This window comes from Amblyomma maculatum, chromosome 11 (assembly GCF_055883805.1).
Source record: "Amblyomma maculatum isolate TAMU_Amacu chromosome 11, ASM5588380v1, whole genome shotgun sequence".
In the NCBI taxonomy this organism is placed as follows: Eukaryota; Metazoa; Arthropoda; class Arachnida; order Ixodida; family Ixodidae; genus Amblyomma; species Amblyomma maculatum.
In genome coordinates, this window is record NC_139354.1 from 152,058,339 (window position 1) to 152,202,517 (window position 144,179).

The 144,179-nt window shown below is 45.9% G+C and overlaps 2 protein-coding genes and 1 long non-coding RNA gene across 3 annotated transcripts; all 3 read right to left on the reverse strand.

Annotated features, from left to right (window-relative positions):
• Positions 1-16,790: 16,790 nt before the first annotated feature.
• LOC146175191 (isoamyl acetate-hydrolyzing esterase 1 homolog) lies at positions 16,791-59,622 on the reverse strand. Its single transcript, XM_084583676.1, has 6 exons — positions 59,386-59,622; positions 46,823-46,878; positions 37,106-37,325; positions 26,123-26,210; positions 17,347-17,462; positions 16,791-17,132 (listed from the first exon to the last, which is right to left on the reverse strand). The coding sequence occupies exons 1-6, from the start codon at positions 59,530-59,532 to the stop codon at positions 16,947-16,949; spliced, it is 813 nt and encodes a 270-aa protein (XP_084439802.1). The 5' UTR covers positions 59,533-59,622; the 3' UTR covers positions 16,791-16,946.
• A 26,533-nt stretch (positions 59,623-86,155) lies between these two features.
• LOC146175192 (isoamyl acetate-hydrolyzing esterase 1 homolog) lies at positions 86,156-115,574 on the reverse strand. Its single transcript, XM_084584633.1, has 6 exons — positions 115,347-115,574; positions 100,816-100,871; positions 98,385-98,604; positions 94,882-94,969; positions 88,186-88,301; positions 86,156-86,466 (listed from the first exon to the last, which is right to left on the reverse strand). The coding sequence occupies exons 1-6, from the start codon at positions 115,473-115,475 to the stop codon at positions 86,281-86,283; spliced, it is 795 nt and encodes a 264-aa protein (XP_084440759.1). The 5' UTR covers positions 115,476-115,574; the 3' UTR covers positions 86,156-86,280.
• Positions 115,575-128,057: 12,483 nt separating this feature from the next.
• LOC146175193 (uncharacterized) lies at positions 128,058-134,476 on the reverse strand. Its single transcript, XR_014702136.1, has 4 exons — positions 133,706-134,476; positions 131,725-131,897; positions 131,171-131,251; positions 128,058-129,247 (listed from the first exon to the last, which is right to left on the reverse strand). It is a non-coding gene; the product is annotated as an uncharacterized LOC146175193 (long non-coding RNA).
• Between the last annotated feature and the right edge of the window lie 9,703 nt (positions 134,477-144,179).

Consider the following 144,179-nt stretch of genomic DNA (forward strand, 5'->3'; position numbering starts at 1 on the left):
GCTCTGACCGAACGTCTACGTTTACCCGCTGGTCACAGCCTGAACTGCGGCGTTTTCACAAAATGTAAATTAATGCCGTATACATCGACTATCCGCCTACTACAAAATGCCTCGTTCTGAGCTGCATAATCAAAACTGTGTCATACTGACGCATCTGAGACGTGAAACTTACTTCTCCGTGCGTGCTATCAGCGCTACAAACCCGGCCATTTAGGTTGTGAGCGTAATGCATGAAAGCCAACCACTATGCATTTAGGCGATTCAATTTGACATATGTAGGTATTTCAAATTACTGTCTTTCGCGTGCGCCAAGAAAGTTTTACCTCTTGGCGCCAAAGAAAAGCTCCAGCTGGTGGGAGAATATTCAAGATGAAACATCGTGCAGGTAAGTGTACACCGCTGATCTCTGCTTCCTTTTCTCGTTTGTGACGTGGATTCTCATTGTTTCCGTTCACCGCGTGATGCTTTCAGCGCAACGCAACGCACCTTCCATGTGAGATTTAAAAAAGTCTGTTGTAGGCAATATAAAATATCATTACCGAATTGGATGCATCTGTAGACGTACCATAGACACGCAGGCTCGGCTGACTCGCTGATAAGGCGTCACGCGCGAAAGCCTAATAACATTCAATACTTTCGTACTCTTTCACATTTCTTGAAGCCTAAACAGTAAGATGCTGGGAACGTGTTGCTCATTTCCCTCACATTCTATCACTTTAATAACTTCTGATATACACTTATGCGCTCAAAACCAAAAGTAGGTTTCTTAGAAAACAGCGTATGAATATGGGATCAAAACGAGGGAGAAGACGCGCAAGGCAGTGTACTTGCAGCTTCGTTTATTGAAAAGAACACACTTTCTAATATATTCAGACATCAAGCATTCCTGACCGCCCGGAAAAGCCGTTGACTCTATGTACGGCTTTTGTAGCACTACATTTACTAGGAAAGTGTTCAACATATTTGGCTAAGCATTATCTCCAGTGACCTGGAAGTAGCCGAGGCATATCATATCTTGAGAAAGGGAAACCGATGTTTCAGCCAGCCATCAGTAGCCTTATCTTCTAAAGCAATATACATATTATATGGAAGTGAACGTTGTTGATCACACAAGAGGACATGGGACATTTTTTTAATTACATGACAAGGGCATCTCTGATAAAGCGCATTCGCGCATGCTTGATTCCTGGCCTCATTCCTGGATGATATCACTTTATTACCTTAAAGACCCCCGGTTCGGGGGTATTACATAAGGGGTGGGTACATGTATGAAGATTATATACAAAATAAACATAAAGGGTGGTACACGCATGAAGATTATGTACAAAATAAACATATTATTGGTTGAATATGGCAGTAATACAATCACAAAAGTATGTATAAGTGTAAGACAGTATGCTATTTCTTAAAAAATGCAGCTGCAAGTAGAGCGCCGTGTGTGTATTTTCCTTCTTCTTAGCCCCGTATCCATTCGCTGTTTTATAAGAACCGCATAACCAACTCGCCGAAACTACCATTTGACCAACAGCACAACACGGGCAGACACCAGAACTAGCAGTCTTTAATCACATGCTAGAACCTCGAGTACTGTCCCAGGCAGCACAAGAGCCCGGGCCAATATTGTCAGTGAGTTGGCAGAGATCAGCCCTATGTAGGCCCAGCGCTGCCATCTTATGGCTGGTATTGGTTGTGTCATTCTATAACACGTCCAACACTGGCCCTGAGGATTCCATTGGTAACCAATATTGTTCGTACCTATTTATATTGATAACAACATTGGCCCGTCATATCCGATGCCCTCACAATATCGGTGGTACCATTCTACGAGGATGGCAATGATGGGCCTGGATATCCGGCGTATCACCGGTGTTGGCGCTGCCATGAGATAAGGATGGCTATAACGGACAGCATTAGCCATCAGTCCACTGATGTTGGCCAATATTCGACATATGCTGGACAATAATGTGAGCTCTGTTACAATGGCCCGCCAATGTCAGATATACACTGGCATACCTTACATATCAACCGTATTGACATTGCCCTTTCATAAGGATGGCTATATTGAACAGCGTTAGCCATTACTCCACTGACGTTGGCTAATATATGCCATATGCTGGACAATACTGTCAGTTCTGTTACCATGTCCCGCAAAATGCATTAGCACACACTTCAGTCAACATTGTCTTGTCTATTTCACCTACTGGTCAATATTAGATGCAAATTAGCATGTGGTGGATATATTCCGTGGGAAACCGCATTAGCGTGCTTTTGCGGTTCGCAGGCTCGTTTAATACTTGGAGTCGTTAACTGTGCTGTTATAATCGATGTTTTCAAGTTACCTTTGCAATTTTAAATACTTCGGAAATCTTGTGTCGTTCCGCGGTGCTGGTTCAGTCGCGTTTGCTTTAATCCCACCTAGCTGTTGTTGATGTTGCTTGGGATTACACCATGTTCTTTTACACTAGAACTTCATTGACTTAAGCTGGCACTGTAATCAATCCACATGTATACTGTGACGAATTTGGATGAGACCGACAATCGGTCAACGGCGTCAAATATCAATAAGTTCACCACCGTTTGCTGGTCCGTCAGGGCGGCGGCCGCGATAAATAGTTCCACGCCGACCGGTAGATTAGAAAGAATCAAAACGACATGTCATATATCGTGCGTAGGCAATGGTTGCTATCTTTTGTATTCTCTTCGGCAATGGTCTAGGTTCTTTCATGGTGGTGGTGGTGGTGAAAAACTTTATATTTGGGAGCCTTAAGGGATTACATTCTAATGACGGGTCGGCTCTTGGCTGCGTGTTGTGGCCGAAAGCTGGTGCTTCACAGCGACACCCAAAGCCCAGTCTGTCAGCCGCTTTTGAACGGCCGGGTCAGAGCTGGACACCGCAGCCTCCCATCGCTCGAGGTCGGAGAGTTGCCAAGTGGCTGGAGGGTGGAATTCCGAGCATTTGATCATAATATGCTCAAAATCAGCTTTAGGTGCCCCACACAGGGTGCACTGCGGCGAGAACAGTCCTGGATGGATCAAAGATAAGAAAGCGGGGGATGGGAATGTACGGGACTGAAGCTGGCGCCACGTCACCTGCTGTAGCTTAGTCATAGATTTATGAGGAGGAGGGTAGATGGTTCGTTGATCACGGTAATGGAGAGAGATTTCGTGATAGGATACCATGCGCTCGCGAGCATCTCCCCAGGCAGTGGCAGTCCCTGCTCGGCTGACGTATCCTCGAGCAAAAGAGTGAGCTGCTTCGTTGCCTGGGTGACCCGTGTGAGCGGGCACCCATATTAGCTGAATAGGGTGTTCGGGTGGGGAGAGGGAGGCGAGGAACCGGAAGGCTGGGGTAGAGATCCGACCGCGGGCGAAGTTCCGTACGGCGGATTTAGAATCGCTAAAGATGGTTGTGGCTCGGGTGGTAGCTATGGCGAGGGCAACCGCCGCCTCCTCCGCCTCCAGGGAAGTGGAGGAAAAAGTTGTACCGGCCGCGACCAGTTGCAAAGAGTTGGAAACAGCGCTGAGGGCGAACGCTGGGCGGGAGGGGTATGAGGCAGCGTCTACGTAAACGGTCTCTGGCTGGAAGCCATAGTTTTTGTGAAGAGCTTCTGCGCGTGCCTTGCGGCGATCGACATGGTGCTCTGGGTGCATATTCTTTGGCAGGGGATGCACCTTAAGAACGCGGTGTATCGCAGGGGGAAGTGTATGTTGTGTAGAGCAGTGACCGGGAGGTGAGAGATGGATGCGAGCAAGGATGTTCCGGCCGGTGAGGGTAGATGATAATCGCTCCAACTGGGCTGAGCGGTGGGCTTCTGTGAGCTCAGCTAGGGAGTTATGGATGCCCATGTGAAGAAGGCGTTCATTGGAAGTGTAGCGGGGTAAGTTGAGGGCGGCCTTGTACGCCTGTCGGATAAGGGCGTTAACCTTGTCTTCCTCCACCCGCGTGAGGAAAAGGTAGGGGAGCGAGTACACAACACGGCTCAGGACAAATGCCTGTACCAGGCGTCTGAGGTCATGCTCGCGCATGCCGCGATGGCGATTGGCTATGCGACGAATGAGGCGGATTGTTTGATGAACCATCACCGTCAGCTTAGTGATGGTTGCGGTATTCTTGCCATTGTTTTGTATCAGAATACCAAGAATCCTGATGTTGTCCACTTCTGGTATCCGGGTGTTGTCAATTGTCAAGAAGATGGGGGGAGGAGGGCCTTTGTCTGTACGACACCTAGGAGGTCGGAGTATGAGAAGCTCCGATTTAGTAGGGGAACAAGCCAAGCCGACATTTGCTGCAAAAGATACAACAATGTCTGCTCCGGCCTGTAATGTATCTTCCATGGCGCCAATGCTACCTGTGGTGGTCCACAGTGTAATATCATCGGCGTATAAGGAGTGGGACAGGGCAGGGATTTGGTTGAGGGCGTGTGCCATGGGGATAAGGGTAATATTAAAAAGCAGTGGAGAGAGGACAGAACCCTGTGGGGTGCCAATGCTGCCGAGTTTGAAAGATGGAGATGAGAGCGAGCCGATGGTGATTTCTGCTGTGCGATGACTAAGAAAGGCGGATATGTACTGGTGGACACGCGAGCCGACTTGAAGCGATGAGAGAGCATCTAAAATGGCTGCGTGACGGACATTATCAAAGGCCTTTGTGAGATCTAGGGCGAGAATTGCTCGGGTGCGCTTTGCGTGGCGGGGGTGAAGGACATCTTCTGACAGTTGCAGCATAACATCCTGCGTGGAGAGATGTGGCCGGAAGCCGATCATTGTGTCAGGGAAGAGGTTGTGGTCATCTATGTGGTTCTGGAGGCGTGCCAGCACAACATGTTCAAAGAGTTTGCCAAGACAGGAAGTTAGAGATATGGGTCGGAGATTCTTGATGTCGAGTGGTTTGCCGGGTTTAGGGATAAATGTGATACGGGCGTGTGTCCACTAGGCCGGAAGGGTTCCCGTGCGCCAGCATTGGTTGAAGAGGTCCGTGACCGCATCGACAGACGGGTCATCCAAGTTACGAAGCATCTTATTTGTGACTCGGTCCGTCCCCGGAGCTGATGTCGTCCTGAGGCGGTGCATCGCCGCCCTGACTTCAGCTGAAGAGATTTCCTCATCAAGGGTAGGGTTGGGAGAACCGGTGTAAGAAGGGAGGGGGGTAGAGGGGGTTGTAGGGACGTACTGATCTTTTAAGGTCTGAAGGAGGGCGTCATCGTCTAGGGGAAGCTGGTGAATAATGCGGGTAATATTCTTACGCTGCGTGGCCTTGGTGTGCCCAGGATCAAGGAGGTAGCGTAAAAGCGACCAGGTGTCTTTAAGGCCTAGATTACCGCTCATGCGGTCACAGACCTGCCCCCATTGCTGGCGAGCGAGGTCCCTTGTATAAGCTTCAATTGCTTTCACAAGGCGGGAAATTCGCCGTTTGAGGGTGCGATTATGCTTTTGGGACAGCCAGCGTTTCTGAAGGCTGGCGTGTGCCTCCCACATATGGAGAAGGCGACTATCCGCAGCCGAAGTGTCCTAGCTGCTCCCGTGGCGATTCCTGCTGCTCTGGGTGAAGAGAATTCCGAAAGTTGTAGCAAATTTCTTTGCCCCCGAGTGTATTAGGTTTAACAGTGGCTTCAAACAGACGATTACCGCAGGACACGCATGCAGTGCGATGCAAATAATGAGCGATAAGCGTCGGCCTATTAAGGCTCGTACGTGACTCAGATCGACTATGGCGAGCGCGCTTCCATCGAAATAAACTTTAAAAATACACTAGGCCGTTTAAGCTATACGAATACGAAGCAACGCAGCAGATACTTTCGCTTAAACGATTTAACAATGGTGATCTAAATTAAAGCTGGGTTATTGAGCGGTAAATTAAACGTCGGTCCGCACATGCATGGACGTTCCCACATATGGCAAATCGTATCGACGCTTCCTGCTTCGTTGTCGCTCTAAGAAGGGAAGTATTAGAAAAAAAAATGGAGAGAAAACACTGCACGTACAATCTCAGTATGAATAATATTAAGGTTATGCTGAAACAAATAACTGGGTTACAGTTTCACTTTTCTTCATCGCACTCGTTCGCACATTTGTTTTTTCTCAAGCGTCCGCCCTTGTTGACGACACACCGCGCACTTCTGTTCCAGTCCACTGATGGCACTCACTCGCGCCGAAATATGAACGCTCTGTTGGCTGCTTGCTATGGTGCATTGAAAACATCTCAAACAAAGGAAGAAAAACATTGAGGCACGGCGCCAGCAACAGCGGCGCCGACTTGCCCGAGTGGATGCGCTTTGCAGGTGAGGTTGTCGGGTTACACGCTGCGCGATGCAATCCAAGACGCTGGCCCTGACGCTCCACGTGTGGTTCAAGGTGCACACGGCCGCCGCCCGGGCGGGAATTTACGACGCAATGCGTCAGCCGCTATACTTTAAGACTCTATTTCTTTCATATACCTATTTGACATACGTAGAGCTAGCGTAACTTACGTCTTAGGCTTTGCGAGAGTAGACCATTCCATACGCGTATAATCAAAAATACGACTGCAATGACCATGGCGCATTAATCACTGATGGAATATCGCACACATACGGTACTGGTAAATGCTCTATGATTATTTTGAAATACTCATTCGGCAAACGAGTAAGCCAGTTATTTGCTAAACAAGCCGCGAATATTCAAATCACTGCAGTCGCAAAAATGATCGCAGAGCCAGCTAGAGTCGCCCGCGGCACGGCGACGGGCCGGCTTCCACATTTCACAAGAACTTGAAACGCGAAATATATCCGCGTGGGGCTTTGTCACACTGAATTTCATAGGAAATCAAAATAGCTTCGTGTAGCAGCCAGTATACAAGAACGGCAGCTCAGCAGAACAACATTTGATTGGACGCCATGCAAGTGCATTGATAGCATAATTTTTGAATTTCTGGATTATTTTTTTTTTGCACAAGTGCGAAAAAAAGAAGTCTGTAACGTTTCTCCGCTTTTATTCACACCCCCAATTTCGCGATTCCGTCGTCGTTCACTGCATTACAATGCTTGCGCTACAAATGGCAAGAAGGAATAACTGTAGAGTTCAAAAACTAAATAAAGCAGTCGTTGTTTTACAATTAAGCTTAATTCGGTATCAAAGCTTACTATTCTCTAACTACCTTCGTGGTGGAACAGTTACAGGCGTGCGCGGGGAAGGGAGTTTCTTTTTTTTTTTTTTTTACAAATATTGTGTATGGAGAGAAGATTACCCACATGTAAACTGACTTGTTCGCATTAGAACGAAAAAAAAATTGAAAGAAAAGACTGGAACCACAAATAAAATACGAAAAGGTAGAATGGGTATATTAACAACTGGATTACAATGACACATCTTTGTTTCGCACACGCTCGTTCGCACAGTTTTCCACCGCCTGCCCTCCGTGCTGACGCAGCGTTCAATCCCGTCCTCGCGCACTTCGCACTCTTGTCGTTCCCCGGATCGCACTCTCTCACCGCATGCGATGCGAGCAAGGTCCGAGGTTGCATGCGCGCGTCGAAATCCACGCAGGTGCGCCACAGCGGTGGACGGGTCGACGCACCACTCAGGGTCCAAGGGGCGGACGGCCGCTGCCCAGGGGAAGAATTGCGCAGTAATAAAAACACGAACGCTAACAGACTGGAGACTTCTTTCAAGCATTTCCGGGCTCTCATAACAGGTTACATAGAGAAATGTGCTTTTACCGCATTTTCTTGGCCAATAAAATATACGCAAGAAACTAAACTGTGAGAAAGAAACAAGCGCCTAATGAATCGGGCCAACAAACGACTAATCTATGAGATAGAATGATGCTGACGGTGCGGATATATGAGAAAAAATGTAAGCATCGTATGCAACTAGCTTATAAAGAGGTGGCAAGTCGTGATACTGAGATGCTTAGCTCAATAATTTTCAACAAACTTGCTTCAAATCCTCATTTCAGGGTGATTGAAATATTCCACTCGATTGAGCACTATTGTATGAAAGAATTTTCGTTGGTATGCTAAAAGTGAGCAAACTATTCGTAGTAGAACACAGCATTCACAAAATACAACTTGAACAGGTTTGGGTGTTGAAACAAAACAGCTAGGCGCCTATACAGGGCGACGACGCGCTTCGCTGCTGGCACAGAGCCCTACATAGATGAGCAGCCGCAGAGCGCATCTATGCTGCTGCTGCTGAAAAGGCGATTACTAAAAAGCTCGAAGGATGACGCGACAATCGCTTAGCCGGCATGACGGCGACAGTTGTATTTCGTATCAAAGAGGGCGCTCCTTCCAAAAACCGCCAAATAATATAGGACTAAATAAAGTTTTTCCTCCTCCTCCTCCTCATCCAACGGCCACTCGTTCGCTCGGCTCGACGTTCGGTGGCACCGCTCACGGAAAATGCTTCTTCCTTCAAGAAATATTCCATGTAAGTTTTCAAATTTTTTCATTCAGATTTCATAAAGCGTTTGTGTATATTGCAGCAAAATATTATCCTCTTAGATTGAGCATTTTTTAAATTACAAGCGTTGTTTTACATTTCAGTGTTGCTGCAGGCTGCGTAAGCCATGTGCTAGGGAGATTTGTCTTCTTTTAGCATATTTCTTACGTTGTTAACTTTTCAAAAGTGGTTCTCAAGTGTGCGCGACTTGATGCCGATCATTTTACAGCTTATTTCAAGTTAAACCGTTACTGTTTTGCAGAGTACTGATTTTCTAAAGTAAACAACTGCGTGGCATCGTAGCCCTAAAAGCCAACTTCGGATATTCACGGCGTCAGAGTGGCTGGAACGGCGTATAGCCATTGCGTGGCTCGGCCGCTCGGGTTCCCTCGGGTGACCTCGGGCGGAGTCAGCGGAGCCCGGGCAAAAGCATATTTTCTCGTGTCTGGTGCGATAAAACGCTAACCGCGTGAGTCGCGCGGCAGCACGATGCGCAGTGCGCTGATGACCGCTAAAGTATTGCCGCTCGGCGCTGTCGCCCAGGTTCTGGGTTTTTAGAAAATCGCTCATGATGCTGGAACCACCTCGCGAGGCAGCCAATCGCAAAAGGCTTCGGGGTACTCACCTTAGTTGTTTCTTTTTTTTTTTGTTTTTTTTTTTGCATGCAAAGTTTGTTTCCCTAGTCCGGTATGAGCGAAAATCCTGCAGACGCTCATTTCGTCTGATCCGTGCATATATGAGCGCATCGAGACGGTTTAGTAAAAGCTTGGTAGGGTAGTATTGCAAAACAAAAAATGCTAGTGTGGCTAGATATTGCTAATTTTCGAAAGTTGCAGAAAAACGCCACTGCTTTAAATCATGTCTGCATCGCAGTATAGTAGCACGCCGCTGCGCTGGGACCATTTTTTTTTTGGAAGGGGGGGGCTCGACGCTTTTCAAGAAATTTCATCAGTGTTGCTGTTTAGTGCAAGAAACTGGATATAGCGTAACTGTACTCATTTACCAAACGAGGAGGCGGCGCTAACAAAGCAAGGCTGAAAACGCGTCTCTGTCGCTGAGGTCCTTCGCTCTGTGCGATGTGCACCAGCGGCAGCAACAGGCGCTGGCGTCGTCGTCGCGCGATGCATCGCCAGGGATTGTCGCCTATTTTTTTCTTTCTGTATCGTTGCTTCAGTTGCAATAGATCAGTTGCAAAACCTACACGTCAGCTTCCCGGTGCGGCAGACATTCCTGCACAATGGCGGCATAGACTTTGGGGTACAGTGCTAGCACATCGCCTGACGGGTAGGTTAATTCCCACACCTCTTGGCCATTCGTCACAGTATTATTCGCGTGCGCATTGTCGCCCCACTATTACCCTCTCCGGTTAGTGTCCCTTTTCTAAATTTTCTTTCTTCACCCCTAGGGTGACAGGGCGCCCCCCTTTATTCCAGTGTTAAGAATGCCCAAAAACATTTCTCTGACAATGGCCTGTGCGTGGGGAACTGCATCCCAAGCAGCGTGGACTGTGGTAGATGCATGTACTGCACCTAACTATTATCCCTAAATCAGGTTCTGTCGCCACTGAGCACGAATTCCTGCCTCACAGAGAAGCCGACTTGTAGGTTTTGCAACTGGTCTGTTATAGCATCTCCAGCAGGGCCGGAGCCTTAAGTGTGAGCGCTGGGTGGGCTCAGGCAATTTAAGTTCCAGGCCAAGTTCGGGTTTGTAGCATGAGGCCCGGGTCGGGCTCAAAATTTATGCCCGTGCACACCTCTAGTCGCGTCGGTTGTGAAGCACACGTTTGGCGCCCGTGCCTGCTTTTAATTTTGTTCTTCGCACCATGACACTTTGCTCCAGCATCAAGACTGCATGAAACATCAGTATGCATTTTTCGGTCGTTATGCTAACTGATCGCCCCACCGCCCTGGCAAAGCTATGTTATACCATGTGTAACATAGAGTTGCAATTAGTCCATTTTTTGAGACAGCTTTCAATTGAAATTATAGATTAACTAAACAGAGAAGAGCCGTGGTATGCTGTTATCATGATTTAGAGGCATCGATTTAATGGAGATTTTCTTTCCTTGCATTTAGGGCTCTTTGCTCTATAACGCCCGCTGTCCAGCTGCTTCACTTGTATCATCGCACTGTTTTTGCACAAGTAATCATCTGCCATCAAAGGGGTGCTGCCTGAATGTGAGGCAGACAACATCGCCAACATTTTGGTGCTGCAAACCTGTCAACAACTGTGGGAGCCTTGCCATGAAACATGCTGTGTGTAAGGAAACATTGCCTCGGTAGGTATGACACATTGCCTTTGTTTTGCATTATATAAATGCTTTAAATGCTCTGCTGTCGTTTTGCTGTATGATTGCATGCTATGACTTTTTCTGGCTTTTTAGCTCAAGACTTACTTGTTCAGAAGTCTTGCCCACCAGTATGCAGAAAATAATATCCTTCATGTCCCTGGCAGTGCTTTAATAGCTGGTGCTATATTTCATTGCTTTATTTCAACAGTATGTGACTATTTCAAGTTGTGGCATGATTGAGTGAACCTGTGGTGTAATAGCACAATAACAGACATAGCTTGTGAACTTACGAAGTAGTTGTCATTTGCGCAACACGGGAGTGCAGGTGCTTTAAGTGATGGAATATTTAGCATACTTGATTATGCTTGCATTACAAGAATTCGCAGGAAGCCTGTATTGAGGTTGCAGAGAAGAAAGCCATTCAGTATTGCTCAGGCCATTTGCCTTCCACTCTCCCTTCATTACTGCTGCCTGCACTGTATGTATTTGTTCATACAGACATGCAGTTACTGACTGCTTGTACATTTCTGGTTGCCTACACTGGCTTCAGCCGTGTAGATGTAATATTACTTTGATGTAAACCAGGCTATTTACTTTGCTCAAAGTGACAATTTTAAATAATTTTCTCCCAAGCCATTGAGATTCGCCATTAGCTCCCAACTCGCTTTATTCGTAGCTGCAATGAATTTATTCTGTAACCCTAGAGCAAGACATTTGCAGAAAGATCATCATGCAATACTCGTTCAAATTTTGTAAATTTTAGAGAACATTGTTTTTGCATATGCTTCTGTGTTCGGAAAACAGAGCAGACTTGCTTACAGTGCAGGAGGGGTGGGCTGAAAGACAAAAGGAAATTATTAGTGCAGCTGCTCATTCAGGCGTGCATTCCTTGTGCATTTATTGCTCTTATATATGTGCACCTTTGCCTGCATGCTTGCCAGGGCTTTCCCCATAATGGGTGGCAGTGATCTTGCCGCCTACCTCTCAGGGGGACTGCCCTTTTCTAACTACCTGCTCACAACCAACTCACCTCCTGGGCTTCAAATTTGTCCTACTCAAGGACGATTTTCTGTGTTTGATGTTACCAGTGACGCCATTTAAGATACGCAGTGTGCATCATTGGTCCATTAGTTTCATTTCGGGATGTTGTCACCCCTTATATTCCTTACTCATAGTTCTTTTTCTACATCCCCTTGCAACTGCCGAACGAAATAAGACGTATAAAACTGCCAAACTCCCGCAGTCTCTGAATGCTATGTCAACAACAAAAAAGCTTTTGCGTGTCTTAATAAAAGTAGAAATGATCCCCCGATGTTTGTTTTGATTGTCATATCTAGTCAGACGGTTTAGTGAACTGCCACATAACCAAGCAAATTGCAACTGTAAGTGCAGTGAGGAGTCATGCGTTAGAGCAAGCATATGGATCTTGTGTTGCTTAGCTACCTAACTCCAAATATCCTCCTTTGTCAGACAAGATATTTTTTTAGAAAACTGGATGAGCCAGAAGAAAGCAGATTGGATTCTTAGCAGCATTGTTACTTGTTACACGTGCGTTCCTCCCCTGTATACATGAACTCGGCAGAATTGCGTCGAGTACGTCTGTCGAGTGAAAAATCAGTTTTAGGGTTCATGTATACACAGTCGGGTCAAGTAAAATAGGCGGCGGAGCGGGTCGCGTTAACTCGATTTCAGGGGGTAGGTTAATTCGCTTGGCCCGCTTATCTAAAGGCATGTAGACGCAGTCCAGTCAGGGAGTCTAGTTATGCATGTAGACGCTGTCCAGTCAGGGAGTATAGTTATGGGGAATTCTGGGATAGGAAAAAGCCTCTGGAGCGACGACGAGCGTCACTCGAAATGAATGCTTTTTAGCGCTCATCAACGATAAAAAATAATCGAAGCTCTCGATAGTAAAAGTCAATGGGATCAAATACGAGTAAGAACTTGCACAATAACTTCGAATCTCGATGCTACGCTCTGCTACGATACACACTCACTAGAAAGCGAGTTCATGTAGACATCAGCCGTGTCGAGAATGATGACCTTGCTTACTCAACGCTGATTCAACCCGGTGCTGTCGAGTCCATGTACACAAGGCTTATTGTACTTGTAATTTTAGGTGAACTCTCAGTTCGTGTATTGCACATTAAATTTGAGCGATATGTGTGCTTTTTTGCGTCTGTGCTGTTTTGTTCTGCAAACAATACTATTTCTCCAGACACAATCTTATTTTTAATTTGAGTACAAAAAATTGTCCATTTTCGAAAAAAAAAGTAATTTGTGAGGCTGTTAAGAAATTTTAATTTTGAAATATATTCACAAAATATCAACATTTTATAGATACTGAAATATAAAATGTGTGCGAAACAACTTTTCAGCTCAGGATTAAACTGGTTTTTCAAGGAACATGTGATAGGGTGAAAGTGAAAAATCACTGTCATGCTAGATGTATCGTTTTTTTATGATCCCAAAGTCACATCATGCATTGTATTTTAAGGTGTGCTTAAGCAATGAAATAATATTTGGCCTCAGATATTCAGGCAGATTACTATTCTCTATACCAACAACTACTATGAATTGGTTTGAAGAAATCAGATGCCCGAGCACTACACCTGGTACCTGGACATAAAATCACCCAGGTATGCCTAACTGAATATAATCTTGCGCGTGGAAGGTTGTCGATGGTATGGCCATATGATTAGCTGTGATGAGGGAAAATGCATACCTGGTAGGCTGCTAGCTGATAAGGAAGTACGATATCAGTGTATTCAGATCTAGCATAACATTTTCCTGCCTATGCAAAGTAAATTCTAGTACTTGCTCAATTGCTCATTGCAGGCTGACTGTAATAATTTTAGCTGAACAAGCATGCACTGTAAGATTACTAGAACGTCTTGTTGGGCTTGTTCGTGTTTATTTATTATAAACTGAAGGCGCCAAAACAATGCACGCACACAAGAAAAGAACGGGACGGAGTTCCACTCACAACTGATTTATTGTGCAGAACAAAGTACATATATATATCTCACTGCCGGCACATGCGCAAGGAACACATTCAGCTACATCACATTCAGCATCTTGTAGTTTAAGATAAGCTGTGTTCAAGAAATGATTTCTCAGAGAAAGAGGCTATGGTATGAGGCATGGGCTTCTTGAACATATCATATCTTAAACTACATGACGCTGAATGGGTTCCTTGCGCATATGCCGGCAGTGAGATATTTATGTACTTTATTCTGCACAATAAATCAGTTGTGAATGGCGCTCTGTCCCGTTCTTCTTTTCTTGTTTGTGTGCATGTTGTTCTGGTGTCTTTAATTTATAATGAGCACTGTATGAAAACTATTCCTTGGTACATTACAAGTAAGGCAATTGTTTATAGTAGAATGCAGCAAGCAATAAAGCTGTGAAAACTAAAAAGCTGGAACTTGAAATGGTACGGTTATCTTGAGAATATTATATGCGTGCGCAGCCTTGAGAATATCTGCGATGTACACATCTCTCTCAGTTAGCTGATTGAAGATAGCTTGATTGATTCTGTCAGGGCAATTATTTCTTCATTCCGGCCGCAGTAATGTATGCGTGCCTGTAACTGGTGTACTCCAGAAAAATATTCTTTAATGTGTTCTTTAATATCCAGTTTTGCATGCTTAGTAATCCATATTGTCTATTGCAGGAATGTTTAAGAATATTTTAAAAAGTGAAAGTTCTGGAGTCTGAACCGTCATATTTTCTGGAACTGTAATTCTATATGAACACTAAGCATCCACCTGAAGTTATCGGTTTGCCGGAAGCAGGTTTTTTCTTCCAAATATCTTTCTTTTGTATCTGGAATGGATATTATTTTGCATATATGTTTACTATGCCTACGTCATAAGATGCTGCATGCCCTTGCAGGCCCAGAAACCTGTCGCAAAGTGCTCTAAAAGAAGAATGTGTGGCAATAGGCCTTCAATATGTAAAGTAGAACCCCTTTATAGTAAAGCCACTGAGGCCAGCGAAAATATTTACTATATTAAGGTCTTTACTGTATCATTGGTCTGTGATGACATGGTCCTGAAAGTGCCGTCTAGTAGTTAAATAGGCACTTACTGAACACGTCTTGTTGCTTAATGAAAAAAAAAAACCTAAATACCTTCCATCTCGCTTTTTATCATGTCTTTGTGTGATTTTTTCTTTATAAAATTTCTCTACATCTTGTGGAAGTACCTCTGAAGCATGAAGACGTGATTACGAATGCAACCAAGTTCGATTTCATGTAAAAACTAAAGCCTTGCATGAACATGGTGTCTCTTTGTGCTCTTTCTGTCTTTTAAAAGGCAATAAATGATAAATTTGCATGGCCCTCAAGTGCTTTAAGACCTTACTAGCTGCACCTCCACTTTCTGCCACCACTGCCTCATGATTTGTACTGCAGATTGCAGTGTATGTTGACCCATTTCTTTCCCTTCCCTATTTTGTGCTGCACTTTTACTCCTTTACTTTCTGAATGGAACACGCCACCTCCCTGCTATGTTTGTAGACAGCTTTACTTTACGGCTCCAAGGCTTCTGTAAAGTAGGCTTCTTCTGACTGCTGCTACGGCTAGTAGTAAAGCCACCTAAACGAACACTCGGGGTTATTGTTCTGTTTTCAAATACAAAAAGTCTTGGCCTCGCGACTCTAGGTAGTGCGCGGAAGTCGTCGCCATGGCCAGAAGCACTTTAACCGTTTTTTACCAAAAACATCTTCACCATAAAGGGGGAAAATGTACAGTTGCCTATGGAAGTTAAACTGGGACTTCAGTTTTACTTTACTATATCAGGCTTTACTATAGCGGGGTTCTGTATTTTGTACTCAATCGTATAGAGCACCCAGACTTCAAATATGTGTTTGAATAAGTGTTAAGAAGGTGAGTTTGAATCTTATGGTGATATATGCTTGTCTTCTGTGCAGATGTCATTTGTAACACCCACGGGCCAATCTCCTCAACAAACTGTTCCTGAATGGTTGTTTTCTGCGGGGTGCCCAGCTTACTACCTGGGCCATGCGCTTCCCCCGCCCCCTCAACCTCATCACTTGATCCATTGACCCTTCACTGCCAACTATCATGCTCAACACAGTCCACTGCCATTTTCCATCCATGGTGGACACTGCCCTGGAATGCACCCATGCTCAGCCTCCTATTCCTGCAACACCTCTTGCACTACAAGGCTATAGTGCAATCAACCCTGCTCAACATGTCCAGCCCCTTCCATCATGAGCAATGCACACTGCACCCCATAACCTCTACCTGCACTACCTGGTCATGTGCTGCTTAGGGCCCTGTTTACAATTACACCTACTAGCCTCTCCCATATTAGCCCTGTACCGAATGCCTCCTGCACTGCATTTTGGCCCTCTGATGTCCTTGTGGCATGTACATGTATATGTATGTACAGCGCTTGTCCGTTATTCTCCTCTCTGTTTGTCCCAAGTAGCCGCGCTGTTTTTTTGATCTTGTACATGTATATGGGCTCTCAATAAAATGTTTTCGGAAAATATTTTGCTTGCCTCATTTAATTGCATGGTTTTTATGGCTCCTTAGGGAGATGACATGCAAGGTGGTATTGGGAAATGACTGCATAAGAAAGCCACAATTGTCAGAGTGACAGTTAAGCAAATGGCAGCAGTAACGGCAAAGGTGAAATACCTGCATGGCTAAAGGTGGCTTAGCAGTGGCAGTGCCACGTTTGCCGATGAATACTTGTTGCATGCCAATAAATACCAATATGTGATACTAGCGGCACGGCCGGTTTATTGCCAATGCAAAATGGGCCAATGAATACTAGTGGCATGCCAATACGTGACACAAGGGGCACGGCCAGCTGATAGCCTATGTTGGCAGTGCCAAGACAGGTGCAATGTTGGCATATAAGCCGGACCAATATATAAAAATGTAGTGATTTCTCAAAAAGCCAGTGTTACGCCAATGTTGGTACCAATTTTTGTCGACGTTGGGCCGGGGTTGGTGCGATGTTGGTGTGCTGCCTGGGTCCGAACAAAATGCTGCTTAATCAAATCAACAAAAACACCCAGAAATACCACAAGAAAAGGGTAAAAGCAGTGTGTATGGCAACACATGATGCGGTTTTATTTATTCTTAATGGATAACAACCAAAACAGCATCACCTGCCTTAGCGCGTGCGGGGTTTTCATTACCGGAACAAGCAATAACTAGCTAAAAACAAACACTGCACGCATCTAATAGAACTAGTAGACGTCACTGGAAGGCGCTCCATTCATAGATTTCCCTGCCAGGATCAGAAGGCGTGACATCCCTGAAGTCGGGAAGCACCAGTGTGTTGTTGCCCAACACTTCGTCGAGTACAGGCAGCAGAAGTTGAGCGAACTTCTTTGCCCCAGCGGCAGAAAAGTGCACACCATCCCGGAAGAGCGCACGCCAGTTCTGCACAAAACAGGCCAGAGCAGGGAGTGGAAACGAATGAAGCAAAATCGGATAATCATTTAAATGGTGATAAGTTACTATTAATAAGTAAACATTTTTCAAAGTTTTCAGCTCACCAAAGAGCCTATCTGCAACAGCAGGGTTTTTTTATTTTTCTATAAATACTGACAGAAGCACATTTCCATGAACTATTCGGATTTCTGCTTATACTCACAGGCTCCGCTAGCATCCCGTCGAAGGTGTTTAGTGTGCGGACGCTATGCTTGACGCCGATTTTGAGGCACGCTTCAGCGAATTTCTGAACTCTTGCCAGTAGCATGGTTGGGCGACCTGCGGCAAAACATGCACGTGAATAATGGTGAACGGCGATGAAGCATAGAATGTGAACACTGTCTTCGAGAAGCATAGAATGCTACAGAGAGAAATTGAATCTGCAGTGTCAGAGTGCTTACTTAGTTGGCAGTCACAACACATTTCACACAGTTAGCTTCGGTGCTATCGCGCTGCCCGAAACGTTTTTATTCCTTCAGCATCACTGACTCAACGTTCGTGGCATGTTGCTTTTTTCAAAAAAGAAGTCGTCGAGCGACGCGAAACTTTAAAGGAATTCACTTCACCACAAACACCAGCATAAAGGACCTTTTTATGACTGTGCTCTAGTTTTTCCAGAAGCATACGCAGACTTTGGTCTCGACAAGTTTGAGTTTCAAAATGTTCGAGATTTTCCCCCGACTTGATAAGTAACGATCAATAAACACTGTCTGATCCTTTCTGGAACTGCACAGGAATACAGTCTAGCTCCAGTAACGAGTCACAGCTTTGTTGGCAAAGCCTCCGATACTCTGTTTCATCTGCTGAGCTCATAAAGCTCATTTGCAGTTAGAGGGCGGCAATTCACCGATAGGAACTCGCTTTGAAAGGTAGTTGAATGTTTTTGAAAAAGGACCAGCCAAAAAACGAAGGAAAAAGAAAAGAAAAACGAGGCACACACATTGTCTTCGTCTTTGTCCTTCGTCTTTTGACTGTTTTTTTTTTCAAGGATATGTATCAACTCACCCAAATTTCAACTCTAAAGCTGAATGCTTAACTCCTCTAAACCTTGCTATACAAAGCAAAAGCATGTCGCTTGTTGACGACGTTGCAAGGAGATGGGACCGCTTCGTTCGAATCTATAAGGAAACGCTCACTGCCCAGGCGAGCGGTGCGCTCTAATTTAAACCGCAGACAATCGCGCGACGAGTCACGTGGTAGACAGCAGGAGAGGGCAAGCGCATCTGCTCCAGCTGCGGCTGCGGATAGCTTTCCTTCCTCCATGGCGGAGAGAGTGCTCGAGCCAGTGGCGGAACCACCGCAGCGAGTGACGTGGTTGTCACATGGTGATTGAGCAAGCGCAACGGCGCAACTCCGGAGCTTCCGAAAGTCTCCTTGAAGGTCCAACGTACAGTGCCGCCTTCACGCTGGAGTTTCCGGTACAGTCCTGGGGGATGGCTCGTTCGGAGAAGGCTCGTTCTTCTCCAGCTTGCTGCCGTGTCTCCCGCGGAACTTCTTTACGTGGACACCGGTCGAGCAGCGCATGTGGTGTGCAACTGCTTTTTGAGTTGGCTCTGGCTCGCTGCCATGACAATAGATTAATAATATAACTTCCATTTTGCTGTGTGGGGCACGCAGTACGGGGCGAAAACATAAAGCAGTGGAAGGTTCTTTACATGGATGTGTTCTCACTGCGCGGTCAAAGGCGGGATTAACTTGCACCAGGAAGGAGAGGATAATTAAGTGAAGAATATCTCGGTAAGTTATTTTACCGTGAAAAGCATAGTGATAAATCCTGTTCGAAGAAGAAACACCCCTTAAAGACAGTACGAGCGGCGTAGTGGTCTTATTTATGAGGTTATGCATGTGTTTCGTTTTTCCTTGCTGCTCTTTACTCTGAGCTGAACCAAGCCCTCCCTTCCTCCCCCCCCCCAAAAAAAAAACACACACAAAATGTGACTACAGCTATGACGGTTTCAGAGCGCATTTCTGATGGGAGAAGTTTGACGTAAGTTGCGATTCATACGTGATGGTAACATTTTCAATCGCCGACCAATTCATGGCCCACACATGTTTGAGAAATTAAGAATGTTTGTTTCTTACCCGGTTGAGTGAATGCAGTGCTTGCAATCAGCAGCTGCTAGATGTACGCTAGGTTAGGAACTCGTATTGAACGTTACGGAGCATACACTCGCAGTCCATATGCGGCTTGTTCTCAAAGCCGGAGCTCTAGCTGGCTTGCTTGTCAAGTAACTTTTCCCGAAAAAATGTTTTTGTCAGCACTGGGTCATCGCTACGGAAAGTCAAAATCATTTCCTATCAAAGATGTTTAAAAAAAAACAGGTTGGTTAAAGTTATCACAGTATCATTATTAGTTTCTAGTGATGTTCTCTTGGGCCCAAACTAGATAGTAGGTACTTCGATGCAACGGCGTATATTTTGAAGTGAAGTTAAATATTCAGCCACATAAAATGCAGGGTTGGCCCCTCGGCATGCCTGTGCTACGCGCGTGAATGCACAGCCCGACATCTCGAAATGCTTCAGGTTTTTTTTCGCGAGTGCCCGTGATACCTAGATAAAAGTTGAACCTTTTATATACATTCATGTTTATTCTGACAGCTTCAAACGTTTCTCCCTAGCACTTAGTGGCGCGATTAGAGTCGCCTAGGAATCTGCCGTGCTTGCCGCACAACACAGTCAGCAGCAAGATGTTTTATATACCTGACCAGCCATACTCGAGGGGTCCTTTTTATCGCACCACTGCAATGTATGCTTCCGAAGGGCTTGTATGCTGACTGACAATACCATGCAAACCTTCGCACCACAGAACATTCTCACGAATATTTTAATGCAGCTTCAGGAAGCGTAGCCAAGCACAACGTACTTGAAGCGTGACAGCCGGATCGCCTAAAGGGCAGCTATTTTGGATTTCCAGTGGCGCCACCTATAGCCCGTGAAAGTTGCGAATAGCTAATAGCTCACGCCGACCTTGGCCCGAGGTGGCGTATTCAAGGTTTCGCTTCAAAAGATTCTTGGTGTACAACCAATGAGGTTTCTGCGAAGAGCCGGAGTTGGGCACCCATGCGGCGGTGCAGATTTCAACACCGTCAAAATACTGACATGATAACACTCAGTTGCGAGGGTCGGGAAATCCGCAGTCAGGATCCCCTAACGCGTATCTGCGGGACCGCAAGCCACTGGCTGCAAGAGGTAGCCGAAACAAGACCATGCCGTTCGGACGTCAATGCGTCCAGTCAACGCCAGCTATATCTTCTTTGCATGTTCGGTCATCTATAGACTGTCAGCGATGCTACGAATAGCAGTGCTAGTTGTTACACTTGACCGCCTCATCTACAAGTAACGTAAGATGAGGAGTGTAAGTTTATTTTATGTTAGTTTTTTTGTGGATATCAACCAGAAAAGATATTTAGAATTTTTCACCAGGAACCCACAAAATGAAACCAAAGTAAAGCGATACAGAAACAGTATGTTTTTCAACTTCTCGAAGCCCAGTATTATTATTATTATTATTATTATTATTATTATTATTATTATTATTATTATTATTATTATTATTATTATTATTATTATTATTATTATCATCAGTTCGCTCTCTGTCGCTGACATTAAACTAACCCTTACCGAAAGATATAAATTAATGAGCTTATTTCATTAGTTCTTAGCTAATCACGCGCGTGCCAATAATAAAAGTTTCTACCACTTGCAACCCAGTATCGATTTATTGATTTTGTATGGCGTTCATTCACCTAAGTTCCATCCTACCTCTGTTAAGTCGTTCACTTTTTGATTAAACCTTACTGGAATAGAAATGAAGAATTCGAAATAATATTTCCAAGCAATCATTAGGACACAAGGATGTAGATTTCGAATCCTTTTCAACTCGCGTAAATCTCCTGCATAATAGAAATGAAGGCGCTCCCATGAATATATCCTGGATATCATCGTCACTCTTGACACGGGCTTCACATGCATTGTCTTTAGCGTACCACGCGATGTAATCGGAAATCATGACGATTCGCTCGAGACTCGTATGCGCGTAGTTCGACACCTTAAGTACCTTTTAGAGCCTAATCTCTACTACCCAGGTTGTAAATTCGGATTTCCGCTTGCTGTGCCTGATGACATCGACCTATTTAAGTGTAGGCGTCCTACGAAACATGCTACAGGCACTGCGCCTCCTTTTCCTAAAACACTAATTACACACAAGCACGCGATTAAAAAATCGAGGAAGGTGACGGTAAAGGTGCTATCGCCTACCTTTGAGGCAAATCCCTAACCGAACTTTTGCACAATCTCGCTAAACTATGTTAACCTATGGTTTACAGAACATTTGCTCCTATCAGTATGTTCAAGCGATGCTTATGTCCTAGTCACTTTTTTTTTCCTTCTGAACTGGTCTCGATCGCGCCCGCTGTTAGCCGTGAAAGTATGAGGAAGAATTACGGCTCCAGCTCTGCGGAAGATTCGGCATCTGCATTCTAGTTCCCCTGGCAGATGGCAAGCGACATGTTCGAACAGTGACAGATCACCTGGTTGTGCGACCATACGAGTCCGCCTGGCATGGCACACTCTTCACACTTGCTCTTCCACAATCCAAAGCTAAGATCGAAATCGAACCAGGAGCCTTCAAATCCTGAGCGATCGCGACAGGTTACATTAATGCTTGCCAGGCATGCTATATGGCATGGTTGATGCGGGGCTTTATATCGATATCTTGTGCTTTTTCAGGCTATAGAGCAGGTTACGGCTGTATGGTTATAAGCATGTGTGCGATAATATGGGCACGAATTAAGAGCTTATGTATGCAACAGAGGAAGCGCGAGGGAAGACACGGATGAGACACCCTTGAGTCATACCTTCCAAGGCGCCTTGCGCAGCTTTAGTATTTATTCATTTTTTCTTTCTGTTCTCTGCTGGTTGAATTGGCGAATTCAGTATTTTCTTTCACCCAAAGTTTGGACTTTTCCTGCAAGACAGCGAGTAGCTGTATATTGCAACAAAATTGACGCACATAGTTCATCTTGATGCCATGGTCCCCTGCATTGTACGCTTCCGTAGGCGATCACGCTGTCTGTCCTCTTCTGTGGTTACCGTTCTCGCCTGTGGCTTCAGAAGGCGATCACTTTGTGGGTGATCGCCAGCTGCACTCGTGAATATTGCGCTAATCACAGCTTCATTATTTGAGGTCATAGCGTCTTAGCAACACAGGTGGCAAGTTACGTGTGAGGTACCAAAAAGAAAAAAAAATAATGGTCGTTCAAGCACGAGCACCGGATTAACTGAAAAAACGGCCACTCCGTTCGATCTGTCCCTGCCATATATGAGGAGAGGGAGCACGCGTGTAAGCGCGTCGGAACTAGCGACCTATTTACAATAGGATGGGACTGATGGAGATACATTTCCATTTTTGACGCCTGCCGTGGCTCTGGCGCTGACGTCGGCGGCGAATGGAAAGTGCTCACAGTTCCCTCTTAATAAAGTCGTGCCTTCGAAATGTCGTTACTCAAAGTAGTAAATTAAAAACACTGTTCATGGTGAGTCCTTCTTTATCTGACGCTATTTTGAAGTAAAACCTAAAACAACCCGCAAGAATTTATGAAACTGCTCTCATAGTCTCCAGGCCCCTTGGTGGACGGAACCGTGATGGACAATAGAAGCTGAAGAATACCTGCATTAATACCGGAAAAGGAGAGCGAGAGCTCATGATGATAACTCTTTACCTCTTCTCTCTAAAGGCATTGAAGGCACCCAGGAGTGAGATCTGATGGCATGGTAATGATCAATTGACGAGGAAAAATCCTGGAACCCGTGAAATTGCGAAATGAAGTGGTGTGGCACGCGCATTAGTACACCTTTTGCCCAACTCACAAACAAAGCACTAAAGGTTTTCAAAATTGCTTAAGTTTGCATATTGGTCCTTATGAGCTTTCGCTCTTCTGTTCCATTGTTGTCGTTATTTTTTTTCATTTCTAGATCACTTTCTCGCGGTCTTTCGTTTATGAGTGTTTTTGTTAATAAATTCTTCACGATTGGCGCACACGTGTTGTTGCTTAGTGATGGAATGTTCTTAGTGTTTTCTTAGTTCGATTTTATTCACTTGTATGTGTAGCACCCATGTGGTCCTCGCATTTTTTGTCGCGTCTTTTGACTACGATTCCGTGAGCGTAATGTACGCAGTCGCACGATTTTTTTTCGTTTTATGTACTCTTCTAATACGTTTTGTGGCATAAGTGCTCATTGCTGTTTCGATTTAAAATGAAATTTTTACTCGAAATAAACACAATTGACATATTCGATGGACCTTGTTTCGTTTCGCGCGAATGGGATGCTGTAGCGTGCATTCACAGTCGCCTGGACGGAAAAACGTAACAGAATGTAGGATGCGACATTGGTGTTTCTCTCGGAAATTCTGCTGGCTTGACTTGATGAGCGACCTAATACTTCAATCGAAATGACATTTTTATTTGATGAAATATTTAAAGTTGACATGCCGAACCTCAGAACACGGCGGTAAATGTATTCGTTGCGTGCCCTTCGCAAGGTTTCTCATTTGGTTTTAGCAACATCAGTCGTATCATTGCCAGCGCTCCCGATTAAGCCAGCGAAAGCTGGAACGGAGGCTTGACGTCAGAAAAAAGTAGGAAGATAGAAGGGCGCGCAACTTTTTTTTTTTTCATGTCAAAAACAATTTTGGTTTCAATTTCCACATAGCGGTAAACACAGACACAGCCAGACATGCAGGACGGGTGCTGTGTCTGTTTAGCGCTTTGTGGTACGTGAACCGTCATCAACTCGCTCAAGCTTCAATTTTGGTTTCAATACTTGGGCTACCAACTAGCCCTAACTCCCACTCTTCTCAAGCTGCATGCTTTCGCATCCCTTGCGCGTGTCATACGGGGTGTATGTCACTTTATGTCACTGTGTCTGTGCCCTTATGTGTCTCGCAGTACCGCTAACATATTTACCCAATGCATTTCGAGCACACAATCGTGGCCGTGGTTCTGCGCATCCCAGCCTTTCTTCTGCTCATTCGCGCAAGCCGTTCAAAGATATTGATACGTGGCAGAAGGTACCGGTGAAAAGGAGCGACGAGCACAGGGAGGTGGAGATCGGCTGTAGCGACGAGCAGTTAGGATGGTTTCGGTGCGAGGTTCATCTGGTTGAGGAGGAAACTGATGGGGCAGCAAAGCGTCGAGGCCCATAGTAATAGCGACGGTCAGTGCTGTAATAGGAGCGAGGGGTGGGGAAGGTACGGCTACGGCAATACCGCGAAGTGTGGCCGGCTCGACAGCAAATGAAGCAGATTGGCCTGTCGTCTGAGGTGCGCCACTCTGCAGGATTGTGACCAACGTAGCAACGTGGGGAGGCTGTCCTGGTGATTGTACCAGCCACTAAAGGAACAGGGTGCGATGGTGGCGGCGGCGGCGGCAAGGAACTAGAGGAGAGGCCGGCGTTTGCAAGTTCCTGACGGACAACGGCCTGTATCATGGACACGGTGTCGGGCAGCTGAGACGGGAGTGGTGCAGGAGTTAGGGCCTCGAGTTCTCTGTGGACGATCCGAGTCACGGTCGTGGGACGGAAGGGCTCGTGCAAAGGGGCCAGGTCACCGCAGGATGAAGTAGCCGCCCTGTTCGGAAGACGCTCAAAGCGATGTACGAGATATCTTTGTTTAGCCTGCTGGAATTTTCGGCAGACTCGAAGCACCGAGTCGATGGTAGAACAATCCGTGCAGAATAGAATGTGGAACACATCATCCGCGATACCCTTGAGGATATGCCCTAACTTGTCACTTTCCGGCATGGAGGTGTTGATCTTGCGACAGAACGCAAGCACGTCCTGAATGTAGGCGAGGTAGTACTCTGTGGGGAATTGAACACGAAAAGAAAGTTCAGTTTTTGCAGCCAGAGTGTGTACAACTGGTTTCCCTAACAAGTCATTAAGCTTTCGCTTGCAGATATCCCAGGTAACGAGCTCTTATTCGTGGTTTTGAAACCTTGTTCGAGCTGTTCCCGCCAAATAGAAGATGATGTTTTGAGAGCATGATGGTGGCGTCCCAGTGGTTGTTCCGGCTGCAGCGCTCATACTCATCTAGCCAATCGTCAACGTCTGGGTTGTCGTCGCCATTAAAGATGGGAGGGTGGCGAATTTTCGTTAGAACAACTGGCTGAGGCGATGTTCCTGCGGTGGTAGGGGCTGCTTCGGAGGTCATCGTGGCTGTTTGAGACGTTGTTGTGATCCCATGTAGGTGACGGCCGCATCGCAAATCCAGCTTTTGGCAGCGTAAATGGGCTAATCGGCGCGTACGGGGATCTTGATTCACATCCACCAAGATGATACGAGACAGAAGGCTAATACCACAACAGGGGAAACTACAACAGGTGATGGGAGACGTAGGTGTTCAGGTAAGCACCAACCGTTTCTTTACCTTCGTCGTCTATCACTGTGTTGTGCATCGTCGTTCTCTTTAGTGGCATATACGTAATATTATCAATGGACAAAGAGCGTCTATTGAGAGTACAATTTTACTGGACAAATAAAGAGAACAGCATGCGCTCGCGACTAGCCTCCGTGACGTCGAAAACTCCCGAACTGCAGGAGTAATTGATAAATGACAGAAAATTAAGAAAAATGATTGCCACAGCGACACAAATCACAATGCTTAACGGTTTGAGAGAATTAACAGCCCCCCTTTCGACAGCATGTGCGCAACCATGCGGCCTTTTAGCTGGATAGTCACATGTCTCCCAAAAGGTATCGAGAGGTGAAGACTCGGACGCACTGAACATGCATCGAAAGCTATAGTTGTCACTTCCAGTCGGCTGGCTTCATCGCCTTCCAGTAAATGAAAGATTTGGGTCACCAACATGATATATTTTTCCGCCGAGGCTTCTAGCGGTATCCAGTTAAACACGAGCGTCAAAAAGCCTTGAGCGACTCACCGACGTTGCCTGTGTGGACGCTCCATTTGTACTGGTCCAGTGGAGGCGGTGTTGCTAGGATGATCTTGGACTTAGGCACCCCGCAGTCCTGCAAGAGGAAGCAGTGGTTTCGATTTGTGCTTGGCAGGGAATGAGCTTGAAACACTCACAGACAAAACCTCATTACCCCAACATTCGCTTCTTTCGCGCTTTCTATATTCCCTTCGAGCAGCCTTATCTTCTCGATGATTACGAATCGGCATAGCAGTGAGGTGCCTGGATGCACATTTTAGAGACTATACCATGCGCGGCCACATTTTGGAAGATGTGAGAAAAATAAATATTGATCAAACAAAAACCGATGACCCCTGCAGTTATCGCTTTGTGCGCATGCGCTTCGGCCAGGCGAATGCATTTCACACCCCTTAGTACGCAGCTACCAGTGACCCTTTGTGGCACAAGTTATTCACAAATTAGAAACAAACGCAATCTGGCGTGCGATACAGCAATAAGCGGACACACACGACTATTATGAAATAGGAAACTCACCTTGTGCACAAAGAATCGAGGCTCCACTCCCGCTCGAACATTAACAACCTCTGACGTTCTTCCACCCCGCTATTTTTTAAATACCCCTTCAGCTTGCAAATTAGCAGAAGTTCTTGCGCACTAAACCTTTATGACGTTTATCGTGCATTTATTATATTTTAAATTTATTTGTTTGGAGCATTCGTTTATTTATAATCATCATCATCCTGACTATACCCAATGCAGGGTTAAAGGCCTCTCCCATATTTCTCGAATTAACCCAGTCCTTTGCTAGCTGCACCCACTTGACACCTACGAACTTCTTAACCTCATCCACCCACCTAACATTATTGCGCCCCCTGCTACGCTTTTCTTCCCTTGGAATCAAGTTTCTTACCCTCAGCGACCATCTGTTATCCTTTCTTCGCGCTACATGCCCTGCCCATGGCCATTTCTTCTTCTTGATTTCCACTACATTGTCAGTGATTTCAATTAGTTCTCTGACCTACTCTGTACGTTTCCTGTCTTTTAACGTTATCCCTACCATTTTTCTTTCCATAGCCCTCTGCGTTGTCTTCAACTTAAGTATTACCCTCTTGATTAGCCTCCCCGTTTCAGCCCCATAGGTAAGTAGAGATGAGATGCAACTGCTGTATACTTTCCTCTTGAGCGATACCGGTGAGTGCTTGCCAATGCGCTCCATCCCAATCTTATTGTACTTGTTATTTTCCTGGTTCGGAGCTGCGGTTACAACCTGTCCCAAGTAGACATGTTCGCCTACTACTTCTGCGCGAAGACGCAGCACCGGTAGTCCAGCTCGAGCCCCTGCGAGAAGCGCTGGATCGGAAGGAGCGGGCTGGGTCAGCGAACCCACTGATTGGGTGGGTCCGTTTGTTGCAGCAAGAAAAAAGGATGGGAAATTGCGCATAGGTATTGACCCCAGGCGAATTAACGAGTGCCTAAAGCTAGAACATTATCAAATGCCTAAACGTGATGACATTGGGGCTGATCTTGACGGGGCCGCCTTTTTCTCTCATCGACACACATTCGGGGTTACATCAAATCCCCTTAGATGAAGCTACATAAAAGGTATGGACAATCGGAACATCCTTTGGGCGCTACCGTTTCTTGCGACTTCCCTTCGGCATTGCTTCGGCGCCTGAGGTTTTCCAGAGAACTATGAATGATATATTAAACCAGGCTCCACGGCTCCGAATCTATGTCGATGACATATTGATATGGGGGAGCACAAGGGAAGAGCACGATACTCGCCTCCGCACAGCCTTGCAACTAGCCAAAAAGGCAGGCCTGACGCTCAATGCGGCGAAACGCAAATTCGGTGTCACAGAAATTGAATTTTTGGGTGACGTCATAAACAAAGACTGAATAAGACCTAACCCCGCACTGATGGCACCATTAGGTGAAATGCCTCAGCCAAAGAACAAAGCCGGCGTTCACAGAATGCTCGGGGTAGGGAATTACTTCGGGAAATATGTACGGCATCTAGCGGAGAGGACGACGCTTCTACGATGCCTCATTAAAAAAGGCGCCCTTTTTGAATGGTCTGAAGACCACTGTAAAGAATACCAATATGTCTGTGACGCACTGAGCGGTCCGCCTTTGCTAGCCATTTTCGATCCTGCTAAAGAGACCAGGGTCGTTTCTGATGCTTCGAAAAATGGGATTGGTTCTTCCCTTCTTCAGAACTACGATGGTAGTTGGCAGCCGGTCACCTATGCATCAAGCACAATAACGGGGGAAGAACAAAGATACGCGCAAATCGAGAAAGAAGCAATGACCATTACTTTCGGCTGTGAAAATTTTGTTCATTTCGTTTACGGCCGCAAGTTCGCCATCTAAACTGACCACAGACCGTTGATAGCAATTGCTTCGAAAGCCATTGGTGACATGCCACCAAGACTGCAACGATTTTTCCAGCGCTTGCTAAGATACGATTACGTTCTTCACTTTGTTCAAGGCAAACAGCTGTTCCTGGCCGATATGCTTTCAAGATCGTCGCCAGCCGTTCCAAGCGAACGCGATGACTTCACTGATGACGTCGACGTCGACGTCATGCAGTGAGCGGAACTTCAGAGCTTGGAAGCAAGAAAATGTTTGATCGACTAGCAGAAGCGACAGCATCTGACCTAGGCTTGCAGACAGTGTTGCGACAACTAAGCAATGGCGAATACATAGAAGGCCGGATAAAACCTTTGGTCCTGAGTTCTAAGAAGTTAAGGATATTATTATGCAGGGGACAAAGGTCGTCATTCCGAAGAATATGAGAGCTGAAATACTGGCTCGCATTCGTGAAGGTCACTTAGGCATAAATACGTGCAACGCGAGGGCTCGTTGCTTGGTATTCTGGCCGAGACTGAATGCGGACATTGAAACCATGGTGAAGACTTCTCCTGTTTGTCAAAAATACGCATACAAACAAGAAATTGAACCAGTAGTGCTCAGGCTGACTCCAGACCATGCCTGGTACAGGGCTGGTGTGGACATCTTTATTTATGGCAGACACTCCTACCTGTGCGTGTTCGATGCGTTTTCGAACTTCCATGAAGTCGAAAAGCTTACCGACACAATGACAAGCACTGTCATTGCTAAGCTTAGCTCAATTTTTGCACGGTATTGAATTTCGTTGGAAGTCTGCGCCGATAACGGCCCTCAGCGTTCATCACATGAATTTACTTTCTTCGCCTCTAGATACGACTTCAAGCATGTGAAGTCCAGTCCGTGATTCCCACGGTCCAATTTTCTCGCCGACAAGGGAGTCCAAATTGTCAAATGAATAATGAAGAAGACTGGCGAACTCAACTAGGACTTCTGGTTGGACCTTCTCGGTTATCGCTCGACTCCAGTAGCCGAAGACCGGTCTCCTGGAGAGCTTCTTCAAGGCAAAAAGTTACGCACTCGGCTACCAGATCAGACTTCATGTCATGCTGCAGTCAAAAGAAGTCCCGGCGCCAACCACGCCAGCAAAAGCCCTCCAAAGGGAAAAATCTGCCTGAACTCAAAACGATGCAGTTGTAAGAGTACGAGGGAATGCATGGGACTGCAAGGCTGAGTCATGGGCCTGGTGACACCAAAGTCCTATCGCGTCCTTACAGAGGACAACAAAGTGCTTCGACGCAACCGACAACATCTTCTAACCACACGTGAACCATTCCGAAGTGACGTAACGGAAGGTGATTCTGGCAGCGAAGACATTTCTCAGGAAAACGTGGAAGCAGCGCAGTCTACAACACAGTCCACGGAATTTGTGCCAAGGCAATCCACCCGACAAAAGAGACAGCCCAATCGTCTTCACTGCGACCAGAATTTCCAACAAGTGTTGTGTATTGTGCTCTCAGACTTTTAAAGATTGCACCATGGAAGATGTATTGTATCAGTCGCGCATGCGCTCTGGCCGTTATCATGCAGCCGCTTGTAGGCTATATATACCATCAGCCATCTGGAATAAACGCTCTTCTCCTTGTTGCTACCACGCTGCGTGTTCGTTATTGGACGCCAGAACAGAGACCAGGCAGTGGGTGATCATGGCATTGGTTCTAAGAATAGCAGGCGGGAGTTACTGGTTGAGTTTGCAGAGCGAATTACCTTAAGATTCATGAACACCTTCTTCAGCAAATGGAAGAACTTGAAGTGGGCATGGAAAAGCCCTAACGGGGAGACTAAAAATGCAATTGACTTCATAACGTGTTCCAACACCGCCATTGTGCAGGACGTAGATGTAATCGGGAAGGTGCGATGTAGTGACCACAGCGTGAAGGTCTCGAATTAGTCTAAATTGAAAAAAGAACGAAACATATTAGTAAGAAAGAAGTTCATCAACGGATTAGCGGTGAGGGGAAGGGCAGAAGAGTTCAGAATCTCGCTATAGAATAGGTATTGAGCTCTACCCGTGGATTACGACATTAGCCTAAAAGCGATGAACACAAATTTCAGAGATGTCATTAATGCTTTTGAAGTATGCGTTAGGATAGTTAGAGAGGATATCGGTAAGCTATCTAAGGAGACGAAGGATTTGATTAAGAAACGCCAAAGTACGAAAGTTTCCAATCCAACAGACCAGATAGAATTGGCAGATATATCAATGCTAATCAATAAGCGAAAAGGGGCCGATATAAGGAAGTATAACATGGAGAAAATTGTGCATGCTGTAAAGGACAGGGAAAGCCTAAAAGCAGTGAAGACGAAATTGGGCATATGCAAATTCAGATGTATGCACAAAGGGACAAGGCAGGTAATGCCATCAATAATATGGACAAGATAGTCGAAGTAGCCGAGGACATCTATACTGATATCTACAGTAGCCACAGAAGTCCGGACAACAATGGGATTGGAGGTAGGGAAATGCAGTCAGACGTTTCGCCAGTGACGACGGACGATGTTAAGCAAGCGTTAGAAACTATGAAAAGGGGGAAAGCAGCTTAATAGGATCAGGTATACGTATAGATTTGTTGAAGGAGGGGGGGGGATATCATTGCTAAAAACACTGGCCACCCTGTATATGCAGTGCCTGGTGTCATCGACGGTACCGGAACCATGATAGAATGGAAACATCATCCTCATTCATAAGAAAGGGGACTCTAAGGACCTTAATAATTACAGACCATTCAGCTTACTGTCTATTACGTATAAGGTATTTACTAAGGTAATCGCTAATAGAATCTGGCCAGCCTTAGACTGCAATCAAGAAAAGGATCAAGCAGGTTTTCGGAAACAGTACTCTACTATCGATCATATCCATACCATCAATCAGGTGATAGAAAAATGCCCGCAATATAACCAGCCTTTATACATAGCATTCATTGATTACGAAAAAGCATTTGACTCTGTAGAAACCTCGGCGGTCATGCAGGTATTGCGAAATCAGGGTGTAGATGAGCCGTACGTGAAAGTGCTGGAAGATACAGATAGAGGGTGCACCACAACCATTTTTCGGTATAAAAAGTGACAAAATTGCTATAAAGAAAGGTTTGGGGCAAGGGGACACGATCTCCCCACTACCAGTCACAGCTTGCTTAGAAGAAGTATTCAAATCCTTGGAATGGGAGCAGTTAGGGATAAGAGTAGATGGAGAATACACCCTTAATCTGCAATTTGCTGATGACATTGCCTTGCTAACTAACTCGGAGTATGAATTGCGAAGAATGATTGAGGACCTAGTCAGGAAAAGTAAAAAAGTAGGCTTTAAAATCAATATGCAGAAGACTAAGGTAATGTTCAATAGGCTAGGGAAGGAACAGCAGTTTACGTTAGGTAGCGAAGCACTGGTTGTTGTAGGTGAATATAACTAGTTAGGACAGGTAGTAACCGCTGATCCGGACCATGAAATGGAAATAACAAGAAGATTAAGACTGGGATGGAGGGCATTTGGCAAACACTCCCAGATTCTGACTAGCAGCTTACCGGTAGCGCTCAAGAAGAAAATATAAAACTGTTGCATCTAACCTGTACTTACCTATGGGGCTGAAACGTGGAAAGAGGGTTCTACCTAAGTCGAGGGCAACGCACAGGGCTATGGAAAGAAAAGTGGTAGGGTAACTTTAAGATATAGGAAGCGTTAAGATTGGGTCGGAGAAATAACTCATCTCACTTACATTGTAATGGAAATCAAGAAGAAGGAATGGGCATGGGCAGGACATGTAGAACGAAGAAAGGATTACCGATGGTCGCTTTGGGAAAAAAACTGGATTTGCTTCCCTTGGAGGGAAGGAAAGCGTAGCACGGGGCGGCAGAAAATTAGGTGGGCGGATGAGGTTAAGAAGTTCGCAGGAGTCAAGTGGAAGCAGCTCGCTCAAGATCAGATTAATTGAAGGAATATGGGAGCGGCGTTCGCCCTGCAGTGGTTATAGTCAGGCTGAGGATGATTATGATAATAATAAATTCCGCTTTGGCAATTCTACATTTTCATAGAAGTTTTAAACTGCCTGGTCATTATGACTACATGTAGGGGTGCATAGGCATCTACAACCTTCAGTTTATACCGCTTGTTAAGCTTAATTACGAGGCCTGCTGTCCTCCCATTAATGCTATGGAGGTCGCCTATATTACCAGCTATATACTTATTGACAAGGAAACCTACCTCTAGTTCTCGCTTCTCCTGTAAACCTTGATAACACAGTACATGCCCGTCCTCAGTACAGTATATGACTCATTCGGCCTCCTAAGCTCATTAAGCCCTATGACATCCCATTTCATACCTTCTAGTTCCTGTAAGAGCACTGCTAAACTAGCTTCACTAGCTAGGGTTCTAGCATTAAACGTTGCCAGGGTCAGTTTCCAAGGGCGGCCTGTCCAGCGGAGCAAGATATTCTTAGCACCCCCTGCTGCGTCACAGGTCTTACGTCCGCCGTGGTCAGTTGCTCCGCAGCCGCTGGTGACTGAGGGCCGGGGTTTTGTAGGACTAATCATGGGAGATTGTGGCCAGTAGTACACCAGGGTGGCCTATTGCTGTTCTGGTGATGGAGTGCGTTGCCGGAGGTGTTCAAGGGCATTAGGCGGCTCCCCAAACCTGCTTATGCAATTCCATCGACACGCGGATTTTTTTTTCTTTAATCCGGTGGAGAATTTGTGGACCAACGATTATAATGCCATAGGAGACTACAATTCTCTATTGTTCACCCGATGTTTATTTCTTTGTTGGGGACTGTCCTGTTTACTATTCTACCTCAGCCTCCCTTTTTTCTTATGTTTTGGGCCTTGTTCGTCTGCTTCTCTCTCCGTACGTTATTTGTCATTTTGTATGACTTGTTTTGCTGCTGTTTCTTTCTTTTCTAGTTCTGCTTCCTGTTTTTGTTTCATTCACAGGTCTGGATACTACCTTCTGGTTTTTCATTTTATTCGATCGCCTAGCGACATGGACTTCGTTTTTTTTTAATACCTTCCTTCGCTTTTTGGAAAAAGTGTTTTTTTTTTTATCTCGAGCTCCTGCTCCCTTTTATTTATTAGTAATTGGTCCGGGCTCCCTCTCTTTTTTTTTTCTCAGTTCGAAAGGACGAATAAAATGGAGAATTGCGCGGCACCGTAATTCGAACCACGGTCCTCTTGCATGCGAGGCAGATGTTCTATCTCTGTGGCAAAGAATAAATAAACTGATTAGCCATATAAAACATTGTTTTTCTAAGATACTTATCTCTAGCTCGACAGCGTTGATGCTCCAGTTAAGTGATAAACCCGCCGTCATCCCTATTGTGCAGTGAAACCTATGTAACGCGTGACGTCGGTGGTAAAGGCTTGCAATGAAAACTGTAGCGATGTGTGTTGAGAAATACTAGTTCGGTGGATGTTTCAAGCGACCTGATTAAACGTAAATAATTTTCCCTAAAACATTTGCCATTATTTAGTTGGGATAGGAAACAACGCGACATTAGGGTTGCCTTCCAGGCAGTCCACCGACAAGGCTACGTAGGAGCATAAGGCTCTTACGTGGCTTGAAGTTTAGGGAAGCAGTAATGTGGACTGGCAATAGAAACTCTGAATGCAGAGAGACCGCTGAATGCGTTCCTTATCGCTATCACCTAATATACTCTTAAGGCGTAGCTTATGTATCCACCTGAGGGTTTTGTATTTTCACGCTGTTTTCATATTTCGTATGCCGACAAATTCTGCACAAGCGCGTCTTATATTAATGGTAAATGCTCTGACACATGTGCTAGAGATGTCAAAGGGATGCCGAGCAGCGTGTGAGCACACCACTTTTACTCGAGGGCAACGTAGAGCTGACTGGCCAGCGAGTGAGAGCATTGGAGGAGTGAATGCATTTACAATAAGAGAGGGGCGCCTCGCCGCGCGGGCTTCCTGTGGGCATCACGTATCAAAACACAGCACTAACGCTCTCACGAAGCTCGTACAGTTACACTCAGTACATCATCATCATCAGCTGGAGAATGTCTTCTGCATGGCAGGGCCTCTCCCATTGTCCTCCTGGGTCCTGAGCTAGCTGCATCCACTTGACCCCTGCGAACTTCTCAACCTCATCCACTCACCACAATTTTCGCCGGCCTCGCTACGCTTTTCTTCGCTTGCAATCCAATTGGTTACTCTTAGAGACCAACGATTGTCCTCTCTTCGCTCTACATATCCTGCTCGTGCCCATTTCTTCTTAATTTCAACTACAATGTCAGTAACGTGAGTAACGTGAGTCTGCTCTCTCTCTCTCTCTCTCTCTCTCTAGAGAAAGCGAGTGTCCTCCCCTGTACCCTCCCTCTAGAAAGAGAGTCTGTCACGCTGTCTACTCTTAAGAGAGAGGAAGTAGAGGAAGAGATAGTAGAGAGAAGGAGAGTCTCTGTCTCTCTCTCTCTCTGTGACATAGACGTTTCCTGGGTATCATTAACAGACTATCATTATGTATCACTACCTATAAGAATATATCGGTCAATGTATACCAGGATCCCACCGATATCCCACGGAATCTCGCGGATACATCTCGCGCACTGTTTCTGCTCATATTTTTTGCGGATGGCACTGATGAGCTGTGAAAAGCTTTCGCCTTACAAAGAAGACAACACCTTGCGGTTGGTGGGATCCAACCTCCGCATGTGGGCTACAGCTTTCTACCAATCAAGCTTTGACACTGGCTATCTAATTGTCTGCCTTCATGTTGATCAGTGCTGCGTCTAACGTAACATTTAGGGTTCCCGTCAGGGCCAGCTTATCCATAGCGGATGGCGTAGAATGTTCTGTAATGCTGGAAGAACCGCATAGAATGGAAAGGAATGATGAATACAACACCAGTACGGAAGCCCTCTTAAACTACTTTTACAGGATGCCAGGCGCGAGACCACCTCTGTGATGTCTGTTTCTGAGCCATGCGATAAAAATGCGCAACGTCCTGACGCATCAGCATTTGTTTCTCCAAAAAATAACTGTGGTTTAGCCCTACATGAACCTACCTATTACAGACGAAAGCACCCGTAGCGGTGGTTAGGTGGAGCTTCTGCTTTACAAGCTGAGCAATACAGGAGCAGTGACCTTCGTTAAGCGCTGGTGCCTTGGGTCTGCAAGTAAGCATTGTACTGCAGAAGACGGCGTGCTATAAAAAGCAAAGAGACCATTTATATCTACCTCGCGTCGTGACGTACTATCTTTCTATTCCCTGTATAAAGTTTCGCGCAGCATAATTTGGACCTGGACAGTCACCGTTGTTGTAGGCTTTTCACAAACATCCTAAAGCCGCGCAGCACCAACACTTGCGTATATTAAGGGGCTGGGTGCTGACACAATAACGTATTCCTCCTTCATCAGTCGTAGCACTTCGAGGACTGTAGCGTAGTCTGTCGGTGATTTTAAAGTAGAAAGAAAGGTTCATCCAACACATTCACCACGGCAGCATTTCTGAAAAGTTAAATTGAGCCTGATTTTCCCCCAAAAAATGTGTCATAAGGAATGCAGTTTTTATGTCCACAGGGCTGAAGGTACCGCACGGAGGCTAGCGGATGTGTTGGGCTTATAGAGCGGTGTTTTTATTTATGGCCGCTTTAGATTCTTTTGACCCTTGTCACAGAACATGGCGTAATCTTGGGAAAATTTCGAAAACCATGTCCTACACGCCGGAGAACGAAGAATGCAAATATTCATGTGCGCACTTTAGCTATTCTCTGTTCTCGCCGTTTCTCAGGCTACTGAATATAAACACTTCTTGCTCAAACTGCGTTGTGCATTATTGAGTGTGCACTGTGTTTCTCAGTGCATGTTTTACCACTCTATTAAGAGAAGGAGCGCGATAACAAATGCGAAAGTGCACAGCATAGAGATGTCATAATGTATGCGAAAAATGAGCGAGGGGATACAAGGTTTTGGTTTTCTAGTGTAATGTATAGCCAATTTGGGGAGGCAAACAAAAGTGACGAAATATATCACAAAACGAAATCAAAACATGGCATTATGTTTACAAACCGTTGCACCAGAATGCATTCTTTAACAAGTAATTGTATTGAATGAGCCAATTTATACCCAAAATGCGCTAAAAATAACACCACTTGATTTTAGGCGCCGGTTCAAGACCATGGGTTAGCGAAATATAAAGCAGCAGCATTCTAATATGGCTTATAAATAAAAACCTGTATTTTTATTTATCTTCATTATCCAGATCGTGGAATGTCACCATAGTGTTTCATGCCAATTGTTCTTAAAATCCACACCATAATTTTTTTTTAATGACGATCGTTTTGCTGCAACCTCGAGTGTATCGCATCAGATATACCAGTCCTTGATGGCTGCTATGGTGGAACCTCCAGCAAAAAAGCACCCTTTGCATAACGCTTGCGATCTTTGACATTAACACAAAGTACTCCCCCTCCCCATTGTAAGCACTCTCACTGTAAGCATCGATGCCTAGAAAAACCTTTCTCGTCATTTTCGGGCCCTTGCTGTACTGCTGTGACCTTTGTGTACGAGCTTTTATCAAAACAGAACGTTGGAACATGGGCTGGACACCATGCAGCAGTGCTGAGCTCATGTCATCACCTGCAGGTAGTCAAGCATCTCCTCCAGGTTGGCGATGTACTCTTCGAGGGGAAGCTGGGCGCCGCCTTGATTCTGGGGCGTCGGGCTGTCGTTGGTGCCCAGCATGATGACAAATGCTGCCACCATCTGAGCGTCACGGCGGTCGAATATGCGGCGAAGGATGTATTTCCCCCCGCGTGTGTTGTAACCGGAGAAACCGCGCACCAGCGCGTCGCATTTCCTGCGTCGACGACATATACGCTGTCACCAGCTTCAGGTATCCCTTGAGTCGCGCAGAGTTAAGCCATCTCAATGAAATGTTACTTTAATACGTGATTGCACTACATGTATAACAGCTTGAAGGTCTTTGTCAATTCTCACTTCCAGGCTCAAATCTTTGTTCAGAGGCGTCCTTCTCATTATGCGCACAACGGAATCGTCAAGTGTAGAATTGTCTAAGATGCATTATATCCCGAAACATTTATGCTAAGAAACTGAAAGTACGGGTTTTTTGTAATAATAATCTGCCGCTACAGTACATAAACCCTCACAGATGATAAAAGCCATGCGGTAGTCGTTAGAACTCGACCACGAGACATTAGAAAAAAAAGGCAATCAGTTGCTTTTTTATGTATACATTAGCATATATCAAGATGTTGATACCCGGCAATGTCAGTCGTTACTGCTTTTCTGTGGCAAATAATATCACATAAGAAATGAAAGCACATTGTTTTACTCCTTTTCTTTACTCTTCTACCCTAGTTGCTGTTAATTGCGCAATGCAACTCAGCTGGTTTCGGGAACTGGTGCTGCTGCCTTCCCTCTCTCCCTTTTCTCCCCATGCTCTTGCGACTATAGAAAGAAAATGATCTCAGCGAAAAGGAGGGAATGATGCGGCGTTGTGCTCCAGTGTATGCAGGCCAAGATGTACCGCCGATACGCGGACACTGCGGTGATCCGTTTGAAGCCGAGCTCCGGGACACTAGGGACCCCCTTCCAGAGATTTTGGGGATCCAAAGCTGCAGCTATGACGTCTGCTGCCGGAGAGCGACAAGTATCTGCTGAGAAGAGAAGCCGACGCTTTTAGGACACGAGTGTGTCGTTTGGAAGGGGAGAGATCAGCGAGCGCTCGAGAGACTCTCGGAACGAAGGCAGGTTGCCGTTCTGCTATTCAACTGTTTTGTTAATTTGCTATGCTGTAAATCACTGTATAAAATATTTTCAATTGCGGATCTTATCCACTATACATTAGCGATAACTTCGTTTCTGCTCCTTTCTACCTTGGTACCATTATACCCGTGAATCACCATTCAGCCTAAAGGAAAATAAAATGAACTAATAAATCACGCCACGGGGAACAGAAATAAATGCTGCCTGCCATAATAAAAAACGATTAAGAACTGATTGAATAAGTTCATTATTTCAAAATCACGAACAAGAGCTAGTGACTTGTGAGATGTGCACGCACAAGCTTCAGGAATTATTCGGGAAGTACATTGGGAGGGCTCGCGCAGCCAAAACAAATTTCGTGTCGCGCCCGATCCCCCACGGAGTCCTACCATGCCTACATTCAAGACTTGCTCGCGTTGTGTCGCAAGGTTAACAGCTTCATGCCGGAAAGTGAAAAGGTAGGGCATATCCTCAAGGGTATCACGATGACGCTTTCAACATACTCTTCGGCATCAATTGCTCTACCGTTGACTCAATGCTTCAAGTTTGTCGACCATTCGAGCAGGCTAAACAACGACATCTGGTACATCGCTTTGTGCGCCTTTCGAACGCGGCGACTACATCATCCTGCGATGATCTGGTACCTCTGCCACAGCTTTGTTATTGCACAACCATAACATGGATCGTCAGGCGAGAACTCGAGGCCTTGGCTCCTGTGCCACTCCCCTCTCCACTGTCCGACACCGTGGCCATGATAAAGGGTCTTGTCTTCAAGGAACTTGCGAACGTTAGTCTTACTTCCACCCCCGTGCCACCCTCGTCACCATCGCACCCTCTTTCTGTAGTGGCTGCTGCAGCCAATATCCAAGCTCCTCCACGTCGCTACCTTTGTCGCAATCATGTAGAGTGGCGCACGTGCGACGACAGGCCAATTTGTTTTATTTGCTGTCGCACCCGCAACACTTCACGTTACTGCCACTGTCGTACCACCCCTCGTTCCTATTACAATGCTGACCGTCGGTACTACTATGGACTTCGACACTTCGCTGCCCAATCTGAACAGCTCCGCCCCGCATATGATGGGCCTCGACACTTCTCCCCTCACCCAGATGAACCTCGCTCCGAAACCGTCTCAAGTGTCCGTCGCTAAGCCGATTTCCATCTCCAGACCTCGTCACTCCCGTTCATCGGTACCTCGTCTCAGCTCTTCCCAACCATACGCTGGCCACTAACCGGAAAACTAGGGAGTGCAGCGCCCGGCAGTGACGTTGCATTGTCTACCCGGATTGAAAACTCGGTACTGATCTGCGCACCCAGACGTAATCTCGTTGATATACTTGTTGACGGAGTGCCAGGTTCTGCCCTTACTGACACCGGCAACCGCATTTCTGTTCTCAGCTCCTCGCTACGCCGACGCCACAAGAAAGTCCTTACACCCTCTACCTCATTCCCCGTTCGTTTTGCCGATAGTAACACAGCTATAGTGATTGGTATGTGTACTGCGATAACTAGCATTGTCGACCGTCTCATCGCTGTGTTATATACAGTCCTCACCAGTTGCCCTCAAGATGTTATATTAGGCTTCGATGTTTTAACTGGACACTCCGCTCTCATTGACTGTTCTTCAGGACTACTTCATCTAGACCTGCCGCACCGTCCTGACAAAGAAGATCCTCCAACATCAACGCTCCGCCTCCGCTCCTCTAAATTTACTCGCCTACCACCAGAAGCCGCTGTGTACGTGCTCATGTCGCCTTTTTCCTCCATTCCTGATGGCGACTACATTGTTTGCCCTATACCCGACGTGACTCTGCAGCGTAGAATCGCTCTTCGTTACAATATTGTGCACGTAGTGAACGCCCACACTTATATCCAGTTTTGAACTTCAGCTGTTTTGTGCAAGTGCTTACTGAGGGCATTTTGCTCACCGAAGTGACCCCACTGCCTGATTTCAATGTCTCCGCTCTTTTACTTGACCCTAATGCAGAAGTGCCGCCATGACCTGCACCGTCCCCTGCTCTTGAGCCAAGCATATCAAGAATGGTTGCTCCTGACTTTTGTCATGATCGTGATAAAGCACTTACGAGCCTTCTAACTTCGTACAGTGAAATGTTTGATTTTGGTGACCGCCTTTGGGTCAAACGTCCCTACTTACTCATAGCATCGAAACCGGAGACGCCAGCCCAATTCACAGAAAACCTTACCGAGTCGCCGTTTCATACAATATTAAGTAGACAGGGTGTTGGCAAGAGACGTTATAGAGCCTTCGAGCAGCCCCTGGGCGTCACCTGTGGTGCTTGGTGAAAAGAAGGACAATACCTGGAGGTTCTACTTTGATTACCGCCGCCTTACTAAGGTTACAAAGAAGGATGTTTACCCCTGCTCAGGATAGATGACGCGCTCGACTATTTCCTGCCAGTTATTTCTCTTCGATTGAACTTCGTTCCTGTTATTGACAGATCACGGTTGACGAACGGGACCGAAAGAAGACCGCTTTCGTCACTCCCGATGGGCTCTCTCAATTCAACGAGATGCCTTTTGTACTGTGTAATGCGCCCGCAACGTTTGAACGCATGATGGATTCTCTTTTACGCGGCTTCAAATGAACGACATGCTTATGTTACCTCGATGACATCATTGTATTTTCTTCGACCTTTGAGAGCCATTTCATAGCCATGATGCATTCTCGGAGTCTTCGGAAAGCCTGGCCTTCAGCTGAATTTGAATAAGTGTAGCTTCGGCCGACGTGAACTCATGGTGCTCGGACACTTGGTCGATTTCCGTGGCATTCAACACGATGCCGACAAAATTCGTGCTTTACGGGGGTTTCCTACACCCCGCTGTACCATGACCGTGCGTAGTTTTCTTGGCCTCTGTTCCTATTTTTAGCGATTTGTCCCCACCTTTGCGGGAACGGTTCATCCACTCACACTTCTGAAGAACGACGTTCCATTTTGCTGGTGCCAAGACCAATCTCAAGCCCTTTTTGTGCTCATTGCACTCCTCACCGACCCGCCTATGTTGGCACATTTCAACCTCTCATCCCCCAGGGAAGTACGCACTGACCCAGTGTTCACGGTATTTGTGCCATTCTCGCCCAACAGCAGACGGGTCGCACTCGCGTCATTGATTATGCCAGTCGCCTCCATTCTACGGCTGAGCGGAATTATTCGATCACAGAGCGCGAGTGTTTAGCCCTCGTGTGGGCCATTTCTAAGTTACGCTTTTATTTGTTTGGCCACCCGTTCTCTGTTACCACCGACCACCACGCCTTATGCTGGTTTTCTACAATGAAGGACTTTACTGTTGCTTGGGGCGCAGGGCGTTGCGTCTCCAGAAATACACTTTCTCTCTCGTCCACAAGTCTGGCCGGCTACACACGGATGCCGATTGCCTTTCTCGCAACACGGTAGATCCGCCACCTGAAAGCGAGTGTGACGATGACACATGTGTGTTGTCCATCTCTGGACTTTAAAACATTCGCCATGAACAGCGCTTGGATCTCAAGCTTTGCGGCATAATCAACCGTCCTAGCACTAACCACACTGACGATCCCCCTGCTTTGAGTGTGCTGAACAAAGGTACCTTATATGGCCGGAATATGCGACCAGATGGCGTCGAGCATCTGATCGTAGTCCTCGAAACCCTGCGTGCCATCGTTCAGAACTTGTACGACGCGCCCATTGCGGGCCATCTTGGCGTATCTCGTACGTACGACAGCGTCCGCCAGCGCTTCTTTTGGCCAGGGCTCTACCGCTCTGTTCGTCGTTACGTGGCTTCTTGTGACCAGTGTCAGCGAAGGAAAAAGTCCTCGGTTGTGCCTGCCGGATTCCTGAATCTTATCGACATCACAATAGGCCCGCTTTCCCGAGTTGGTCTTGATGTCCTCGGGGCCTTTCCCTCTGTCTGCTTCGGGGAATAGATGGATTCCGGTGGCCACGGACTATACTACGCGCTACGCTGTCACACTAGTAATACCCGCCAGCTGTGCAACTGACGAGCTCGCTTTTCTTCTCCATGACGTCATCCTGCTAGATGGTGCGCCACGCCAGCTACTCACTGACCGTGGTCGTTGCGTTCTTGCTCGAGTAAAAGACAAAGTCCTCTGGTACTACTCCATTAAACACTATGTCACCCCCGCGTACTATCCACAAACGACCGTCCTCACCGAACGTCTCAATCGCACGCTCACGGACATGCTGTCAAGGTATTTATCGGATGACCACCGTGATTGGGATATTACTTTGCCATCTCTAACATTCGCGTGTAATTCGTCCCGGCACAATACAATGGGCTACGCAGCCTTTTATCTTCTATTCAGCCGCGACTCTTGACTTCTATTTGACAGCGTACTGCCTCCCACCGCTAAAGCCAGTTCCTACATTCTTGACGCCATCACCCGAGCAGACGCCGCCCGTGTTATTGCCCGCCGCCGAGGGGCTTCCTCTCAAAATGCACGAAAACAACGCCATGTGACACTCGTCATCGGGATGTACACTACTCTCCGGGCTCTCTCGTCTTCGTCTGGACTCCCGCTCGTCGAATTGGGTTATGTGAGAAGCTCTTGCCGCGCTACACAGGCCCCTACCGTATTTTACGGACAGTCACTTCCGTAACATACGAGATCACCCCTGTGCACTCGACACAACAGTCCACTTTACCGCGCACCGATATCATTCATGTCGCCCGAATGACGCCATACTACTCCATTTGCAGTTATCCGACACAGTACGCACCAAGACTTTGCTTTTCGCGGAGGGGGTAGTGTTACCTATATGCCATCGCAGAAGGCGGAAGACGATGATAACCAACAAAGACATAAGGCAAAGTGGTAGAAACGGTTGGTGCTAGGAGAAGGCTGGCGCTGCTGTGTTTCTGTGTGCTGTGTCATCAGCTGCTGTGCTTCTTGGACCAACCTTACCACGTATCAATATCTACGCCATTGGCCTCTTTTCTTGTCCCGCAATTTCAGGTGAAATCTAGCTGTTCAATATCATGTCATATATTTTTACAGCTGACATATTTTTCTAGTTTAGGCTTTAGAATTGTGTTTTCCTTACATGACGCTAGTAAGTACTGATAAGGTGAGCTCATGTCGCGTAGGAACGATGACGGTGGTTGCGTTGCCCAAATGTGAATCACGTGGCGTGCACTGCTCTCAAGCATTCCTTTTTGTCACTCTTTCCTCGTGAATTCGGAATCTGTACTGCGTGCTCGCTCTAAATTAACACAAATTCAAAATGCACTCACTGGCACCAGAATGCTGGAATAGCCATAACCGTCTCCACAATTATATCCTTGTCAAAAGAAATATCCTAAATGACCAACTGCCTTTTTATTTGTGACAACACAATCACTTTATGCTGCGCAGCTGCTTTTGTGCAGTAATCTCCGCCATTGTTGTTTTCAAGAGCCACAAAAGGCAGTAAACTGCGGACTCACACCGCCGGGCTACAGCAGCGCAACCATCCCCTCTAAGAAACTCGCCACCCTGCGTCACCCCACCAAGCATAAAGTGGCCGTTATCAAGAATGATTTCGTTATGCTCACGTGCTCCATGGGACGGTCGGTTGATTGTGATATATTGCTACTGTAGGTATGACAGTGGCACGGGCAGAGGCATATTATTTTCTATATTTTTTTGGTAGCCTCACCATAATATATATGTGGGTATGACAGGAAGCCCGTTATACCTAGTGGCACGGGCACAGGCATACTATTTTTTTTGTAGCCTCATCATAATATATGTAGGTATGACAGGGCGGGAGGATAGGTCCGATCTGACGACCTGCACGTGGTCCCCCCTTCACGTTGAGTGGGCCAAGGTGGTTTAGGCTGGCTGCTTTTGCTCAATGACTGACAGCCAGAAGTCGGTATGGGTTTAGCCGGAACCCATACTGAGTGGTGGCAAATCCCCGGGGAAGCCTTAGAGTACCCCCTTGGTATTGCGAACATGTCATGCACACGTTATCCCGTTGCCGGAAGCGGCGGCAGGCCCAGAGTGGGTGTGGGCGGGGTGTGTGTAATCCGGAAAATTGAATCCAGTGTTCGAGTCGGATGGCAGGCCGAGGGAACGCCCTGCCCGCGGCAAAGGGAACGGCATCGTAGCTGCGTAGTACCAAAGGAAACGCGGCTAGCTGATTTCGGAAGCTGGGCTGAAGCTAAATACTGAAGCTTTGTCGCCAGGCCGAGGAAAAGCCCTGCCTGCTGCCGAGGGAAAGGCGACGTAGCTGCGGAGTACGTATAGGAAATACAGTTAGCTAACCTTGGGGCGGTCGGCTAGGCCGAGGAAACGCTCTGCCCGCTGCCTTAGGAACGGTAGCGTAGCTGTGAAATACGGTTAGGAAACGCAGCTAGCTGACTGTATGTTGGATTGAAAATTCCCCTCGTGCCTAAAGACATTACCCAGCCGCAAACGCGTCCGTTGCCATAGAGAACAGTGCCTTGACGGAGCCCTGGAGCCGTGGGCGAACCACGGTTGAGTTTTGGGGAACTCGCCTATGGCTTGAAAGAGCGAAAAAGATGGTGGAGAATAGCTAAAAGCTAGTAAAATCGAAACTTGGGAAAAGAGCGGTGGAATATATGTGTGGACGCGCTGAATTACGGAGGAACAGCGTGGAAACACGGGCCTCGGAATCGCTTAGTAGCCCCGCGAACAATTCGCGAAGTGCTCACGCGGGAAGCATCTTCTGTATGATGCAAAGTCTTACAGCACGAGGCGGACATAAGCATGTAGCAACGGATGGGAGTAAAGTGACTGAACGCTGATCAATATACCTTCCAACATGCATTGTCGGGCAAAAAACGGGAAAGAGTATCCATCAGCGTGCGCCAGATTGAAGTCTGGTCACTTGTCTAGTACCTTGGAGTAGGGATGAACGCTAAGCGAAATCTACCTCTATAGTACCTCAAGTAGAGTCGGGGTGGGGGAACCGGGTTTGGGGAACGGGGAACCTCAAATGCGGCTTCATGGAGGGAACCTGTCTCAGACGCCGGAAATCCGGCTCATGCCGTGTGGCGGTGGAATGATCTTGGCGCCGAGGGCCGCATATTCGGCTGAGCGAGCACTCGCCCTCTACGGGGGCCCGAATGGGAGCTCGACTCAAATTGTCTGTCAGTCAAAATCATGCGCTGCTCACACTCCCCTCCAAAATCCCATAACCCTACCCCATTCCTACTTCCCCTTCCTCTACAACCTGTCCCTTCCGCTACTTCCCAGGGGAGATACCTGGAGTCTTCCCGTGCCCGTTTCCTCGGCTGTGGGTCGCTTTAGTAGCATTCCCCCTTTGATTTAATAACTTCCAATCAAGGTGGTACAGGGAGATATGGGCTTGGCATCTTTCGAAGTACGGAAAGCTCAGAGTAAAATATTATATGAGGAACGCCTGAGGAAATTGGACAGTAACATATGGGCAGCTAAAGTATTTAAATACCTGTACTTAAAAAGCGTTGACTCCCAATGGAGGAAAATAACTAGAAAACTAACTAGTAAGTATACTAGTCACAAGGACGGAGAAATAAAGAGCATTAAGCAACAGGTGAAAAACACAGAAGGTAAAAATTGGATAAATTCGATGGAAAAGAAACAGAGTATGGAATTATACCGAAAGTGGAAAATGCAGATCAGGAAGGAAGATTTCTTAGATAACTCAAGGGGTAGTGCCTTACTTTTTGAAGCTAGATCAGGGTGCCTTAGAACACGCAGCTACAAAAAGAAATTTAACAATGGAGATGACGCATGTGCTGTATGTGGTAACTCCAGTGAAACAATTGACCATATTATACTCGAATGTAATGGTATCCATCGGCGAGTTGATGCAGGCGCAATCACTGTTCCTGAAGCTCTGGGGTTTAGAGATACCAGTGGCCGGGTAAAAACCGGCGGTGGAAACTAGCAAAAAACGACTGGAAGATTGGTGGCTTAAAACCAGAGAAGTGACATAATGTTAGTAATGTAGAAACAAAAATGTAATAAATAGAATGATGGTTTAGTTAACCAATCTAAATCAATAATTAAGATATAGGGAGAAAATTGAGCATGATAGCTACTGCTACCACCCCGTTTCAAAGCGGACGCTCCTATATTCCATCCATCCATCCATCCTTGTGGTGGGCTCTGTGGCACGGCAAACTAAGGGAGTCGTGTTCACGACGTTTGCAGCGCATGCAACACAGTGAGGGATACGATCGCACATATACTACATTCGCCCAACTAAGAGTGTCCGGTACGGTGACTTGGCGCGCACCTTGCGAGAAGCATAACAGTGAAAAAAAGTGTTAGCATGTTCCGTTATAGCGTGGAAACCGCTTTGGAGTTTTAGTGCTCGCTGAAATAGTCGCAGGCACCTAGCCAGTATTTTCAGGGCAGCGCGGACACTCCAGGCAATAATAGCAAACACGTTGCCTGACCCCGTCTATCTGCTTGAATCTTCGATTGCCCCGAATTTAATTGTCCTTCATTGTGACAACGTGGCGTCATAGAGTGCCCAGTACTGCAACCCAGAGTGCTTGTTGGAAGAACGGCATCGGAAAAGCGCGTTTTCGATGCACAAAGTAGCAATAATATACCTGGAGTAATGGTCCGCCACAATGGTAGCCCAGCATCCCTCCGTAGAAAACGCGAGCTGTAAAAGACACAAACACATGAAAGCGGGAGTCACTAACGATAACGTGGTAATTGACGGCTGCCTTTCCAGATGATGTGTCAATATTAGACACGCTGTTTTTCGTGTTTAATTCCTTTTTGAACGGCACCGATGATATTAATGTTTTGTGGGAGTAGGTTCCTCATAAATAATTGCATTCAGCTTTTTGTTCCTTGAATAATGAAAAAGAAAAGTCGGAACCCCTGGATAGAATTCTAAACGGACTTTGCAACTGAAGCGGCAACTTAGGGCTTGAAACATATAAAAAGGGACTGCTAGGGATCTACCTCAACAACTGAAGAAAATATCTGAGCTTTCATTTCAACTAAAGGCTCAAGTAGCTTCCGACAAACAGCAATAAAATGTTGAAAAACTTCCCCATTTAATTTCATTGTCGCCCGAGAAATATTGGAGGCTGATTACACCTACATGTCAAACGAATGAAGCGTTTCAAATTAGTGGTGTTGAATGTCAATATTTCTGCCAAATTACATGTGCTTTTAATTCTAATGTCAAATCTGTGTTCACTAAAGACCAAGAAATTCTATCAAATTTGCATGAATCATATCCACCAGCACAAGACATTGACATCACTCAGCAAGGCATACGGGAATCAATTTTAAAACTAGGCGCCAAAAATTAAGCCGGGACCAACAGCATCCCCAGACAATTTCTGAAACGCTACCTATTCTGAAAGAGAAATTCCTATATTCTGGAAGAGCTTACTGACGTTATTCTGAGACGGCCTTGATGGCTTCCCTGTGTATGTCACGACGACCGTGAGTGTGCCGCAATTGTTTTTTTTTTCATCGGTGCTTTGGCTCGCTGATTTATATTGCTCCTTTTTTCTCAATAAAAAAATTTGTTGAAGAGCAGCGCATGTGCCTCGTCTTCCGAATCATCCCGTCTACTAGCGCTGTTTCTTCGTTCCTCTAAGTTTTCAGTTGGCTCTGGCATGCCGCAAGACTCTGCTATCGGACATCTTTTATTCTTCCTTTTATTATGATATTATAAATAAAATTGATTTAAGACTAACCTGTACGCCGACGATTGCGTCATCTATTTTGAAATTAGTAGAATTAATAGCGATATAAGAATCAATTAGAGTTAACTGAGGCATTTCCAGGAACTGTTTCTTGTTGTGAACAATGGCAAATAGAGGTTGATTTTGAGGAAACTGTATTTATGAAAATAACTCACCACAATCACACTATTCATTTCAGGTGTTCAGCTCAGAATAATTTTTTTATTAGAAGTTAGGCACTTGAAGTAGCTCGATCGGTCTCTTAATTTAGAATGATCTGAGCTGGGCAAAGCATATGTAACAAGTAATGCTAATCAAAAACACATTTTTCTAGCACAAGCATTAAAATTATCCACACCCGTTGTTTCGTTGCTGATTTAAAAAAACAATTAATCTTTCAAGCATAGAATACTCCTATATTATGGGTATCCCTTTACTCAATACATATCAATGTGACTAAAAATTTGCAGAAAAAGGGAGTCTGTTTTATTTAGAACAGCTTTGGGCGCAGCGCAATGATAACACTTTTAGCAAATGCTTAACTTCTCACCCTTACCCAATGGAACAGAGCACGGCGCCTAAACTTTCTATTTCAGTTATTATAAACGTCGTTATAAAGTAGTCGTTTGAAATTGTGGTATACGTAGCCGGTATAACAAACAAAACTGTTTATTTACACATCAGGTAATGGCGCCCGTTTTCGCTCTGCTTGGCGCGGTCGCCCATGCCGGGGTCTCCCGGCGGTCCGCCTGGTTGGCTTGCCGCTTGGGGCGCTGTCGTCAGTGGTGCCCACAACACCCCCCTTTCTTGAAATGTTTGATCTCACAGGTCCAGGCATTCTGGTCGCTTACAAACATGTCTACTTCTTGTGGTGCTCGTGTCCTGCAACGGTTGCAGGTGTCTTGCTGTACATCTTGCTTGTCCTCTGTCGATTTGTACAACGTAGGAGCTTGGTTCTGATGTTGGCTGTGTTACCACCCCGTGTGATGCAGCCCCAGCGAGGGTGCGCACCGCTGTGCCTGGTGGTAAGCGCTCTCGGCTCCGTACCTTGTGCCGGGTGTCGTATGATCGTTTTGCACGAGCTCTGTAGGCTTCATTATTTTGTCTGAATTCGCTGTCGTCCCACTTCGGCGCTAGCAGCTTCGAAGTGGTTGGCACTGTGGTGTTCAGATGACGGCCCATTAAGAGTTTCCATGCTGGGTGTGGCCCTGTAGGCAAGCAGCGCTTCGTGTATGTTGGAAGACGTCCTCAAAAGCTGCTTTGCTGTCTGCACAGCCCTCGCAGCCATACAGTTGCTCTGCGGGTAGTAAGGGCTTGAGGTTATGTGAGGCTCCCCAGTGATGCACTAGTTCTTTGAACTATGTGGAAGTGAACTGCGGCCCGTTGTCTGCGCGTATTGTCCGTGGAACACCGTATCGTGCAAATATTGGCTCCAAGACTAGGGCTATGTTTTTTGTAGCTGTCCTCGGCAGCTATTCTAGCTCGAAAAATCGGGAGTAGTAGTCTACTACTACAACATACTCTTTCCCCTCCAGCGTGAAGAGATCCATGCCGACTGTGTCCCAAGGGTGGGCTGGCAATGGGGTTAGAAGCAGGAGTTCTGTTTCTGGCTTTCTGTGCTCTCTGCAAGTTGGACACTTTTCGACGTAGTCTTCAATGTGCTTGCCTATGCCTGGCCACCATATGTATTCTCTTGCCCTCGCTCGGCACATCGTTGTGCCCAAGTATCCTGCATGGAGTTCTTCCAGAACCTCTACTCTAATGTCTGGCGGGATGATTATTCTGTCGCCTTTGAATAGCAGACCATCAACGAGCGAAATCTCACTAACCACCTCGACGTACAGTCATGGACAATATTTTGCGAGACGCCGGAGCCCCGTTTCAAAGCTGCCTCTGGGCCACTAGGCGGCGTGGTGCGCGCGTCGAGGTTGCGCGGGCCGATGACTAGGCGCATGCCCGTCCTATATGCGTCCGCTGGCCTTTCTCCTCGCTCGTTTTGTTTGAAGCGCTGCTTATTCCGCACTTGGGCGCGGCTGGCGCTGTTTACTGCTCGCGCCGCTCGAGCTATGCGGCCGTCGTGCTCGGCGTGCAGCCAGTCGAAAGCGATAACAGCGCTCGTGCACGGGGCCCGCCACTTTTATACCGAATCATTTAGATCTGTTTCTTTTTTTCTTTCAATAATAACATAACTTCTGGCATGCGATAAAGGTCTCGTTTCTGCAAACTGCCCACTGCGATGAAAACATCTCGATAAAGACACTCGGTCCTTATGCTTCAACTGCGAGCGTTAGCGTGCATCGCAACTCATTCATAGTTATTGTGCCGACCAAAATCGTAAAAGAGAGAAATAATCCTTAAGCAACAAGTTTATTGTCATAAAACAAAAAATAAAAATAAAACAATGCAGACATCACTGGCAAACGAAAAATTCCTAATACTTGGTGAAACCGCCATCAGCAGCGATGACGTTGCCAACCGGCGTGGCATCGATTCGTAAAGGGAACGAACCACATCTGTGTCCGCACGAAGCCTTTCCCATTCACCTCTGATCGCTTCCCAGAGTCTGTCTGCGTTGGCATTCCCAATGCGAGACCTCATCAGGTGAGCTTTCAATAGGCCCCACACATTTTCAATGGTACTCATGTCGGCTCCCTTCGGAGGCCATGGCAGCTGCCGCACGCCACGAGCGTCGAGAATAGCGCTCACTTTTCGAGACGTGTGTACAGGACTCCTATCTTGTTGATAAAGGTAGAATCCATCTGGGAATGGTCCGTCAAGGACATATGGCGTTAACACACTCTCAATGATGTCGACGTAGGCGTCCGAGGTGAAGGATCCATCGACTCTCACCAGAGGCCCCAGTCCATTTCTTGACATGGCGCCCCATACAGCCACGGAACAGCGACCACTGGAGAACACATTTTGCACGTATGGCGGGTCGTATCTATATAGGAGAAGAAAATCAGTACAAAGTTATAATTTGGGTCTTATGCATCAGGTTGAGCGCGAGTGAAAACTAACTTTTCCGTGTAAAAAGGTTTGATTAGCAACTGTGAATCGTTTCTAAATAGTTAGTACTTGAACCACGCTACTAAATGACAAGAGTTGTTTCGGAAGAGCAATTACTTTAGAGTAAATTGCGGCATCGGCACTAAGACGCGTTTGCTAATGAACTCTCTTCGGAAGGGCGCTTCTATCAACATCGTGCACCTCCGAGATATTGCATGCTGAGGAGGAGTATTCGGCATTGTTTACGACGTATATTTCATTTGGGAACACGAAGACAGCAGTTTGCCGCTATATCCTACTTTATTCGTATTCTTCATATAAAATATTCAGGATTTACTTAGACGCAAAAAAAAAGGGTATCCATACCTGCAATTCACTGGCCTCCAAACTCGGCACTTCTGGTCCCAGCGGGTGGAAAAAGAAGACTCGTCCGAGAATATAACTTCGGACCAGTCGTCCACAGTCCACCCTTTCAGAGAGTTGGCGAACTCGAGCCGTTCCTTGCGCTGTTTAGTTGTCAGATGCGGCTTCTGGGCAGCCATGCACGATCGGAGACCAATTTCTTTGAGCCGCCGCCTGATAGTTTTAGCAGATATATTCAGTGCAAGTTCCTTGCGGATTTCTTCTGCAGTCATGAAGGGGTCGGCCACCGATGCCGCTATGATCAGGAGGTCATCTTCTGTTGAAGCTCTCGGTCGACCTGGGCGCTTGGAATCTGCCAGGCTGCCTCCATTGCGGAAAACGCGAATGGTTCGGGCTACTGCAGATTTGGAACGACCGGTACGGCGAGCGATTTCTCGCTGGGGAACACCTTCCACGAAGAGACATGCAATCAGTCTCCTGTCGTCGATCGGCACTCTTGGAGGCATTTTGCAACTGGCAGGATTTGCGATGAAATTATATAGGTTTTCCTGGATATCGCTAACCAATCATAAATCAAGTAACGTCGATGGCTGAGCAGAAAATATAGGCGTTATGTGGGAAGAGTGCTTGCGCTATCTCGCCTTTCTACGATCAGACGATGCAAGCATGTGCTCATCAGCCTTATCACGTCGGGGACGTAAGGCCGTAAAATGTACTGTCATTTTATGTGATGTAATACCGTAATTTTCGAACTATAGTTGTTTAAAAGTCACTCTGACGTGATAAGGCTGATGAGCACATGCTTGCATCGTCTGATCGTAGAAAGGCGAGATAGCGCAAGCACTCTTCCCACATAACGCCTATATTTTCTGCTCAGCCATCGACGTTACTTGATTTATGATTGGTTAGCGATATCCAGGAAAACCTATATAATTTCATCGCAAATCCTGCCAGTTGCAAAATGCCTCCAAGAGTGCCGATCGACGACAGGAGACTGATTGCATGTCTCTTCGTGGAAGGTGTTCCCCAGCGAGAAATTGCTCGCCGTACCGGTCGTTCCAAATCTGCAGTAGCCCGAACCATTCGCGTTTTCCGCAATGGAGGCAGCCTGGCAGATTCCAAGCGCCCAGGTCGACCGAGAGCTTCAACAGAAGAAGATGACCTCCTGATCATAGCGGCATCGGTGGCCGACCCCTTCATGACTGCAGAAGAAATCCGCAAGGAACTTGCACTGAATATATCTGCGAAAACTATCAGGCGGCGGCTCAAAGAAATTGGTCTCCGATCGTGCATGGCTGCCCAGAAGCCGCATCTGACAACTAAACAGCGCAAGGAACGGCTCAAGTTCGCCAACTCTCTGAAAGGGTGGACTGTGGACGACTGGTCCGAAGTTATATTCTCGGACGAGTCTTCTTTTTCCACCCGCTGGGACCAGAAGTGCCGAGTTTGGAGGCCAGTGAATTGCAGGTATGGATACCCTTTTTTTTGCGTCTAAGTAAATCCTGAATATTTTATATGAAGAATACGAATAAAGTAGGATATAGCGGCAAACTGCTGTCTTCGTGTTCCCAAATGAAATATACGTCGTAAACAATGCCGAATACTCCTCCTCAGCATGCAATATCTCGGAGGTGCACGATGTTGATAGAAGCGCCCTTCCGAAGAGAGTCCATTAGCAAACGCTTCTTAGTGCCGATGCCGCAATTTACTCTAAAGTAATTGCTCTTCCGAAACAACTCTTGTCATTTAGTAGCGTGGTTCAAGTACTAACTATTTAGAAACGATTCACAGTTGCTAATCAAACCTTTTTACACGGAAAAGTTGGTTTTCACTCGCGCTCAACCTGATGCATAAGACCCAAATTATAACTTTGTACTGATTTTCTTCTCCTGTATAGATACGACCCGCCATACGTGCAAAATGTGTTCTCCAGTGGTCGCTGTTCCGTGGCTGTATGGGGCGCCATGTCAAGAAATGGACTGGGGCCTCTGGTGAGAGTCGATGGATCCTTCACCTCGGACGCCTACGTCGACATCATTGAGAGTGTGTTAACGCCATATGTCCTTGACGGACCATTCCCAGATGGATTCTACGTTTTTCAACAAGATAGGAGTCCTGTACACACGTCTCGAAAGGTGAGCGCTATTCTCGACGCTAGTGGCGTGCGGCAGCTGCCATGGCCTCCGAAGGGAGCCGAATTAGTCCCATTGAAAATGTGTGGGGCCTATTGAAAGCTCACCTGATGAGGTCTCACATTGGGAATGCCAACTCAGACACACTCTGGGAAGCGATCAGAGGTGAATGGGAAAGGCTTCGTGCGGACACAGATGTGGTTCGTTCCCTTTACGAATCGATGCCACGCCGGTTGGCAAGCGTCATCGCTGCTGATGGCGGTTTCACCAAGTATTAGGAATTTTTCGTTTGCCAGTGATGTCTGCATTGCTTTATTTTTATTTTTTGTTTCATGACAATAAACTTGTTGCTTAAGGATTATTTCTCTCTTTTAGGCTTTTGGTCGGCACAATAACTATGAATGAGTTGCGATGCACGCTAACGCTCGCAGTTGAAGCATAAGGACCGAGTGTCTTTATCGAGATGTTTTCATCGCAGTGGGCAGTTTGCAGAAACGAGACCTTTATCGCATGCCAGAAGTTATGTTATTATTGAAAGAAAAAAAGAAACAGATCTAAATGATTCGGTATAAAGGTGGCGGGCCCCGTGCACGAGCGCTGTTATCGCTTTCGACTGGCTGCACGCCGAGCACGACGGCCGCATAGCTCGAGCGGCGCGAGCAGTAAACAGCGCCAGCCGCGCCCAAGTGCGGAATAAGCAGCGCTTCAAACAAAACGAGCGAGGAGAAAGGCCAGCGGACGCATATAGGACGGGCATGCGCCTAGTCATCGGCCCGCGCAACCTCGACGCGCACCACGCCGCCTAGTGGCCCAGAGGCAGCTTTGAAACGGGGCTCCGGCGTCTCGCAAAATATTGTCCATGACTGTACCTTTTCAGGTCAGGTGACAGCCCATGCACAGTTGGCCATGATGTAGTGCAGAAGGTAGCCACCCTGGAAAGTGTTTCGTCTGATTGGATGCTTGCCCTGATTCTGTCCAGCATTTGGTTTGAAGCAGGGAGCTGTTCAAGTGCTAATTCTTCAAACTCGCGCACTGCACTCTCGAGAGTTCTTTCTTTGTCTGCTGGTTTCCCAGACGGCTTCCGGGACAGAAGATCAGCTGTGTACAGCTTTTTGTCCGGAGTGTGGGACATTGTGTAGTCGTACTCGAAAACTGAAACGTTGAAGCCGAGTGCTCAGCTCGTGAAGTCGTTTAGTCGTCAGCAGCGGTATTAACAGCTTGTGGTCTGTTTCCACTTTAAAGGTTGATCCCAGCAGGTATTTACGGAAATGTTCGCAAGCCCATGTGATTGCCAGTGCCTCCTTTTCGATTTGGGCATATCTTTGTTCCGTATCCGTTAGGGAGCGTGATGCATATGCCACAGGTAGGAGCTTTTCGTGCGACTGCTATAAAAGTACAGCCCCAAGACCGTATGATGAAGCATCCACACACACTGTGTAAGGCGACTGAGCATCGTAGTGAGTGAGAATCGGCGTCCTGCTTAAAGCTTGCTTGAGTTTGTCAAAACTCTGCTGCTGAGCTGGGCCCTAGTGCCAGTCGGCGTCTTGGTAGAGCAAGTCTCTGAGAGGCTTCGTAAAGTCTGCTAGCTCTGGAAGAAATTTCGCTAGGTGGTTTGCAGAGCCCAACTTCTGACACATAACCTGACTTCTGACGCATAACATCGTGGGTTGAGCTGGACTGTGGCCCTGACCTTTTCCGGGTCGGCGCTGACTCCTGTTGAGTTTACGACGTGTCCTAAGAATGTTACTTCTGTTTGTCGAAAGGAGCACTTGTCGATATTGAGGGTACCACCTGCATCTTCCAGCTTCCTCAGCACCAGCAGTAGGTTGGTGTCGTGTTCCTCAGTTGTCTTCCCTGAGACAATGATGTCATCTTGCAGACAACTCACACCATCTAGTCCTTCGAGCACACGGAGCATTTCTCGTTGGTAGAACTCTGGCGCTGTGGAGATTCCGAAGGGAAGCCTCGGGAACTGGAACCTGCCAACTGGTGTGATGAAGGTTGTCTATTCGTGAGAGTCCTTGGACAGTGGCGCCTGCCAGTACCCTTGTCGTGCATCTAGGCGGCTGAAAACTGTTGCGCCTGCTAATTCTGCAAGACACTCGTCCACCATAGGCATTAGTACACGTTCGCGTATTATTTGTTGGTTGAGTTGACCATACTCCACGCAGATGCGCAGCTCATTGTTCTTTTTTCGTGCGACAACCATTGGAAAACACCACTCGGTCGCTCGCTCGATCTTCTGGGTGACTGGGCGCTGCATACAATCCCAAGTGATTCTATAGCTGGTCGACTGAGCAGCGGTTCTTTTAATCCTTTGATGATGAAGACTGCTTCTTGGAATTCAGTGTTGAGCCAGGTGACTGTTGCATCGATGTAGACAACAGTGGCTATCGCTGTCTGGCCTGGGCCTATCAACAGCTGTTGCGTTGACTTGATGGGTTCCATGACGGTTCTGTCGTACTGGTCGTGTGCGATTGCAGTCACATCCGCGCCGGTGTCGATCTTGAAGGCAAAAGGCAAGTTGTTCACGGTAGCAGTAATCCTCCACGGCTTGTTCAATCCCACTTTGATTTCGCCTAGATATAGTTCTCCGAGATCTTTTGGTCGTTGTCGGATACTCGAGGTCTCGTCCTTTGGCTTAGACATGCAGACGCGGGCGTAGTGGCCTTTTTCCCCACACTGGTTGCACATCTTGTCTATCGCGGGACATTGTGTCTTCGTGTGGTCACGCACACCACCGCACCACTTGCAGCGTTCGTCTCCCGTCTTGTGTGTACATTGAGGGCGTGACTTGAAAGGCACCTTCGCTTCGTTCCGGCGAGTTTTGACGTTTGTCGGCCGCGAACTTCTCCCATGTCGAGAGCTGGCTGTTCGATGGAGCGAATTTCCTTGTGTTGAAGTTTCACGCTCTCTGAATTGCGGGCAGCTGTGATTGCTTTTTCGACAGTGAGTTCTGCGTCAAGCTGCAGGCTATCGCTGAGCTTTACGTCTCGCAAGCCGACCACGAGCCTGTCCCGAATTAGTTCGTCTTTGAGAGTTCCGTAATCGCATCTTTCGGCCATCTTGAACAGTTCAGTCGCAAATATGCGTCGACGTTTTCATGCTGCTCTTGTATCCGAGAGTTAAATCGCGCTCTCTCATAGATGACATTCTTTCGAGATAGGAAATGCTTTTCAAATGCACTCACCACGGCGAAGTATGATGCCATCTGTTCGTCTGTCAGTTTCAAAGCAGCGAGCACGTCCTCCGCTTCTTCGCCCATGGCGTAGAGTAATGTGTTGATCTCATCCGCCCACCTAACTTTCTGCCGCCCCCTGCTACGCTTTCCTTCCCTTGGAATCCAGTTTGTTACCCTCAGCGACCATCGGTTATCCTCTCTTCGCACTACATGTCCTGCCCATGTCCATTTCTTCTTCTTAATTTCTACTAGAATGTCGGTAACTTGAGTTATTTCTCTGACCCACTCTGCACGCTTTCTATCTCTTAATGTTACCCCTACCATTTTTCGTTCCATAGCCCTCTGGGTTGTCCTCAACTTAAGTAGAACTCTCTTGGTTAGCCTCCACGTTTCAGCCCCATAGGTGAGTACAGGCAAGATGCAACTGTTGTATACTTTCCTCTTGAGCGATACCGGTAAGCTGCTAGTCATAATCTGCGAGTGCTTGCCAAATGCGCTCCATCCCAACCGTATTCTTCTTGTTATTTCCTTTTCGTGGTCCGGGTCTGCGGTTACTACCTGCCCTAAGTAGACATATTCGCCTACTACTTCCAGTATTTCGCTACCTAATGTAAACTGCTGTTCCTTCCCGAGGCTGTTGAACATTACCTTAGTCTTCTGCATATTGATTTTCAAGCCTACCTTTCTACTTTTCCTGTCTAGGTCATCAATCATTATTTGCAGTTCATCCCCCGAGTTGCTTAGCAAGGCAATGTCATCAGCAAATCGCAGATTACTGAGGTATTCTCCATCACCCTTATCCCTAACTGCTCCCATTCCAAGTCTCTGAATACTTCCTCTAAACAAGCTGTGAATAGTACTGGGGAGACTTTGTCTCCTTGCCTAACACCTCTCTTTATGGGAATTTTGTTACTTTCTTTATGCAGAACTATGGTTGCTGTGCAGCCGCTATATATATCTTCCAGCACTTTCACGTATGGCTCGTCTACCTCCTGATTTCGCAATGCCTGCTGTTACGTTTGGTGTCGCGTGCTCAACCCACCGCTGACGCCAGTTGTTAGGTTTGGGTCGCGAGTGCCGGGGTAGCGTACCGCTGCGGCGCGCGGCCCCTCGGTAGCGTTGGCTTGGCGGCTCCGTGGACGGCGGACGGCATCAAAGGTGCCGGCAGAGACGAGGCGTCTTTTAACAAAACAACCTTTACTGCAACATCATGAAGAAACGGGCAGTGAAGCTGACCCGGAGAGATTACAGACACACTCACACAGCTGGTGTCTAGCGTCGTCGCAACGGCGCGTCAAAGTAGTCTCTGTCCCAGCGGAGTCGGCCGCTGCTTTTTATAGGTTTTCCCGTTCACAGGGAAAGGGTAAACCCTCACAGGAAAGGGAGAGCCAAACATGTTGGTTCACGACGAATGACTCAATCGCAGGTGTTCCGACCTCATCTCCTCCACCTCCTGCAGACAGGAGAGGGCGACGCACTTTCCCTCGAGCTCCAGGCTTGGCCAGCTTTTGCACACACACGCACGCACACACATTTGGCGCGTGGCAGGAACACGCTGAGACTTGTCGGCGGGAGGAAGCGTTGCGCGGCCGATGAACGGCGTCGAAATGGCCGATCCGCTCGCGGTTCTGCCTGTTGCTATGCGGTGGCCGCGTCAGCTGTCCCACTTCTCGGTGGAGAAACGTAACACTGCATCACCGCCGAGGTTTCAACTGAGTCAAATGCTTTTTCGTAATCAATGAATGCTATGTAAAAGGGCTGGTTATATTCCGAGCATTTTTCTATCACCTGATTGATGGTATGGATATGATCGATAGTAGAGTACCGTGACGTAATGGGCGTGCGTAAATGGCTGGCATAGTCCCTTGCGTCCGGTTCATGGTAGCTGGTGCCGACTGAATGAATAGTGATTCCAGCAGCCGTTCAGATGACGCATTCCTTTTCGCGGCAACACTAGTGAAATTGTCCCAGTCAATCTTGTTAGTATGTTCTTGCACATGCTCAGCAATGGCGTTCGTCGTGTGATTATTATTTCTGACGTCATATTTGTGGTCGGTAACTCGTCTTGGAATCTTTCCTGTTTCGCCAATGTACACTTGAGGGCAATCAGCACATAAAATCTGGTAGACAACGCCTAGAAATGGCTCAGTCGGCAGCCTATCTTTCACGTTCACAAATTGATTCCTGAGCTTGCTGGCCGCAATGTGGGCAACAGTCGGCAAGGACAAGGAAATCGTAGGGTGTTTATTTATTGTATTTTTTATTAAATTATATTTAACTCTAATCTGCTTAGATACCAATTCAGGCAAATAGAAAAAATAATAATTTAAAAGATGCAGCCTACGCGTTACTCCGAATGTGTTCCGAATGGGGTGATTTTATTTCGAAACGCATACCCGTAGAATAGGAAATTACATTACCAATAACCGGGAAGAATATCCCCAAAAAGCTTGTTAAAACAGTATTTATTTGCGGTCTTTCTGTGTCCAAAAAGCACTGAACCGTTCAGCCATGTGTCCTCTGTTCTGAGATCCGATGTATCAATAATTCTAGCAGCGTGACACGGAGAGGGACGTAGGACTGCCTTGGAAATTAGGAGTCCGCTTTGTAACCCTAGGCGGTGCAAAACATATATATCTCCCCTCACAGCACTTCAGAAACCTTCAATTCTACGCCACTACATACAGACGCTTCACAATGCATGACAAGCCGGGCTGAGGCCTTGAAGAGAACTCACGGGCTTTCCTTAGTTCTACGGAGAAATGCACGGCACTTACTTGCGTCAGCGAGTCGCCAAGCAACCAGATACGCTGGTAATCAATGTGCGTCGTATCGATAGCCGTCCCATTGGCATCTGAGGTGATGCCTGGGCCAAATAGGTTCGTTAGTAAGCAGCAGAAGAAGACAGAAAGTGTTCTGGCCATTGTAGCTTCTTAGCAAAGCTAGCGAGTGTTTCCTACTAAATGTAATTCCACTGCGGCTATACCTAACCCACACAGCTGTCCCAGTGTCGAGACGTGAGACAGTGTGCGATTAAATAGAGGTGATAGCAGACGCTCGCGATAAACTCTGTCATTCTTTCTTCGCCACCCCCTGAAGTACCGTGAGACAAGAAAGGACCTGATATGGAACAGGTTATCGAGATCGCTGAGGACCGACTCTGAAGGGGTACTTAGGTTTCAAGCACATAGTGACGTCATTGGCCGACTGCTGGACTGAAGGCTCCTAAGTATGTTCCGTATTATACCCAATGCAAAGCTCTGAGGGAGCAAACAATCGTTTTGATGAGTGCGAAGTTCACATTATGTAGCTTGAGCGTCCTTTTACTTGATTTAACCCCGAAGAACAAAGAACCGTTTGTTGGGTTTCTTTGTGCGGCAAATTTTGGTAAGCAGAGGGTGGAAACGGGCACTGGTTCAAGTTGGAAGGGGGCAACGAAAACGGCGCTTACAGACGGGTCAGCAGGAAATGAACAAACGCATGTACCGACTAACAAGTAAATGGTTTATTGTTGAAAGATGCGAAGAATAAATAAATATATAGCGGAAAGGCTAGGAAAACACTGAAACGACAAAAATAAACACATTAGTGGGCGCAATCACGTACGCGACATACATACATTAGGCTATCAAAAACAGTCGTTGACTTAGAAATGCCACCTCCGGTGGAATTAGTGACACCGATAGTTCACTATGCAGACGTGTCATCAATTTGTGAATGCCAAAAGCTTCCATATCAAGCGTGAGGTCTGATCTCTAGACTTGGCGTGACATACTCACTCACTCCGCCGACTGTAAAAACAGTCAGGCGTTCCAGAATCAGAGAACAATTATTTCCAAGTATAGAGATCAGACATCAGCTCGATATCAGAAACATTTCACATTCACATATTTAGTGACACGGGTGCCAGTGAGCCATCGGAGGCTTTATTCCCACAGGAGCTGGCACATCTATGTTTAGGACTGTTGTTTGATAGCCTAAAGTATGTATGTCGCACAGAGATCCGCCAAATGTACCTTTTTTCTGCGTGTTTTCTGCGTTTTACTTGCGCGTATGACATATATAGCTCACATGGTTTCGCAATAAACGATTTGTTAGCTAGTCAGCACATGTGCTTGGTACTTTTTTGCTGTCCCGTCTGTGATCGCTGCTTTTGTCGTTCCCTTCCAAGATTTAGTGTTGGTTTGTTCGCAATACTTCTCGTAATTTTGAATACAATTGCGCAGGTGAAGTAAAATAGGTCGTGAGAAATGCTGCGAAATATATGCAAAGAAGGCTACGCAACTGGCATTGTACAAGCTTTGAAGTGCAAACGAGGTTATATTTTAATACTTTATTTTGCAATCTCGTGAACTAACGATTCTAGCTCCCTGTGCTGTTTAATGCAGAGAGCTTAAACACAAAGTTACGTCTACATGCTGCCAGTAGCCAGCGCTTTTCGACGAGAGCGCTTTGGAGAACTTTTATGAGGTTTCGTAAAGAAAAAGAAATATGCGGCTCAATGCCGGCGTCCAAGACTTCTCCGTAGCTTCATATCGGACAAATTTAGCGATGAAAATATCAAGGAATTTGTTTAATAAGAAAATATATATTTCTCATTGGCCTCCGTTAGTTCAAGGTCTCCGATTTGGCCTTCACACAGCTCGTACCAGCTGCACAAAGGGTACTAAATGCTAATTGTTCCTAAACAACGACATGCCGATTTGTGACAGTTGACAGAAATTCGATCGTATAATTAGTATGTGAGCACATAGCTATAATATTCTGGGGATAACGTTTTGTTCGCCTAATAATTTTGGGATTTAACTCACACCAGTAGCTTCCTTTTTGATGCCCTGAGTTAAGCAGTCATTATAGGGAAGCGTAGCTCAAATCCGGTTTCTGCGGCTAGGTCTCGCGGTTGGCTTCCTTTTTTAGGTCTGCTCAGTTCAATTCAATTTCCCTTTTTTTTACAATATTTCAAATTGTTGACGTACTCCTTGACACAGAGCTGGAAGAGCAGCTTGACGAGGTCAGGAAGCTGGCGACAGATAAGTGATAGCATGCTGACAATTGTACGGAATAAAAAACAAGCACGTTTGTTGCTTGTAAACAATACAGCTTCCTGGAGCACATGTACAAAAAAAAACGAAACAAAATCGGAATAGTAAGTCTGAATGATACGTGATATCTTATTACTATACACTCATTAATATAGCAAGGCGCACACAAAAATTACAATTTAGGCTTAATACACGACGTACCATATCGCAGCAAGGCAACAAAAACAGGTCACACTAAGAACATTGAGGGCCACATGTTACGTGTGATTGTAATATGAGTAACATTATAAAATTTGAGGCTATTTAGTAGAGATCGCATCGTATAACTTGATGACAGAAAAAGGTATATAGTTCGATGCTGTGGAATCGCCCATTTTTCAGAGGCGCTTGTGTTAAAAATACTGCAACGTAGCGTTACCCCTAATAGTGTGTTTTTTTTTTCTGTCGAAACTGGCGACTCAGTCTTTACATGGGGCAACTGGGAACCTCTACAGTTAATCATGTGACTTATGAAAACAGTACATGAGCAATGATTTATTCTAGAGATGCAGATAACAAAGATCGCTGTCATTCGTTCGCGCCAGGAGAGAGGAGAAACACTTTGTCCGTCAATCGCTCTACCATGTTCACGAAGAGACCGCGATTGCGCATGTCACGGGAATAAAAAAAAGGAAGAAAAAGTTTGGCCCTCTAATCTACATTTCTGACTTTTATTGTTCAGTATTTTAGAATTATATCGTTATAAACAAAATCACATGGAACCTGAGAAAACGCTACTAATTCAAAGTCATAAAATATATCAGATGCACATTTGGCTTTCCAGAAAAACCTCTAGTTACATTCGAAATCAACCTGCGTCCTTTTAATATACAGATTTCCAAATAGATACGGTCTTCCTTAAGCATCTTTGAGGAACGGTCGGGATCACAATAGCTAAGTGCCAAAATCAGGCAGTCCTGCCAATTACCTCTACTGCATCGATTCCTATGTTCACATACGCAATACCTGCAGTCGTCCGAGGGAATCGATGAACCAATACAAAATCATATAAGCGGATGAGAGCCTGAAGTTATCAAGGATACGGTACAAAACCTTGTAGATATATAGGAGATGTCTTTGCAGGGGAGGGAACTGATTTAGCTGGCTCATCGCAGCGCTGGGCGGTTAATTGGTCAGGACTCGTAAACGCTTCTCAACTATAAATGAGTACACGCAAGACTTTTTTCCTGGATGCATTGTGCAAGGGAAGTCTGAGAGCAAGAAAGCAATCCCTTTTTTGAGCGGTGTTGTAGCCGGAATGGATGCCTGTGAGAGTAATATTACGTAAGGAAGATGGTAAGCAGAATTGTTCAAAGATAATTTTAACGAGTAGGAGTACATAAACCAATATTTTGAGAAGGTTATCTGCCTAGACGAAGACAATACCTTCCCCAAACATCGATTACAGAACGTAGGATTTTTTTTCAATATGTTGAAATTTATCCTTCAAAACCGAGTCGAGCTTTTGAGGCTGGGAGCGGGCGTTAGTAGAGCTTTAAAATGTGCCACTAAAGTCATGTAACAACCACGCCGACCGGCAATGAGATGGATTGGATTTGATCGACGGATTAGATTTTACTGCATTACATTGAATTGGGGATTGGATTGAATTAGATTGGATTTGATGAGGTGAGTATATGGATGGATGGACGGATGGACGGATGGACGGATGGATGGATGGATGGATGGATGGATGGATGGATGGATGGATGGATGGATGGATGGATGGATGGATGGATGGATGGATGGATGGATGGATGGATGGATGGATGGATGGATTAATGCATTTTTAGATCCCATAATAAGCCCGTTGCGGAGCTAATTTTATCAATTGGTTCGTCAAAAATTAATTGTGGTTTAACTCTGGTTAACCCTAGTTGAATTGCTATGGCAATGGCAGAAGGTTCTTTTGCCTGCTACATTATTTCCCTATTCGCGTAAGATGCTACATTATTTCCCTATTCGCGTAAGATGCTACATTACCGGGGACACCTAAGCTCTTTCATTAAGGGTATGACGCGAGAGCGTAAGCTACCAGCCCACCTGTAAAGTCGCGCTTCAACCAAGCCACATGGACGTGCCTGCGTGTCGTACGGGTAACTAGAATGCAAACGGTTCTGACAGGCTGATTCTGATATCACCCTCCCACAAGAAAGAAATGACCTGAGTTACAGCTTCTGTCCCTGGCCCAGGGGTAACGTGAATTCAAATGTCGTGGCAGGCTGATTTGTTTTGTGAGGAAACCGTAGCTACGCCTCTTCGCGACGTATCTGGGGCCACCCAAGGTCTCGCACTGGCTGTCGGAGAGCTGCTTTTTCAATAAAATACAAATCTCCTCTTCCGTTGAAGGTCATGGTATCACATTTCACGAGAACTTATCATGGGATGTACGCATTGATAATACATCCACGAAAGCTTAACGAGCTGTAGGCACCCTGTCAAAGTTTTGATACTACTTTCCTCAATGCATAAAAAACTTTTATACTATTCATTATATTCCAGTGCTATAAATTATTCTCAGTTAGGGGCACAACAACTGTCCCCAATATTACATAACTCTAATTACAACAGTGATATGCTGTTCTTGCAGTTACCAACCTTCTAAATGATGCACACGCCAAACCTGCCTCTGAGGCATTAAACATTGTACCTATGACGCAATTGTACTCAGTTCTTTTGCACAAGAGGTACACATCAAATATAAATCGAGGCAATGCATTTCTCGCTGGTCTGTCTGGACTAATATGTAGAGAACGCCCCTACAATACGCGCATTGGAGACAATTGGCCTTTACTTCGAACGCGAACTATGGCAGACAAATGCTGTCCTATAACGTGTCTTAAGTTTTAAATAATTGCGACGAATTGTAATGAGTGAACAACTCCGAATCAATTGTGTATGCATTATCTTTCAATGAAATTCAGTTTCTGTGGGTGTGTGTTACTTCATTTATAATCATTTATTTTCGTTGGTAAGAAACCTTGCTGTGGTGCCTTCCCTCTGGACCTGAATTTTTTATGCCTTGAATATGTTTTTTTTAGAAGCACTGCATGCTTTTTGTCTAAATATAAATATGCGTTGCCATGTGCTGTAGCATTGTGCGATTTGGGTTATTTAGTGCACAGTGAAGCTGCTGTAGGGGGCGGGAACTACCGTCAAGCCTCACATATGTTGTGATCCGCACCCCTCACATCCTTGATATGAGATAAACATGATTGACTGATTGATTGATGGATTGAATGAATGAATGAATGAATGAATGAATGAATGAATGAATGAATGAATGAATGAATGAATGAATGAATGAATGAATGACAAACGGACGGATAGATCGATGGGTAGGTGGGTCGCTGATCGATGGTTGGACGGACAGACCGACAGACGGATGGTTTCTAGTGCAATTGTAAGGCGTTCTTCCAGCGCACGAAAAACACACGTAAGAAGGTAGAAGAAACAACACGAACGCGAGACTTCAACTGAGGTTTATTCTACAAAAAGGCGTACATGTACAGAACAGGCATATATGTTCTAACTTCGTCCGTGTGTTTTTGGTGCGATGGAAAAATGTCTCAGAGACTTTCTTGTTTTAATGCAAAAAACTTATCGAAGCCACCCAGACAGCTCCGCTAATGAGCTACGTGGTTGGAGTGTGGCGGTAACGCAAGCACTGTGCACCTACTTTGGTGCTTAAGCAGCAAAGCCGAAGTCTCACGCTTTGTGGCCTGATCTTTAGACCCAAAGAGAGAGAGGAAGAAGCACTCACTATATCCTCATAACCCCCATCTCATTCACTGCAGACGAGAAATTTCAATTATCTTCTGCCTTTTGCTGACTGTGTTCCATTACGTACTCGGTGAAGTGTTATCGCACATGCTGATTGCCTTCTGGGGGCGTAGCACAGATATGATTGTCTACCGCGCACGTGACGCCTGGAGAGTATACAATCGCTAATCTAGATCAAATGTTTGCCTCATTTCCTGACCAGACCTCCAATGAAGGTCAAACTGAAGCGTCAAACTGTGCCACACGGTAGATAGTGTTGCACAGTTTGGCGCTTGTTCTAGAGCCGGAAGCACTTCAGGGGCTGTGAAATATAATTCCTCAGTAATGAACGGCACAATTTGCACGAAGTCTTAGAACATGTGTTCAAAACTTACAGTGAATAAAATGCGCAGAATTTGAGATATACGCACCGCAAAAGCATCTCGCAAAGAACTGCGTCTCATACAGTTCCTTGTCTTGAAATAAGGCGCGTCCGCCACTTCTGCTGAGATACTGAGTATCTTATGCATGAGCCTGTGGCTCTCTTTTATTTTATTAAAATTGGGTTGTGACCCTCTAACTAGCTTTAATTTATTTGCAACTGATATGGGGTATAGTAAAAACCGTTACTTGCCGAAGTTTTCAAAAATATTATTAGAACTCGGCCAACTGACTTAGCTCATGAATCGGTAAAAGCTAGTGAAGCTCAGTCTTAGCCACACATGCATCTCGCCTTGGAACCGCCGCCTTCAGGTCTTGCATCCCTCTGCTGTCGCCGAAACCAGCACCGTCCAGAGTGGCCAGCCGGAGAGTTCCTGCACAAAGGGTAATCGTTTCTCCCCTTTTTCGACTGTCATGGTGAACATCACTTATATGTCTCCAAGAAATTAATTTAAACTGCCACCCCACCGCAGCAGATGATACACTGTTTCAAACAACCGGCCACTATGTAAACTATGTCTTTTGCTGAATCTTTTGATAACGGTAGAATGCAGCGCTCTCATAGTAAACAGAAGAATGGGCGAAGCAGTGCTAGGGCACAACCCCAAAAACGACCGCATGATTTCACTTCGGATCCAAGGTCAGCCTTTCAACATAACAGTTATCCAAGTCTATGCACCAACCACTACTGCTGAAGAAGCTGACGTTTAGAGATTTTATGCTGAACTGCAATGCCTTTTAGACCGCACTCCCTCATCAGACGTCCTTTTTCTCATTGGAGACTGAAATGCTAAGGTCGGGAGTGAATAAATATCCGGAATTACAGGCAAGTTAGGTCTCGATGAGGCATATGAAGCTGGGCAGATGCTAGTAGAGTTTGTCAAGAAAATAACCTGACGATAGCGAATACTCATTTTCAACAGCACAAGAGGCACCTGTACACATGGACTTCACCGGACGGTCTGTACAGGAATCAGATTGATCATATTCTTTGCCGGCAGAGAGGGAGAAGCGCTATACAAGCAGTAAAAACAAGGCCTGGGGCCGATTGTGGCACCGAGCATCAGCTTCTTGTTGCCAAATTTAAGCTTCGATTGAGGAAAACGCAGAAAACTAGAAGGCCTTTTAGGTATGATCTGGATCAAATTCCATCAGAATCTGCTGTTGAAGTGTGGAATCGATTTCAAGAATTAGATCTAGAAGACATAGAGCCTGAAGAGATGTGGACTGATGTGCGTGATATAATACAAGAAGTTGCTACTAAGGTAGTTCCAAAGCAAAAGAAATGCAAGAAAGCAAACTGGCTATCAGAAGAGGCTTTGCAAATAGCTAAGGAAAGGAGGATGACAAAAGTTATGGGGGAAAAGAAAGATACAAGGCTCTCAATGCGCATTTTCAGAAAATCGTTAGAAGAGATAAGAATGCCTTCCTGAACATACAGCGCCAAGCAGTTGAGGACAACAGCCAATTGAGGAACACAAGAGCTCTGTATAAGACAATCAAAGATATCAAAGGAAGCTTCTGTGCTAAGCTGGGCGTGATAAAGGACAAAAGAGGCAGGGACCTCAATGAAGCCTAAGAGATACTAAAGGGGTGGCAGGAATGCACAGAAGAACTCTACAAGAAGGACCCGGATGTGAAAACCCAACATAAGACGGCTCTGATTACTGATCTCGAACTCGGGCATCCTGAAGAGAGAAGTTGAATGGGCCTTAGCCAGCCTTGCTAAGAACAAAGCTAGCGGAATTGATGACATTCCAGCTGAGTTGCTTCAAAATCTCAACCATGACTACGCTGTTAACGGTCTGTATACATTATGTCAGCAAATTTGGACAACCCTGCAGTGGCCACAGGATTGAAGGAGGTCCGTTTACATCCCTATTCCAACGAAAGGCAGTGCCAAAGATTGTTCCAACTACCGCACGATCGCGCTTATTTCGCATGCTAGCAAGGTGATGTTGAAAATCCTCCAAGGTAGGCTGCAGCAGTATGTGGATCGGGAGCTTCCGGACGTGCAAGCTGGGTTTCGCAAGGGCAGAGGAACTAGAGACCACATTGCCAACCTTCGCTGGATCATGTAAAAAGCAAGAGAGTTCCAGCAACCCATCTACTTCTGCTTTATTGATTATGCGAAAGCGTTTGACTGCGTAGATCACAGCAGATTGCGACAAGCTCTCCAAGAGATGGGAGTTCCAATTCATCTCATCTGTCTCCTCAGGAACCTGTATTAAGGGCAAGAGGCCACAGTCAGAACTGGGCATGGTCTTACTGATTGGTTTCCGATTGAGAAAGAAGTGAGGCAAGGCTGCATACTGTCACCCTGCCTATTTAACCTATATGCAGAATGCATTATGAGGAAGGCCGGCCTGGACGAGTCTTCAGCTGGAGTGAAGTTTGCTGGAAAAAGTATCAACAACCTTAGATATGCGGATGATACCACTTTAATGGCAGAAAGTGAAGTGGAACTCAAGAGACTTCTGATGCGCGTACAAGAAGAGAGTGAGAAGTTTGGGCTTAAACTGAACATTAAAAAGACAAAGATTATGGCGCCTTGACCTATCAAGTCCTGGAGCATCAAGGGACAAGAAGTGGAAGCTGTGACAGATTTTCTCTTCTTGGGCTCCAAGATAACCCCGGAAGGAGACTAGAGCCATGAAATTAGGAGACGCCTACTTCTGGGAAAGAGAGCCATGGCTAGCCTTGACCGCCTAGTAAAGAGCAGAGACATTAGTCTGCCAACCAAGATCCGTAAAACTCGTGCTGTGGTATTTCCAGTTGTTATGTATGGATGCAAGAGTTGGACTGTGAAGAAGGCTGACCGCCGAAGAATTGACGCGTTTGAATTGTGGTACTGGCGGAGTTCCTTGGACTGCCAGACGATCAAATCGGTCGATATTGTCAACCATAAACCCTGATTGCTCATTAGAGGGTCAAATTCTAAAGTTAAAACTCGGCTACTTTGGTCATCTGATGAGAAGAGAGGAGTCGCTGGAGAAAGATTTGATGTTGGGAAAGGTTGAGGGTCACCGGAGAAAGGGTAGGAAGCGAACGCGATGGTTAGATGGCATCCTGGAGGCGCTGCAGATGAAGTAATGCGATGTTAGGGAAATAGTGAGAGACCGGAAAGCGTGGCGTGATATGGTCTATAGGGTCACGAAGAGTCGGACACGACTGAACGACTGAACTGAACTGAACAGATCTGATTTCGCTTTAAATATTTCTAGAAAAGAAATAGTGTTGGTACAAAAGACAAGGCTACATCGGAAACATAACACAAACATGATTACAAAGTTAGAACGCATGAAGAATGCACTTCAAAGATTCTCTTGAACATTGTATTTAAACAGTGCCATCTCTGATATAACAAGGAAATAAGAAGAAGAATAAGATTGGTATGGAGCGTATTTGGCAAGCACTCGCAGATAATGACTAGCAGCTTACCAGTATCACTCAAGAGGAAAGTATACAACAGTTGCATCTTTGCTGTACTCACCATGAAACATGGAGGCTAATCAAGAGGGTTCTACTTAAGTTGAGGACAACCCAGAGGGCTATGGAACGAAAAATGGTAGGGGTAACATTAAGAGATAGGAAGCGTGCAGATTGCTTCAGAGAAATAACTCAAGATACTGACATTCTAGTGGAAATCAACAAGAAGAAATGGGTATGGGCGGGACACGTAGTGCGAAGAGGGAATAATCGATAGTCGCTTATAGTAACAAACTGGATTCCAAGGGAAGGAAAGCGTAGCAGGGAGCAGCAGAAAGTTGGGTGGGTGGATGAGGCTAAGAAGTTCGCAGGAGTTAAATGGATGCAGCTAGCACAGAACCGGGTTAATTGAAGAAATATGGGAGAGGCCTTCGCCCTGCAGTGGGTATAGTCAGGCTGATGATGATGATGATATCTGATTCTCTCTTCGCACTACATGTCCTGCCCATGGTCGCTTAGGGTAACAAACTGGATTCCAAGAGAAGGAAAGCCTAGTAGGGGCGGCAGAAAGTTAGGTGGGTGGATGAGGAGTGAAATGGATGCAGCTAGCACAGAATCGGGTTAATTGGAGAAATATGGGAGAGGCCTTCGCCCTGCAGTGGTATAGTCAGGCTGATGATGATGATGATGATGATGATGATGATGATGACCTCGGATTCTGGAACCGCAGCTGATGAGGAATTCTACTTGGCTGTCGCTCCGGAGAGAAATTATTAAGAATATGCTTAATGTGCAACGGTAGAGATTTGGAATTAGTCATAAAATATTTTTATTATTCTGAGGCGTACACTTCGTCAATAATAAAGGTTATTTTGCATCACAAAACAGCTTACGCCTAGCCAATTTCCGCCGATCCGCTGCAGAAGGCGACTGTAGTCAATTTAGTGTTTCTGTAACCCAATTATAGCGTGATCATGTTCATGCGTCATCACGAGGGCACGGCGGATTTCTTCAGGTCAGCATGCTCAATCTTTCTTTGCTTGTTGTGCAGGTGGTTACTCTCGCCCAGCCACCGCTTGATCCAGTAGTGCCTGGTCTGATAGCACAAACACAGCTTCACAGTGTGCTCGTGGGCGTCAACCGACTCGGGATTCAAGTCCCTGTCATCAGATGGCATTACCGGCTTCCAGCGGCTGCGAAGTCACCAGTCAACGCTTTAAAACCTGCGGATTCTCCAATGTATATGTACTATGGTAGCGAAGGCTCCATAGACGCCCATACGTACAAAACATGGCTGCTCAGGGGTTCCAGCGACCAATGAAAATTGGGGGACCATGACGTCAAATGACGTCACGGATACGTTCACTTCGGCGCTAATTATAAACAAGTTTTTTAAAAAAAAACCGCCGCGTTGCGTTGACCAGCCTGCAGCTTTTGAAGGTCGTTGCCTCGCAGCGCGCGCCTACCTTTGCCATGTAAAAGAATTCGAGTTTCTGTTGTTTACGCCCTTGTTTATAAGCAGTTCCAGCACAATGAAAATGTTTGGCAAAGGTGGCGGCGTAGAAAGGCAGCAACACTTCCATATAGAGACCACGCATGCAAATTCATAATATAAATACTGCTGGAAGTTACGCAAGTACATTGGCCAGTTACTTTGTTACTCAGCACAGTAAGGTGCGGTCCAGAAACACTGGTGCAACAGGGCAGTCGTGCCCAGTTCGCAACCCTCACGCCATAAGCACAGCTTCTGTCTAGCACCCAATTTAGCGCGCACCGACACTTCTACTCTTTTTATCCACGAACAGTGTTTGAATAGAATGCCCTACCCCCCAGTTCCCAAATCTTTCACTCTCCTTGATTTATGTACTGCAGCATTTTGTTATCTTGTCTCATTGCGTCATGTACAGTCGTGAGCAAAAGTGGTATACAACACTCAGCCAGTGACAGAGCTCGAAAAAACTGCATCGAAATGCCATCCAGTGACAGGGTAAGAGACGGTGACATCGGCATATGCATGTAGATAAAATAGGGAACTGCCACTATTGTCTCAATCTTAGATAGCTGTTGCTAGATGAAGTTGGGATACATTTTTCTTGAGCTCCGCCACCGGCTGAGTGTTGTATTTCACTTTTGCTCACAACTGCACTTGCTGTATTATTCGACATTATTGCATAGATTGTATAACTGGTTGTTCTTGCTGGCCTTTTTGAGCTTGCTGATGTCTGATATATTGTCACTTATGTATACTCCCTCTCCTGCTTGGACATGCGACATGTTCGCAGTATTTCATAAATAAATAAAGAAATAAAATAACATTACGGCAATCTGCTTACACACTCGAACCTTTGAACTATAGCTCGACTTGGAAGGTTCCTGTACCAATCGCATGCTCTAATTTTCGGGTCACGTATGAGAAGTAAATTGAGCCTAAACGATTGCGATAACAAATCATTTGAATGATCGAAGCAAACCTTTTCTATAGTTGAAGAAATCTGCTATGGGTGCTGCCACATTACCCATTCGCATATTGTTAGTGCGAAGTGACCACGTATGTTAGGCTTTGGCCTTGTTAGTTGTATGAGGTGGCGTTTTAGTCTTTAATAATATTTGTTATGAGCTTCTCACGTCTGGTTTAACTGTAATGAAGACGCTGTCAACAGCTTTTCGTCTTCATCATTACTTATTAGCTGCTAAGCATTATGCACAGTGCTAAAAACGAAGACCGTGGAAGAAACACACACAGACAACTCAAACGGATGTGTTTATTCCCCGATCTTCGTTTTTCGCGCAGTGCGAAATGCTCAACTTCCACAAACTCGTGAAGTATTCAGTTTAGCTGCTAAATGTGCAACTGGAGCATCACCAAGTAGGCGTAGTATACGACCATCATTATTTGATACGACATCGTCGGTATATGAAAAAAAACTCTTGAGCTTCGCTTCAAGAAGATACGCAATATGGCCTTTAACATCACCTTTTTATTCCGTACTTTCGAACGTAGAGCGCCACAAAATATGGTAGAGGGTTAAACGTTTTTATACTTCGTTTCATACACAGCGTGCAAAGCTATAAAAACTGAGGAGCGTGATAGGGCGCTTCTTGCGACAAGAGAAGTAGTGCGCAATGCTGCTTGAATCACTAAAGTTTTCTATACTAAATGAGACATCGTTTCTGCTATTTGATGGTTTGGTTTGGTTTTGTGGGGTTTAACGTCCCAAAGAGACTCAGGCTTTGAGAGACGCCGTAGTGGAGGACTCCGGAAATTTCGACCACCTGGGGTTCTTTAACGTGCACTGACATCGCACAGCACACGGGCGCCTTGCTTTTCGCCTCCATCGAAAAGCGGCTGCCGAGGCCGGGATTCGATCCCGCGTCCTTGGGAACAGTAGTCGAGCAAAAAAAATTACGTATATTTACCGCTGCAATACTGAAAGCCTGTCTCAGTATCCTTACTAGTTCGTGCCGGCGTCTGTGCTGTCCAAACGCCAACACAAAGAAAATGGCGACTCCTGCTTCGTATCGTATCGTCTGCTCATGTACTGCAATGATCTCAAGGCAATGCAAACAGCCTATTGTCAACGCCTACGCAGTGACAAGTGCACGCTTGCCCGATTGGCGATCCACAAAATCGTTAGCATTGTGAGTGATGATACGTGTTTTCATACGCACTGTCGAGAAGTGCAAGACAATATCTCTCCGGACGACGTGCCTCACAAAAAATAGCGGCCTCACAAAGTGTTTCTGTCAAGCTCGCAATCTGTCAAGCACATCAGCATCAATCGGCACACTGTCCGTTTGAATGGGAACCACATGCATGCTGAAAAAGAAATTCTATCGCTGGATCGACTTCTGAAAGTGATTAACGTACAGGGTTGCCTACCACTTTGGAGCCTACCGCCATACGCTGTGGAGGCTATTGCGTGACTATCGGCTTTAAGTTCGAGGAAAGAAAATCGAAGCTGGCGCTCACTGACGTAGACATTGTTGTCGGGCGTTGAAGGCTCTTCAGAACAATAACGTAGTTCCGGAAGGAGGGCAGATAGCCAGGTACCCTTTAACGCTTCGTCAGAGTTGAAATTCAGTTGCTTCCAGCGAGGATCATACGGACAAGAGGATGCCTGGTCATTCTAGATTTCACAGCTTGTATTTAAAACTTGGCAGGTTGGGAAATGACAAGCCTTGGCGCCGCAGCGAGTTGCTGAATAATAATCTCCAGACTTTCATTTTCAGCACTGTTCCATTTTATTTTTTCACAACCCAGTGACGTCTTTGAACAAATATTCAAACTTTTAGCCGAGGTATATAGCGAAGCCAACTTTTACCTTTTTTCTCATTTTATTGACAGATGATTTCAGCACAAATGCATAAAGGGCGCTAATAAAAAAATCCCCCTTCACTACGGTTGCACACAGAGTAGGAAGACGCGAAAGCACCTTTCTGTCTGCGAACATTTTCTTTTTATTTTTATCAGACGCATCATTTCGCACCGCCACTTGCTAGAAAATAAATTTTTATCAAAAAGGAATATTTCTAAGCTCAGTTTCGAACCTTGCCCGTCAAAACATGTACTCCAGGTGCACGTCTGCTAAATTTTTGTCAGGAAACGAGCGGAGTGACTCAATTCGTTTATTAAGGCGAGAACATTTTTCGCTATTAGGTGCGGAATGCTCGTAGGAAATGTTTCCACGAACTTACATTTACCGTAGTAAATTAATTTTGTTGCCCAAGATTCTGTTGGCCCCTTTAGCACAGATCGAATATGAGTGTCAGCTCTATAACTCAGTATTGCAGGCTTTCTCCAAATTAGATAAATAGGAAATAAAGAAAACAAATATGTGTCGATTTGAAATCGAACGACTTTTGCCAATGACTACTCAAGGCCGGGCATGTTTGTTTGGTTTTTGCGGTGGAAAACCTAACACGACGAGAAACTAAAACAGTTCCTGCCTCAAATCACCAGGCTGCCTAATGCAAGCCAGCCATAACCCCGTATTTCCCCATCATAGCCAGTCTAAAAACTGAGGGAGGCTCACAGAAGCCTCAAGATGCCGTAGCAACTGGGCGGCTCGTCCAGGACAGCATACACTTGAGAGAAATCGGTCCTAATTCTCCTTATCTAGCGTGAAAACGATAGCAGCGATAATAGCAGTAACGATGCATTTAGGGATAATGATGATATTAGATATGATGATGATGACGCAGTCAGCGACAATCATAATGACTTAGTAGCGACGACAATGACGGTGCAAGTAGTTGGTAATAATGATAGAAGTGATAGCAATCATGGTGATAATGTTATTGGTAATGATGAGGATGACGACGACAGTGAGGATGAAAATGACGATGCAATTTTTGAAAATCCTCTAAAGAGGTTTATGCCATTCCCTCTCTGCAGCAGATTGAAACGCAATCCTGTATTTTTTTAATTTTTTTTTTTGCTGCGGACTACTCCCGTAGCTTCGACTTAACTTGCAACAAGCTCATTAGCAAACAGGTGGTAAAGACCAGCTCCACCGCCTTCCAAAGGGAGAAACAAATTGCCCTTCCCCATAGGACCTGGTTGAGAGCAGCATGCAAAAGTAACAAAATTCTAATCATTGTAGTACGTTTTCCTTGCACAGTGCAACATCTTCATGACATATATAGGCTTCGAAACCAGAAGACATTGCTGACTTGTGCTCGTAGAAAGCGATAAAGCTCCATAGCCATGAAAGCCCGCTTTTGTCGCCTCTAACTGCCAAGATCTCCGAATACCAGTGTGGGCCTCAGTTGCGATAGTGAAGGAAGGGAACATCCAAATAGTGCAACTCTTCAATCGGAGTGCCACCTAATGACACCCAAAAAAAATCAGGGCTTTGTGTCTCAGTGACCTAGCCAGAGCTCTTTTCCGTAATGAAGTAAACATGTCAGAAAATTGCGCAGTTAGGTGCAAAACCTCGCTGACCCTATTTCTTTCCGGAACATGAAAAGGTGATGTGAATACCATAAGCACAAATCTTGATTTTACATCGCGATAGTGAGAAGCCACGAAATGCTGTGTTTGATGTTACTATAGGATAAAGGGGCTCAAGATATAATGAGAATAATTAAGGCGATAGACGGCAGCCCTGACAAACAGATGATTGAACTGAAATAGGCTTAGTAACGTTTTCATTAACAATCACTCGTGTATGGAGCTCTTTAACACATAGTTTGATACGACTTTCATCCTGCACACATGGTGTGGCTGTAATAAATGGATTGCCACGAACTTCAGACCCTTCGCTGATATCTCATACACGACGTTGCATAAGAATATCGGACGATATCCTCTAACCGTTTGCAACCAATCTGCATCCGCGCTTTTCGGTATTAGTATGGTGTGACAAGGTGTAGAACGTTGGAGGCAAAAAGCTTATATCCTAAGCTGCACTTAATACTTTAGGTAGCTGCCAAGATGGGCATAAACTCTTTATAAAACTAGCTGCTGAGAAAATGCAGGCCAAGTGTCCTCGGACCCTGTACTTAACAAAAGGCCAAGCTGTTCTCATCTAATAATATTGACTGCTCGATAACTGCTCACTGCTCATCTTCAAGGCCACAAAAGAGTCGCATATATTACTTGAAAACAGCACCAAGAATACCAGGTGTGCCAGTCTACTATCCCTCCGCTATTAGCTTATAGAACCTCCTTGGAAAGAACAGCCTTTCTTCCATATTTTACACCGCGGCGACATGGTTGTTCCTAAAACCCTCCACTGTTGTGACCGGCCTTTCATATTAATGACAGCATAAAGATACGAGCAAGGAAAACTTCTTTCAAAATTATGCAATTTATTGAAGTGGATTTGAACTCACGAAGGCGAAGGCGCTTTAAGAATATCATCCGCATTTGCAAGATTCTTAACCTCCTGCTTAAAGAGATCCCACTTTTTAAAAGACAGATCTGCACGTGCCCACGTCGCTTTCAAATATGCGCGCTCAGAAATGTTATATGAAAGAAGGGAGTTTAACTTTCAGATCTCCCACCGCGCTACGAGAGGACATCTATTATACATTCTTGTTGAGCAGACAAGACTCCATATAGTGGTCGGCGAAAACTGTCGGTCACACCCAATATACATGCCCGGTATACAGTGTGCTAGCAAAAAATGAGATCCTGTGAGGTCGGGTGTTCGAAGAGGATTGTAATGCGTACATTGTATGCTATTGCTTTGCACTAAGCCAATGTCAACATGGTATGTTCATAACTAAGCCAGCATGAAAAACAGCACTCGAGTCATATAATGCCCCAGATATGCTGATAGTTCCTGATTGTTATGTGAACAATTGAAATCTCCGAGCACTAAAATTTCCCGATATGTGGGAAGAGGTCTGTTAATGACAAAAAAAAAAGTTTTCTTTATTGCTGCTTTAAAGGCGCATACCCACCAATAATTCGCCACTGCTTACCCGAAATGGCGAGGTACAAAAAATGACCCACCCCTCAATGTTGATGCAAAGCGACAGTTCATCTCTCAAAAACAGCGTGCACCATTCAAACGACCTTTTCGAATGGTTGACGACTAACATAATTGTGATACAAACATCTCGAGAGTAGTTTGTGTATCGCAGCAAGCTAAATGTTCGGAATTGCAGCTGTATTAAGGCTATAGCTTTAAAGCAGTTGTTTTAACTGATACTGGTGCCATCGATTCATCAAGCTCCTAACGTTATGGGTAACAATTTAAATAGCTATGACCCCCCCCCCCCCCCCCCCCATTTTTTCTGCGTATATTATTCAGCCCAATTCGCTGAGGTGAACAGAGCCGCCGAAGAATTGGCGGCCTTTTTTGCTGTCATTTTCCTCTTTTTAGAAGGCAACCTTCCTTCACCGTCCGCCTCTTATACCCTGCTCGGATATTCTCTTCGCTGAGTTCCTTGCCAGCGGGACGCTTCAGAGGCGCGCTGCTGTCCATGGAGACCTCTAAGGCAGCCGAGGCTTCCACTTATGAGGAATGAAGCATTACATCACTCCCAGCTTGAATGTCAGCCGCAGGTATTCGGAAAGGCCGATGGCTGAGTCTAGACGCGACGCACTATCACTCCAGCGACACTTCATCTGAGGAGCAGCCTGGACCTCAGTTCCGCTGGCTCTTCGGAAGCCCTTGGTGACAGATCTCTAGATGCTTACTCGGCCGACTTCGGTTTAAAACTAATCACAAGAAAACCCTTACTTCAACCCTTTTCAATCTTACTTCAACCTTACTTTTTTTATATCTTCTGCTTTAAAGGCACATCACACAAAAAAATTCTTTACTGCTGACCCGAATTTGCAAGGTTAGAACATTTAAGCCGCCCTTCAACTTCACTGCAAAACGACCGGTCAGTGACATCCAGTATATTCATATGTTTGGAGGCTTGGGGTCGTGAGGCTCAATAGTTTGCGGCTTGATGTCCTGCGAGTTATCAATGGATATTGTTTCACATGAAATAGCAGCTTTGGGCTCTCCTAAAGCAGCCACAACATTTTCAATGTCGATGATGCGCTCCGTCACTGGAGTCCTGGCGTAACCTATCGGCATACGTTAATTGCTCTCTGAGCTGCTCCAAAATGACCGAATTTGATTCTATCAAAGGAGACCATAGAAAAACTGCTTGATTGTATGAGGGTATTCTCGCAAGAATGCGCCACGGGAGAGCTAGACGCTGCAGTCGCCTTCTAGGCCCGACGTGCAAGCCCTAGCAGACAGAGCAGTGACCTCCAACCCGCGGTGCTGTAAGTCGCCACTGCGGCGGGTTCGAGTCAGAGGGGACAAACACCGAGTTACGTACTCGAACACTATTATGCTTGCTCGATTACATGGCAAAGGAATAGCACTCAAGTACAACCGCTGTAGCGAGCGAACATACCGCTCGCGTATGAGGGTGAAATAAACCACCTAATAAGGAAGCACGCGCAAGGAAGTGAGAGGAAGAGTCTGTTCACCTGGCGCGGCTTCGTCCTCAGATCCCGTTGCGGTAAGTGCGTACGGTGAGTGGGCGCTTCTCGGTGACGGCGGTGGTCTCCTCAGCGGAAATCATGAACAGCGCGCGTGCGCGCTCAACCGCCGAAAAGCTTCGAGCGAATTGCTACAGACGCGCTTCTCGACTCGGAACGGGAGAGGAGGTCTGCGGGTTACGCCGCGAGGATAGAGGGAAGCTAGCGGCAGCGTCGCCGCAGGAGACTCTGAGGCAGAGGAGGGTGGCCACTGTGCCCTCTCCTCCGCCAACATCCTTACAGCGCGTGTATCACGCGTGTTAATAACGCATGGTAGTTATAATGGACGTAGGGGATTGTGAATCCCTAAAGGTGTTAGCGGCGACCCAAAAGGGAGGCCGCCATCTGCAATCTTGCGAAGGGCTGAAACGGCGCGGTGCTAAAGGTTCGCGCGACATCAAACGTCTCATATAAGAGGAGCGGAACAGTTTCGCATTTCTAAAAAAACATTCACGCTCTTGTATATAATAGAAAAAATAATTGCTGCAAATTCTTTTTCAAGGGCATTTAAGGGCATGTTAGCCTTATTAACATAAGGAGGTATGAAGCGCGCCGAGTTGGTCAGAGAAATGCCCCGAGTTTATGGTGTTCTAGTGGAAATCAAGACGAAGAAACGACCATGGGAAGGGCATGTAGCGTGAAGGGAGGATAACCGATGGTCTCTTAGGGTAACAAATCGGTTCCATGGGAAGGAAAGCGTAGCAGAGGGCGGCAGAAACTTAGGTGTGTGGATGATGTTAAGCAGTTCAAAGGAGTTAAGTGGATGCAGCTGGCACAGGACAGGCCTAATTGGAGGAATATGGGAGAGGTCTTCACCATGGAGTGGGTATAGTCCGGCTGATGATGAAGGGCCCTATTTAGAGTTTCTGGATTGGTGCTAAGCAATCGAGGCATTGGTAGACAAAATGATAAAAAAAACGCTTGCTTTGCAAACTGCTATGGCTGATTGGTTTTCCTATACATAAACAAGCCTGTAAATAATGTGCAATGATTTACGAAGATAAATTCATTTTCGCTTTCTCTTTATTGGTCTATGTAAAACCTTCAAATTCTTGGTTTTGTATAATTTATTGAAGGAAATAATTTGCGAATTTCTGGCGCTACTTGAATCATTGAAAAATAGCTTCTAATTCCTGAGAGTAATAAACTAAATAAGCATATATTTCATATTAATAAAACAAGCATTGTTCACAGGTAATTAATCTACTTTTCCGAATTATTCTTCCCAACTGCTGTAAATGCACCGACAGATTATTAATTTTGTTATTGAATTTCTGTAAGGTCTGGCAAAAAAAATTTAAATTTTTATTTATTCGCCTTAAAATGAGTTCAATCACGGATAGAAATTGTAGAGGGGAAATAGGTTAACAGTAGCCTGCAATTACATGTCCTCAAGTTTTATATTTACCAAAAGTCTCTAGTTGGAGAGGAGTTTCACGAAAGGAAGTCGCCCGATTGTTTACTTGCAAGCAGAAATAACGCGAGCGAAAAACTATTTGCCTAACAGAGAAAGTAAGAAATTAGTCCCAAATTCCGTCAGAACCACTCCATTCAATTCTGCCTCGCCAATGGAGCCAACCGGTGATTTAAATAATCATATAATCAGCTGCACACAGCAAGGCAAGAGTTGTCGGGCTAGTTGGCTTGAATCGTGTAATGCCATGAAAGGGTATGCTCAAAAAAGGACAACACAAAACAGAGGAAATGACAAGAGTGCAAACTAATAACTAGTATATTCAGAAGTTTGCCCTCTAAATATAAAACATGTAAGCGCATGCGTAACAGAAAAACCCACAGCATGCCTGGTAAAACCACCATCACACCATTCAAAACAGATTTCGACAAAGCAGACTGGCTTCTGTATAAGGCGATAATCGCATCGCTGACACAATTGTGCGCTTTGGCTATCAAAAAAGATTATTCAGTCGCGGCCGGCACTTGCAATTTCGGCAATTTTCGGTCATATTTGTACTACATTCCTTATCCCCTAACGTGCGCTGATGCTGTCCTGTACAATCATTAACGCATCTTCCTGTTTGACCAATGTAGGCCTGTCCATATGCTAGTGGAATTTTGTAAACAATGGCTTCAGCGCATTTGACATAAGGCTTGCCATGCTTCGAGCAATCGCCCGGCCTGCTTAATCTCTCTTTCGCCGTTAGCGAGCAGAGTCGGCCTAGCTTAACAATTGCCGAAAACTCCACAGGCACACCAAACCTGTTGGCCATCTTTTTCAAGTTGTGTGCCACGTTATGCACGTACGTCATCACTACTGGCTTCGTACCTACCTTTGGGCCCTTTTTCGCGCTTTTCCTTTCATTTTCTGCAGGAAAGTTTCATTCACTGCCGTCAAGATCACTGCGCTCGTCTTGTCGTTTCCTCTGTTTTGTGTTGTCCTTTTTTGTGCATAGCCTTTCATGCCATTACAGCTGCACATAACTCGATAATATTTAATAAATAATAATGACATCAAAACTTGGAATTGAGTAGGACCCTGAGGAGCTCTTTTTACACAAAATGATACAGCAGTATAGCTATATTCGCCAAAGTTTTAGAAAATATCGAAAGCAGCAGCTTCATCAAATGCACTCCCGATTTACGCTGCTCTTGTGGAAAAGATAAATAGCAACACTACGCCTACAATCGACGGTAACCCAGACAACAAACGCCGCTCGTTTCCAGCTTAAAATTATATACTTTCAGCGAATCATAGAGCACAATGTGAGCACACATACTTGTCGTAAAACAGCACAAATTAATCGACGTGTTCTCTAGTTTGAGAGCCAATTTACAGCTGCATTATGTGCGCCATGCAAACTTTCGAGCTGCCTGTATCAGTCTCATGGTCGGGTTTATTTTTTACAGCAGTATTAACTTCTTTTTGTAAAGCATCGGAGCTATGTTTGCCTCTTGCTTTTTTTTTTCCAAAATGCTGAATGATATAGTTACTCAGATGTGTTGCATGCATTGTTATTTCTCATGCTTAGAATTACTTTCGTATTGAAAACTTACGTGACTTCGTTTCCACACCTCAAAAGAGCGCAATAAGGAATATCAAACGCGAATTGCACTACATATTATTTTCTACTTTAAGTAGGGACTAAGTATATTTGGAGCATTAGAGGCAGCACGGGAATTCAGAAGCAGTGGGCCTTGGCAAAACCATTTGCCGGTTAATCTTGAGGCCATGGACCCGATAACGATCGAGGAAGTTGCTTACTGGTGCCGCTAGAATGGAGCAGACAATGGATGTCGATTACTGACCATTTCATGGTTTTTACGTTTACAGCGCTTGATTTTGGATTCTTCGTCGAGACCATTTAAACGATGTATGACGCAGTTTTAGAAGAAGGTGAACTTTTATCGTAATTACTAACCATCATAAGTTAGGATTTTAGTGGAGTGTTATGAAACTAATTTGGTCTAACCAAGTTGGATACGCAACGATATATGACTTATGTAAGAATGGGGGGTTTATTCAGTAGATCAACAGGACTTGATCAGCAGGACTGAGCAGATCAGCAGCGAACACAGCGGCAGCGAACACAGTCAGATCCAGCACGCGAAGCGATCACGATGCCACTGACTGGCATGTTCCTTGTGCACTTCTTCCTCTTCACAATTACCCGGGGGACGAAGAGGAGACATCCTGGCGACTTACGGCGTGAGCAAGACGGCAGGGTTATAATAGGGTTTAATTAAGGCGCTGGACGTGAACAATCTCGCGTCCGCGCCGGCGTAGATCATGGGACGGCGTAACAGGTTCCACTACGTAATTAACCGGAGAGGTGCGCTCCAGAACACGGTATGGGCCATGGTATTTAGCAAGAAATTTTGAAGATAGTCCAGGGGCATTGGAAGGTATCCATAGCCACAGAAGAGCGCCAGACGAGATGTGCGGTGTCGAGTGTTGACTGTCATGGTTGGATTTATGGCGGTACTGGGTGTTAGCGGTGAATGCGCGGGCGATTTGTCGACAGTCTTCCACATGCTGGGCTGCTTGAGACGCAGGTGTATACTCTGATATGTCTGGCTGATACGGGAGTATGGTGTCGATTGTAGCAGAGGGGTGACGGCCGTAGAGGAGAAAAAAAAAGAGAGAAGCCAGTAGTAGACTGCGTGGCGGTATTGTATGCGTACGTGACATACTGAAGGACGAGGTCCCAGTTTGAGTGGTTGGAGGAGACGTACATAGAGAGCATGTCGCCAAGGGTACGATTAAACGTTCAGTGAGGCCATTAGTTTGGGGATGATAGGCGGAGGTGGTTCTATGAACAATGTTGCACTTGGTGAGCAAGGCTTTCACAACGTCACTCAAGAAAACGCGTCCTCTGTCGCTGAGCAGCTCTCGAGGTGCGCCATGGCGAAGAACAAATCGCTGAAAAATGAAGGAAGCTCCTTCTGACGCTGTGGCAGATGGAAGTGCGGCGGTTTCTGCATACCTCGTCAGCTGATCAACGGCTACGATAGCCCAGTGTAGGGAAGCGGCCCGTACAAAGCAATGCCGACGCGGTCGAAAGGACGTGGTGGGCTGGGTAACGGCAGCAACTCTCCAGCAGAATGTTGAGGAGATGGCTTGCGACGTTGACAGATCAGTCATGAGCGAACGTACTTGAGTACAAAGGTGTACATACCCCGCCAGTAGTAACGCAGCCGGAGACGAGTGTTGTCTTGAAGACGCCCGCGTGACCGGATTGTGGGTCAGCGTGGAAATAGTCACAAACTTGCGAACGTAGCTGCCGGGGGATAACTAGCAACTAGGATATCTAGGTCCACGTCCACCGCTCAGGTTGAGGGTGGCGCTGGCGAACACTCTGAAGGTTCGTATACAGACAATATTAATACCCAAGAAAGTAGCAGGTGGGACAGCGGCCGATGTAGCTCAGTTGGAAGAGCACCGGACGCGATATTCGGAGGTCGGGGGTTCGGTTCCCACCATCGGCACGTTGTTTTTTCTTCTACTTTGTGTTTAATTATCTTTCCCCTAAACAGATTGCATTACTAATTTCTGTGATTACCGAAGTAAATATTAAAGAAAAGACAAAGTACTATCCTCAACGCTTTCCTTGGCCTCGCCGACTGTTGGCTTCTTTCCTTCGTGTATTATAACGAGCACCTTCATTTCCCCTTCATTAATCTACTTGTTACTTAAGCTGAGAAAAACGTAGACGAATATGGAAGAAAAAGCGGTAGGTCTTAACATAACAGTACGAAGTGCGCAGAATGGGTCAAAGAAATACCGCAAGTTACTGGCATTCTAGTGGAAATCAATAAATGGGCACGGACAGGGCATGTAGAGCGAACAAACGATAATCGATAGTCGCTTAAGATTACAAATATTCATTGGTATTCTAGTGGAAATCAAGAATAAGAAATGTACACGAGCAGGGCATGTAGTATAAAGTGAAGATAACCGATGGTCGCTTAAGGTAAAAAATTGAATTCCAAGGGAAGGAAAGCGTAGCAGGGTGCGGCAGAATGTTAGGCGGGCATATAAGGTTAAGAACGTCGCTGGGGTCAAGTGGATGCCGCTAGCAGAAGACAGGGTTAATGGGAAGAATATTGGAGAGGTCTTCGCTTGCAATGGGTATATTCTGGCTGATAATAATCATGATGGAGATGCAACTTCAATAGCAAAAAACCGTTTAGGCTTGTGCGGGAAATTCTAGAAGGTTTTCTCCTGCCTTATCGAATGTTCGCATTTTAGAGGCAAAGTTACCTGGAGTTTCCGCTCAAGGTTAGGGCTGCGCCTGTAGCCAGAGTGGGCGAGGTGTACAGACGGTCGAAGATGTGCTAACGAAGAGGAGCAGGCACATAGGGGTGGGGTCGAACACCCTTGGAGGTATCTCTGCGTTTTTAAACAAGAATGCTGCTGCTTCACGGCCAAGCTTGTTTACGGATCTTCCCTATGTATCCTTACCCACTTCTTTCACCTTCCTAATCAGCCCGACTACATGCAGCTTATTCGCGAAGTGTTCCGCAATGCTCGACCACAACAGCTGCGCTGTAGACGAACTTGCTAAACTTAAATATCCTTGAATCTCAAGACTCAACCTCGTATTTTTGTGCAATAAGACTCCCATTACCGGCCACTTCAGCTGCACTAGCTTGTCATGTTCTGGAGCGCCATCCCTGCTCCTACATCATTGAAGATTCCGCCGATACTGTAAAATTGGAGGGGCTGAAACCGGCTTATTTATTTACACGAAGCCGCCTCTCCTTCCACCCTTGCTCGCTTTTTCCTCCACTATCTCGGCGCCTCACTGCGTTCACTGGCACCCCGACATACTTCTCTCTCGTCGCTCTGCACCTCGCTGGAGGGGAGCCTTCCAGCAGCATCACGATGAGATTGGTGGAAAAAGAATGGAGAGCAGCCGCTTACAGCGAACGCTCGATTGTCATGGGCTCGGAGGTAAAAAAATAAAAACGTTCGGTTCGAATCCTTTCTGCCAATGGCTCTGCACACTCTCAACCCCCCTTTTACTATCGTTAGGTGCAAGCCCCAAACAATTTTCTTGGGTATGATTTGTGAAATTTTTCATGACTACACGAGTGCAACAGGAAGGTTCTCTTGCTAACTCTTTGATTTGTTACGACAACTAAAATGTAAAACCTTTCTTTTTCCTTGAGAGCTGCCATGCTTTTTTTTGCTTTAAATATAATTTTCTCACAATCGCTCGTGGTCATTACGTCGTACCACGCCTTCGCCAATCACCCCCCTCCCCCCTGCATTGGTACCCGACATGTTACAAGTGGTGGCCAGCAACAACAAAAACAACGAATGCTAGGAGCCACATGCAAAAGCCAGAGCAGTTACCAAGCTTAGATCCCTAAGACGTCTCGCTGACTAGACCGGTTTCTGGCAGCTTGGGCAGAAAATTGTTTTATTTTAAGGCCAGACGTTCAGGGGAGGCGTGTAAATGGGCGACGTATCGCTACAAGCATGTAAAAGGGCAAACGAATATGCCGGAGATGTATATATGAATACTTTTTTCTTCATCAGCTCCATACCCCGAAATCATGATCGCTCAGGTGTCTTTAACGTGCAGATGTTCGTGAACTCTATTGTTTTTCGTACTGCTAAAGCCTGCATGCTATCTGTAGGTTACTCTTTGAAAAGGTCCGGTTTGCTTCTGTTTATTATATAAAAAAAAAGGAAACGCGACCCGTTGTTTTTATGTGCAGCAGAAACTTTAATAACAAGATTTTGTGTCCTTCGGAAGATTGGAATGCGCTCCTTAAAATGTTCGTAATTGCAGTTCTCAACGGTTTTTTCACAGTTACTGCGAAAAGCGCAGGAAATTGTTTTTCAATAAGAATTTTACATACTTGGTGGGAACGCACGACAAATTTTAAGAGCATAATGTCGCCCCACATCAAGTCGTTTATAGCCGTGGCTTGCGATATTCTTCAGCTGCATCGGATATTCTTCAGCTGTAGATATGTAGCCAGAGAACGTCGGACTGAAAAAAAAAACTCCGTGTCTAAACTCTGCAAAGTGGATTTTCACTTCATCTTTCACCCCATCCGTTGCTTGAGCTGAGAGCTTGCCCACCTAGCTGTCGGCTTCACTTATTCGTTGTACAGCCTCCCAAATCTTTACCTGCCGTGTGTGACGGCTACATTGTATGTGATGCTGAGCTTGCAAACGAGCGAACCTGCGGAAACTCCAAGTAGAAACAAAGGCTCATCAAATCTTATTTTATTGCTAACCTTACTGTCAGGTTTAGTCGTCATAAGGTGCACAAAAGAGATGACGGCCGTCACGCACGCCAGCTAAAACTTTCTGTAACTAAGTGACCACATTGGTGATGAATTGTTCACAATAAGCCACTCGTCGTTTATCGTAGTTTATTACTCAACATACTAGCGGCTTTTTAGATTCACCTGGCCGGATATTACTACTTTTATGGACAGGAGCTGGAACTGGCACCGTTAATTCGGCTTTAAGGCATAGTCTGTCAGTTGCTTGGCTTCCACTCGTTGATACTCTTGCCGACGTTGTTACGGTCCAGATCGCGGTAGTCCTTGAAGATGCGCGGCACAGGACCAACCACCTTTTTCAGCGTCGGCAGCAGCAGTTGTGAGAAGCGCTCCGAGCCGGCTCGGGAAAAGTGGACGCCATCCGAAAGAAACCTTTTCCAATTCTGCAAAAGCAGAGAACGTGTGAAATGTTCCGCGACGCATTGCATCAGGCCCGAAGCATTGCATTAGGCCCGAAGCACTTAATTCTATTTAGTGTAAATATAAACTATACACGTTGTTAGTGGCGCTTAGACAAAACAAGAAAAAAACAATGGAAGGATTTTTACACTAAAGCATTGGTGTTACAGTCGCATTGCAACGCAAATGAAGTGTTACCACAGCGTGAAATCTAGGGTCTGCCTGAAACTTGCCTGTTCGGAATACTACGGATTGCAGGAGAACGTCGAGTGCTAACCATCGTTGGAACGAAACGACAGCATTTCGGCCCCCTGGCTTTAGTTGCGAAAAAAGCCACTGTAGTTTCGCAGCAACAACTTTGTTTTGATTGGACGAATGCTGTTCCGCCGGATGCAAAAGACTTTTTGCAAAATAATTTCGCAGCAGATTCATTTCATGCATTACGAAAGCATTTTAGGTAGAAACTCTTTCCGAACGCTAGTATTTCACGCTTGCGTACGCAGTTATGGTGAGAAAATATGAATATTTAAAAATAGCAGATAGTTACTAAATAAACTGCTTGTTTGTAATCACAGACGAGAACTTTATAAGGAGGTCAGTTATAGCTTAGTTATATATCAGTCAGTTATATATTCACAATATTTCAAATTCTCCATTCAGTCCAGCGTCTTTTCAGTGCAGCCAGTATGCTTGGGGAAGGATTTCAATGCCTAGGAAAAGTTAGTGAATAGCGAAGCGTATAGCGTGATAATCAGTACAACGTTTATAAAATAAAGTGAAGTCAAATTTCTTGGATCTCATTGCCACAAAACATCCGTTGACGAACTGCCTGTTTCAACGTAGGCCCCTTACCTGTTTAATTTACTGTTTTCATACACACCTGTATTGACATTACGCAACTGTTTGCTTTCTCCGATTGCGATGCTTATTATCCAGACCTCGGAAACTTTTTATGGTACCAACATAGCTGCGATTGAGTATCATCATCATCATCATCAGCCTGATTATACCCACTGCAGGGCGAAGGCCTCTCCCATGTTTCTCCTTAACCCGGTTCTGTGCTAGCTGCATCCACTTGACCCCTGCGAACTTCTTAATCTCATCCGTCCACCTAACTTTCTGCCGCCCCCTGCTACGCTTTCCTCCCCTTGGAATCCAGTTTGTTACCCTCAGCGACCATCGGTTATCCTCTCTTCGCACTACATGTCCTGCCCATGTCCATTTCTTCTTCTTAATTTCCCCTAGAATGTCGGTAACTTGTCGGGAATGTCGGCGATTGAGTATACGGAAAGCTAAATGAAATTAAACACGGATATAACGGTGAAATCGTTCCGGGCTTTGTGAATTTGAGGTTTCATATCGTTCTCTTGCTACTGCTCACAGTTCCCGACACGCGTGTTAAAGTAAAGGACTAGAACAACCTTTGTTGGGACGGTCATACGACATTTACTGGGTGAAAGCTACAGTAAATAAATTGTGGTCTAACCTACTTTGCTCACCCATCCACTGCTGTTTACGCACGATGCAAGTGTGAGCAACAAAACACCAATGTGCGAGCACATCGTGGAGTTGAGAAGAGAGGGATAATAGTTAAAAAAAAAAGAATGTTGGGTGTTAATCTGCAGTTGTCCTGGCCCATCTGGGTGAGACTTTGCGTTTCGAAGTTGCGCTGTCAACGGTGACGGAACGAGACGGTAGCTCACCCCGTTCTGTTGCAGACCGTGGAAAGCATCGACAACTGCTATGCCCCGTCTCTTGCCAAGCTTGACACATGCGTTGGCGTATTTCTCGATGCTCTTGAAGACGACGGTGGGCCCCCCTATGGGAGAGAAGACATTAATCAGCTATGCAGGATGCACGGAGCCGCGACACTTTGGTTTAAAAGTACCGGTTTTGTTTATCGGTACTTTTGCCGGATATAATGGAGATGTTGGCACAGATGGGACCAATTTAAAAACAAGTCAGCCATAGCTGCAGTTGCCACAGCTAGAGGTTATTTAGGCAATGCTTTTGTCGTGGTGTGTGAAGGTATGAGCGCAATACTGAAGGAAAGAGGCACGGGTACGGGCAACGTTAAAGGAAACACGTGGCTCAGGACTATCAGGTTAATGGCGCTTCTGTGTCAAACTCGGAATCGGAAAGGCACAGAAAATGTTGCATATATGAAGGCCAACTGCATGAAAAGACCAAATGTATTAGGCTCTCATACTGTATAATCGTTAATCGCCATTTCGTAATTCATTAGTGTAGCATTTTTTCATAAAATCTTTATCTCCCTCTTTTTCAATAGAAATAACATCTCCCAAGCTTCCCAATAGACGTATATAGGATGCGGCTGAGTAGCAGACTTAATTGAACCGATCAGAAAGCGATGAATGCAAACCATAAAATCGCCTTCTTGGCAGCCGTTAGAGCTCTCAAACTCCGAAGTTGGCGCATTCAGTTACATTCCAGTCGTATTGCCTGTAATGGGTGCAATATTTTTGGGGAGGCTAAGATTGGAACATTATTTTGCAGAGTGAGCTGCATTTCTTAGGCTTCAATGGACTCCCGTATATATATATATATATATATTGTTAAGCGGGGATCCAGGCACTGGTAGCGGGCACTGGTAGCGAGCAGGACCGGAGCGGGGGTGGCCTAGCTTGCAGTCAGCTGGTACGCAAAATCACTTCCTCTTCCTCTTTCTCGGCCATATGCCCACCTAATCTGAACTTCTTCTTTACAATCTGGCCCCCGCAGAAAAGAGGAGCCATCCTGGCGACTCAAGGAGACGAAAGGAATGTGGGATCGTAGTAATGCTTCAAACGGTTTTCGTGAACAATCTCACGCCCACGGCGGCGAAGGTCGGTGGATGCGGGTAGCGGTTCAACTAGGCAATTCACGGGAGAAGTCTGTTGGAGCACTAGATAGGGTCCGTGGTATTTGGAAATAAACTTGCTGGTCAGACCGGGTGGTGTCGATGGGACCCAGAGCCACACGTGAGCACCGGGAGAAAATTGGTGGACAGAATGGCTGCTGTCGCTGTGCGCTTGTTTCTGGGCTTGCTCGTCCAAAGTGAGTGAGCGAGCCAGTTTGCGACATTCTTCAGCGTGCCTGGCAGCTGCTGAAAGCGATTTATACTCTGAGATATCAGGACGGTAGGGAAGGATGGTGTCGAGTGGAGACGAAGGTTGACGCCCGTACAGCAGAAAAAATGGCGAGAATCCGGTAGTTGCTTGAACGGCGGTGCTGTAGGCGTAGGTTATAAATGGGAGAATCTTGTCCCAATCGGAGTGATCGGAGGCGATGTACTTGGACATCATGTCACCTAGTGTGCGATTGAAGCGCTCTTTCAGTCCGTTGGTTTGAGGGTGGTACGCGCTGGCTGTCCTATGGATGGTTTGACATTCGCGTAGGAGCGCTTCGACAACCTCGGATAGGAAAGATTTGCCTCGATCACTTAGAAGTTCACGGGGGGCCCCGTGCCGCAGAATGAAATTATGAAGAAGAAAGGAAGCGATAGTGGGTCCGGTGGCATCCTGAAGTGCTGCTGTCTCCGCATAGCTAGTGAGGTGATCGACGGCCACGATTATCCAACGATTTCCTGCAGGTGTGTACGGCAGAGGTCCATACAAGTCGATGCCAACACGATCGAATGGTCGGTATGGGCACGGAAGATGCTGTAGTGGAGCCGGCTGATGGAGAGGAGGCGGCTTGCGACGTAGGCAATCGATGCACGAACGCACATACTTACTGACGAAGGTATACATACCGCGCCAGTAAAAGCGCTGTCGCAACCGTTCGTAAGTCGGTGGCGATTATACACCCACTTGGCCGCACTGCGGATCGTTATGGTAAGATGCGCAGATATTACTTCGGAGGTGGCGAGGTACGACGAGCAGCCACTTACGGCCATCTGGCATATAGTTGCGTCGATAGAGAAGACGGTCACGAAGAGCGATATGCTGCGCTTGACGACGAAGGGCGCGAGGAGCCGGTGAAAGTGACAAGTTCGTTAGAAGATCGATTAGTGATGTAAGCCACGGATCCTTGCGCTGTTCTGATGGCATGTCGTCGATGGACAAGGAAGCCAAGGTGGAGCTGGAGGCAGGGGACAACGGAGCGTCAGGCGACACTGGCGAGCGAGATAAAGCGTCTGCGTCGGAGTGCTTACGCCCTGTACGATAGATGACTCGTATATCATATTCTTGTAGTCTAAGCGACCAGCGGGCTAGACGGCCGGTGGGGTCTTTTAGTGAAGACAACCAACATAAAGCGTGGTGGTCCGTAACAACATCAAATGCGCGCCCATACAAGTATGGCCGAAATTTCTGAAGCGCCCAAACAATTGTCAAGCATTCCTTTTCTGTCAGCGAGTAGTTGGTCTCGGCCTTGGTCAGCGTTCGACTTGCGTACGCCACAACGTATTCATCAACACCGGGTTTTCGTTGGGCAAGAACAGCGCCGAGGCCGGCGTCGCTGGCATCGGTGTGCACTTCGGTAGGAGCAGCCGGATAAAAATGGCGCAATACGGGGGGTGAGGTAAGTATCGTGCGCAATTTCGTAAAAGCAGTATCGCAAGCCGGCGACCAGGCAGAAAGATCTTTGTGGGCGCTGAGAAGTCGCGTCAGAGGAGCAATGATGGTCGCAAAGTTCCGAACGAAACGCCTAAAATAGGAGCATAAGCCTATGAAGCTGCGCAATTGCTTGATAGATGTTGGCTTCGGGAACTCAGCGATAGCGCGGAGTTTAGACGGATCAGGAAGGATGCCATCCTTGGACACTGAATGCCCTAAAATAGTAAGTTGGCGAGCGGCGAAATGGCACTTTTTCAGATTGAGCTGCAGACCAGCGTCGCTAAGACATTGCAAGACAGTTTCAAGGCGAGTTAGGTGGGTCGTGAAGTCGGGTGAAAATACGACGATGTCATCCAAGTAGCAGAGACATGTGTGCCACTTCAAACCGCGGAGAATATTGTCCATCATGCGTTCAAAGGGGGCGGGCGCGTTACACAGGCCAAACGGCATGACGTTGAACTCATAGAGCCCGTCGGGAGTGACAAAAACTGTCTTGGGGCGATCGTCTTCAGCCATTGGAACTTGCCAGTATCCAGATCGTAAACCGATTGAAGAGAAAAATTCCGCTCCATGCAAAGTGCCCAGCGCGTCGTCTATGCGTGGCAGCGGATAGACGTCCTTTCGTGTGATCGCATTAAGTCGGCGGTAGTCCACACAGAATCGAATAGACCCGTCTTTCTTCTTGACTAAAACGACCGGGGACGCCCAAGGGCTACTGGAAGGCTTAACACCTCTACGGAGCATCTCATCGACTTGTTCATCAATAATGCGTCGCTCTGAGGCTGATACACGATAAGGACGTTGGCGTAACGGGGCGTTCGTACCAGTATGGATGTGGTGGGCAACAGTTGATGTCCGACCCAATGATGGCTGCTGGATGTCGAAGGAAGTTCGGAATCGGTTCAGCAAGTCGAAGAGCTTGGCGCGTTGATCTGGAGCGAGAGCACTGTCGATGGCTTTGTCAAAGGCAGCAAGAGGCGATGGAGGAGACGAGGAACGAGGTGGGCTAAGGGCACTTATGCTGTCGGAGATTGTGTCGGCACAGGCGGAGAGAAGCGGCGGGACGGTAACAAAATTTTCTGATCAAACAGGGTCGGCATGCCCAATGCACTCGCCATATTGCAACGTGAGTGGGTAGAACGAATCATTAGTAATGGTTAGTTCGGTGCGGCCGCTTCGTACACTAAGGACGGCGAAGGGGAGGGGAAGACAGCGTCGTGAGACGAAAAGGGAAGGTGGGGTGAAGAGCACTGTACATTCATGAAGAGAGGCACAGTTTATAGGCACAATAGCGGCAGATAAAGGCGGGATATCAGTAGCATCCGCAACGTGGCATTTGGCTTCCCCAAGAACGTTAACGGTGGTCTGCGCGGTGCACAGCGGAGAAAGCTCTACTTCGGCACGAGCGCAATAAATTACGGCGCGATTGCGACACAAGAAGTCCCACCCTAAAATAATGTCATGAGAGCAGTCACGAAGAACGATAAAACTGATGACGTAGAGAACGTCCTGAATGGTGACTCGAGCCGTGCAGGTACCGAGCGGTTTGATGTGCTCAGCAGTGGCGGTGCGCAAAGAAACCCCAGAATACGGCAGAACAACTTTTCGTAACAAGCGGCACAGTCTAACGTCCGTAACCGACACAGCAGCACCAGTATCTTCAAGCGCAAGAGTACAAACATTTTCAATGGTAACTTCTATTACATTGCTCGGTGGCGAAGCAGGACTTTCACTGTTCGACGAAAGCGCAGTTCTTGCCTGCGGAACTGCGTCTAGTGGTTTTCCGGCATTGGCGAGGTAGAACGGCGATGCATCGGCGACGGAGAGCGACGGCGCGGAGTGGTTGAGCGGTTGTCATTCGAGAAGTGGTCAAAGTTGGACGAGGGCTGAGGGGACGCACGGAGATGGGACGGCGGCTGCGCGTAGTTGACCGGGCTCTGATCGAAAGCGTACGGTGCCGAGCGACGGCGCACAGGCGCGCAACATGGCCGGGGAAACCACATGCAAAGCAAATCGGCCGATTGTCAGCTGTGCGCCAAGGGCATAGAATAGGTGGCGCACGACGCTGAGCGAAAAATGCCCGCTGAGGCGAACCGTACGATGGAAAAGGCGCAGGAGGGGGTGGTCTTGCGGCAACCTCAGCATAAGACAGTGGACTGAGTCCGGGCGTCGGGACTGGGTCCGGGCGTCGGGACAGCGTCGGCATGTATGAGCGGAGCTGTGAGTGGAGCGGCATGAAGAGGTGGTTGTAGAGGGGGCGGAAGTGCTTCGGCAACTTGTTCCTGAATAACCTGGCGTATGTTCGAAGCGAGGTGTGAGCTGGATTGCGGAACGTTTGAAATTAATGATAATTGCCGGGCAACTTCTTCCCGTACGAAGTCTTTGATTTCCTGGATAAGTGCAGAGCTGACAGTGCCATCAGACATAGCCGCGATCGTGCCTTCAGGTTGTCGAGGGACGATGCGTTGGCGACGAAGTTCGTCGTAGCTTTGACACATCGTGACAACATCACTTACAGTGCGGGGCTCTTTGGCCATGAGGATGTTGAATACGCCTTCATGGATGCCCATCATGATGTGGCGAATCTTCTGAGCTTCAGTCATCGATACATTTACACGATGGCACAAATCTAAAACGTCTTCGATGTAGCTTGTGAAGGTTTCGCCGCGGGGAGTCTACTCCAATTAGACTCAACTACACTCTGTCTGCTGCACCCGCTCGCGCAAACGGTGTTCAGCGCGAAGCTTGCGGACCGCAGGGCGACCGAAGACATCCACAAAGCGAGATTTGAACGAGGCCCAAGTTGGAATGTCAGCCTCATGATTTGTGAACCACAACTTTGCGACTTGTGTGAGGTAGTGTATCACGTTGTTAAGCTTCAAGATGTCATCTCACTTATTGTGGGTGCTTACACGTTCATACGACGAAAGCCAGTCCTCGACGTCCTGGTCGTCGGTACCGCTAAAGACCGGCGGGTCCCGCTGGCGAAGCACCCCGGAGCATGGAATAGAAGGGGCCGAGGTAGCGGGGCCGGTGGTATTAGTGCTGGAGTCTGTCATTGAGGTAGGAATTCGGCGGCTGCGGAGCTCCAGGGCGAGGAAATAAAAGAGAAATCCCGCGACCTCCACCAAGTGTTAAGCGGGGATCCAGGCTCTGGTAGCGGGCACTGTTAGCGAGCAGGACCGGAGCGGGGGTGGCCTAGCTTGCAGTCAGCTGGTACGCAAAATCATTTCCTCTTCCTCGGCGATATGCCCACCTAATCTGAACTTTTTCTTTACAATATATATATATATATATATATATATATATATATATATATATATATATATATATATATATATATATATATATATATATTTATATATATATATAGCATAAAATTATTGCAGTTCTAAAACTAAGTAGACATCAGAAGGCCATATTGCAGAGCTATGCCGGTCGTGAAAAGGGTGCCATCCTTTACAAAATAAATGTACAATTCTGTATTCCACAAAGATCAGGTGAGCCGAGATATTGTATACATGCTAGGGAAATTCCTATCTGTGTCTCCGTCAATAACTGGTGATATCAAAATGTTTTCTTTTTCTGACGCCAGCTGTGGAAGCGTATATGTATATATATATATATATATATATATATATGTGTGTGTGTGTGTGTGTGTGTGTGTGTGTGTGTGTGTGTGTGTGTGTGTGTGTGTGTGTGTGTGTGTGTGTGTGTGTGTGTGTGTGTGTGTGTGTGTGCGCGTGCGTGCGTGTGTGCGTGCGTGCGTGTGTGTGTGTGTAATGTTGCACTTGAAATGAAAATGGAGCAAATGAAGCATAAATGCGAAAGCGTGGTTACCGGTAGGTCCTCGCAAGTGGGCCCACCGACCCTCGTCCACGGGTGGTGGAGTCACAAAGATCACCTTCTTCTCAGGAACGCCACTGGACTGCAAAGAAATGTTGAACTAGCATTACTGTTCGGTTTTCTTCTAATCCGGAGGCCGTTCACCAGAGCATTCTCTTGCTTGTAGAGCAGCCGCATATGGCAACGCTATGACAGCCAAGCCTCGTCATTATAGTGTGCCTATACATGATACCCATTAAAAGGCTATAGCATTACCCGACCATGACATTGACCTTTGACCTCGACCTTAAAGGGAAGCTGAAACGTTTTTCACAAAAGATATGAGTTCTGTGAGGCATTTAATGTTTTTTTTTGTCCTCTGAACAAGATTACTAGGCTTAAAAATTGCAGAAATAAACGCAAACGCCGGATTTTACAAGAAAACGAGCACCAGTGGGTCCGCCCTCCCAGCAAACGCCGCTTATGTGGGTAATTGGCCGTGCCGAACATGACATCATTCGCTGTATTCCAGGCCGGCGCCGCAGTGTTGCTGCGTGCGCGTTACTTCAGGTAATTGACACCTCAAGTTAAACTGTTAATAATTATTCTAACATTGTATAAAACCTTGGATACTTACCGTGTAGGCGTACGAGCAGCCAGCATTTCCAAAAAAACAAAGAAACGATGCTACGAAAGGAAGCTGTCGAGTGCGTTGACACCGAAAGCGAAGTTAGCACAATTGTGCGAGTCGAAAAGTGCAAGAGCTAGCCTGCTTTAACAACTGTCCTTTACAGTATAAAGCTCGTCTCAGTAGCAACTAAAGGAATAGGCATTCTATATGATGCAATCCTAGTCCTCAGAGCGTTTATAAAACTTTGGGGTATCGCCCAAGTTGGCGCGACGACAAACATGCGCGTACTGCAGCTGCAGTACGCGTGTGTTTACGCGCGCATATACTCTGTTTTGAAAGCTGTTTGAATCATTACGAAAGCTACGAGCAATCCGGGTTAATGAGGGAGGTGCGCACTGCCTTTCTGTGCTCGTAATCTTTTGTGCGACGATAAGCTAATTGCGGAGCGCCATCTCTTTGCGTTACGAGAAGTACTCCAGCTATATTGGCTCGCTCAATAAAACGCAAGTGCTGCGCATACGCTGTGAAAATACAGCTACGCTTCATGTGAAAAATGAAGCTCGGATGCAATGTGGCGCTTTGCTATGCACTCTGCGAGGATGCTTCGATGTGATTGGGAACCAGGCACGTAGAAACCTTGCGTTTATTTATTTATGTTTTTTTTTTTTTTTTTTTTTGCTGAGCACGAACGTTCACCAAGCCACGTGGAAACAGGCCGTCAAATACACAGCGTTTACTTCCAGCTGATCTTGCGCAAGCGATTGCAAGCCGTTTATTTTAAAAGTATGATGCAGACTATGTTATTTGTTACTGGTTAACAAAAGAGGTGCCAACTTGCATGCTTACTAACTCTCCGGCAAAGCATATTTACCCGATCGGATACACACTGAAACGTTTTTTTTAGACAACGTACGCCGTTGCTGTGAAGATTGAAATCCGGCTCTAAAGAAATATTGGAATTAATTTGCTGGCAAATCAGGCCTATAATATCTCATTGCGCACCAGTCAGTAACACCGATAGGTAACGCCGTGAGCGCACTCATCGCCACAGCCGGTTCATTTTCAGTTCGCTACGTGTTCAGTGCAAAAAAATACTGATTTGTACCATTTCATTAATTCAGGGTTTCTTCAACCGCTATTCACTCACTTTAAATTCATTCAAACAATGGTTAATTAGTTATTTTATTGTGCTGTACTCGAGAACCGCGTTTTAAAGCATGGCAGTATCCTGAAATGCCTCCAAGTCGTCCAATTTGTTTGGGCAAACGGCCAATTTTTTCCCCCTCACCAAAGTCATTCCAACCATGTATAACTCTGCGAGTGAACAGTAGGAAGCCACAAAATCACGCAGACTTCACACCTGCGCAGATGGTTTAGCCCAAACCAGTCACTGTTGTATGGCAATTTGTCAAGCGCATATTTTATGGTAGTGGAGAATGTCGCTACAATACACAAATAGGAAATAAATCAAATTAACTACGACATTGCTTGCGTTATTTGCAAGTAATGTCCACATGGTCCTAGATATAAGCTAAACAGCACAGACCGACGCAGCAAATTAGCTGGTCTTTGTACAGGCGGAACTTAAAGGTATATATTAGCTCTACGCAGCTAACAGAGGTTCACGAACAATCATATTGCAGTGCAAGGGGCTACCATAAGGCTCCCGCGCATGAAAGTATGCAGTGCCACAAAACTACCAGCACATGTATGCGCACCGTTAAAAATAGCCGCTCATTACCTTACTAGAATATGGTGGTCCCTTGGACAGTGATGATAATGCGCGAAGATTGAGCCAGTGTCCAAATTTGCGCACTTAAATAGCATTGAAACAGACTTCCTTTTACGCAGACACTCTACCGATTCCTGCCATTGGCAACGCGAAACTTAAGCGAAGAAGAACACACGGTAGAAATCACGCGGGCGCTCATTGGAGGACGGGGAAAGACCTACGATTGGCGAAAGATGAGCAGGACAAACAGCGCTGCGGCTCGAACCTGGTTCTTAATATTACCAAGAAAGCACTCACAGCTGACGACATGCGGACAACTCGACCACACGACGCAACCAAGATGGCGACCGGAAACTGCGGCAACTGTGTTGTCAGACCACCAAGCAGCTTCGCATATTAACTATTGCACAGTTTAAATATTTTATTCAGCATTGTGAAACAAAGGATTTTAATTCTCGTCGTTTCAACACCATTAAGCCCAATTATCCAATTTTCAATTTCAATTATTTCTACTTAATAATGAATTGCTCAAAATTTTAATTAGCATTTTTAGGCATTCCCATTTCATCCTGAGCATTTTATGTCTCTTCAACGCGTTTTTAAAAAATTTCATTTTTTGAAATATTTCAATTATTTCATTGGTCAGTCACATTCTTTGAATTTTCTTAATTAGTCTTCCAGCATTGGCCTTACATTCTGCGCTTTAAAACCTTTTGAATTCCCCTTTTTACATTTTTTTTTTTCAATTTTGATTAAATTCATATAATAATTTTTATTACACAGCCTAAATTTTCAGAATTAGTATCGCCAATCTTTCATTCTGACCATTTTGACACCATTAAAACTATTTTTCTAGTGTTTTAATTTTTGTGTCTATTTCATTCAATAAACAATTAATTACCACGATTTCTTTGAAGCGTCATCGCCTGTCACACACCGATCTATCATTCATCATTAGAGCCGCAAATGACCATGATACAATTTTTTTTATGCAGAAACCGATTATTACTGACGCGCCTTGCCGACAACTGCTACTAATACAAAGGCGCTGAAAACTATTGGTCTGAACGAGCTCTATAATTGGTATCGCCGTCTCTCATTGTCATTTCATCGTCTGTCTCTCAGCGAATAGCGTTAACAGAGAAAGTAATTCACCTTGAGGTAGTCCACCATCTCCTCCAGATTGGCCTCGTACTCCAGCAAGGGTACGTGGGTGCGGCCACGGTGTTCAGGTTCGAGGCCGTCATTGGAGCCGAGCATGATGACGAAAGCGGCCACGTGTTTAGCGTCGTCGGGGCCGAGCACGCGCCGCAACACGTGCTTGCACATACGTGTGTTGTAGCCGCCGTATCCGCGCACAACTACGTCGCACTTCCTGCATGGAGTGGCGACAGTACACAGTCTGCAACTTCATGACCAAAGAGTTGCGGCAATCAAACAACCTGACACTGCAGTAAGAAGCTTAGGGCTTGAGGCGCCGTCTCCCGACAGGCGCGCTGATCTTACGCACTCGTCGCTTCCACTGCCCAGGTGCAGAAATTAGACTTTCACTTTAGCCAGTAATTGCCGACAAGCAAAAACACAGACGTGGCTGCTGTATAGAATCTTGTACAGGGAGTTACAGTATTATTTGTAACACGTCATCGCAAATGCCGCCTGCTTAAGTATCAGTGTCAAGAAGATAGTCCCTTTGTTTTAAATAGCAGTTCTCTAATTCTCCTCAGCCATTTTACCATTTTAACCCGAAAGTAAGAGCAAAGTTCTTTCTTTCGCCTGACTCCTCTCTTTCGCATCGCAGCTCATCATGCCTTAATGGTGCACATAAATAGAGAGATATGGTTTTGAGCGAACGTGTTACGGATGAGGAGATCAGAGATAAAAGCACGGGATAAAGAAAAGCACGAAATGCCTAAATCGAAGACATGCGAAGATTGAAAGATCAATATTGCACCACAGTACAATCGCTAGCAACTAATTAAGCATATGGGGAAACTTTGTCTAGTTCATGCGTAAATTTTTAAAACCTTCCATCGCGAGATAAGGCAAGGGTGTCTTAGAAAGATGCCAGTCATCCGCCTGCACTCGTGTCGTTCTTGTTTCCTTTTCTCGAGGTGGATGGGAAGCATTGTAAACCACTGAAATGGAAAGATTAACAAAATGCCGACTGATTCTTTGTTAGTTAAGGCAGCGTACACATCATGAGTCTCTCCAGAGTCGGTTTTTCTGACAACTATATGGTCCTTACAGTTAGAAAAGTAATCAGCTATGTTATTCGCTTAAACGGCAGTTACAGAATTTGCCTGAGTCCGCTTTCCAACGCGACACCGGGAGCTGAACGGCGGAAACTTTAGAATTCCCCCATTCATCATCAAAACCAAGGAAGTTTAGGAAGCGTGCTGAGGAAGGAGAAAGAAGCCCCCCCTCTCCTCCTCCTTACACAACAGTGCACGCGAAAAAAAATTCCGACACTTTCAAAAAAAGGTAGTCCACACGTTATTCATGCATGTTTCCTAAGGTACCTGGCTCTGTTGCCCACAATCAGAATTGAAAACAAAAGAAACGAAATTGAAAATTCATTCACTGAGGATGTTACTCTCTGTCTTGGCCCACAGCAAATCTAAGTCGGCCCCGAACACGGCGCAGTAACGTGGCAGGAGCTCAAAAACCTTATCTACAAGTCCCCGTGTCAACGCTTAACTATCCTAAACTAATCCTCAGCTTCTGGACTGGCTAAGATGCACTCCAGAGTATCATCGATTTACTCCATACCTAAGCGTCAGCCAAGACCCAAGCAAAAACAGAGATTCTACGGCCAATAGCGCTATCGTCAGCGGTTTTCAAACTGAATGAGCGAATGACAGCCACAAGAATACTGCACTACACTGAACGCACACAACGACAGCAGCATCCTGTCCAGGCAGGATCCTGGCTGAATATGGGCACACATGGCTGCCTTTGAATGCTCCGTGCTGTAATCTAGCGTAAGTGCCGCAAATAGAAACCGGAATACACTCTCGCGGTTTTATGAAAAAAACATTCGACAATGTAAAGCAACGCGTAATCCTAGAAGACTTATTACGAGGATATTCCTGCCACAAAGCAGCTACAGAAAATGTAGCTGCTTTGTAGAAATGTAGAATGTGTGCATACAGGAGTGTGCAAGACGTTTAGCATTATGTGACTCGATGGTGCATTGTAGGCAAACGTGACGACTATAAAGTTCCTGCAGCAGACGAATGCGTTGCAGGTCCCCCATACCCGCTGGCTGTATCAGAGATGAGATTAAAAGGGAGTAACATGGAAACAGTTTGCCTCACGCCGATGGATGATACATTTGATGCATGATTCGGCATGCCAAGCCTGTGTTGACGGTGCAGTTTTTGTCGCTTTATGGTTTCATCTTCTCAGGAATAATAAATGAGTGCAACACGGCTCGAGGAAATTCTACAGTATCTGGCTTCTGGGCCTTAGATGCTTATATTAATGCGTGTTCATGCATTTAATCACTTTTGTACTCTGGAAGGCGGTGGCCACTTCGGCAGTTTTCGGAGCTCTAAAAAATAAACAGCACACCTTTCCTACTCACCGTGAGAAGGCATCAGCCACGATGGAACCCCAGTAGCCGTCAGGAGAAAAGCTGTACTGCACAAGGGGATACGTTTTCACTTACATCGCATGCATAAAATAAAAGGAACAGTATTCATCTCTGGGTGAAGCATATGAAATGCTGAAGACAGAAAGTAGGGTAACCGTGTAAAATACCATATGAAAAGGCTTATTTATGGAACATTTCTAAGCGTAAGAACGCTTACATGATCCGAAAACTGTTGAAAAAATGGTTGTCAAGTTTTTCCCGAAGCAAAGAAAATACCGAAGTGGAATTGTCGCGAAAGGCTCCCACGTCGGCGTCATGTCAGTCATATCTGTGACCTCCTGTACACACATTCATGGCACCATATGGTTGGTGAGGGACTCCATTTTTATTTTTGTTGCCGCTCTGGGTGATTAAATATACTATTTATATAATATCATGCTTTCGACTAACGGCATCAAATTACCACCAAAGATCAAGCCACAGCATAGATTCATCGGATGATTGCAGTACTTCAGAATGCAAACTTTCGTCACAGCTGTTGAGACCCCTTGCGATTGACTGAGGCTTTTAACTTTAGAGAGACATGCATACATGCACAGTCATCGACCATCGGTTTTATTCTTCCACTTTTTAGGCTATAGGACTCTTTTCTATCTCAGCTTGGGCGACGTATTTCGCAGCAGCCGCCGACATAGCTTGCACTATTATTCCGCTTCTCACGTTTTATTTTTGCCTTTCTCAGCCAGCTTCCGGTGCAGTAATTCTGGTTACTGCCGCCACAAGGGCTCAGGGATTAGGAGCGCTGGGCTAGATAGTCGGGGCACCCATATTCAATCTCCAACGCGGCGGCCCCTTTCCAACTACAGCGAAACGTACAGTTCCCTTCCAGGTGGATGACATTATTTCAGAGACTTCAACTACTCTTTCGTCCCCTTCCTTCTCTCCAAATTCGTCTATCTCTTGCCACCGCGTGGATGCGGTGCACACAGTGGCATTTTCCTACAGACAATTTTAGATGCATCAGATTCAGATGCTCTATCTTGAACAAAATACGGCTTCCGAAATAGTGTTGTATGCCACATTCAATGGGTGCCGCGCGTGTGACGCTGAAGAAATCGAAATCCTTCCCTGAACTGGAGAAGGAGGAGACGCTGGACCCCAGAAAGAACCCGAGAAGTGAAAGTCACTCAGCTAAAGTTAAAATTACTACTAATGGCTGAAAAAAGGCACTATTAAAATTACAAGATTGCACTGAATTCTGGTTGAGAGCGGAGAGGCGAAAGCTTTTCAATTTGCTCTCAAACCCATGACGTTAAAATAATAGTATCGTCATCGTCCCTACCACAACTATAAACAGCTATGATCAACATCGCTATCACCACTCCCCCAACTATCCCCATCATCGCTGTCAATGACTATATGATCATTATCATCGCCACTGGCATCGCTAAATACAATGTTATCGTCATTCCCACTATCATCCTCACTATCACTAACTCCACCGTCATCCCTGATATCATCATCATCAGTCTCACTAAATACAATCGTCGTCATCATCGTCACTGTCGTCTTCTCGGTAGATGTATATAAATAGAAAGAAAGGCAGGGAGGTTTACTAGGTGATGCCTAGTTAACCTGGTGAGAGAGAAAAAGGAAAGAGAGCCAAGGAAAGCAGTCTCTCACTTTTCTACAGATTTATAGTAAAATGGGGCTTGAGTGTGTACATTTAAAGTTCTCAATCCAGATTTTTTTTAAACTTAAGGAGTGCCTTTATTGCTTCCCTTTATGATGAAAGCGTCGGCCAAGGGCCCCGAATCGTAGCTTGTGTAAGAGGGCGAGAGTCCGAAAAGCGGACTGTAGCAGCCAGGAAGGCACGCTCACGCGCAAATTAAGGGCAATCACAAAATACGTGAGCAATCGATTCAATACACCTGCACTGCTCACATTTTGGGAAGTCTGCCATTCTGATAAAATTTAAATAGGCTTTTTTAAACGGCACTCCTAGCCACAGGCGACACAATATTGTAGCATCACCACGGGGGAGGCCGAGTGGTATGTATTGTATGTATCCGTATGTATTGTGTTATCTTTGTGCAGATGGCTGCATGGTTCTCTTATTTACCTGATTTGCATTAATATAGGAATGTCTTATTTACCTTACAGCTGTGTTTAACAGAGCTGTAAGGTAAATGAGAGAAAATAGAAGATTGCTATAGAAGATTGCTTTTGTATGAAACTTTTTCTTTTATACCGTAAGTGTGGGCTTCTATCTGCTTGTTTTCATTGTGTACCTTGCGTTGATAACTGTAAACTGACACGAGCTGTATTTATTATCTCAATGTTTCCTCACCCTTTTTTTTTCTCGCCATAAGTGTGGGCTTCTATCTGCTTGTTTTCATTTCGTACTTTGCGTTCATAACTGTACACTGACAACAGCTGTATTTATTATCTCAATGTTTCCTTACCTTGTGTTTAAATTCACATGACATGTGCTTTTCATATATGCCCGACTACTGTGGTGCTGCCAAAGTGGGGGCCCGTGGCTCTGTCAAGCTGTCAAACGGCAGCTTTTACCCCGGGCTCCCGCCATCATTTGTACCAGGATGGCAGATAAATTGAATTGAATTGAATTGAATTGAATACGTGAGTCTTTCTGATGTTTCTCTTCTGTTGTATATTGCGAGTTTTCGTTATGTTTGTATTATTTCATTGTTACATTTTTGTTGACACTCTTGCTGTGTACGCCATCCCTTGCAACGGTTTCCTGGGACTTAGTCAAGCTGCTCTAGCAGCTTGTATCCAGGAAACCTTCCAGCAAAACTTGAAAATATACAACTGAACTGAACTGAATTGGTATGTCCAGTTGAAGTAATTGGTCAATGTGGTAAAAGAGCGATGTCCAGCGACCAGGCGCAGGTCATGCACGTTTTGGGAGAAACGTTTCTAGATTGCAGGGTAACCTACGTGCGCGTGACATGGACACTCAAGTCTCTGCAGGAATTTCGAATGTTCGGTAGAGCAAGAGGTTGTCAACAACACCACCTCATGAGTTTGACCAGCTATTTCATCATCAGCAGAAATATATTGGGCGCTTGCTAATATGGTGCGCCGCTGTAGCCTTCAATGGCTAATCAGGAAAAGGTTGTTAGGTGTAGCTACACAGTATCTAGAGCGCTGATTTTGCCATGAGCAGACGTGGGAAACTTCGTAAGATTTGAGCATAACTTCATGAAGATACTATGCAGAAAGCAGACGGCCCAGGTTATTACTCAGTCTTTGTTCCCCATACTATCGCATCGGCAACCTTATCACGCGTTTCTTGGTACTAGCATTTTAAAGCATCTTAAGCGCATATGCATTCATTCTGCTGCAAAAATGATTTTTTTTTAAACTACACACATGAGCGTTCAGTTCTAATGCATGGCTTCACGCCAAGCAGATATTTTTGCCGTGACAGATGAATTGCCGCATGTGTAACACGCATGAGATCATTGGCCAGCCACTGCTTATTCAGTGTCATCAAGCTCTGTATTTCTGGGACCTAATGCAGAGTATGCTATAGAAGGACATCGAAATCACACTGTATAGTATTCGTTTTTTGCCCGTTTGGAACAACTGTGTTGTGCCTATGTTAATGTTGGTGGGGCTATTTAGTTATGGAAAAGTCGAATGACGAACCGCTCCTGCTGAACCCCCACGATCATCGAAGTCTTTATTCCGGGAGCAGAGTGTTTTGTTGCGGGGAGTGTATGCTGCCCGTAAGAGCCACCTAGTTGGCTAGCGCATCTCAATGCTTGTATGTGCCTCACTGAATTTCGACATTTGTTATAGCGGATAATTACAGGATTATAGCTGGCCTAAATTATGCAGCCCGGTGATTTGAGGCATGAGCTGTTTTTGCAGCGAGAGCTACACAGGCCACAGTCTCGCCATTTCCCCGTGCCTGTCTTAGGAGCACGTGCCTGTCCTAAGAACAAAAAAGAAGCAGAAGCAAAAGAAGAGCAACAAGAAGAAAAAGGAGGAGAAGGAGAAGATATATAACTCGGTAGTTGATAGAGACGAACAGCACCTAGTTGCTAAGATAGAAGGTTTGTTAGAAAGGTGTGAGAGTGGTGCGCCCCGAAGTTTGACGTAGATATGATTTCATATCACTAGAAGCCTTCTACACTTGAATGAGAATGGTCAACGACGAGAGGCAAGCGTTGCTCATATGTGAAGTGATTCCCCTATGGCACAAATAAAGCAGACACCATAGAGCAAACGACTATCTGCAAAAGCCGCGCCATTGCCTTCAAGCCTAAGCCTTCAAGACTCTTAAGTACTCAGTCACAAAGTTCCAAATTACATGTAGTAATAATGTCAGCATGTACCATGTCAGCCAAGGAAAGAGGGTAGAAAGGTATTAATATCTTCGCGGTTCTAACATTCATCCAGTGCGGAGAAGAGGCATATGGCACACATTCCGAAATCACTCGAAACACCTAAGAATATTGCCGCATACCATTCAAATATGTATTCGTTACAGCCGCTGGTAAGCGGCCTTATCAGTGGGATTGTAGCGCACAGATCGATTCTGTACTCTTTCTTTGTTTATGCTCGTTGACGCAAGACGCAGCTTTATCATTTTCTTTATCGCGCAAGATGCGAAGAGATGTATCTTAATGATTACAGGCACTCACGTGTATTTTTTCAACAATGTTCCTGATGCTAGTAACCGTTAGCGGCTCTATCTAGATATTTCTTCGCCTCTTTTAAATTGAGCGTGGACTGGTGCTACGGGCATCCTTTGTTCGACGACAACCAAGTGCGATTTTAGCTATCGCCGCCGCCGATCCCTTAGTTCCGTTGCTTACGCAAGTCAGCCCAATAAAGGATATTATTCAAGTGCAACTCCAGTGTCTTTATTTGTGGCTGCTGGGCTTATTCCAACAACGTGACATCTGCTGAAGGTATTGCCCTATGAGATCCTGCCTACCGCTTCAAGAGAAGACCTCTGCATCGTTTATGTCAGTCTGGGGTACCAGCCTACAAGTCACCGAGCTAGCTGCCGACTTCAAGGGCTCCAACCCGAAGACAATCTGCAGCCAGACCTCGTTCGCCCATGGAAGAAGGTCCCAACGTCGACAGTGGTCCATGCTACAGCACCGGTTGTCTTCGTGCCGCTCGGGGAGCCCCCATCTTCAAAGGGCTGCCTATTAGAGATGCAGAAGACTGGACGGACCTTTTCGACCACGTGACAGCATTCAAAGGCTGGAATCATGGTTCTAAACTCAGGCAAATGTACTTTGCTCTCCAGGACTTGCAAGAGCCAGGTTTGAAAATAATGAAACTTCTTTGAAGACCTGGGACACATCCAAAAGGGAGTTTTTGATGGCCTTCGCAAGTTATGTCCGAAACGAAAGAGTCCAGGCCCTCCTCCAATCAAGCACTCAGCTCTCAAATGAGTCTCTCCTCGTTTACGTCGCGGAATGGAAGCGCCTCTTCGCCGCTGTAACCCAGAAGTTATGTTCGAAACGAGAGTCCAGGCTCTCCTCCAATCAAGAACTCAGCTCTCAAATGAGTCTGTCCTCGTTTACGTCGCGGAATGGAAGCGCCTCTTCGCCGCTCTAACCCGAACATCATGAAGAAGGAGAAAGTGAAACTGTTATTGAGAGGTGTGAAGGAATCCCTCTTTAGGGACCTTGCTAGAAATCCGCCGACAACAGTGGCCGAAATCAAAAAAGAAGCATCGTCCATCGAGATGAATATTGATACCGGCATGCGCAAATACAGTTAACCACTTGAAGCGGTGTATGAAAGCCCCTATGACAGATCGCCTACAAGCGCAGACAGCCTGCGAGACCTTATGCGCGATGTCGTTCGGGTGAGGACTAAGTTTATTCCTTTCATCATTCCAACAACCTCAAGTATCGACACTTGCAAACCTCTTCCGTGAAGAAGTGCAGCAGACGCTTAGGAATCCTACCTTGACGGATGCGGTCAAGCAACCCCAGGCTATAAACTACGCAGCTGCCGCACGCCATCCTGCACCCCGACGCGACCCATCAAACCCCCCTCAATAATTCCTCAGGTCCTTTTCGCACATCTCTGAACCATTGACGCAGCTTACAAATACTGACGTAGCACTTCAATGGGAAGCGCCGCAAGAAACGTTCGCCGACCTTAAGCGCGGCGTACAGTCCCCTCCTGACCTAGGCCACTCTGATGAAAACACCGAGACCGAAATTCCTATCGATGCAAGCATATTGGGCCTAGGCGCTGTTCTCGTTCAGAAGAGTGCCGGAGAACACAAAGTTATCGCCTGCAATTGCCGCTCCTTGTCGAAAGCTGAAGCCAACTATTCGACGACGGAGAATGAATGTTTTGCCATTATTCGGGCCACATCAAAATTTCGCCAACATTTGTAGGGACGACCATTTAGGGTTGTGAGTGATCCCCATGCTCTGTGCTACCTCACCAACTTTAAAAATCCATTCGGTCGCCTTGCGCAATTTAGCCTGCGTCTTCAAGAATTCGACATCAGAGTCGTCTGCAAGTCTGGCCGCTAGATTCCGATTGAGACTTCATGTCGCGAGCCCCCGTTGATACACTGCCGAAAGAAGACGCCGAGCTCGCCTTCTTGGGACCGGTAAGCGCTAGCAGCTTCGCTCAGCAGCTGCGCTCGGAACCCGAATTGAAAGACCAGGCCGATTACCTGGAAGAAATGATCTATTTTTCTGCTGCTGTATTCCTGCGTCATTTATTGTCATTCGCCTTAAACAATGACGTTATCGTGAAGATGAACTTCGCAGACATAAGAACCGCGCAGCTTCTTGTTGTGCACGACAAGAAGCTAGAAGTTAGCAGTATGACATATATAAGTGCGTTTTTTTTCCTCTGATTTTATGTAAACGCCTTCGAAAGGCTTTTTTGTCGATTATGTTTTGGCTGCCGTATCAAGTCCTCCATACCATCTTAAACCGTGACTGCGTTCGGGCCACAGGGGAAGGGGGGGGGGGGGGGGTCAGTTTCGCAGCTACTGATTCCTTCTATGACACCTTTATGGTAATAGGAGCCCCAAAAGGACAGAAAGGAATCAAGTGTTGTGATTACCCACGTTGGACTCCCTTTCTTTGTGCGCCCAAAAATTTCAGACACGATATTTGGCAGGCACTGCATTATGAGCCGACAGCAGAGATTACCGGGTTTGCTCGCACGTTGCACAGGATACAAGAGAAATATTATTGGCCACTGTAGCCTGCTGACGTTGCTCATTATTTGAAAACATGCCGTGAATTCCAGCGGCGCGAGAAAACGCCGGCGAGACCTGCTGGATTAGTGCTGGCCAAGTAAGCCATTTCAGCAAATAGGGATGAACCTCCTCGGACTTTTCCCAACGTTACCGACGGGAAACAATTGGATCATCGCGGCCACCAACTACATGGCCCACTACCCAGTACAGCCAGACAAGCCACCGGAGGACGACCGCCTACCCCACTGCCCCATACCAACGGATTTACAGAGCGTCTCAATAAAACTATCACGGACATGCTCGCCATGTACGTCGAAGCCGAACACAGGACCTGGGACGCCATCATGACGTACGTGATCTTCGCGTATAACGCGGCCGTCCAGGAGACAACAGCAACCCCGTTCAAGTTCGTGTACGCAGGCAGCCCACGACAACGCTTAAAGCGCTCTTGCCGCACGTCACAGAAGAAAACCTCGAAGTCGCTGCAGCGTGAAAAGGAAGCCAGACGACTCACCTGACTGCGTATTAAAGACCAAGAACGCACCGACGCGCGACAATACAACTTGCGACGACGCGAAGCAGAGTACAAGGCGGGTGACCAAGTCTGGGTATGGACGGCAATACTCCATCGCGGACTGAGTGAAAAGCTCTTGCGACGGTACTTCGACCCATACAATGTCATTCGGCGCATCAGACAGCTTAATTCTGGAGTCATTCCTGTTGGTACCAGATCCTCCCAAGGGCGAAGCGCGCACCCAGAGGTCGTACGTGGTGTAAGTCTGAAGCCGTATTACGCGCATAAAAGAATCGATGATGTTTAAATTTTTTAACGTTCAACCAACAATCTAAGGTTTGTGTTTACCTTTCTCTGTTTATTTCTTTTTGAACATCGGGGCGATGATTTTTAAGGGGGAGTAATGCCGCATACCATTCAAATATGTATCTGTTACTGCCGCTTCATGGTATGCGACCTAATCAGTTTGATTGTAATGCATATATTCATTCTGTACTCTCTTCCCGCCTGTTGGCGCGAGAGGCCGCTCTATCATTTTCCTTGTCGCGCAAGATGCGATGATATGTATCTCGAAGATTCTAGCCACTCACGTGTATTTATACAATGTTTCAGGTTAGTTTGTTTCCTTCGCCGCCTTTAAATTGAGCGTCGATGGGTGCTACGGGCAATGTTTTTTCAACGACCGACGAGCACGTTTGTTGTGATCGCCGCCGCCGATTCTCTTAGTTCTTTTGCGGGCGCAAGTCAGCCCAGTAAAGAGCTTCATTCATGTGCAACGCCACTTTCTTTATTTGTGGCTACTGGGCTTGTCACCACTACGTAGAAATATCGATCTATGAGCACCCGTCTAAGCGAAAAAAGATGTATATCTGATGTTTTTCTCAGCACAATTACGTGCACAGCAACTGCGAAGCAAACCTTGCTGCATTGCTGATCATCGAAAAGATATGTCAAAGAAAACCGAGCAAGGTTTTAGGGAGAATTTGAGTCTGCAGGCAAATGAGTTGTCAAGAAAACTTTTATTCATCTAGGTGAGCAAACGAGGACAACTACTCTTGTCGGAACGTTCCCTTGCGGACTCAGCGTGTTCGCTTGTTCGATTTTTAGATGATATTGTAGTCATCTTCACCTCGCTGTACCCTAATCCACAGCATGTGATTGGGAGCGGCTCAAACTCACGCTGAACGATACGTAATCCCTAAAAAGCGCAAGAAGCATGAAGTCATGGGTTCACAATTTCGAAATGCAGGGAATTACGAGTGACCTATAATAAGAACAGATTGTGTTGTTGGTTTATTGCAATCACTTAGAAAATAAAACGCAAATGCGCGCAATATTTATAATATCGGCATTTACCTATGAAGTGATACTTAGGCATATGTATTCTTGTTATGCTGTATATTTTAGCAAATATCCTTGGGCGAAATGTTATCTTGAGATTTTACACCGAACAAAACTTATATGAAAACACGGTCGTGTTTCTTTTATTCTACTTGCGGTACCCAACGAAACTGCCCGCAAGCAACAGATGTGCGTATTTGAACTGGCAGAAAAAAAAAAAGATGTCGCTTACATGCGTTTTCATGCCGGCGATAGCAAATAGAACTGAAACTAAGCAGAGGAATAGATAATAAAAATTGAAATCGTCTTTGCTCTTTGAGTATCAACGATGCCGATTGCAGTCCAGCCCACTTATAACGAACTTCATCGTCACGCGGAATTTGTTCGTTGTATCCAAAGTTCGTAGTAAGTGGACCATCAATAATACGGGCAAAAAGAGCAAGCGAGACGAAAGTTAACTTTATTTTTGAAAAAAGTCCGTGATGCATGTCTGCTTCTTCAAAGCTGATCGCATCACTGCCGTTTATAATTTTTCCAGCGCGGTAATATGTTCATCGAACACGAGTTCCTTAAGCGACACGATGTAACCGATCGCGGTTGAAGCGTTCACAGCAACCGGCGGTAGAGCAGCGTCCTCGTCATCGTCGGTCTCTGGGCAGTCAGGAAGGGCTCGCACTTCACGCACAATAGCTTCGTCAGTGCATGGCTCCGCAATATCGGCGTCGTCATGAGCAGAAACGAAATCGTCCCAGGCAACGTAAAGGCCGGCCAGCTGCGTGTCAATCACGCGTTGCCACAAGTCCTCGTGCGACCGGTCTTCCGGTGGGTGATCTATGACGTCCTCGGTGCCTGGGCCCATAAAACCCGCCTTGCGGAAGCAATTTGCTATGCACTACGCAGTGAATTCCATCCACGCCGCTTTCAACACCTCCACGGCGGCAAGCAAGCTGATGCGAACTGGCATGGCAGCATTAATCGCGATCAACAAGCGTCGGATGACGCGCCGCCGGTAGCACACCTTCAACGCATGAATGATGCCTATATCCAGCGGCTGAATTTTGCAGGTTGCATTGGGAAGCAAGAAGAGCACTGTCACCGCACTCAAGGAAGGCTGCATATGGTGCGCCGCACAGTTATACAGAACCATCAGGACCTTACTGTTTTTTCGTGCTATGTCGTGGTCGAACTCGACAAGGCACTCAGCAAATCAGTCACGACTCATCCAGGCTTTCGTATTGTTCCTGTAGCGTACGGGCACGTAGCTTCGAAAGCATCGCGGCTTGCGTGACTTGCCAATGACAAAAGGCAGCCGCCGGTCACTGTCGTCCATATTGACACACAGAAGAACGGTTATGCACAACTTGCTGTTCTTCCCTCCTGCGCACTTGTCGCCTTTCAAGGCATGCGTTTTAAATGGCAACATCTGATAAAACAGCGCAGTCTCGTCGGCATTGTAAACGTCCCGTGGAGCATAGCTCGTGATTGTTGGGAGGTTGTCGGAAAGCCACGCATCGACATCCTCGTTGTTCACAGACGCGGCCTCGCCGACGACCGCCTTGAAAACAATTCCGTGGCGAGCCTTAAACCGGTGGAGCCATCCATTACCTGGGCTGAAATCGGGAAACTCCAAAAGGAAGGCGAAGTCTTTAGCCTTGGAGAGCATCAGCGGTCCGCTGATCGAAACGTTGCGAGACCGGACGTCAGCGAACCAGTTCAGCAGTGCGGCCTCAACGTCCGCTTAGGTCGCCTTCCGAAGGCGCTTTCTAGTCGTCGAGTCGGCATTCACGGTAGCACCAAGAATCTTTTCCTTGCCCTTAGCAATGGTTGAAATGGTAGATTTTGACAGTCAGTACTTCTTGACCAGTTCGCAGTTTTCTGCACCTTGAGAAAGTTCATTAACAATGGCCACCTTCGTTGCGATGTCGAAAGCTTTCCTATTAGCACCTGAAGAGGGCGGCGCACAGTCCTCCATCGCACCAGGCGCAAGTCAAGCACTTGGGCTCGCGCGTTGAGGCAGCCTTCAACTCTCCGATCTGGGAAAGTCACGGATGCGTCAACGATGTCAACGCAGTGCCATCGCACAGAAAGAATCGGCGGCGCAATGCCCTCAGCGCGGGGTGGCAACGGAGCAACAAATGAAGAACCGGTTTGAGCCGGTAGAGCAGGCGCCTGACTTTCCGGATTGGCCGACGCAGATCATGTGGATGCATCACAGCGACGCGGGTGGCCCCACTTTCTCTTTCGTCACCGCGCGCGCACGCTTTTTCGTTTTCATTTTTCAACGCACGCTTTTTCTTTTTTTAGTTTATTTTACCCGCAAAGGAGCGCCGGGGGACGCTTTGTGCGCTCTGTTTTCGCGTCGTGTTAGGGGAACACTAAGTGCGCGAAATTCGCCTGCCGCGGGTTCGCAGTCGAGCGAAACATCGCGAAACACCGCCGGCTCGGTCAACTACGGGGGCCCGACAGCTTCGCGTTCGCTCTAACCGAGTGTTGAGGCCACTACAGTTCGTTATACGTGCGACACTGTGCCATTGCCCCAATATATATTTTGACGGTAGCACCGCCCTCATTCGGACTAAGCGAGCATTCGTTATATCTGCGGCTGTTATAAGTGGGCTGTATCTAAAAATGTCCATCCCACCAGGCCATCTGCCCCAGATCTGGTTTATGGGAATAAAACACTCAAATCTGACACAGTAGTTTTAAGGCTGGAACAACTAAATTGCTGCATATTGCTTGCTAATATTACAGAGCTTCCTGCTTTTAGATTTTCACTGCAACGCTCGCCCTGTCTTATGAAAATCTCGTGATCAGCCCGATCCCGTCTCTAGGCAGCGGATGTTTATCGCCGGATGAAGCGAGCAATGAATGTGGTTTTCTTAAGAAAAAATGTTCGATCCATATGAGCACAGATTATAATATTGTCTCGGAGTGGTGACAAGGTCGTTGACACCTAAAGAAGACACAGGCTTGATGGTACTGAAATTAATTTTTTATTGGGCTGACTTGCGCCCGCAAAAGAACTAAGCAACTCGGCGGCGGCGATAGCAACAAACTTGCTCGTCGATCGTCGAACAAAGAATGCCCGTCGCACTCGTCAACGCTCAATTTAAAGGCTGTTCAGAACAATCTAGATAACGTCGCAACTGCTACAAGCACAAGCTGGAACATTGTAGAAAGACACAGGAGTGGTCGGAATCTTCGAGACAGATCTCGGTGCATCTTGCGCTACAATGAAACTAATAAAGGTGCGTCTCGCGGCATCTACCATTAACAAACGAAGAATACATAACTGATACGTGATCTAGAATCAAAGTGATAAGGCCGCATGCCGGCGGCTGTTAAAAAACAACAAATACAGTTTTGAAGGTTTCGCGGCAATATGCACAGCTAATATTTTGCTAGCTGCGTACGCTTGGCCGAAATGCCTCGCTCTTCCAGCTCATTTAGCTTTTCGTCGCTTGATAAGTGGGCTAGATCTCATTCGTATAATTTTTATTCTCTCATCATCTTATTATTTGAAAAATCAAAGTTCGCTCTAAAAATCCTCTTTTAACTGTCAATTACATCTTTTCGCGCCGCCAGTTCTGACCCTTCTCCCATAGGTGCGTTAGATGAAGCGATGCCACCACGTTACGACAGGAGCAGATCGATGCGAATCGTTTGATGCCACCCATGTCTACCGCCTACACGGGAGGAGTATGGGGCGCATGGGCCAAATCCTCAAAATAACGCCATTCGCTCGAAAATACGTGTAATAAATGCTGCACCCTTAAATAATCGCCCCTCCTCAATGTAATCTAAGTAATTTCACAGAAGGTCACAATATCTGTGCTGTATATCATTAAGAAATATGTATCGCGTTCACTGATTTGCTTGCACATTTTCCCTCAGATCTTCATTCCACTCTACCAGAACCGCGCTTGCCGCGCAGTGCTTCATGCGAGCGCTTAAAGAGAGAAATTGAGCACAGTGCCAATTAAGAATGGCCTGCTTTCCGGACCTTATAATTCATTAAATCGGTTTTCAGTTATCCATGCACTATCTCAGGAATGCCACAAAGCGCCGCATGGTCTAGTGTTATAAAGAAAAACAAAAGCTACTGATGAATACTACCGCAACAAAAAAAAAAAAATCTGGATGAACTCTTATCGAACTCAACGTAGCATAAAACATACTTGAGTCATATTAAGAGGACGGAGGTTGTGCGTTCCTCATTTACGTGATCGACTTTCTTCACCGTAGTTATTATTCAATAATGTGTCAGACTACTAAAAAAAAAATCTTATTTTACACAATCTCAACACATGGTTGAAAACTGTATTTTGTGCATCCTACTTTGAAGCGCAGCACGAACGGTTCGAGTGTGTGTGAAAATCAATGCGTATATTGTCCACCTTATCACGGAATTATGGAACAGTGGTGTGCTTTGGTTTTGTCCATGGGGTTTAATGTTCCAAAGCTACTCAGCCTATGACGGATGCCGTAGTGGAGGGCTCTGGAGAATTTCGACCACCTGGAGATCTATTATATGCACTAACATCGCACAATACACGGGTTTCCTGCTTTTCGCCTCCATCGAAAAACGCCTACTGCGGCTGGGATCCGATGGCGCATCCTTGGGTGCACCAATAGATCGTTCAAATCATTTAGCCACTGCGGCGGGGGGGAGCAAATGTGAATGAATTTAATATCTTCTCGCAAAACAATATAAATAGTGATTTGTTGCAGAAATGATCTTCTGCAACATGCTCAGCATAAGAAGGTTCAAGTGGCAGCTGCCGCAGTTATATAACACCCAAGGAAAGAGAAATCCATACAAAAGGTCACGTTACCTTAAAAAAAAACCTGATTATTCTTGTGGACCTAATGGTGCTTTCGTACACAGAAATGCAGTTTAGATTCTATCCCCGGAGATACCCTGTAGCTAGGTTAATGCGTATCTAACCGTAGTTTTGTTGCCCTTGAGTATTCAAAGTGGACAAAACTAGCATGACTTCCTTATGCTGTAATCATCCTTTTAGATAAGTCTCCTAGGTTTCACAGTTCTACTTGTAATGTGACTAAGTTAAAAAATATTGATAGTTGCTAGCTTTTAGGGTAAAATAACAGCAATGCTTTCAATGGTTTCATACTGAGTGTTAAGGAGCCGTTTCATAGCAAGAAGGTATCCACGCGTCAAGGAAGCGTCTCGTACGGAGTTTGGTTTTGTACAGTACGTCAAAGCTCAATGCCTAGGCTTCACTCGGCTTAGACAGGCCGCCTTCATTCAGTCGTGCTGTAGGATCATTTACGTTTTTTCCTGTGCTAATACAATAGCATTCACTCAACCAGCATTCAACTCAAATGTAGTCACGCTGCATTTCATTCATTGGATCTTATCCTGCATGGGCAGATTTCTCTTTTCTTTCTACCTCTCCGGAACACTCCTCTCACCTGAGTCAGAGAGTCGCCGAATAGGTAGATTTGCGGCCACACTATCTTCTCCGGGTACGTCGCATTGTCGTAGCCTTGGGCGACGCCCAGCACCAAGCACACGGCGATGAGACGTAAGAACCCCGACATGTTCCAGACGACTTCGGCGGCAGGGACTACGCCTTCTGAGCGTCACTTCTTCCTTTAAGGCTGGCCAAGCGCACCTTTCACCACAGAAAAAGCAAAGAAGTCAAACTGCCTCGATCAGAAAACAATGAGTGCCAGATAAAGCGGTTGTATCTACACTGATATGGGTAAAAAGTGGAGCTGTGTTGTGCCAAGAATGATATCGGAATGCTTGATTAAAACCGCGTGACGCTCGGACTATTGATACGGCTTTGTACGAATTATAAGAACATTTCTTCGCATTGGCATGCAAACAAAGATGATGGTGAAAGAGCAAGAGAATTTCACCACAGCGCAATATCGAGTGCCAAGTTCACCTGGGGCACTTCAGAGATAACTTCAGTGGTTTCAGATGCATAACTGGTGAGAACGGTGAAATGCGAAGGGTTAGTTAGAAAACAGCTGATCCAGGACAAGATTAGAGGGTCGAGTGATAAGCATGCATGTTTACACAGGAGACGGTAGTGAGGGATGCGATCAAATGCTTTCGAGAAATCTAAGTAGAACATCTGTTTGAAGTAGAATATCTAGGTTTAGGTGAACACCAGTCATAAATTCAAAAAGTTGTCTTTCGCACGAGAAACCTGCTCGGAAACAATGCCGTTTGGGAAAGGAAAGTTATTATTGAGGAGATTAGCAATGCTAGAGTAAAGGATATTCACGAACAGTTCACAAGCGGTGCACGTAAGTAATATGGGACTTCACTTCACTTCACTTTATTTCCTTAAAGGCCTCTCTTGGAGGCATTACATAAGGGGTGGGTTTACAAGCATGAAAAAATACAAGCACAGGTCATTGTGTTTGAAAATAAATTTTTAAGGCATCAATAAATGAAGATTGGCATGAGAGGGCGGCGACTTCGTGGGGAAGGGCATTCCAGTCCACAATTGCTCGGGGAAAAAAAGATCCTGAAAAAGTTTTGGTGCGAGCAACAGGCCGAGTTATCTGAAATGGATGCGAAGCGCGATGAGGTATGTGGGTGCGATGCACAATGTAAGGTGCCTGATTTAGTGAACTGTTTAGAATTTTGTGCAGTAAACAAAGAATGGCAATGCGGCGACGAAGTAAAAGGTTATCAAGACTGGAAGTTTCCTTTAGAGATTAAACGCTGATGGAATACGAGTATGCGCGATGCACGAAACGGATGGCGCGGTTTTGAACTGATTCGAGCGCATTTGTTAAGTATATCTGAGATGGGTTCCATATTGGACTGGCGTACTCAAGCTGTGATCTGATCAGTGTTTTATATGCCAAAAGTTTTACTTGTTGTGGCGCATGACGTAGGTGACGTTTTATGAAGCCTAAAGATCTGTTTGCAGATGATATGATGTTAGTTATGTGTGTACACCAAGAAAGGTCGCTGCAAAATGTGATTCCAAGGTACTTATATGATTCCACGCGTTCTATGGAAGAGTTAGCAACTTCATATGAAAAAATAATACGACGATAGTTCGACGGGTCAGTACGATCTCCTGTCTACAAATTGGCACAGCTTTCCTTAATTTCTAGTCGTCAGGTACTTGACTTGTGCCGTGAGACTTGGCAGAGATGAGTTGCAGTATTGGTGAGAAATCTTTTGTTTCCTAAGTACTTTGCAGGAATGCTATCAGGGCAGGGTGATCTTGATGCTGTCAATCATCTTTAATATTCTCTCACATGTAATGGTAACAGTTAACATCGGAGTAAAATATAAGCTCGCTAAATTAATGCTGCTATCAGCTGGTTCGGGAGTGAAAACAGAGGTAAAGTACAAATTCATTGCGTCAGAAAGCCCGGAAAGCGGAAAGTGCAAGCCGTCGCGCCTCATTAGGGGATTGCCGCAAACCATTAAATCATTATTTGTTCTTTTTTCGACAGCCACCGGAATGCGGCCTTGTTACTCTGATTCTGGCACGCCTGTAAATTCTTTGTTTGATCATGCTGGGTTTCGTGAGGCGCAGCTTTGTTGCTTTGTTGCTTTGCCCCTCAAGATGCGCCGAGATGTTTCTGGAAGATTCAGGCCACTCGCGTATGTTTCTGCAAAATTATAAGTTGTGCTAGTCACCGTTTTCGGTTTCATCTAGATGTTTCGTGCCATCTATAAATTGAGCTTTAGTCGGTATGACGGAGGTAGAAGATAGCCGACCGTTGAGCACGATTCTTGCTATCACCGTCACCGAGTACAGTTCTTTTGTGGGGCCAAGTCAGCGCAATAAGAAGTTCATTCTTCTGAAGATCAAGCCTCCTTATTTGTCGTTGATGGCATTGTCACCACTACGTGACATCTGGTGGAGGTGCCGCCATTCATGCCCCGGTTTACACCTTCAAGCAAATACTACAGACCTGTCCCTGTCAGCCTGTGGGACCAGCCAACAGGCCACCGAATCAGCCATCGAGCCCAAGGGCTGCAGCTCGAACACGGTCTTCTGCTTGACCTTGTTTGACCCTAGGAACTTGTACCTTTGGTACTTGGACCCTCCGTTTGACCCGTGGTACTTGGAACGAGCTACCTGCCAATGTGGTTGAGTGTTCGACGTTGTCTTCTTTTCTGAGCGTATTCCATGATAGATAGCGGTGTTTCACTTTGTCTTATGGTGTTTACACTTGATTTTTTCTTTTTTCTTTTTGCCCTGTGCAAGTGATATGTCTTTTTTTCGTTGTCGTCCTTAGAAAGACTGATTGTACTCTGCATTCTCGTGAACTGAATTCTTCTGTAGCCCCTACTCCTGCCTAATGCCTGACATTAGGGCTGGCAGCATGCAATAAATAAATTGATGGCGTCCACTATGGCAATGGCCCAGTTGGCATGGCCCCGGGTTTCGTCGTGCAGCCCTGGGAACCAACCATATTACAAGGAGTGCCCACTAAAGCTCCGGAAAATTGGATGGTCCTTTCAACCGTGTGGTAGAATTCAATGACTGGAATGACGCAGCGAAACTCAGGCAAGTCCACTTTGCTCATCAAGGAGCTGGCTGATTTGCGTTCGAAAATGACGAGACTTATTTTAATGATTGGGGGAAATTGAAAGTGAAGTTTTTGACAGCCTTTGCAAGTTCCGATCGAAAACAAAGAGCTCCGGCTCTCCTTTAATCAAGAATGAGCCTGTCCTGGCTTATGTTCGGGAGATAAAGAATCTCGTCCGCCGCGCCGATCCCAGCACGACAGAGGACACCAAGGTAAACCTGCTGATGCGCGGTGTGAAGGATAAGCTATACGCAGGTCTTGTTCTCCTAACACCAGAGACTGCGGCGGAAATCTGTCAGGAAGCAGCGAATATCAAAAACAACTTAGAAGCAAGGACGCGACTCTACAACCGGCCTCCTTAAACGCTGTCTGTATGCAGCTACGACAACATACCGACAATCAGAGATAAACTGCGTGAGATGATCTGTCATGTCGTTTGAAGAGCTACGCCGACATCTGCCGTCGCAAGCGCAGCCGCATGTTGAGTCACTTACGGACGTCATCCGTGAGGAAGTCCAGCAACCATTGGGCGTTCCTCAGGCGACGGCTCCGATAGCTCAAACGCAAGCAGCAACTGACAGAAATTACGCTGCTGCATTGCATTGTCCTGTGCCCCAAGTTGACCTTCCCACCCCTCGTCGCTACCGTCCTGTTCCTGAAAGCTGCCCCTTGGTCCCCGCCCGCAAAGCCTACGAATGACCCTCAAGCCCCCAGGAAATACGACGCCTGGAGAACTGCTAACAACCGACCACTCTGATTCCACTGTGTTAAGGCGGGACACATATTTCGACCCTGTCCCTACAACCATATCGGCCTGTGTGGCTTCGCCCTCAACGCCACACTGCCCCGTCCTGGCAATGAACCCCACAAAATTGACTTTTTGCGAAGGGGAGAGCACGCGCCGCCAAGTCGTCTGTAACGCTCCCCATGGCCGTTCAGGGCCCTATTTGCATCACCGGGATGAAGCTACGTACAAGGAAGGTCTCCTAGCCCGCGCAGGGGAAACTAAAAAGAGCAACCTTTGGAGGTGTGGTTGCTTCACGGAGAAAACATGAATATCCTCCGCCGCCGACGACGAGTGACAACTACGCAGGCTATAAAACGCCGCTCCATACGACGACAACGCCGACGAGAACACGACCGTACTCCAAGTTCGCGCCGCCGCCCAGCGAAGTGACAACGGTGTGGTCCGGCCTCTATATTAGCAAACCACGAAGCCGAAATTGAACATCAAAGCCAACATGCAATACGAGGACACGAACAAGTGACCTCGAAGTTGGTGTCAACGGTCGTACGGTTACCGCCTTATGGGACACTGGAGCCAACTATACTGGCACAAGTAGAGCGTTCGCCGTCAAGCTCGAGGAAGTTACGACCGCTTGGGAAGTCCCGCTAATCCGTACCGCTGGTGGTAACCTTATTACATCGTCGGGGTTGATGCACCACAAGTAAATGAACATGCTTCGTCATCCAGCCTTGTCATTCTACAGCAATGCTCGCGCGACGCGATTTGGTATAAATTTTCTGAATGAGCATGGGGCGATGATCGACCTTCGCTCAAAACTCATCAAGATCTGGACGGACAAAGCCATACCTCATCTAAGAACTTCGACGCATCGCGTCGCTGTCAACGTCTTCGCCGGAGTATGGTTCCTACCGCCCCGATCAAGCGTTATCGTCCAAAAAATGAAAAGGGTAAAAAAGGGTATAAAAGAAGTTGAAGTCGCTAAAGGGTCGTGGAAGGAAACACCCAGTTGTTACTGGATTGATACTTGGCATCGGAAGAGGCGTCGCCCATTTTCGGAATGGATACGCTCATTGCTGGTAATAAACTTCCTCGAAGGATACCGCCTTCGCAACATAGGAAGAACGGTCGCCTTCCTCGACGAATTAGCAGAAATCAGCGATGTCTCCGGCCTCCCTGACAAGCCCGCGAATACTCAAACTGACCAAGGCCTACCCTCCCAGGTTCGATAATAATCAGCACTCCCTCGAAGCAGGCAAGACCAGATACGGGCTATTCTTCAAAATTACAGCGAATGGTTTTCGTCAGCTTCGAAAGTGCGACAAAGCACCGCATCGTCATGGATGACACGCCAGACATCTGTGCCAAAGCCCCACCTTTTATCCTCGTGAGAACGCTAGGTCATCCGCGATTAATTAGAAGAAATACTTCGAGGCTACGTTATCCAGTCATCAGGAGGCCCTGGGCGGCGCCATCGGTTTAGTAAAGAAGATAGACGACACCCTTCGCTTCTGCGTTGATTACCGGCAGTTCAAAAGCATAAAGAAAAAGACCATTTGCTGCCCCGCATCGAGGACACACCGGATAGGCTATGCAACGCTAAATACTCTAAATCGAAGGACCTGAAGAGCGGGTATTGGCACATTGACACCTAAGAAATACAGCGCGAAAAGAGCGCATTTATAACCCCGGACCTCCTATTTGAGTTCAAGGTGATGCCATTCGGCCTCCGCTCCGCACCAGCGACGTTTCAAAAGTTAATGGACACCTTGCTGGCGAGGCTGAGGTGGCAGATTTTTCTGATATACTTGCACGATGTTCTTTTCTTCCCCACAAGCTTTGAAGACAACCTTAAAAGTATTCGGACTGTGCTCGAACCAACCAAGACAACAGGGCTAACGTCGAAATCTGAGAAATTCCACTTCGGCTACGAGCAACTACGGTTGCCAGGTCACTTCGTTAGCAAGAATGCTGTTTGCCGTGACCCGTAGAAAACAGCTGCGATCCCACAGTTTCCACAGCCATCCGAAAAGAAAGCTGTAGGCAGGTTCCTAGGACTGTGCGCTTCTATTTGCGATTTGTCAGGATTTTGCGCGCATCGCGAAACCATTGCCGCGACTTACAAAGGCTGACGTACCTTTTAAATTGTAAGCGCCGCTATATGATGCTCTCCAGAAACTTAAGCGCCGCTTACAGTTCCTTCCTACACTGTAAAAACAAAAACACCTTATTAGGTGTTTTCGCATGTCTATAACTAACACCCATGCACCCTTGAAAAAAAGTGGCTTCAGAGTGCCAGTACACCCTCAAAGATGGTGCTTCGGTTGGTCATAACACCCTTCTATGGGGCCAAAGCACTGGGATGTTTTCATCACTTTACACCCTATTGCAGGGCGGAAGCAGTGGCATTGCACCCTTACACCCCTTGATAAAAATCAGTGCGGATAACGTCCATATATTGCATTCCCTAATTAGGAATTACTTTTGCCACTACACGTTCCTTAATGCTTTTCCTATGTGCACATTTGCAATCAAGCTTAATGGTATTCCTTTTAACCACCTGTAATGCCAAAAGAGCATGTAAAGAGATGCTGCATGTCATTATTTTAACATCTCGAATGGCCCATGCCAGTATGATTGTTTTTTCAAATTCACAGAGCATGTTACAAAAAAATGTCACACAGAAGGAAACTGGAATTCTTTTATTCGGTATAGAAGGGTCAGGGTTCGGGCTAGTAGGTGCTCGGGTGCTGGTGGAGGGGGGGGGGGGGGGCAGGGGGAACTTGTGTTCTGTTTCTTCATTGATGCGCGCTATGGAACCTCATTTATTTAACAATACTGCCACTCTCCACCGAGAGCCTAGCAGACGGGCAAAAACATACATGGTATGTACGTAAATACCTAAAAAAATGAAAGAAGCAAAACAGTTCCAACAAATGCAGACAACAAAGTATACAATTTTTTTCAAAAACAGAACCGAACAATGAACACAACAGCATGGTGACATTTCTGAAAAAACAACAACAAAACGTTTAGTCGTATGCAACAATATTCGCAGTACACAATATTAATACTATGCTTTGTCAGTGTCAACGCGTGCACTTGCATAAAATTCGGCCTTAAGCGATGAAATAAAGCGTCGTGCAGCGCATCTTGGCTTCGACACGCAGACGGCCAAAAAGAGGTGCTCTATAAAACAGCACAAATTGTCGGACCCCTTGTCATATGTCAGATTGAACAGCCAAAATCGACCCATTATTGGAACAATACCCTAAGTAGAGTTGATGACTCGAAGAAGCTTCCGCTGCTGAATGAAGAGGAAATGCTCTTCAGCTTATTTGATGCTGCTCCCAGTATATCCGACGCACGGCGTGGCAGGCTTTTCTTCCTGTTCCTTGATAAAATTGTGAAAGAAGTGCATAACAGAGCAGCTGTATAAATATGCACTGCACCTGGCAAAAAGCAAATTCAACATATTTTCTACTCTACATTTAGAATACACCAATGCCCCTTTAGTGTACAGCAGTGTGCTGGAAAAGGGCCCTATCGGTAACCACTGGTGGTTATCTCACAATTAACAATGCAGAGTATACTGTTACGGTTGGTTCAGGAGGCACAAAGCCAGCAGTCTGATCAAGTCATAAATGAGAGCACATAAGGTCAACCCATTTTTATTCATGCAGCATGCTGTTGCATGGTAATTTTAGATTATGCAAGCTATTTTATCAAACAAAAATGGCTGCACTCATCAAAAGCACCTGGGTTAGAGAACTTCAATGCTGCCCCACGAACTTTTCATTTCACATGAACTGGAATGCTTATTATGATAGTTAAAAATGTAAATAAACAATAAACAGCACTGGAGCACGGTGTTTACTACTAAAATATTAACAGCTGGCTCAATTGAAGGCTTCACACAAGGCCTACAGCATACCCTGCACCGGCCAAGTAGATACTGCAGAACCAAACAAAAAAAAACGTGGAAAGAGCATACTTAGTCAGGAGGCACTACAAAAAAAAAAAAAAAAAACAAAGTGCATGTAATACAAAACACATAATGCATTTCTGAACTTTTGCACGTCTTCTTGAGCTAAGTATGAACCAGCCAAGCCCTAGGTCATCGCAATGCTTCCTGAAGTGTTTACATTTAAGGTTTAGTAACAAGGAAAAAGTTTTCTCGCTGCTCTATGTGGCAGCTCTGAAACTTCATCACACATTATTCATTGAAAGTGTACACTGGAGCTTTGAGTTGAGCGACAATTACATGTGCAACAGCAGTGCATTACCAAACAACCAAACAGCAGAAGCTCTAAAAAATGTCAACACTGAAGCATGGCATGTTAAAACATTTTCCACGCATAGCACATTGTATGCATAGACATCCAGAACATCAGTGGTGACTTATGCGCCATAAAACACAACACACAACAACATCAGTGGTGAGCCTCAAGAGGCGGCAAGAAGCTCAAGTGTTCAAGAAGCGGCAGGCAGTCTGAGCACTTTGAAATACTAAAGGTTCGAAAACTAAAAACATGTTGACTAACTTGAAATGCAAAAATAACAATTTGGATTTATTGAGAATGTTTACTATAAATGAGAATGTCTATGACAGTGCCACATGGTTAATGCATGAAATGTTAGCATCTGTAGTTGAAGGCATTATATTTATACAGCATGAACCTTGAAACACAGCAGTATTTTCTCCCAACCAATGTGGTAAACCTAATCTTAGAAGAATTAAAATTATTACATCATTTCAAACTTGGCTAGCAAATTACAGCATTTTTTTTTTAAAACAACTATTAAACTGCATTACCCACCTTCAGAAGCCTGTAGGATACGACAGTGTGGCAAATATTTCTTTTGAAGCAGTCTCAGATTATATATTCCAGAAATTAGGAACATGTTAGGTACTAGCATGCATGAGCAGGTTGAGAGACCCCTTTCCAGCAAATGCTAAACCCCACCAAGCTGCCTGCAAGAGCCATCTGATAAAGCACTGCTGGTCCAGTGCAGCAGAGTGCTTAGTCAAATGGCACACTGCACCAATCTTGACATTACCAGTGCTTCATCAGGTGAAACTTGTGTGCAATACGACGTGGTAAGCACGTGATGGCAGGAGTCTCTTAAAAGTGCTTTTGATTGTACTTACAGTGCAAATAATCCTTTCACAGCAAAGAATTCACAGTTGTGATGAAAACTTGTGTAGTATTTCTATTTGAATTATGAATCACTAATACATATTACAAGTTAGACGTTAAACCATTTTAGAAACAAAGATAATTCGCATATAATGTCGGTTTCAAGTAGGCTTCCTGAATATTCAAATGACAAAGAGAAAACTTACAAATGATACAAACAACATCCAGAGCTCCCGTATGGTTCCCAATGTTTGCCAAGATTTGCAGAATGCATAGTGTCTGTACATTTACAATAGAAATAAGCACCACAACAATGGTGTACCTTCTTGCAGGTAAAAAGAGACAGCCGAGTTTTGAGGCGATAATTTATTGTCTAATTTAGGAAGGCAAATTAACAAAATTGAAAACATGTAGAGGCACGCAAACTGAAAGCCAAACATCTGACAGCAAAAATTAGCAAAGCTTGTGAAGATTAGAATCAGGTATCACCTAATTCTCTGCTACTAGTTGAACAGATTCGAAAAGGCTGCACCATTACAATGGAGAAGAACAATAGGTAATTTAAATTTAGCTAATGCGAAAATTGTTACATATGAAGAAATGCACAGGCTAGTTATGGTTTTATTATTCTTTCTGATGCTCAGCCATGTTTTTAGTATATCTATAAGGCAATGCAAAATGGCAAAAATGTAGGCATTTAGCGAAAAACTGCCAATTAGATAGCACATGCAGCAAACAGAAGGAAACAGCTTAATACTTACGCTTCTTTCTCCTTTCACGCATTCCCTCAGAACATACTTCGAGCACCCGGGCAATGTCCTTTTTTCTTGCACGAATGGTGTCCTTCAAAACCAAGACAAGTGTCTTGTTAAGGCCAATTTCAACTGCCTCTTTGCCGTCCTTCTTGATCAGCATGTTGACGTCATGTAAGAACTGCAAGTTTGTGTGAATGGTAGCCATAAAGAATTCATTTTACTCAATGTTTCAAGTAACTGAATATTAAAAATCATTGTACAAAAGCTAAGGCAATTGATGCCTTTGTACATATCTGAAAAAAAAAACTATCATTAGCAAACAGCAAATACAAATATTTACTAAGGTTAGAAAACTGCAAAAACCATCAGTATTTTGCCACTCATCGCCAAACTGCAAGCAATATTAAGGAAAGTCTAATATAAAAAATAACAAAGCAAAAATTATGATCCTCCTTCCCTCAACTTGGCACACGGCCGAATGGCAATAAAATATGTAATATATCTCTAAACTAAGGGTCCCCGCTCAGCTTTAAAAAGTAGCCTTCAATTCTTAGAGACAATCTACAGACATGCATCGTTAGCATATGAAAGTCAAATTGTTTTCTGGGCCCTTTAAATCAGTGAACTGCTTTCAACACATACATTACAAATTTTTTTAATAACAGTAAGTCACAAATTTGCCTGCAATATTCGCACTGTGATGAGCAAAGAAGGTAAACATATGCGACTAAGGCTATGATAACCGCTTCATATGTACATTTAAGCAAAAGACAAAAAAAAGTAAACATCTGGTCACAATCAAACTCTGTAATAGCAACATCCGGTACAATATTTGGCCACGGAATTCAAGCTGTCGACCTCTACTTGAATGCTGAGGCATCAGTATCGAAAATCCATTTATTCTAGTCTAAAGACACTACAAAAATCAAGTAATGCGGTCAAACAGTTATGTTGAAATGTAACCACAGAAATAATGAAAACTGGATGGTTTGGACCACATCAGCTGACTTAGCACGTGTAGAAGTGCCTTAATTGAAGTCTTGCTGAAAATAAAATACGTACCTAAATGATTCTTCGAGAGCGAAAGTAAACGCCATAACAAAAGCAGCATATTAAAAATGCAAATTCACACTCCATGCAACCGCAAAATATGGTCCCCGTAAAATGAAAAATGCTCCCATTGTGATTAAAAAAGGCAAATCCAGACGCGGGGAGTTAACATAGGCTGATGATAGCGGCATATTGTTTACGCAGTTTGGAATAAACTATTATGCAACCAGGCCGGCCGACCAGCGCACTTCGATGCCGAGAGCACGAGCGCAGAGGCGTGCCGCGCTGAACGGCCGCCGAGAACGAACATAGCCTCCTTGAACAAAAAGTTTAAACAGAAGGGCTGCGGGAGGACGCTCCCCGAGCAGCAGGACGGTGCGCGCCTATGCTCCGAGTAAATAAAAAAGAAAAAAAAAAGGGGGGGGGGGGGTTGCAGCGCTCCGAGTGAAAGAAGACGACGAAGCATGAAAGAGGTTTCAGGAGAGCGAGCGCGAAGTGTAAGAGATAAGGGAGGAGGGGGGAGTCGAGAGTGCTAGGAGAATTAAGGTAGTACGCCAACATGACCTTGCCGCACGAACGGAAACGTTAGAACAAAAACCGAGTCGTTGCGAAATGAGCGCAAGTATCAAACTGTCAAGAAACGAAAACCGTTTCGTGAACCTCCTGCGCGTACAAAATGCAAGGAAACGTAGCACATACATTATTTCTGTTCAAGAAAGTTGAGACTGATGTTCTTGCGCGAAATCTGCGTAACTCGCCGCGACATCTACCACATGTGCGATGTCATTTTGGCAGCCAGATGAAAACAAACGCTTATCTCACGTTTTCATTTCAGCACATTCTGGAGCGTTCCGGCACAAAAAGACACAGAATGCAGCAATCCGGTAGGACACTGTTCCCACAAAGCGCAATATGCGTGAGAATAGGCTTACCTTTATAGACGATTGCGCCAGCCGCAAAGTACGCTGTCCGCCTTCGTGTCACCGGCACCGAACCAATCAGTGCGATTTCAGCGCGAGTGCAATGTATTCGGCGCATATACCTCTTAGTCACGCAGAAAAAAAAATCGTCCATGCCTTCTTCTTTCGAACATCTCAAACACAAAGCGGTGCAGCAGTCCTTCGGCCTGAGCAAAGCAAAAAGAAGCCCGGACACTTGCCGACACGATAAATGCCCGTTTGCGTTAAACACCACATGTAGAAGGCACTTCACAAGCGTACACACTTCTGTAATACATATGCATGGGAAATGCAACACATCTCACGAGGGTACACAATCGAAGAAGCACATTCAGTATTCGCCGAAACGTGGTCGAAACGCACCCCACAATGCTAACGGCCATATTGTGAAATTTGAAAAGAGCGTTCGTAGCTACAGGCGGCCTCCTGGCGGTGAAATTTTGTTTCAGTTTCTGTTTCATTTTTAGAAAGCACTCGTGTGTAATTTTAATTATAGCGTTACTTTTGGTGCTTTATTTAGGTGTTGGGTTATATTAGCAGCGCCGCTTGTGTATAAAAGGCTATAGTTACGCAGCCATATACCCCCAGCATGTTAGGTGATATTGCTTGCCCGTAACACCCTAAGGCATATTCTCCAACCAAAGCACCCCTTTGGCATGCAAGAGGTGATTTCCAATGGCACGAACACCCTAGACTCAGGGTGTAAGGGTGTTTTGAATCAGACAAACGCCCAAAAAGGTGTTTTTGTTTTTACAGTGTATACTCGGGTACATAGACGAGAATGCTGAGACAGAAATTCATACCGACGCAAGCAGCTTCGGCCTAGGCTCGGTTCTTTTTCATATAATTGATGGATAGGAAAACATTATCGCGTACGCTAGCCGTTCCCTGCCGAAAGCTGAAGCCAACTATTCGACGACGTACTGGACGTAGTAGGCGAATATGTCTACACTGTAAAAACAAAAACACCTTATTAGGTGCTTTCGCATGTCTATAACTAACACCCATGCACCCTTGAAAAAAAGTGGCTTCAGAGTGCCAGTACACCCTCAAAGATGGTGCTTCGGTTGGTCATAACACCCTTCTATGGGGCCAATGCACTGGGGTGTTTTCATCACCTTTACACTCTATTGCAGGGTGGAAGCAGTGGCATTGCACCCTTACACCCCTTGATAAAAATCAGTGCGGATAGCGTCCATATATTGCATTCCCTAATTAGGAATTACTTTTGCCACTACACGTTCCTTAATGGTTTTCCTATGTGCACATTTGCAATCAAGCCTAATGGTATTCCTTTTAACCATCTGTAATGCCAAATGAGCATATAAAGAGATGCTGCATGCCATTATTTTGACATCTCGAATGGCTCATGCCAGTATGATTGTTTTTTTTTTTTTTCAAATTCACAGAGCATGTTACAAAAAAATGTCACCCAAAAGGAAACTGGAAGTCTTTTATTCGGCATAGAAGGGTCAGGGTTCGGGCTAGTGGGTGCTCGGGTGCTGGTGGAGGGGGGGGGGGGGCAGGGGGCACTTGTGTTCTGTTTCTTCATTGATGCGCGCTATGGAACCTCATTTATTTAACAATACTGCCACTCTCCACCGAGAGCCTAGCAGACGGGCAAAAACATACATGGTATGTACGTAAATACCTAAAAAATGAAAGAAGCAAAACAGTTCCAACAAATGCAGACAGCAAAGTATACAATTTTTTTCAAAAACAGAACCGAACAATTAACACAACAGCATGGTGACATTTCTGAAAAAACAACAACAAAACGTTTAGTCGTATGCAACAATAATCGCAGTACACAATATTAATACTATGCTTTGTCAGTGTCAACGCGTGCGCTTGCATAAAATTCGGCCTTAAGCGATGAAATAAAGCGTCAGCAGCGCATCTTGGCTTCGACACGCAGACGCCCAAAAAGAGGTGCTCTATAAAGCAGCACAAATTGTCGGCCCCTTGTCATATGTCAGATTGAACAGCCAAAATCGACCCATTATTGGAACAATACCCTAAGTATAGAGTCAATGACTCGAAGAAGCTTCCGCTGCTGAATGAAGGGGAAATGCTCTTCAGCTTCTTTGATGCTGCTCCCAGTATATCCGACGCACGGCGTGGCAGGCTTTTCTTCCTGTTCCTTGATAAAATTGTGAAAGAAGTGCATAACAGAGCAGCTGTATAATTATGCACTGCACCTGGCAAAAAGCAAATTCAACATATTTTCTACTCTATATTTAGAATACGCCAATGCCCCTTTAGTGTACAGCAGTGTGCTGGAAAAGGGCCCTATCGGAAACCACTGGTGGTTATCTCACAATTAACAATGCAGAGTATACTGTTATGGTTGGTTCAGGAGGCACAAAGCCAGCAGTCTGATCAAGTCATAAATGAGAGCACATAAGGTCAACCCATTTTTATTCATGCAGCATGCTGCTGCTTGGTAATTTTAGATTATGCAAGGTATTTTATCAAACAAAAATGGCTACACTCATCAAAAGCACCTGGGTTAGAGAACTTCTATGCTGCCCCACGAACTTTTCATTTCACATGACCTGGAATGCTTATTATGATAGTTAAAAATGTAAATAAACAATAAACAGCACTGGAGCACGGTATTTACTACTAAAATATTAACAGCTGGCTCAATTGAAGGCTTCACACAAGGCCTACAGCATACCCTGCACTGGCCAAGTAGATACCGCAGAACCCAACAAAAAAAAAAAAACGTAGAAAGAGCATACTTAGTCATGAGGCACTACAAAAAAAAAAAAAAAAACAAAGTGCATGTAATACATAACACAATGCATTTCTGAACTTTTGCACGTCTTCTTGTGCTAAGTATGAACCAGCCAAGCCCTAGGTCATCGCAATGCTTCCTGAAGTGTTTACATTTAAGGTTTATTAACAAGGAAAAAGTGTTCTCGCTGCCCTATGTGGCAGCTCTGAAACTTCATCACACATTATTCAGTGAAAGTGTACACTGGAGCTTTGAGTTGAGCGACATTTACATGTGCAACAGCAGAGCATTACCAAACAACCAAACAGCAGAAGCTCTAAAAAATGTCAGCACTGAAGCATGGCATGTTAAAACATTTTCCACGCATAGCACATTGTATGCATAGACATCCAGAACATCAGTGGTGAGCCTCAAGAGGCGGCAGGAAGCTCAAGTGTTCAAGAAGTTGTAATCGTTATAGCGGCAGGCAGTCTGAGCACTTTGAAATACTAAAGGTTCGAAAACTAAAAATATGTTGACTAACTTGAAATGCAAAAATAACAATTTGGATTTATTGAGAATGTTTACTATAAATGAGAATGTCTATGACAGTGCCACATGGTTAATTCATGAAATGTTAGCATCTGTAGTTGAACGCATTATATTTATACAGCATGAACATTGAAACACAGCAGTATTTTCTCCCAACCAATGTGGTAAACCTAATCTCAGAAGAATTAAAATTATTACATCATTTCAAACTTGGCTAGCAAATTACAGCACTTTTTTAAAACAACTATTAAACTGCATTACCCACCTTCAGAAGCCTGTAGGATAAGACAGTGTGGCAAATATTTCTCTTGAAGCAGTCTCAGATTATATATTCCAGACATTAGGAACATGTTAGGTACTAGCATGCATGAGCAGGTTGAGAGACCCCTTTCCAGCAAATGCTAAACCCCACCAAGCTGCCTGCAATAGCCATCTGATAAAGGACTGCTGGTCCACTGCAGCAGAGTGCTTAGTCAAATGGCACACTGCACCAATCTTGACATTACCAGTGCTTCATCAGGTGAAACTTGTATGCAATACGACGTGGTAAGCATGTGATGGCAGGAGTCTCTTAAAAGTGCTTTTGATTGTACTTACAGTGCAAATAATCCTTTCACAGCAAAGAATTCACAGTTGTGATGAAAACTTGTGTAGTATTTCTATCTGAATTATGAATCACTAATACATATTACAAGTTAGACGTTAAACCATTTTAGAAACAAAGAAAATTCGCTAATAATGTCGGTTTAAGGTAGGCTTTCTGAATATTCAAATGACAAAGAGAAAATTTACAAATGATACAAACAACATCCAGAGCTCCCGGCTGGTTCCCAATGTTTGCCAAGAGTTGCAGAATGCATACTGTCTGTACATCTACAATAGAAATAAGTAACACAACAATGGTGTACCTCCTTGCAGGTAAAAAGAGACAGCCGAGTTTTGAGGTGATAATTTATTGTCTAATTTAGGAAGGCAAATAAACAAAATTGAAAACATGTAGAGGCACGCAAACTGAAAGCCAAACATCTGACAGCCAAAATTAGCAAAGCTTGTGAAGATTCGAATCAGGTATCACCTAATTCTCTGCTACTAGTTGAACAGATTCGAAAAGGCTGCACCATTACAATGGAGAAGAACAATAGGTAATTTAAATTTAGCTAATGCGAAAATTGTTACATATGAAGAAATGCACAGGCTAGTTATGGTTTTATTATTCTTTCTGATGCTCAGCCATGTTTTTAGTATATCTATAAGGCAATGCAAAATGGCAAAAATGTAGGCATTAGCGAAAAACTGCCAATTAGATAGCACATGCAGCAAACAGAAGGAAACAGCTTAATACTTACGCTTCTTTCTCCTTTCACGCATTCCCTCAGAACATACTTCGAGCACCCGGGCAATGTCCTTTTTTTCTTGCACGAATGGTGTCCTTCAAAACCAAGACAAGTGTCTTGTTAAGGCCAATTTCAACTGCCTCTTTGCCGTCCTTCTTGATCAGCATGTTGACGTCATGTAAGAACTGCAAGTTTCTGTGAATGGTAGCCATAAAGAATTCATTTTACTCAATGTTTCAAGTAACTGAATATTAAAAATCATTGTACAAAAGCTAAGGCAATTGATGCCTTTGTACATATCTGAAAAAAAAACTGGCATTAGCAAACAGCAAATACAAATATTTACTAAGGTTAGAAAACTGCAAAAACCATCAGTATTTTGCCACTCATCGCCAAACTGCAACAATATTAAGGAAAGTCTAATATAAAAAATAACAAAGCAAAAATTATGATCCTCCTTCCCTCAACTTGGCACACGGCTGAATGGCAATAAAATATGTAATATATCTCTAAACTAAGGGTCCCCGCTCGGCTTTAAAAAGTAGGCTTCAATTCTTAGAGACAATCTACAGACATGCATTGTTAGCATATGAAAGTCAAATTATTTTCTGGGCCCTTTAAATCAGTAAACTGCTTTCAACACATACATTACCAACTTTTTAATAACAGTAAGTCACAAATTTGCCTGCAATATGCGCACTGTGATGAGCAAAGAAGGTAAACATATGCGACTAAGGCTATCATAACCGCTTCATATGTACATTTAAGCAAAAGACAAAAAAAAAAGTAAACATCTGGTCAGAATCAAAATCTGTAATAGCAACATCCGGTACAATATTTGGCCACGGGATTCAAGCTGTCGACCTCTACTTGAATGCTGAGGCATCAGTATCGAATATCCATTTATTCTAGTCTAAAGACACTACAAAAATCAAGTAATGCGGTCAAACAGTTATGTTGAAATGTGACGACAAAAATAATGAAAACCAGATGTTTAAACCACATCAGCTGACTTAGCACGTGTACAAGTGCCTTAACTGAAGTCTTGCTGAAAATAAAATACGTACCTAAATGATTCTTCGAGAGCAAAAGTAAACGCCATAACAAAAGCAGCATAATAAAAATGCAAATTCACACTCCATGCAACCGCAAAATATGGTCCCCGTAAAATGAAAAATGCTCCCATTGTGATTAAAAAATGCAAATCCAGACGCGGGGAGTTAACATAGGCTGATGATAGCGGCATATAGTTTACGCAGTTTGGAATAAACTATTATGCAACCAGGCCGGCCGACCAGCGCACTTCGATGCCGAGAGCACGAGCGCAGAGGCGTGCCGCGCTGAACGGCCGCCGAAAACGAACATAGCCTCCTCGAACAAAAAGTTTAAACAGAAGGGCTGCGGGAGGACGCTTCCCGAGCAGCAGGACGGTGCGCGCCTATGCTCGGAGTAAATAAAAAAAAAATGGGGGGGGCGGGGGGGGGGGGGGGGGTGGCAGCGCTCCGAGTGAAAGAAGACGACAAAGCATAAAAGAGGTTTCAGGAGAGCCAGCGCTAAGTGTAAGAGATAAGGGAGGAGGGGGGAGTCGAGAGTGCTAGGAGAATTAAGGTAGTACGCCAACATGACCTTGCCGCACGAACGGAAACGTTAGAACAAAACCGAGTCGTTGCGAACTGAGCGCAAGTATCAAACTGTCAAGAAACGAAAATCGTTTCGTGAACCTCCTGTACGTACAAAATGCAAGGAAACGTAGCATATACATTATTTCTGTTCAAGAAAGTTAAGACTGATGTCCTTGCGCGAGATCTGCGTAACTCGCCGCGACATCTACCACATGTGCGATGTCATTTTGGCAGCCAGGTGAAAACAAGCGCGTGTTTCACGTTTTCATTTCAGCACATTCTGGAGCGTTCCGGCACAAAAAGACACAGAATGCAGCAATCCGGTAGGACACTGTTCCCACAAAGCGCAATATGCGTGAGAATAGGCTTACCTTTACAGACGATTGCGTCAGCCGCAAAGTACGCTGTCCGCCTTCGTATCACCGGCACCGAACCAACCAGTGCGATTTCAGCGCGAGTGCAATGTAGTCGGCGCATATACCTCTTAGTCACGCAGAAAAAAAAAATCGTCCATGCCTTCTTCTTTCGAACATCTCAAACATAAAGCGGTGCAGCAGTCCTTCGGCCTGAGCAAAGCAAAAAGAAGCCCGGACACTTGCCGACACGATAAATGTCCGTTTGCGTTAAACATCACATCTAGAAGGCACTTCACAAGCGTACACACTTCTGTAACACATATGCATGGGAAATGCAACACATTTCACGAGGGTACACAATCGAAGAAGCACATTCAGCATTCGCCGAAACGTGGTCGAAACGCACCCGACAATGCTAACGGCCATATTGTGAAATTTGAAAAGAGCGTTCGTAGCTACCGGCGGCCTCCTGGCGGTGAAATTTTGTTTCAGTTTCTGTTTCATTTTTAGAAAGCACTCGTGCGTAATTTTAATTTTAGCGTTACTTTTGGTGCTTTATTTAGATGTTGGGTTATATTAGCAGCGCCGCTTGTGTATAAAAGGCTACGAAGTTACGCAGCCATATACCCCCAGCATGTTAGGTGATATTGCTTGCCCGTAACACCCTAAGGCATATTCTCCAACCAAAGCACCCCTTTGGCATGCAAGAGGTGATTTCCAATGGCACGAACACCCTAGACTCAGGGTGTAATGGTGTTTTGAATCAGACAAATGTCCAAAAAGGTGTTTTTGTTTTTACAGTGTACTTAGGACAGGTAGTAACCGCAGATCCGGACCATGGAAAGGAAATAACAAGAAGGATAAGATTGGGATGGAGCGCATTTGGCAAGCAATCGCAGATTATGACTAGCAGCTTACCGGTATCGCTGAAGAGGAAAGTACACTGCAGTTGCATCTTACCTGTACTCAATTATGGGGCTGAAACATGGAGGTTAACCAAAAGAGTTCTACTTTAGTTGAGGACAACCCAGAGGGCTATGGAACGAAAAATGGTAGGGGTAACATTAAGAGATAGGAAGCGTCCAGAGTTGGTCAGAGAAATAACTCAAGTTAGCAACATTCTAGTGGAAATTAAGAAGAAGAAATTGGCATTGACAGGACATGTAGTGTGAAGAGAGGATAACCGATGGTCGCTGAGGGTAAAATACTGGATTCCAAGGGAAGGAAAGCGTAGCAGGGGGCGGCAGAAAGTTAGGTGGGCGGATGAGGTTAAGAAGTTCGCAGGGGCCAAGTAAATGCAGCTAGCACAGAACCGGGTTAAGTGGAGAAATATAGGACAGGCCTTCACCCATCAGTGGTTATAGTCAGGCTGCTGCTGATGATGATGATTCTACGACGGAGAAAGAATGTCTCGCCACCATTTGGGCCACATCACAATTTCGCCCCCATTTGTGCGGACGGCCATTCAGGATTGTGAGCGTCACCATGCTCTGTGCTGGCTCGCAGAATTAAAGGATACCATCCGGCCGCCTTGCGCTATGGAGCCTAAGTCTTCAAGAATGCAACATCACAGTCTTCAGACCATAAGCATTCCAATGCAGACTGGTTGTCACGAGCCCCCGTCGACGTGACGGAAAATTGGATGGTCATTTCAACAGTGTGGCAGAATTCAATGACTGGAATGACGCTGCGAAACTCAGGCAAGTCCACTTTGCTCATCAAGGAGCTGACTGATTTGGGTTCAAAAATGACGAGACTTATTTTATGATTGGGGGAAATTGAAAGTGAAGTTTTTAACGGCCTTTGCAAGTTCCGAACGAAAACAAAGAGCTCCGGCACTCCTTTAATCAATAATGAGCCTATCCTGGCTTATTTTGGGGAGATGAATAATCTCGTTCACCGCGCTTATCCCAGCACGACAGAGGATACCAAGGTAAACCTGCTGATTGGCGGTGTGACGGATAAGCTTTTCGCAGGTCTTGTTCTCCTAACGCCACAGACTGCGGCGGAAATCTGCCAGGAAGCAGCGAATATCGAAAACACCTGAGAAGCAAGGACGCGACTCTACAACCGGCCTCCTTAAACGCTGTCTGTAAGCAGCTACGACAACATACCGAAATCAGAGATAAACTGCGTGAGATGATCTGTCATGTCGTTTGAAGAGCTACGTCGACATCTGCCGTCGCAAGCGCAGCCGCATGTTGAGTCACTTACGCACGTCATCCGTTGTGAGGAAGTCCAGCAACCATTGGGCGTTCCTCAGGCGACGGCTCCGATAGCTCAAACGCAAGCAGCAACTGACAGAAATTACGCTGCTGCATTGCATTGTCCTGCGCCCCAAGTTGACCTGCCAAGCCCTCGTCGCTACCATCCTGTTCCTGAAAGCTGCCCCCTGGTCCCCGCCCGCAAAGCCTACGAACGACCTCAAGCCCCCAGGAAATACGACGCCTGGAGAACTGCTAACAACCGACCACTCTGATTCCACTGTGGTAAGGCGGGACACATATTTCGACCCTGTCCGTACAAGCATATCGGCCTGTGTGGCTTCGCCCTCAACGCCACACTGCCCCGTCCTGGCGATGGACCCCACAAAATTGACTTTTTGCGAAGGGGAGAGCACGCGCCGCCAAGTCGTCTGTAACGGTCCCCATGGCCGTTCAGTGCCCTATTTGCATCACCGGGATGAAGCTACGTACAAGGAAGGTCTCCTAGCCCGCGCAGGGGAAACTAAAGAGAGCAACCTTTGGAGGTGTGGTTGCTTCACGGCGAAAACATGAATATCCTCCGCCGCCGACGACGAGTGACAACTACGCAGGCTATAAAACACCGATCCATACGACGACAACGCCGACGAGAACACAACCGTACTCCAAGTTCGCGCCGCCGCCCAGCGAAGTGACAACGGTGTGGTCCGGCCTCTATATTAGCAAACCACGAAGCCGAAATTGAACATCAAAGCCAACATGCAATACGAGGACACGAACAAGTGACCTTGAAGTTGCTGTCAACGGTCTTACGGTTACCGCCTTATGGGACACTGGAGCCAACTATACTGGCACCAGTAGAGCGTTTGCCGTCAAGCTCGAGGAAGTTACGACCGCTTGGGAAAGCCCGCTAATGTACCGCTGGTGGTAACCTTATTACATCGTCGGGGTTGATGCACCACAAGTAAATGAACACGCTTCGTCATCCAGCCTTGTCATCCTACAGCAATGCTCGCGCGACGCGATTTTGGGTATAAATTTTCTGAATGTGCATGGGGCGATGATCGACCTTCGCTCAAAACTCATCAAGATCTGGACGGACAAAGCCATACCTGCTCTAAGAACTTCGACGCATCGCGTCGCTGTCAACGTCTTCGCTGGAGTATGGTTCCTACTGCCCCGATCAAGCGTTATCGTCCAAAAAAAGAAAAGGGTAAAAAAGGGTATAAAAGAAGTTGAAGTCGCTAAAGGGTCGTGGAAGGAAACACCCAGTTGTTACTTGATTGATACTTGGCATCGGAAGAGGCGTCGCCCATTTTCGGAATGGATAAGCTCATTGCTGGTAATAAACTTCCTCGAAGGATACCGCCTTCGCAACATAGGAAGAACGGTCGCCTTCCTCGACGAATTAGCAGAAATCAGCGATGTCTCCGGCCTCCCTGACAAGCCCGCGAATACTCAAACTGACCAAGGCCTACCCTCCCAGGTTCGATAATAATCAGCACTCCCTCGAAGCAGGCAAGACCAGATACGGGCTATTCTTCAAAATTACAGCGAATGGTTTTCGTCAGCTTCGAAAGTGCGACAAAGCACCGCATCGTCATGGATGACACGCCAGACCTCTGTGCCAAAGCCCCACCCTGTATCCTCGTGAGAACGCTAGGCCATCCGCGATTAATAAAAAGAAATACTTCGAGGCGACGTTATCCAGTCATCAGGAGGCCCTGGGCGGCGCCATCGTTTTAGTAAAGAATAAAGACGACACCCTTCGCTTCTGCGTTGATTACCGGCAGTTGAATAGCCTAAAGAAAAAACCATTCGCTGCCCCGTATCGAGGACACACCGGACAGGCTATGCAACGCTAAATACTCCAAATCGAAGGACCTGAAGAGCGTGTATTGGCAAATTGACACCTAAGAAAGATAGCGCGAAAAGAGCGCATTCATAACACCGGACCTCCTATTTGAGTTCATGGTGATGCCATTCGGCCTCCGCTCCGCACCAGCGACGTTTCAAAAGTTAATGGACACCTTGCTGGCGAGGCTGAGGTGGCAGATTTTCTGATATACTTGCACGATGTTCTTTTCTTCCCCACAAGCTTTGAAGACAACCTTAAAAGTATTCGGACTGTGCTCGAACCAACCATGACAACAAGGCTAACGTCGAAATCAGAGAAATTCCACTTCGGCTACGAGCAACTACGGTTGCTAGGTCACTTCGTTAGCAAGAATGGCGTTTGCCGTGACCCGTAGAAAACAGCGGCGATCGCACAGTTTCCACAGCGAGCCGACAAGAAAGCTGTAGGCAGGTTTCTAGGACTGTGCGCTTCTATTTGCGATTTGTCAGGATTTTTCGCGCATCGCCAAACCATTGACGCGACTTACAAAGGCTGACGTACCTTTTAAATTGTAAGCGCCGCTATATGATGCTCTCCAGAAACTTAAGCGCCGCTTACAGTTCCTTCCTATACTCGGGTACTTAGACGAGAATGCTGAGACAGAAATTCATACCGACGCAAGCAGCTTCGGCCTAGGCTCGGTTCTTTTTCATATAATTGATGGACAGGAAAACATTATCGCGTACGCTAGCCGTTCTCTGCCGAAAGCTGAAGCCAACTATTCGACGACGTACTGGACGTAGCAGGCGAATATGTCTACTTAGGACAGGTAGTAACCGCAGATCCGGACCATGGAAAGGAAATAAAAAGAAGGATAAGATTGGGATGGAGCGCATTTGGCAAGCAATCGCAGATTATGACTAGCAGCTTACCGGTATCGCTCAAGAGGAAAGTATACAGAAGTTGCATCTTACCTGTACTCACCTATGGGGCTGAAACATGGAGGTTAACCAAAAGAGTTCTACTTAAGTTGAGGACAACCCAGAGGGCTATGGAACGAAAAATGGTAGGGGTAACATTAAGAGATAGGAAGCGTGCAGAGTGGGTCAGAGAAATAACTCAAGTTAGCAACATTCTGGTGGAAATTAAGAAGAAGAAATTGGCATGGACAGGACATGTAGTGTGAAGAGAGGATAACCGATGGTCGCTTAGGGTAACAAACTGGATTCCAAGGGAAGGAAAGCGTAGCAGGGGGCGGCAGAAAGTTAGGTGGGCGGATGAGGTTAAGAAGTTCGCAGGGGCCAAGTGGATGCAGCTAGCACAAAACCGGGTTAAGTGGAGAAATATGGGACAGGCCTTCACCCATCAGTGGGCATAGTCAGGCTGATGATGATGATGATTCGATGACGGAGAAAGAATGTCTCGCCACCATTTGGGCCACATCACAATTTCGCCCCCATTTGTGCGGACGACCATTCAGGATTGTGAGCGTCACCATGCTCGGTGCTGGCTCGCAGAATTGCGCTATGGAGCCTAAGTCTTCAAGAATGCAACATCACAGTCTTCAGACCGTAAGCATTCCAATGCAGACTGGTTGTCACGAGCCCCCGTCGACGTGACGAAGACGTCTTGTTGGAACCGGTAAGTGTCAGCAGTTTTGCACAGCACCAGCGATCAGACGCTGAGTTTGAAGACTTGGCTGATTACCTCGAAGGAGAGATCACTTCTCTTCCTGCTGTGTTCAAGCGTCAGTTATTGTCATTCATCTTAAACAAGGACGTCTTTGTGAGGACCTTGGCAGCGAATAGAACCGCGCAGCTCCTTGTTGCGCCCAAAAACCTCACTCATGTAATTCTGCAGGCACTGCACGATGAGCCTATACTAGGGCAAATCGAGTTTGCGCGCACGTTGCAAAGGATACAAGAGAAATATTAATGCCCGCAGTTACCTGCCGACGTTGGTCAATATGTGGAAAACGTGCTGTGAGTATCAGCAACGCAAGACGTCTCCAATCTGACCAGCTGGTCTACTGAACCCAATAACGCCTTCGATTAAGCCCTTTCGACAAAATGGGGTGGACCTCCTCGGTCCCTTCCAAACTTCTTCAGCAGGGAGCAAATGGATCATCGTGGCAACTGATTATATGACCCGTTACGCCGAAGCGAAAACCCTGCCCCATGGTACCGCAGCAGAGGTTGCTAAGTTTTTCGTCAAACGAATTCCCTGCGACCCGGCTCTCCTGAAGGGCTCATCGCGGACAGAGAAACTGCATTTAAAGGTCCACTGAAATGGGTCACGAAAAAGGGTAAACAACGCCATTACACTGATAGATATTGAACCAACCATCATTCTTCAGCAAACATTTTCGATCTAGCTTCTGGAACACTAGAGATATCGCCGATTAAAAATGACCATTCCAATTTTCTCTCTCAACTCGTACGTCGAAGGGAGTCGTAAAAAAATTAAAAATGCAAGCAAGTTCAAAGCTTCGCCCAGAAATACGTCACTTCGACGAATTTCTGGTTGCAGCGCGCTAGCTCGCTGGCGTACTCGCGTCAACCCGTCCTCGCTCGCAAACGCCTGAAGAGTTCGCCAGTTCGCGCAGCGACAGTTAGTGTAAGTTATGCGAACCCGTGGTTAGCCCATGTTACATGGCGGACCAAACCATGGTTCGAGCTTGTCGACCTCGGTTTGCGTCGACCTCGGTTTGCGTCGTTAACCGATGTTATGGCGGTGGCTGTTGACGGAGGCTACTCGTCGGCGCCCGAGTGCGCGAAACGTACGAGCTGGTCTCATTCACAAAGTTATTCATTTGCCCACTGTGTCACGTTTAAAGATCGATGCATAGAATATGGTGCCACCCGACGTCTTCGATTACGGCCGACAGCGCAGCGACTGCATACTGAAGCCTTGTCTTGCCTGCAGTATCGTTTGAAAGGCTTGTTGCTGAGCAGAATGTAAAAAAATGCGCGGCCTTAGCTATGAAAGTACACGAGTTTGCAACGCTTGCAGCACCGGATGCCACGTGTAGGCTAGGTACGTTACACAATTACCGCGAGGGTGGGGCGCGCGAGCGCGGCGAACGATGGCGCTGTGCGTGACCGGCCCCAGTCGTCGCTAGGCCTAAATTGTTTCGCTTCGAAGCCGCGGTGGTCGGCGCTTTGGAACTGATCAACGCTGTCGTAAATCGTCTACTTATGAAACTGCTTTATTGTGAATTCTATCCTGCCATAGTAAAATAATTATAGGATTAACTCTGCCGACGCATTAATCGCAGAGCTAGTACGAGCAGATCGGATAAGCCGAAATGCACCAGCGGCAGCTGACTTGAGCAGAAACTTGCTTGTATCACGGCAATCACTCTGACCAGCAATTTTCTGCTGGTCAGCGATCCTCACGAGGGCTTCATACTTGATATTCTGGTCAGTATTCCAGACACCAACAAATTTTAGCATGCTTTATTTCGGACATCAGTGCTTACGATCCTCCGTGTCGTTCGCGTACCGTATGCGGGAGGAGGGGCCACAGCGGCGGATTTTACGGCGGTCGAGGAGGTGCTGCCATCGTGCGGGGCTTTACCGCACTCTTGACGTCTCGTCAGACGACACTCCGGTACTCCTGAAACCCCGTTATATAAATAAGATATTTGTAAATGCAGCTTCGTTGCGCCGATCACTGCGTCGCTTCGGTTGTTGTACTTAATGGGCAATGGCCGCCTGACCGATAAGGGCGGCGAGCTGTGTAACCGGCGTAACAGCCCGCACAGAGTTCGAGCAGTGCACGAGCAGACGACTTTCTCAGCTACCGGAAGTGTGTCCGTGACGTCATGGCTGCAGTGGCCGCAACGAATGGCAGCCAGCTTCTAGGATACCTTGCCAGTCAACTCACCCGTGACGCCACGGTTTAATAACAATAATAACAATTGGTTCACAGGAAGGGAAAGGCGCAGTATCTGTCACGCTAGCTATGTGGACACCTGAACCGCGCCGTAAGGGAAGGGATGAAGGGGGGAATGAAGTGGAAAGAGAGAAAGGGGAGCCGTAGTGGAGGGCTACGGAGTAATTTCGACCACCTGGGGATATTTAACGTGCGCTGACATCGCACAGCACACGGACACCACTTCGTTTTGCCTCCATCGAGACGCAGCCGCCGTGGTCGGGTTCGAACCCGGGAACTCCGGACAGTAGTCGGGCGTCTTACCACTGCACCACCCCGGCGGGGCACGTCACGGTTTAAGGAAATAGTTCCATGCGACACCGCCATGGAACAACCTCTCTGCCTGCGAATTTCAAAAAACGCTGTTTTTAAATATAATAATAAATCGCTGGCTTTGTTCCAATGAGTTATACTTCGGGTTAATGCTAAAAATGATTTGTTATACACACTGAACATGTTTATCAGTGGCTTCTTGGTGACCGTTTCTGTGGGCCTTTAAGGCGGAGCAGGCCATCGTGTACTAAAGCCAAACTAGCCACTGTAGGACAGCTACCTACTATCCCCAGACCAAATGACGTACGAAGCTCCTCAACAAAACGATCGCAGTCGTGATCGCAATGTACGTCGACGCCGAACACAATACATGGCATGCCACCGTGCCGTACCTGATCTTCACGATTAACACGGCCGTCCAGGAGACAACAAGAACGACCCCGTTCAAGCTCAAACTTGTGTACGGCAGGCAGTCCACGATAATGTTTAACGCAGTGCAGCCGCAATTAGCTGACGAGGAGAACCTTAACTTCGCGACCTACCTTCAGCATGCAGAGGAAGCTAGACGGATTTCCAGGCTGCCCATAAAAATACCAGCAACACACTGACGCCCGATGGTACAACTTGCGACGACGCGACGCAGTGTACAGGCTGAGAGACAAAATGTGGGTTTGGACAGCTATATGCCACCGTGGACTGAGTGAAAAGCTCTTGCGGCGGTACTTTTGAACATACCGAGTCCCTCAACGCATCGGACAGCCCGACTACGTGGTCATCCTCGACAGCCCGACCACATCCCAAAGGCGCCGGGCGCGCCCAAAACTCGTCCATGTTGGGCGCCTCAAACCGTATTACGCGCGCTAAACTTGTTTTAATATCAAGTGTTTTGTTTACACTTCGGTGTTTATTTTGTAAGCATCTGGTCGCGATGCCTTTTTAAGGGGGAGTAATGCTACAAACCATTGCAATCTTCTTTTTTCGAGAGCCGCTGGCATGCAGCCTTTTCACTCTGATTATGGCAAAAGTATCAATTCTGTGTTCTTTGTTTGATGATGCTCGCTGTCGCGAGACGTAGCTTTATCGGTATCTTTGCCGCGCAAGATGCGCCGATATGTGTCTCGAAGATTCCAGCCACTCGCTTATGTTTCTACAATGTTCTAGGTTGTGCTAGTCACCGTTGGCGAATTATTCTAGACGTTTCCTCGCCGCCTCTAAATTGAGCGTTTGTCGGTATGACGGAGTTAGCAGATTGACGACCGCTCAGCACGATTGTTGCTATCGCCGCCGCTGAGTTGTTTAGTTCCTTTACGGGCGCAATTAAGCCCAGTAAAGGGCCGATTCCTGTGAAGATCAGGCCTCCTCATTTGTTGCCGACGGTATTGTCACCACTACGTGACAATACATTACAGAAATTGTTTTTCTTTGGCATTAAAGAATTTAAGAACTTTTTGGGGTTAATGCGCAATATATCTCGAAGACCAGAGCTGAAAAAAAAAAATGTTTTGGATAAGCGTAAATAGCGTTTTGCTTTGGCGAAGGCATCAAAAATATTTCTCCCATTTAGCAGATGAGCCGGAGTTTTTGGAATCTCGGAAAAGGCGTTTTTTTTTTACACGACAGTTTTCGAAAATCAATAGAATACAGTGATTAGTGGAATCTCCGCGGATACAGACAAATGGGACATAGGAGCCAATAGTCGATAAGATTTTCTCTTTAAAAAAGCACCCGTTTCATTCACGGACACTGTAGGCATGGACAGACAGAAGTGTTAAGAAATGGTTCAGCATTATAGTTTACGCTCGCGAAGTCAGAGTAATCACGGATGCATTGAGTTGGCAGTTAACGGGTGGAGACTTCAATCGCTATGTTAAAAAAACAAGAAACAGTGATCGCTCTGACCGGTGGTAGTATCGGAGGGAAAACCAAAATAGGGTACAGAAAATTTGAGCCCTGTGTTGGCTCATTAACTGCTCGGATAAGGTTGAAGGTAAAGACCAGTTCTAGGAAGTTTTTGGACTGACGAGACGACGCAGTTAGATCCTCCCAGTCGGTTTTCGACAAGTTAAAATCTCCTCAAAGCATTCGGCGGGCCCCAGAAATTAGGGATTGCATGCGTTGAAGTACATAATGAAGTTCCGTAATAAAGGAATAATCCGTGTCAGGTGCTCGATAAGATGTAATTTTAATATGGGTACACGAGTGAAGACAAATCTTAAGACACATTATTTGCGCAGTTGCT

Coding starts and splice junctions, on each gene's coding strand:
- LOC146175191 (XM_084583676.1), bottom strand. CDS start 59,532: ATGGCCAGAACACTTTCTGTCTTCTTCTGCTGCTTACTAACGAACCTA. Junction 37,326..46,822: donor GTGGCGGACCATTACTCCAG/GTATATTATTGC, acceptor TCGTCGACGCAG/GAAATGCGACGCGCTGGTGC. Junction 17,463..26,122: donor CGTCCACACAGGCAACGTCG/GTGAGTCGCTCA, acceptor GTTTTGCCGCAG/GTCGCCCAACCATGCTACTG.
- LOC146175192 (XM_084584633.1), bottom strand. CDS start 115,475: ATGTCGGGGTTCTTACGTCTCATCGCCGTGTGCTTGGTGCTGGGCGTC. Junction 100,872..115,346: donor TCGGCGACTCTCTGACTCAG/GTGAGAGGAGTG, acceptor CCCCTTGTGCAG/TACAGCTTTTCTCCTGACGG. Junction 94,970..98,384: donor AGATGGTGGACTACCTCAAG/GTGAATTACTTT, acceptor ATTTCTTTGCAG/TCCAGTGGCGTTCCTGAGAA.